The sequence below is a fragment of the Rhinolophus ferrumequinum genome, chromosome 18, assembly GCF_004115265.2.
Source record: "Rhinolophus ferrumequinum isolate MPI-CBG mRhiFer1 chromosome 18, mRhiFer1_v1.p, whole genome shotgun sequence".
Taxonomy (NCBI): Eukaryota; Metazoa; Chordata; class Mammalia; order Chiroptera; family Rhinolophidae; genus Rhinolophus; species Rhinolophus ferrumequinum.
In genome coordinates, this window is record NC_046301.1 from 60,447,147 (window position 1) to 60,561,967 (window position 114,821).

At 44.0% G+C, this 114,821-nt stretch overlaps 2 protein-coding genes across 2 annotated transcripts; both read right to left on the reverse strand.

The window, feature by feature from the left end:
* Positions 1-4,300: 4,300 nt before the first annotated feature.
* On the reverse strand, positions 4,301-51,660 carry LOC117038163 (zinc finger protein 77). Its single transcript, XM_033134859.1, has 4 exons — positions 51,507-51,660; positions 7,466-7,592; positions 6,248-6,428; positions 4,301-5,847 (listed from the first exon to the last, which is right to left on the reverse strand). Exons 1-4 carry the CDS (start codon positions 51,591-51,593, stop codon positions 4,428-4,430), a joined length of 1,815 nt encoding a protein of 604 aa, XP_032990750.1. The 5' UTR covers positions 51,594-51,660; the 3' UTR covers positions 4,301-4,427.
* Positions 51,661-77,197: 25,537 nt separating this feature from the next.
* LOC117038165 (zinc finger protein OZF-like) lies at positions 77,198-90,925 on the reverse strand. The gene is made up of 4 exons (XM_033134861.1): positions 90,813-90,925; positions 81,923-82,049; positions 80,751-80,931; positions 77,198-80,341 (listed from the first exon to the last, which is right to left on the reverse strand). The coding sequence occupies exons 1-4, from the start codon at positions 90,813-90,815 to the stop codon at positions 79,039-79,041; spliced, it is 1,614 nt and encodes a 537-aa protein (XP_032990752.1). The 5' UTR covers positions 90,816-90,925; the 3' UTR covers positions 77,198-79,038.
* Between the last annotated feature and the right edge of the window lie 23,896 nt (positions 90,926-114,821).

The window sequence follows — 114,821 nt, forward strand, 5'->3', positions numbered from 1 at the left end:
TAGAGCATGTAAGAAATTTTCAGTGAGCACTTATTAAGTGTTTACTCTATGACAATACTCTTAAGTATCCCTCACCACAATGTGAGGGAGACTAATACCAAAATATTTGTGGTAGATCTCATAACTGATTTTGTTCCTTCATTGGCCATGACGTATCAGTGAGACAAAGAAGAACTAGATTTCATCAAAATCCTCCAATATACTAACTTAGATCTAGTGGTATAAGTAGTGAGGGTTAAATGTCCATAAATCCGTACCTACCAGACTGTGCCCCCATCATTTCATGCTTATAGAGGAAGTCCAAGAGAATTTAGTGGGATCCAAAGAGAGGCAAATTCCTGGTGAGCAGTTATGAATCAGGGGACTGTACTTCTGCTTTACCGATGTCCTGCATGTCTTTTGAGAAACACTGCAGGGGCAGCTCATAGACCTTCCAGAAAGAAGAGAGATCCGAATGTAAGGATGAAATCTCAGGTATGTTGACACTGGGTATGTAGTTCCAAAAGGGTACCTGCCTAGTTGGACTCCACGGGTCATTAGTTTCAGGAGATGGTCAGACCTGCCTCACTTTCCAGTAAGTGTGGGAAACATGGAGCCATCTGCAAAACAAAGATACATTTGACAGAACAAAGGCTTGGTTTGGTTTCATCTACCTTTTCCCAAATATATTTGAACAAGGAGCCCCAACACCTTTTTGGTAACACTCACTAGCATCCTCCAGAATGAATGCTCCATGGGATGTTGATTGGGGAGTGAAGCTTTCGAAAAGGGGGCAATGATGCTGGATAATTAGAAGACAGCTAATGATGACTTTAATGTATTTAATTCTTAGTGATCAGAAATGTATATATGCTGGGGCGACTGATGGCTCAGTTGGTTAGAGCTCCTAACACGAGCTAACATGAGCTCCTAACAAGGTTGCCGGTTCAAGTCCCGCATGGGATGGTAGGCTGTGCCCACTGCAACTAGATTGAAGACGACGACTGGACTTGCAGCTGAGTTTTGCCCTCCACAACTAGAATGAAAGACAATGACTTGACTTGGAGGTGATGGGTCCTGGAAAAACACACTGTTCCCCAATACTCCTCAATAAAAATTAAAAAACAAAATAAATGTATCTACTAATCAATATATACCTATATGGGATATTTATATATAGTTGGCTGAGAACAACTGCCAAAATACAAGGTATGGTATAACCCACAAATAAATAATAAGGCAGCCTGAAGATAACAATAACTTAAATGAGCTTAAAACACAGCACCTAAACTTCCTTACATTTTACGAGACTGGATGCAAATATCTTCATAAAAACACACCAGTGACTCCTTAGTAAAGCATCCAGCTGGTCCACCGGTTTCCTCTTCTTTAACATATAACCACTATGCCCCAATTGACCTCCATTATTGACCAGAAAGCAACCCATAAAATCAGGCAAATTACCTGGGGAGAGAAACATTCTAAGGATTTGCCTGAAACATCAACTCAGGTGCACAATGCACACATACAGTGTAACCTGTGTTTCAAGGAGGTGGATGTTTGATATATAGAAGATAACGAGAGACCTGCAGGCACAGTATGATTTGCAATGACGGAAACGTGCAAAGCACAAGGTCAATGGCTCCTTTAGAGTTGAGTAATTGTGTTGAGAGAGCAAATTCCAAACAAGAGTGAAGCAAGAGGTAAAATTTTTTAATTTTTTTAATTTTTATTTTTTTTTACTAGTTAAGAGGTAAAATTTCTAGCGCAACTTCCTTCTACATTGGAAACTCTTTAGCACGATATGCTTAGAAACCTGTAGTTTCCCAAATCTGGAACATATTCTCCTGCACACCAATGAGGAAAAAGGAAAACCTCTGACTGTGAAACACAGGAGTTAGGTTGAGTCTAGAGACAACAAGAGAAACAGATTAAATCGTTTACACTCAAACTTACATATGTAATTTCTATCCCAAGAATACTAAAGACTGACAAAATAAATGTTTCTTAACTTGTGAAATGTGACAGTCAATGACATATGGCAAAACAAAATAAAAGGAGACAATGTTATTAGTTTCCAATCCTAGTAGCTAAAGGAGGATGTGCAAGGCATGTCTCTCTCTCATCTTGAAAAGAAAGTGCTAAGAAGAAGTTACTTTCAAAATTCCCTTCACAGGAGAGTGCTCCTTATTTTTATGATAGGCAGGACTCTGCAATTTGGAGACAGGGAAGCAAGATTGTTCAAGTCAAATACTCAGAATTTTCTAGGGTACAGGGCTTTCCCTTCAAACATCTTCCTCCTGCTGAGAGAACTGTCAACAGAATCAGTATCACTTCTATTCTCAATCATTGTCATGAAAAAAGAATGGGAACTGAATAAAAATTACAGAACACACCAGAATGAAAAATGTCAAAATGTGCTGGATATTTTTATTATAACCTCAGATTGTACAGAAAAGTGACATGAATTCACGAATAAATTATTCCTCTAGAAAAGGATATTTAAATATATCCTCTCATTAATGAAATGTAAAATGTAATAATCTTGCAATTACACAACTGCGGTGAGAACGTACATAAACATATTTCTATAAAAACATTGTAGAGAATGATATTTGACCAATTTGATTTTAACCACATTAAAAAAGAGAATGAAACACTAGGCAATCACATCAAAATTAAATGTACTTTAAAATACTGGGTTTATGCCTTGAAAGCAGTCACCTATAAAAGAAACTTTACAGAAACTGACAAACGTATTCATAAAAGTTTATTTTAGTCATCAACCTATCCACAACCAAGTAATGCAGTCAGTCCAGCCTCTCCACAGTGCAAACTGTGTAGATACTGTGTTTCCCCGAAAATATGACCTAGCCGGACCATCAGCTCTAATGCATTTTGGAGCAAAAATTCATGTAAGAGCAAGTCTTATATGAACTTTTGCTCCAAAAGATGCATTAGAGCTGATGGTACAGTTAGGTCTTATTTTCAGGGAAATACGGAAGTTTCCTGCATTATGCTGCAGGATTAAATGTGCCCAGGTGGAGGCCAGGGAAAGATTTACCTACTGAAATCAGGTAATTAGAAGTGTTGGCCATAATGAAGTGACGTGATGGACACCAATGTGCTACAAGAAAATGCAGTGAACCTGAAAGAGAATCCATGATGGAAGAGCTGGTGGAGAAGTCTGAGGAATCTGCTGCCTCAGAGGGAACCAACATCAAACGTCTATTTGCTTTCAAATGTTCCAGACAGACAGAGCCAGCAGTCAGCAGCTGTGACTCAGGCCCACTGCGTTCCCACCCATCTCTGTCTCCTGACAGTTAACAGACTCATGGCTTCCTCACTTCACCTTGCAACCTCACACATCTTCCTCTTCTCGAAACATGAGAAGCATAATCACAAGGACTCTGGGGTAAAACTTCCCACCTCACCGACGCCGACAGCACAATTTATGGCAACAACTTGGATACGAGCTTTCATCATCAGGCCACAAAATCTCTTAATTGCAACTCAGTGCATCACATCCCCTTTCCAGCCAGTGACAAACACAATGTGATATCCACTGGACACAGACGAATATGAAATTTATGTCTTTCAATAGAAAAGACAAAAGGGAAAGGTAGATATCTAGTCAGAGAGTTCCACTATGTACAGCCCTGGACCCAAAGAAATATTCCAACAACTCAGGTCTCTAACGTGATCACTAACGAAGAACATAATAAAAAGAAACATTCACAAAACTTTTCACATAAAATTACATCACGTTTCACATAAAAAAAACCTACTTACAAACCATGGTTTGAAAAGACACTAATGCAAATGAGTTTTATGTAACTGTACAACTATTTCAAATCTGAGATATTAAAATGTGTAGCAGAGATGAAGGGGACATAGAGGGACATTTATGACCTCAAGCGTTCATATCAAAACATGAAATAGAAATTGGTATACTGTGATCACTACTGAACCACTGACACATTACACAAAAATGAGACATTACACAAATCAAACCACATTCGTAACATGTACAAGATGTCCATCCTGCTCTTAGCTTTCAGGTACCACTTAAGTGAAAAACTTCCCACATTCTTTATGTTCATGGGTATCTCTCAGTTGTCTCTAAAGGTTGACAATGTTTTAAGGGAGACTCAAATTTCCCAATTCTTCTGTTCCGACATTTGCTGCAGTATGTGTCCTCTTAGGTGTGTGCAGGTTGTAGAACACCTAAAGCTTTTCCTCCTTGCTGACATTCAGAAGTCTCTCCCCGTGGTGTGTTCCTCTATATTTTTGAAGGGAGAAATAATGACTGAAAGATTTCCCACATTTTCTACATTCATAAGGTTTCTCCCCATTGGGCATTCTCACATGTACTTTGAGGAAAGACTGACAATTTAAAGCTTTCCCACACTGCCGACATTCCCACATTCTCCCCCCACTGTGTGTCCTCACATGTTCTTTAAGGGAGTAGTGAAAGCTGAGAACGTGACCACATTGCTGACATTCATAGGGGTCTCCCTCCGGTGCCTTCCCACATGTCTATAAAGGGACGATGGCGCACAGAAGGCTTTGTCACATTGCTGACATTCATAGGGTTTCTCCCCAGTGTGTATTCTCGAATGTGTTTTAAGGCTGCATCGCTGACTGAAGGCTTTCCCACACTGCTCACATTCATAGGGTTTCTCCCAACTGTGTGTTCTCACATGCATTCGAAGGTTGGAAAGAAAACTGAAGGAATTCCCACACTGCTCACATTCATAGGGTTTCTCGCCAGTGTGTTTTCTGAAATGTGATTTAAGGCTCCATCGCTGACTGAAGGCTTTCCCGCACTGCTCACATTCATAGGGTTTCTCCCCAGTGTGTGTTCTCGCATGCATTCGAAGGGTGGATAGAACAGTGAAGGCCTTTCCACACTCCTTACATTCATAGGGTTTCTCCCCGCTGTGAATTCTCACATGGCTTCTAAGAGAAGATGAAAAACTGAAGGCTTTCCCACACACCTTACATTCATAGGGCTTCTCGCCAGTGTGTGTCCGCAAATGTGACTTAAGGCTGCAGCGTTTACTGAAGGCTTTCCCGCACTGCTCACATGCATATGGTTTCTCCCCAGAGTGTGTTATTTCATGTCTTCGAAGGGTGGACTGAAAACTGAAGGCCTTTCCACACTCCTTACATTTATAGGCTTTCACCCCACTGTGTGTGATCAAATGGCTTCGAAGACAATACGAAAGGCTGAAGGCTTTCCCACACTCCTTACATTCGTAGGGTTTCTCCCCACTGTGCGTTTTCACATGGTCTCGCAGTACTCTGGAAATCTTAAATCCTTTCCCACACTCTTTACACACATACGGTTTCTCGCCGGTGTGGATTCTAACATGTTCATGCAGGACTGAAGGAAAGCTAAAGGCTTTGCCACACTGGTCACATTCATAGGGTTTGTCTCCAACGTGCATCCTCACATGTGCTTGAAGGGAGGAGGAACAACTGAAAGCTTTTCCACATTTGCTACACTGGAAAAAAGATTTCTCACCACAGAGGTTCTTCACAGATTTCTTGCACACTCTCTCACTATCCTGAATTATACAGGGTTTCTCTACAAGGTCTGTTCCCACGTGAGAGCTTAGGCATAAGATACACCTGCCAGCTTGCCCACATTCCTCACACAGATGCAATGTAGACCCTGTTTGACATCTTTCCTGATTCTGAAAGAAAGAACATTCCAGGAGGACTTTCCCAGACTGAGTGTATTCACAAGGTTGAACTCTACTTGGGCACTTCTCACACACAGAAAGAGATGTAACGTTGTTCAGGGTATGTACACATTGATCATCTTCATTAGCTTTACAGAGCCTCTCCGGCAAAAGATTTCTGTTGAAAACATTAAACATACAATTAGGGATTAATGATTATAAGTGATTTCTTTATGAATGATTAATGACATAAATCATTACTTTAATTACATATTTACCATTTTCAATGAGTGGATTTTTTTGCAACGTCTGCATTGTTACATTGTGCAAAAAGTTTAAATTTGTGGTCAAGGGCGGAAATGGGGCCACAACTTTCAGTGTTTCTTACATCTGAGATTTCGTCATCTTGTTTCCATTGAATTATTTACAGATATTCAATCTCTACATCACGTTTATCAAAACATCTTATAAAAATTCTCTGGCTACTCCATTCTTCTGGAGGATTTATATACTTTTTAAATTTTTCAATTAATTAGTAGTCTACAGATATCTCCTTTGGTCCTGAGTGGGCCACTTACCTAAAAGGAGTCTCCTGGGTTAGCTGACGATTTCCATTATTATTCATCAACTTGTTTTCTCCAATAACTGATCGAGAATCAATTCTTAGAAATCTCACTGTTTTTCCTTCATTGGACATATTATTGTCCAAAAACATCCATTGAGAACGTGACTCACCGGTTTTAATTTCACTGTAATAATCTGCAACAATTGGGAGGATAACTTATTTTCATGGATATGAAATGGTGGGCATACGAAAAGAAATAACCTGTGTATTCTCATATACTGATATAAAATGCAAACAGATGTTGTAGGAATGAACCAACATTCAGGGAAATAAGAAAACTGACAACCTCAGCAATTGGGGACTGTGGCAGAAACAGGTAAAATTAGTCAAAACGGAAACTTGCTTTGTTAGGAAATACTTGAAAAGAGAGGAAGACTGATGTTCAGATAAATATTATCTAAGAATGCAAAGCAGGAAGGAAATGGGTTCTAAGCATGTGTCCAGGTGCTCCCTTTAGAAGAGGACCCATAGAAAGTCTAAGTGTTCTAATTTAAATAACAAGTCCAACAGGACAGCCTGAGAAATGAGAAATGTCATCTTTCTCAAACACAGGCTGAGTCATGTTTCTGATGCACATGGATAAACGTCATTCCCTTATCTAGAATCCGTTGCTCTCTGAGGGCTGTCACTTCGTCCAGTTCTCAGACACATATGGAGCCTTTTTCATGGTCCCGAGAAGCCAATGGCTGATTGGATAGTGTGTGTGGTGCTTCCCTGCTCCTGGAGAAAAGGTTGTCATGATGGAGGTTGGAGGGCAACAAATGTCCCATGAGATGGGCCATTACTGAAGTCTTTAAAACCATTGATGTTGGTCACGTGTGGGATTAATTGCAGGAAAATGATCATGTCAAATGTGCATTAAGCACAGTGTACCTTTCACAGGCATGGAAACCAAGCTGCTCTCAGTACCCAGCCCCACAGCAACTAGAGACTATGGTCTCACTTAAAATTAGGGAGCCTTAACTTTTGTTGGAGATTAATAAAGAGTCAGTTTGATACATGAAACCTTGTTTTCATAAGAAAACCACTTGACTCTAAGTTGCTCCATGAATGTTTTCAGTGCGTCTTTCCTTGTTCAACACATTCTCATTACTTCGCATTCAAAGGAAAGAATAACTATAGAAAAGATTTGTTCTCTAAAAGATAGGAGAAGAGATAAATGTGTCCTCACCCACGGAGGCCAGGTTCCGGCAGGTCTCCAGCATCACTTCTCTGTAGAGCTTCCTCTGAGCACCATCCAGCAAAGCCCACTCTTCCCGGGTGAAGTTCACAGCCACATCCGCAAAGACCACCGTGTCCTGAAACATCCCACATGTTCTATTTCAGCAAGGCTCCTCTTCACTAATGTGTGCGGGAGGATGGGGGAAGCTGAGATGGACCTGGACGCAATTCCTAGGCCGCCTGAGCTCATGTTCTCATGGGAAATGACAATGAACAAGTAAACCTACATGGGGAACACTTGGTGACAGTCAGTGCTTGGAACCACCGAAGTTTGACAACTGACACATACTTTTCCTCAAATAATTATAATGATTTTTCCTGAGATGGAGCAGATTCTGTGGTAAGGTAAAGAGTGAAAAATGAACTCGTCATTCAGGTAACACAGCAATGGATACTTGGCTTACTCAGAAGTTTTGCCCACATCAGCTCCAAGACCTGGAACCAGAAAGTCAGGAGGATGTCATAAACACTGAGATTCCAGGGCTGCTGATCTGACAACTCTCGCCTTGGAAGTCGTCAGCATCGAGGAGCCTGGTTGAGTCCTTTCATGTGTAAGAGGCAGAAACACGAACCCTCCTAGGATAAAGGGGACACTGTGGATGCAGACACAGGCCAGGGCCCGGGCCTGGCACAACTGTTGGTAAAAGAAGTAGTTGATTCCTGAAGAATCTGCCAAGCCAGTAGAGACTCCAATACAAACTGAAGGCCTGGAATTTGAGAAAATGGCCTGACAAGAAAAACCAATGAAGGATTTAATGGTAATGGAGATAAATGTGATGTTAACAGAGAGAAAATATAAGTAATCAATAACTTTAGAGCAATATGGTGTGGCACCACATCCAAAGAAATAAATGCAAACAATTATGAAAATGATAAGATTAAAAAAAGAAAGTTAAAATCTATAGAAAGAAAATTACCAAAACAGTTACACAAACAATGCTACTACAATGGTGGTTGCAAGAGCAGTTTAATAAGCCCACAATGCCTATGAATTTTTATTCTAAAATGTATTTGGGGAGCTCACATGACAATACAAATAAAAGACAACAATATAAAGACATATAATGTAATTGAATAAGGGGAACAGAATGTGAGTAGACATTTCCCAAAGAAAAAATACAAATGGCCAAGAAGCATATGAAAGACATGAGTCATCAGGAAAATGCAAATGAAAACAAAACAGATTGCTGTTCACACCACTAAGACGGCTGTGCAGACAGACACAGTGCTAGCGAGGCTGTGATGACGGTGGGACCCTGACATACGGCCGATGGGAAGTAACGTGGGGAAGCACTTTGGAAGACAGCCCGGCGGGTCCTCAAAATGGTGAGCGTGGTGACCACATAACACAGCAATTCCACTCCTAGGTGTCCACATACCCAGGGGAAGCAAAAAAACATCAACCCAAAAACTAATGCACAGACACACACAGCAGTATGATTCATAATAACCGAAAAGTGGAAAAAACTCAAATATCCAACAGGTTTGGAGAAGCAAAATGTGGGATACGCCTGCAATAAAATACGTGTGGCAATAAGAGAAATGAAGGGATGGCCTTGACATGATATCAATTAACCTTAAGGACATTAGCAGGCCTCAAAACCACCCTACAGTGTAATATCACTGATATGAAATGCACAGAAAAAGCCAATCTCTAGAACGTAGATTAACACCCTGCCTACAACCCAGGGACAGGCACACTTATAAGAGTGCCAGTGCTGTTAAGAGTCTGTGGGGGATGAAAACGTTTTAACATGAGAACATGAGGATGGGGGCCCAATGCTGCGAATATAATAGATTTTATACTTTCAACACTTAAGCTTCTGGTATTTAAATTATACCTGAATTATACGTGTTGGAAAATAAATTGAGGCAGACTAAAACTACAACCTTCTTATCCTAATGGCCATTTTATTCTAAAACAATAGATCTTGGGCAACAAGAGGAAAGAGTGGGGAAACATGAAACTACAGATGTTTCACACATTGAGGAAGTTGACATTTTATAAACCACTTGTGGGAAGGCATTTTTTAGATTAGATGTACATTGCACTCTGACACTCAATTTGGACTGTGCGGGCGGTAGGAACACCTCCACCAGGCAACTGTCAGAACAGAGCTCAGGGTCAAGAATTCAACTCCATTCTCATTATCCACTGGACGATGGCATCAGACACTGCAGGTTGAGGACTCAGTCCTAGGAGACGGCCACCCACCCCACCCCCACTTCAGAGGCCACTCTCAAGGCCAGGTTGTCACCTGTGCTGCTCACCGACCGCCTAGAAAGCACAAGTTCTCAGGACACCCTCTCCTTGACTTTGGTTAATCTGTTGGGCAGACTCACAGAACTCATGGAAACGTGTTCCTCACTAGGCCACCTGTTTAGTATAAAAGGTTAAGTCAGAAACAGGAGACGGAAGAGATGGGGGACGAGGGAAGGGAAGGGGCTCGGAGCTCCTGTGCCCTTTGCAGAGCCTCCTCGCTCCACATCCCCACGTGGTCACCAAACACGGAAGTTGTCCGGAACCTGTTTTGGGTTTTTATGGCGGTGCCATGACGTAGACATGGCTGGTTACAACGGTTACATCACTGCGCAGCAGTAACTGAACTCTAATCACATGTTCCAAACTTCTAATCACAGGTTGGCTCCAGACAACCAGCCCCATCCTCAGGGGCTTTCCAAAAGTCACCTCATTAACAAAACAAAAGACACCTCAGTACTGTCAACACTAAAAGAAATTCCAAGGGTTTTTGGAAGCTGTGAGCCAGAACTCTGGACCACAGCCAAATACGAATAAGTAATATTTTGCTTATCTGAATGATGAAATACATACATTTCTTATTCAAATGTCACATGCCAACCCCGGTCATTGAACACGGAGTCCTTATAGCAAAACAATCATACAGTGGGAAGATACTGACGTTTCTAGAAGCTCATTCCATCATTACTGACTATCCAGTCCGTCGTTGTAACACATGGAAATGTCTCCCAGGGTGACACTCAGATTTGCCGCCTTCACCTTGGTCTGGTCAGGTTCCAGAAGCAGCTGTGGTTCCAGCAACAAACAGCTGCACCCTTTTGGGCATCTGATGTAACCGAGCTAAGAGAGGATAGGCCTTCTGGCCCTGAGCCCCTTTCCAGGTGTTAGTGTAAAAGTGGGGTCCCCTCATCGCATAACCATTTACTCATCAGGAACCCTCAGCTCCACTCTCCTTCTCTTTATTTATATCCAATCTCTCCCACCACTGGAGGGGACAACGACAGGGCTGCACAAACCTCAGCCGTGACGCAGCACATCACACCAGGTAACATGGTGCTGACACATTAGAGCAGAGCCCGGACTCCTGACATATTTCCTGCCTCTCTCCAAAGCCCCGGAAGGAGCAGATTCCAACACCTGCTCGTCCTCACTAAGACATGTCCTGGGGGTGCTTGGCTTTCAAAATCCGCCCCCAGACAAATGCATATTAAATGAAGTGAGAGGACACCTATGCCAGGCCCCAGGCCAACATCACGGTGAGTTCTCATGAAGACACTGGCTCCATCTGTGATGCGATCTGTGCTCTGACTGGGAACAGTCTCAGATCCCCTCCCGCTATCCTACTTGGGCCACTTCAGGCAAACTGGTAAAAAGGCCACAGGTGACACACGTCATGGGACCCCGGGGTCGGGAAGGTCAAAGCTCACACCCCATCACCGGGCACAACAGGGTCCCTCCGCTCTCCCCGGGCCTCCGGCAAGAGCTCCCAGCTGCCTCGATCTCCCCAGACTGACAACTGTTTTCTTATCCTCTTGGTTCCTGTGGCATCGTCGTCTCGTCCAAACCCATTTTCCGTGAGGATCAGGGGTGGATGCAGCCACAGAGGACAACCACAGAACACAAGGGCACACGTGCACCATGGCTTTGGGGGAGGACTGGGTCCTGTGTGGGAAATGCTGAGATGAGCCTACGACACCCAAATGCACGAGATACGCAATATTGTTCTTAGAAGCACTTGTCATATTAGTAAACCTTGAAGCCACCCATGTGGACAGTAACAACAGAATCAAGAAATGAAAATGATACAGTCCCACCAGAGGACACTAGGGAACAACACAAGTGAGAGAGCCACCATTCCTTGGGAAGGTACAGAACTGTGAACAACAGAAAACTGACACACAATTGAACATCTGATGTAATACCATCTGAACTCAAAAGAAAACATGCAGAAACAAATCCGCTGACTTCGGGGAGCACACATGTCATCCACCCGGACAGGAGCCCTGTCTGAGGTGTCTCGTGTGAGGCCTGGTCCAGGTCTGGCCGGGCTGTCCTTACAGGACCATCACTTCAGGTTGCGTAGGTGGCTGTGCAGTTGCTCGTGCACTTTCTACATACACTGTATTGAACAGTTAACCACGATGAAACCAGTTATAATTTATCACAATAGCACCTTAAAGGGAAAACGTCACAACACTTGAATAGATAAAGAACATGCATGTCCTAGTCCATGGGCATCCCCACAGCATCCCCTTAGCAGCTGAGGAATAGGTGGGACCCTGCGGAGTCTGAGAAAGGACACGTGAGAAAGACATGTTCACTGATGAAAATCCCACAGTAGGTAAAACACGGAGGGCCGAACCTCTCTCCTCGTAGAGTCTACATCCGGCGTCACTGGAGACAAACACACAATAATAATAACAGAAAAACAAGTTGCCCATATTCAAACCTCAAAGAATTCTTATGGAAGATCTGTAGAGAACAAGGACAGAACACAATTTTCAGTGAGTTTCCAGAATGCTATGACGATATAAAAAGAAATCACAATTCATTTTCAATCACTACCCACAGCAGTTAAGAAAAATTTTTAAACATAACCTACACTATTAAAACCAATTCTGATGAGAACCTCCAACTTATTCCAAATTTCTTTTTACTGTACCTGTCTGATGTAATACTGTATGTGTTCACCCTTGGATTTTGGCATAAGATCCTACAACCTCTGTAATTTTCTAAATGATAACAGCACTAAGAGCACCTTTTGTTCTAATGAGAGGACTCTGCGTGGCTGTCACCAGAAAACCCAAATATTAGAAGGGTGGACTGTTTGGACCTAATCACACCCCCTGGGGAGGGCACAGGGTGGGAAATGGGTTAATATTACGTTGGTGCAAAAGTAATTCCGGTTTCAGACCGTGAATTTTAAATCATTATAAATAGGCTCAAACACGTCTTTATTAATAAGAACCATTACAATCAACACATTTTTGCCAACAACAAATGACGTTCTTTATTCCTGCAGCATAAAAGTCCATGCTTCAAGATTCCACGAACTCTTGGAAAGCATTTTCTGCATCCTGCTGGTTGTGGAAGCGTTTTCCCTGCAAAAAGATGTCGAGATTCTTGAGGAAGTGGTAGTCAGTTGACAAGAGGTCAGGTGAATATGGCGGATGACAAAACGTCGTAGCCCAATTCATTCAACTTTTGAAGTGTTGGTTGTGCAATGTGCGGTCGGGTGTTGTCGTGAAGAATTGGGATCTTTGACCAATTCCGGCTGCAGGCGTTGCATCTCATCGATTTGCTGAGCATACTTCTCAGATGTGGTTTCGCCATATTCAGAAAACTAGTGGATCAGAGCAGCAGCAGAGCACCAAACAGTGACCATGACCTTTTTGTGGTACAAATGTGGCTTTGGGAATTCCTTTGGAGCTTTTTCTCGGTCCAACCCCTGAGCTGGTCGTTGCTGGTTAGCGTAAAAAAAGACCTCACTGTTTGTCACACGTCACAATCAGATCAAGAAATGGTTTATTATTGTTATGTAAAATAAGAGAAGATGACACTTCAAAATGCCAATTTTCTTGATTTTCACTCAGCTCATGAGGCACCCACCAATCGAGCTTTTCACCTTTCCAATTTCCTTCCAATGCTGAACGACTGTAGCATGGTCGATGTTGAGAGTTCTTCGGCAACTTCTCATGTAGTTGTAAGAGGATCAGCTTCGATGATTGTTCTCAATTGGTCATTGTCAACTTCCCATGGCTGGCCACTACGCTCCTTATCTTCAAGGCTCTAGACTCCTTTGCAAAACTTCTTGAACCACCACTGCCAAATGTGTTGTTGATGTTGCGAGTTGTCTCTGCTATTTTACAACCACTTTTGAACTCAAAGAAAATCACTCGAATTTGCTTTTTGTCTAACATCATTTCCATTGTCTAAAATAAATATAAAATAAATGGCAAGTAATAAGTCATCAGCAAAAAAACAAAGCGAGAAATGTGCATTAAAATGATGTATAACATAACTACATTTATTTAAGAATGTATTCCAATATCAAATAGCAAATTTCAACAAGCAAAAACCGCAATTTCATTTGCACCAACCTAATAATTAATTAACTCCACTGATGAACTCTACTATCTAGTGTCAGAATTGACACAAACCCTAGAACCTCTGGCTGGTGTCACAGCACTGCTTGCTTTGAGGAAATGCTCCATTATCTGGTGACCAAAGCTGTCAGAACTAAAATTTCTTCATGAAAGCAAAAGAGAAAGACACAGGAGGAGAATTCAAGGTTTCTCCAATTCAATGTCTAATGAAGGATACAGAGTGATCACAATGAAAAAATCATAAAACCTTATTGAAAGACATCAAGTACACAGAAATGGAAAGATGGCGCATGTTCTCTGACTGCAAGCTCAATGACACCATGATATTAATTCTCCCAATTAATGCATAATTTTAATAGAATAACATTATGTTCAAAACCACCATGGGGTTGATTTTCAACTTATGAAAAACTGCTACTTAAAAATAAACAGAAAACAAATGTCTGAGAATAGCCACGTTCTCTACAGAACCAGGTAGACGGACTTCACTTACAAGAGTGACGGGGACAGCTCAAGCACAGCAGGAGGAGGGACCCATGGATAAGAATGGGAGTCTGTGACACGGGACCCTCTGTGGGGCCTGAATCTCTGCCAGAGCAGGCACTGCCCTGGGGTGGGGACGACGGACACTGTAACACACGGGGGATGAGGAACGGTTAGTGACAGGGGACAGTGAATGTCCCTGTCATCGACTTCATGGAAAACAACCAACCTGATGCAGACTTAAATGTAGAACACTTTCAGAACCAGGTGAAGTCAAGTGATCTATGACTTCCCAGTACAGAGTTTTCTTATATAAGGAGAAAAAGAATAAGCTACAAAGGACAAGGATGGATAAAGTGTTAAGAGTCCATTCACCAGCACAGAGTAAAGAGAGTGAAAAGATAACCACACTGCAGAGAAAAGTTGCAGTGTCTGTACAAGAAAAGGACTCCTGTGCCGAGTACCTCAGAAAACACCAGAAACCAGTAAACATGTAAGTGAATCAAAGGCGACCAAAACTATTTCACAGAAGATGAAACAGCACACGGTCTGCCAGGAGGAGAGCTGGGTCACATATCAGAAGGACAAAAATAAAGTTTGTCATTTAGATCCTGGAAATTATGTGATAGAATGAATACCTAAGAAGGAAAGGTATTCACACCTCCCACAATCATTTCCTAGTAAATTTAAATTTGTCCGTAACCTACAAACCCACAATTTGCCTCTTTACTGCAGAAACTTAAGATGCAATTCGCATTTGGGAGACAAACCCCAGAATCCCTGTTTTTTTGTTTTTAATTTCCTCATAAATTTGTATTTTATTTTTTTCCCTTTCTTCCACCTCGCCCGCCCACTCCGGTTCAAGCCGTTGTCTCTCAGCCTAGTTGTGTAGGACACAGCTCCCTGGCCCCTGCTGGTGTTACGTGCCTTGCATCGCGCCCCAGCCCCAGCTGAGACGGTCGTTGGTCGGCCGCTCACAGCAGCTCTCGCCGGATGCCGGCTGCTCACGATGGCTGCTGGCCATTCTCGCTGGCCACCGGCCACTCATGGAAGCACACGGTAGCCTGGAATCTCACGCCAACCTCTACTGCTCACTGCAGCCCAGCTCCAGGGAGAGACCTTGTTCACAATCTTAGCTGTAGAGGGCGCAGCTCACTAGCCCACGTGGGAATCAAACCGGTGACCTCAGCATTAGGAGCACAGCGCTCCAACCACCTGAGCCACTGGAACGGCCGCAGAATGCATGTTAGCCTTGCTAATGTGAAACACACTTGACAGTACCCAGGACACACAGCACTTAATGGGTGAGTAAACGCAGACCGAGCCTCAGACACCAGCACGTGTGACACAGACGGGGGCTGAAGAATCAGAGAAGCCTCTGTGTGACATTACTGGTGTACTGCTGGTAACAGTCCCTTACTGGAAATGTAAGACGCAAAATCAAACCACACACTGCTGGGTGATGAATGAGAAGTGACAAAGGTATGAAGAATAACAGAGTCGGGACAGCGGTCACCGTGGCTGCGAGAGGGAGACAAGACATTGCAGAAGCACCCGGAAGACAGGGGTGCTAACAACTGCCTAGGGCCTAGCTGTTCACCTGGGCAGTGAGGCCACAGGTGTTATTATTATTATTATTATTATTATTATTAAATCTGAATGCAAAAATGAACCATCGGGTTGGAAACAGCTTCAGAGGGGGCGAACTGCCCAGCCCATGTGCAGGTGGGTCCCCCTTCCGAGGCTCTGTAGCTTCTCTCAGCATCACCAGCTCCTTCCGGGTGATTCTGAAGGTTGGAAGCCACCTGCAAGGGGAGGCGCCCAGCAGGACCCCACTGCACCTGCCTTCAACTCCCACACAGGACCTGCTTTGTGTACAGCTTCTCCCCACCCAAGTGATGCACCTGCTTAAGCACTGGGGGTCACAAAGATAACACAAGGGACCCGCAGAATCACTAGTTCCACCTGTGTTCAAAGTGTCGACGAAAAGACATCCAGCCTAAGGGAAAGCTTACAAGACTTTACTTGAGCCAAACTGACAACAATTGCCGGGAAGCAAAATCTCAACAGGTAGAGAAAATGCTCCGTAAAATGGCAGATTGCAGCTTATTTTATTTTATATGTAGAATCAGAGGAAGGAGGGTTACATAAAATCCACTGGTGGTAGATTAAGGCAGTGGGAGAAAGGAAAGCAGGGAAATCTGGGATTGGATAAAAGTAAATTGGAGAGACAGGTACTTATTTTACACAGATGAGTACAGGACATTTAATAATTCAATTTTATAGGACATAGAGATGGGAATCAGGAGACTAGAATAATAATGAAGAATTCTATAGCTTCCAGCTCTGGTCCAGAAAAAGGGATTACTGACATTCCAAGGACATGTTATCCTAGATGCAAAAAGACAACAGACAGGCTCACTTAAGATATACACTGACCTTTGTCAAGGGAGCTACAGACTAGAGATGTGACTTCCTGCCATGGTCCACCTTGGTTAGGAATTTTTATGTTCATACCATCTTATGTGGTTATTTTCAGTCTCTTGAGCTTGTCAGGTTTAACATGTGGCCCCTTTTCCATCCACAAAGGATAAAGTGAGGGAAGTAATTCTAGAGGACTTTTTTGGTTTAAAAGAATAGGAAACTGCTTAGCTCTTTCAGAAAACAGCTGTCAGTGCAGTATTTACCTCAGGTAAGAAATTCTAAATCATCGAAATCAGAATTTAACACGTCAGTTTCCCAAGTCCCATTTAGTGGAATCTGCATTAACCTGTGAGGCCGTTATTAGCAGGAAGTGGGACAGGATCACAGGGTCACACACCCTGCACCCTGCATCTGAGTCACTATGGTTTTTATCAATGTTTTAATCCTAAGCTCCACCCTCCTCCTGTCAAAGTGTGGAACTACTGTGTGCAAGTCCCCCAATTCTAATGGAAAATATGATATTTTCTGGATCTGAGACACTTTTCCCCAGCTCCACCTGTGGTTCAGACTCAGAATAACAAAAAAGTGAGAAGAGCAAAGACCCAGGACTGCTACTCTTAAGACAGGGAGATTGTAATGGTGGCACTATACCGTGTTTCCCCGAAAATTAACCTCAGTTAAGACCGTCAGCCACACAGAACCATTTAGTACATTACGACGACGTTCCAGAAAAAGATAACATGACTGTATTTTAATGAATGTAGATAGTTGTACATGAAAACATAAAACATCCCCTAAAATAAGCCCAAATGGAGCCTAAATTAATGTAAGACCTGGTCTTAATTTAGAGGAAACACGGTACATGTTCTCTTTTGTTCATGGATCTCTCGTATAATTTGATTTAACAAGTGTAACTTATGTTGGGAGTTTTTTTTTTTTTTTTAGATTTTTATTGGGGAAGGGGAACAGGACTTTATTGGGGAATAGTGTGTACTTCTAGGACTTTTTTTTTTCCAAGTCAAGTTGTCCTTTCAATCTTACTTGTGGAGGGTGCCGTTCAGCTTCAAGTTGTTGTCCTTTCAGTCTTAGTTGTGGAGGGCGCAGCTCAGCTCCAGGTCCAGTAGCCTTGCTAGTTGCAGGGAGCGCTGCCCACCATCCCTTGAGGGACTCCAGGAATCGAACTGGCAGCCTTGTGGTTGAGAGCCCATTGGCCCATGTGGGAATCGAACTGGGAGCCTTCGGAGTTAGGAGCATGCAGCTCCAATCACCTAAGCCACCGGGAGGCCTCAATGTTGGGACTTTTTGAAAGCTTTTCTTTCTCCACTTCCTTTAAGCCAGGCCTTAATGATTCTGCTTGCTCTACATTTACTATGCATAGTGGCTTCAAAGTTTCTATTTACTTCACCCCAGGGCTGGTCAGGTGACTTGGGACAAGTTTTGCATCTGTATAGGATCCACTCCTGCTGCAGGTACCCCACTTCCCATTTGATTCAGGTAAGACTCACCCACTGCCCCTCCCCCATCACTTCTGTGCTTGTCTCTGATAAGGTGAACTGTACGTCTGCAGTGACCAGGGCAAATACTTATTGAACAAATGTTGCTTCAGCCTCTTTCCTAACCCCACAGTCCTGAACTTTGGCACACGTTCACCCAGCCCCTGAGAACAAGGTGGCCTCGGGACCTGCCATCCCAACCCCACCTGGTCCATCCTTCCAGTTTTGTTGACTCCTGTCTATCAAAGGAAATACCTTTTTGCCCAGTTCTTGAGACCCTTGCAGTAATTCCTTTAAATGAAAGTCTCATGGAAGTTGGAATTTTCATAATCCACGGGCTTGCCCAAGTCATCACAATACCGCATTTTTTAAATCTAAGCTTTCCTCAGCCTTCTGTCCTCCCCGCCAGCCCCAGGTCTGAACAAGCAGAGATGCACCAGCCCCTGCTGACCAGCGGTGAGAACCTGCTCAGCACACAGAGGCCGGTCCCTGTCAACCGCTTTCCTGCTCACCCTCCAACCCAGAAAAGCCCTTTTCTGTCTGATCTCAGTGGACAGAAAAGGGGCCACATGTTAAGGGGCCACAAGCTCAGGAGACTGAAAATAACCACATAAGATGGCGTGAGCATAAAAAATGTCATAATTCAGTGAGCCATGGTGGGAAGTCACATCTTTCGCTCCCTTCATAAAGTTAATCTGTGCCTTTAAGTGGGCCTGTCTATCGTGTTTTTGCATCTAAGATGACATCCTTGGAATGTCAGTAACCCCTTCTGCCCCCACCCCCACCAGAGCAGAAAGTACAGAATCCCTCATTATTAATCTCGTCTCTTGATTAACATCTCTATGAGAACTATTAACTATCCTATACCACCTCTGTGAAAGAAGTACCAATCTCTCCAATTTATTTTTATCCAATCCCACAGATTTCCTGCTTTGCGTTCTCCCACCCCCTTAATCTACCACCAGTGGATTTCATGGAACCCTCCTCCTTTGATTCTATGTATTAAATAAGCTGCAAACCACCATTTCGCAGAGCATTTTCTCAATCCCTTGAGATTTTTCTTCCCCAGCAATTGTCAGTTTGGCTCAAATAAACTCTCCTAAGCTTTCTCTTAGGCTGTTTTCCCTCCACATTTCAGACACGGACATAGTTCTGAGATCAGTACCTTGTCCCTACAGACCGCCCCCACCAGCCCCGGGCCACCGCATCCGATGATGGTCCCATCACCCCTCCAACCCACAACCAAGCCGCAGACTTGGGTCGGCTCCCCCAACTCCCACGTAGCAACCGGACGGGGCGGCGGAACCTCGCCAAGCAAGGAGACTCGGGTCGGAACCCCCTAGACACGCACATGGGGACGGGGTCCCACCCTGAGGTCGAAGGGGGGGGTCTCAGGTCAGGCCCCCGAGGCGCTGGGAGATCCCGCCCGTGTCAGCTTCCAGTCTGCTTAGAAAGCAGCCACTCCCCATCTGGAGCCATGACCCACCGCGCGCGCACTCACCATCTCCGCGCCCGACTCCTGCCCTCCGCGTCCTACTCTCTGCCCCTCCAACCCGGTAGCTGAGAGCGTAGTAAGTAGAGACTTGGAACGGCGCCGGCACAGGAAAGAACGAGATCTGTGCCTCCGAGATGAACGTCCTCAGAGCGCACAATGCACCCGCCCCCCGAATATGACTGGACGGCGCACTAAGATCCCGCTCTCTGATTAGACGGAACACCAGTCACTCGCCCAGCCGGAGAGTCTCATTGGACAAGAGCTCGGCACGCACAGGGCCCTGATTGGACAGATTTCAAGCTTCTTCCGTGAACACTTGGGTTGGTAGCTCCCTGGTAACCTGCTGGGTTTTCAGGATTTGTCTGGGGTCTCCACCCAGTATTACCTGATTAAACAGAGGTGCAGTCCCATGGGTCCTGAATAAAGGGCAGACAGTGAGTTCACTTGGAGGAGCCCTGCAGAAAATCTTTTTCTGATCATTAGCCTTTCCCTGCCCCACCTTCTCTGGAGACCGGCATAGACCAGTAAGGAGGGTGCAGAAAAAAACGAGCTTAGTGCAGGGTCGACCAGGCATCAACCCACAGGCCAGTCGTCCCTGCTGAGTCTTGCTCCTGAACTAGGAAGTCCCTACTTAGTATTCCCACAAATCACAGCTTTTCACCGAATGGACAGAAGCCCTGGTGAAATACAAGGTCAGGTGTGGGCTGGTGGTAGGGTAACCATGGATCTGTTCCCTTTAGAAACATTCACTGATGAGACAAGTTTAACAGGAACGAGTTTGTGAGTTATCAGGAAAGAGGTTAAAAATTAACCACTTGGCTCTGAATCTCCTGGCTAGCACCGCACCTGCAGGCTGCCAAGCATCTTACATCCATCATAGGTGGGAACAGAACAGTTCCCTATTGCAACGGCAACGCCCTGCAGCACACATCCATCATAGATTGGAAGAGGACAGTTCCCAGGACACGACAATTGTAACGGCAGCCCCTCTGCAAGCTGACAAGCACCCTACATCCTGAATGGAAAAATACAAAACCCCAGCACTCCTTCTCATCAGCGCAGCCGTCTTCATGAGACTTTGCCCTGGCAGAGTTCTTCTGCCAGTATCTCTCTTACCCTACTGTCTGAGCAGCTCTTTCTATCAGGCTTCTCTGGCAAAACTCCTTTTGCCAGTTCCAAACAGAACTCTCTTTCTCTGCCTGACTTTTCAATGAAGCTCTCTTGCTTTCCCACGTTGTAGATTCTCGTGAATTCTTGTCACGCACTGCAAACAAGTGGTTTATTCTAGGCCAAGACACTCGACAGTGGCCTAACTACGTGTAACGATGGTTTGGTTTTAATCTATGATCTTTGCTGTCTGGAAGGTCAGTCCTACATCTATACCCCCACACAGGTGCTTAAGGTCAGCATCCACGGTGCTCTGTGGACAATGGGAACCCTCGCCCCCACCTGCACGAGGCTCCTCTCAGCACAGCCACAGTTGTGAGAGGCTAGAATTCTCAGGGGTGCATTTTGCCGCAAGGAAATTTGTCAGGTCGTGTTTCAGTCAGTCCCCAGAAAACTTCAACATATGACAGGCTGTATTCCCTTATTTACATTGTAGTGTTGTTCTACAGCTTTGTGACTATACAAACACCACTGAGTTTTACATGTGAAACTATGAACGTTAGAATACATGAAGCGTATTTCCACTTTTACACACAAATTGATAGGACAGAATACCGTGATACCCCTACCTCCTGGCCATCACTAAGATACTTTCTGTTGCTATGGATTTGTCTTGTCAACTGAACAATAACATCGACTAGGTAGTCCGTCACCAAAAGGATTTCTTAGGGAAAAGGAAAAAGTACTGCAGCAGCATGAGAACGTGCAGACCCAAAGAGCCATGTGCACATTCCGCCTTACGCCAAGATGGTGGCTACGTATGTACATATATGGCAGGGAGACAGGAAGTTAGAGCCATAGAGTTTTATGAATAGGAAGTTAGGACCATACAATCCGAGGAGCCCAGCTCTATGCACACACCTCCCAGCCTGATTAATTTCCGTAATTTCCAAGTTCATCTTTCTCATTCCCACCTTCTGATCAAGATCTTTCTCCAAAAGCATCATTGATCAACAGTCAGTTCTTCTGTCTTCACCCTTTTTGTCCCTCGATGTCAGGAAGGACTTCTGGGTGTCATCTCTCATATGAGAAGGAAAGTGCGTGGATGGGGAACAGCTCATGTCCAGGGTTAACAGACAACAGGTGCAGAGCTTAATAACAATAAGAATTTAAAAAACGGGATTAGAACAACATAACATAGTCTATTTGACAGATTTATCCCAGAAGTGCAAGCCTGTGGATAATGAAACAAAGATCAGTATTATCTTAGTAGATCCAAGTTCTGGATAATAGGTTCAACAATCATAAAGGTTCCCCCTCTTTCACCGTAGCATAGTAAATGCGAACGACGGCACATTCCTTCCATAGAAAAGAGAAAGGTGAAGTAAGAATCAGTAGTAAGAAGAGCTGTGCAGGGTGATTCAGTCGTGTGGCAATTTATTTCCTTCAGAGGCCACCTGCTTTAATTTTTGACAGGTGTAGTTTCAGATCATCAGACAGTGTGCAGTTCCAGTCAGGTGTCGCCTTCTTTAGGTGACAAGTATATCCAAGAGTTACTCCCTGCAGTTTAGCAGCACAGGGGTTAGTCAAGGATATCTAGTTGTTGGGACCTGCACAACACAAGCCGTAGGAAGACGAGGGAGGCGGCGAGGGTTAAATTATAATAAAGAGACAGAGACTCAAATACAGTTAAATCACAGAAGACCAAGGGATTCGCAGCCTCAAGAGACTGGAGCACCGAATAGATACGACTGGATATTTATTGGTTACAAACAAAAGAATCCCATGATTTTAGGCACGGGCTGCGAAACTCTTACAAAATTTAAAAAATACTCTTTGAGCCCAATTGTGGGTCCCACAGCAACCGAAGCATATAGTCCCATGATATCTAAGGTGTGGTATGCACCTCCCGGAGGGGAGAATGTCTCTGGTGATGAGCCATTCCATGAGCTGAGCAGTAAGGGCGAGATCTTATCGCTCGAATGGACCTCTCACAATCAGGTGAGAGGGAGCAGCAAGAGTCAGCAGCTGCTTTTCTCAAGCAAGGGGGAAGGGAGACAAGGCTCCTTTCCATTTATTTTACAGCAGCTCATCAGGGGTCTCAACAAGGTCCTATCTGGCTTGAGTTGTTCCTTCCGTAAGGAATCTTACTCGTTTTTGACTGCGAACCCTTCTTTTTGGAGACCAGGCGGAGAGACACGAGTCATAAAACTCTAATCCCAAAGAGGCACAGTTCCACAATCCTTCCTTTCTTGGGGAAAGGCAGGAGGGGACAAACGGTTAGGCTGCTGTGCGACCACCACATCTAGTAAAAGACCTTCCAGCGAGACTGGAGGGAGATTTTTTGAGGTGTCTTTCCAGTAAAGAAAATCTCCAGGTTGCGGAGTGTGGATTGTGAGTGTTTCATTTCCCTGAAATGCACTGTGAAAAAAGATTGTTGTACCCATTCATGATTATTGTCAATAGAAGCAATTAAGCCTTTACAGTATTGAAGTATGTCTCTTTTACCAACTGTGAATGATAAGAGCCAGGAGCCAAAGGCATCTGGTGTACTGTAATTATCTCAATAGGTGAAAGCTGGAGTCCGAAAAGGGGTAGCCTGAGATCTAAAAGGACTAATGCCAGTGCTTTTGGCCAAGGTATTTGAAGAGTTTCTACAATTTTTGCCAATTGAATTTTAATAATACCATTAGCTCGTTCAACTAAACCTGAAGATTGAGGACGGTAAAGCACAGTGAAAATGTTGTAGAAGTGGCCAAATAGCACAGACTTGCTTTAGCACCTGAACAGTGCTAAATCACTGTGGTCTTGGAGAGGAGTTCACCAAGTGGGAATAATCTTCTCTAACAGGACTTCAGCCACTGTAGTTGCATTAGCTTGCCCACGAGGGGAAGCTTCAGTCCAGTGAGAATACATACACATCATGACAAAAACGTATTTGTAACCATGAGATGGGGGAACTTTATGAAATCTATCTGCCAGACCTCAAAAGGCCCATTCAGCAATTTAAATTGTCCAGGGGCAGTGTGAACAGGCTTCCCTGGGTTATACTTTCGACAGGTGGGACACGTAAGGTGGGCACTGTTTGCATCCTTGATAATATCTCCCCACCATATTGGTCCATGAACGCTCCCATTTTGTCAGGGGACCAGTGGTTTAATGCATATAGTCAGGAGTGGGAATTTTAGAGTGTCTGGTAGCATTGGGTTATTTAGTCAAAACCAGAGCTAATTTCCTTACCAAAGCAGCAATTGTTGGATTTCTAATCTTGTTTTTCTTCTTCTGAAGCCAATTGTTGGGCTTCTCTGGCCAGTTTTTCTAAGTTACCAACTCAAGAAGCTTCTCTTTGAACCATGACAGAGGTGTGACAGCTGCTGATGCCTTAAAGGGAAGCCTTCTTAGCAGAAATATCCACCAGGTGATTTCCTTAGCTTCCAGGGGTCAAGTTTAGAATGTCCTGGAATCTTAATAACAGCTAAAGCATCAGGGAAAACCATAGTGTCCAATATCTCTGAACATGGGGATCATTAGTAATTTGATCTCCATTGGAGGGAAGGAAACCACAGTGTTCCATACATGAAAAGTTTCCATATATGAAGTCATGAACTACTCCAAAGGCAGATCTCCTGTCAGTATAAATGCTGATAGTTTTCCCCGTGGCTAAAATGAAAGCTACAGGGAGGGCATATCATTCAGCCTGCTGTGCTGAAGTGGCCAGAGGCAAAGGTGCTGCCTCGATGACTTCAGACGGAGTTACAACCCAATAACCAGCTCATTACTTACCATTTCCATTTTGTTAAGTATGGACCGACCATCTGTAAACTAAGAAAGATCAGCTTTACCTAGAAGAGTCTCTCACGAGGAGTCAGGACGTGATCTGTGAGTGTCAGACAGTCATGAGGGGCTTCCTCAGTCTAAGAACAGAGAAAAGTAGCTGGATTAAGGTTATTACAACATGAAAGGGTTATATGAAAAGTGGTTAACAGATGGATTTCATAGGAAGTTAGGGGACTGAAAGATGCTGGGTGTGATGAGAAAACAGGAAAGCTTGTAATATATGAGTCACAGCCATGGTTAGATGGGATCCCACGACAACCTTCTCTGTGGCTTTAACCAAAAGGGCAGTAGCCACAATGGTTCTAAGGCAAAGGGGGGAGGGGTATCCCCGAGCCACAGGGTCCAGTTGTTGACTCTAGTGTGCGGGGGGTCTATGTTGATCCCATGTTTTTGAATGAGCACCCCAAGGGCATCTCCTTCCTTTTCATTCACAAAAAGGACAAAGGGAATCTGATCGTTAGGATGCCCAAGAGAAGGTGAGTTTATTAAACTCTCCTTTAAGGCTTTAAATGCTGTCATCCTGTTCTTCCCATGAAATTGCGTCAGGACTGTCATTCTTTAGTAGGACACACAGAGGTTTTGCCACAGGAGAGATTTAGCATCCAATTTCAGCAATAGCCTATTAGCCCAAGAAAAACTCGAACTGGTGCTTAGGTTTGGGCGTTGGGAGACTGAGGAATTGCTTCATGTAGTTTTCGAGCAAGTTCCCTGCCTTCCTCCCAATCATTGGAGGTCTGCTTTTCTTAAACGTCTATCAGGATACTCCCATCTGGCAATCCTCATCCAATGTCAGGCTTGGCCTTCACCAAATAACATATGGATTAGCTGATACAAATTCGAAAACCCAGGCTGACGGGCCGGAACGGTAATGTCAATTTCCTCAGCAAATTTGTTCCAGTCCTCAGCTACCTCGGGAATTTCTTTACATTGGCTCGCTTAACTCCGCTTGAGTCCAGGGAACACAGGAGACGTGGGCTCATTCGGATCTCCAGAGGCTTTCATTTTAAATGGGAAAGTACTCATCCGTTCTGAGGGAGGAGGAAAAGGAGAAGAGTCAAGAGAGGGTGCCTCTGGAGGATGAGCTGAAAGTGGAGGATGAACTGAAAGTGGAGGAGGCAGGAGTGAGAGACAGGAGGAGAGGGAGGCGGAGCTTGAGATAAAGGAGCAGTGGGGGGAAGGGCAAGGCAGTGCTGTAGAGGACGTGCAAGAGGTTTCGGGTGCCATTTTGTCTCTTTTTGAATTTTTAGCAGCCCTTGTGAACGTTGAGACTTTATTTGGTAAATGGGCAACTTTAGATTCATAGTCTTGTTTGGAAGCCTCAAAGTACCACTCAAAATAGGCATTCCACTTCTCTTTCTTAATTATACCACTGTTATTATCCAATTTAGTTTTAAGAAAATCAAGGTTGGGAATTTCCAAAGTTCCCCAAAGTAGCCACTGATTTTCTACATTACTCTTAGTGAGATCTGTTAAATACGTGCATAAAAATTTCCCACAGGTTTTAAATATATATTCAGCCTATGTCTCTGTTGGAGAGACAGTTTTAGAGGCTTAGACAGCAGAGATCCCATTTTCAATACTGGGCCCTAAACACTTCACAACTCGAGCAACCTGCAGTTCTCCAGCTCACCTCGCTCTGGAACAGTCAGATCACTGAGAATCAGGCCAAAGGCTGAAAGCCATTTCCAGGGAAATAACCAACTCTCAGGGAGTTAAGTTATAGGCCGAGCTGGGGGACACTCTTCTCACTTTCTCAATGAAAAGGCACAGTCTAATCCTGGCAAAACTGTCCAATTTCAGTTGAAATAATGTCTATCCCCAAAAGGACATTAGGGGAAGGCCACTTTTTGTCTCAAAGGACAGCTTCTGAAGAATTCAAGCCGACAGGCCACAATGGATACTCAGACAACATAGACAAATAGGCCTTTAACGCATTCACACAGACACACACACATTTTATTTCAACAATTCCCGAATAAAGCCTGGAGAGCGACTGATGCAAAGGCATTGGCTCAGATCCAGGAGAGAACTCACCCAAGGCCTCTAAGTCAGGGAGCAAAAAAAGCATTGTGCTCAAATGGCCCTGTGAGGAGCCAAAGCTGGTTTGTTCACTGTTCAGAAGCCACTAGAGTTTTTTCTTCTCCGGACTGTAGACAAGACCCCAAAATGTTGCCAGGACAAAAATAATTTTATAAGTAGTTGGCGAAAAAGAGGGTTTATTTAGGAAAAAGCAAAACAACTGCAGTAGTGTGAGAATACCCACATTTGGCTGGCCATCCACGTGCAGCGTTCCACTCTCCTTCTAAGATGGCTTCTATATATATTCGCCACATATATATGGCAGGTAGTTAGAACCATAGAGTTTTAAGAAGTCAAGACTAGAGAGCAACAGGAAGCACAGATCCATCCACAGACCTCCCAACTCTCAGATCAGTTCTGTTAAACTGCCAGTTCATTATTATCAAAGACAAGCAAGCCCTTTTAACACATGCACACACACACATACATCTATAAATGATTCCTGAATAAAGCCTGGTAAGCTTCAAACACAAAAAGTGTTAGCTCGAATCCAGGAGAAAACTCATCTAAGGCTTCCAAATCGGAGAGCAAGCCACGAGCCAAAATGGCTCTATGTGAGGCGCCAGCACCTGGTTGCTCACCTGCTCTGAAGACATTGGGATTTGTTCTTCTCTGGATCCCGTTTGAGTCCCAAATTGTAGACAAAACAGTAACACTGACTAGGTAGCCGTCACCAAAAAGGATTTCTTTGGGAAAAGAAAAAGGGCTGCAACACAGCACCTGCACATGCAGACCTGGCAGACACATGCACATACTGCTTGTGTGCAAAGATGGAGTATACATAAGGGGGGGAGACAGGAAGTTAGGACCACAGAGTTTTATGGAAAGGAAGTTAGGACCACAGAGTTTGACTAAGGGGCTCATGAACTTCCATGACCTCAGCTCCTCCCACAGACTTCCCAGCCCGATCAGTTTCCCTAAAGTCCCATTTCATCTGGGTGACAACAAAATTCATAAGGAGGCTGATTAAGGTGAGTAGGGAAGGACATTAAAGAGGGCCAGGAAGTGGCTACATAAGAGCTGGTGTTAAGAGCGAGTGCCATGTGGGAATCTTATTGAAGCCACAAGTGTGACCAATAGACTGAAAGGTTAAAGAGATAATGGGATGGATTTCAGCTGAGGCCAGTGACAGGAATCTGAAGGTCTGGACCGAACTGAGAATGCAAACGTATTTAGAAGGATGTGGAGGAAACAAAGAATATGTTAAAAAGATATATGATCAAGCTGAATGACTTCATGATTTTGCAAAGGGAAACCTAACAGCTGACTCCATCTGGCAGGCTGTAAAAAGTGTTTTGCCTTCTATAGCCTGGTTTCTGGCCCTGCTAGGACCCTTGACCTTTAAACTACTTCCACTATCATTCAGATCATGTCTTTTTCACCTCCTTGTCAAATTTGTGTCCTCCAGGTTATAGCAGTTCTACATAACGATGATGGTCCTCCAAGGATTTCAGCCGGTGCCCTCAACAGAAACCACACTGGAGGGAGGTCTGGACCCCTTAGACAGGCAGGTAGAGATGTTCGGTTCCAGGCTAGTAGGGCTGATGCCCCATCTCAGCCTGAAGCAGCTACAGAAGTCTGACCTCCAGTGTCATGTGGGAGACCCTGCTCTCTGCGCCATTTGTCATGTGGGGCGGCCTGCGGGGGTCTCTGTTCCCGCTCCCCACATAAGAACGCAGGATATGGCTAGGCCAAAAAGGAACACCCACGGAGCCACAGATAGGGGAGTCATACCACTATAGTCTCACTGGAGGCTGGATCCACACGACCTGCAACCTGCTGTCCACTTCTCTGCCTGCCAACCCACCGACTGACCAACCAACGCAGCCACAACAGTTATTATCAGTGGCTAATTGGCTAACTGGTTACAGCTGATGGCCAACTAGCCACAGCTGACAGCCATCTACTAACCGAGCCAGCAGCTTTCCATGTGAGGCCGAGAGCCTGGAAACTGTTCTCTGGGACTGTCCCCACATCCAGTCCCTCAATGACCCATCATTATGGGGTCAAAATCTCTCAGGGGGGATTTGTGAGGCAGGACACGCAGTCTAGGAAATTGACAACGCTCTCCAGGCTACACGTGAGATGCTTCAGTGCTTACACCTGTAACAAAGTGAATGTATCCAGCACCTGCACCTGGAGAAAAACAAGAACCAGTTTCTTCCACTTAGGCTGATCCCTATGACCTGAGCTTACTTAATTATAACGTCATTATAATCTAATTTGCACTGCCGTTACTATGACTCCCATTATGCGTCTGACACCATGACAGTTCCACACAAACCAAATAAAGAAGAAAGTGGGAAATGGAGGGTCCCGCCTATGAAAGGAGAAGAATCAACCATGTCATTAGGACATCAACAATTCCCGCTCTGGGACAGATAAACACCACTGATCCTGACTTCCTCAGAGCAACTCATTTTCAAAGTACCCCCCCCCCCACTTTCCTCTTAAATATGTACACAATGGGACAATTAAGTTTACAAACTCATCCTAGAAAAAGTGCTACAGACCTCATCACAGAATGTCACTACGGTCAACTTCGAAGTCCTCCCCTTGGAAAGCTATGCACCTATGCCAGCGCCTAGTCCACCCCTCAAAGCAATTGTGGAACTCTTTTACTGGAATGGCCATCAGAGCTGTCATCATAGTACCCTTGATGTCCTGAATGTCATCAAAATGTCTTCGTTTCAACATTCCTTTATCTTCAGGTAAAGAAAAAAGTCATTGGGGACCACATCTGGTGAGTAGGGAGGGTGTTACAATAGTTATTTGTTTACTGGCTAAAAACTCCTCACAGTTCTGTGAGCTGAAGCACTGTTGTGATGCAAAAACCATGAATTGTTGGCGAAAAGTTCAGGTTGTCTAACTTTTTCATGCACCTTTTCAGCACTTCCAAATAGTAAAGTTGGTTGTTTGTCCAGTTGGTACAAATTCATAATGAATATTCCCTCTGATATCAAAAAAGGTTAGCAACATCGTTGCAACAAGTTCGCGAAATTGTGAGACCTCGTACTTTCTTTTCAAATAAATCACTTCTGCTTTCCTACATATATCTTGCTCTTCAATTCTTTCTTGTACAGAGACAAGAACCCTATAACCGCTGCTCTGGGATGTCTCCTCTTGGGCACGCCTGTGAGCCTCTGGCGAAAAGGACCCCTCACCCAAGCCTGTACAAGACTCCTCTCAGCACAGCACAGGTGTGAGAAGCTAGAATTCTCACTTGTGCATTTTGCTGCAAGGAAATTTGTCAGGTCATGTTTCAGTCAGTCCCCAGAGAATTTTGAAACACAACAGGCTGTATTTCCTTATTCAGACTGCACAGTATATAGTTTGGGGAATGTACAAAAACCACTGAGTTGTACATGTAAATCTATGAAAGTTAGCATATTTGAATTATATTTCCATTTTTAAAAACAAATTTACAGTCCCAGAAGCAGCAAGAGAAAGACAGCTAGTTACTTACAAGAGAGATCCCATAGGACTATCAGCTGATTTTTCTACACAAACTTTGCAGGCCAGAAGGGAGTAACAGGAAACATTGAAAGTGATCAAAAACAAAGGCCTACAACCAAGATTGCTCTCCACAGCAAGGCTATCATTAAAAAATAGAAGGAGAAATAAAGAGATTCCCGAGAAAAAATAAGCTAAAGGAATTTATTACCACCAAGTGAGTATTGCAGGAAATGTTAAAAGAATAAACACCAGAAATATGAATGCTAAAATGGCAATAACTATGTACCTATCAATAATCACTTTAAACATAAATGGATTAAATGCTCCAATCAGAAGACAGGGGAGCTGAATGGATAAGAAAATAAGATCCATGCATATGCTGTTCACAAGAGACCCACTTCAAATCAAAAGACACATACAGAGTGAAAGTAAAAGGATAGAATAAGGTATTTCATGCAAATGGGAACAACAAAAAGCTAGAGTAGCAATACTTATATCTTACATAGACTTTAAAACAAAGACAGTAATAAAAGACAAAGAAGGGCACTGTATAAAAATAAACAGATCAATCCAAGAAGAGGACATAACCCTAGTAAATATCTATGCACCCAACATAGCAGCAACTAAATATATAAAACAGATGTTGAACAACATAAAGAGAGAAATAAACAGGAACACATTCATAACAGCAGACTTCGACACTCCACTGACACCAATGTACAGATCCTCCAGACAGAAAATCAATATGGAAACAGTGGCCTTAAGGATTAAATCAATATTTTTAGAGCATTTTGCCCCAAAGCAGCAGAATACACATTCCTTTCAAGTGCACATGGTACATTTTCCAAGACAGACCTCATGCGAGGCCACAAAACAAGTCCCAATAAATAAGAAGACTGAAGTCATATCAAGCATCTTCTCTGACCACAGTACTATAAAACTAGAAAACAATTACAAAAAATAAACTGGAAAACACACAAACACATGGAGAGTGAATAACATGATACTGAATAATGAATGGGTCAACAATGAGATCAAGGAAGAAATCAAAAGATACCTTGAGACAACAAAAATGAAAACACAATGACCCAAAATCTATGGGATGCAACAAAAACAGTCCTAAGAGGGAAATTTATAGCAATGGAGGCCTACCTAAAGAAACAAGAAAAATCTCAAATCAACAGTTTATCTTTACACCTAAGGGAACTGGAAAAATAACAGTAAAATAAGACTAAAGTGAGTACAAGGAAGGAAATAATAAAGATCAGAGTGGAAATAAATGAAATAGAGACCAAAAGAACAATACAAAGGATCAATGAAACCAAGAACTGTGTTTTTGAAAAGATAAAGAAAATGGACAAATCTTTAGCCAGGCTCATCAAGAATAAGAGGACCCAAATTAATAAAATGAGAAATGAAGAGACGTTACAACAGATACCACACAATTACAAAAAAATTTAAGAAAATAATACCAGCAACTACACACCAACAAATTAGACAATCTGGAAGAAATGGATAAATTCCTAGAAGCACACAATCTTCCAAGGCTGAATTAAGAAGACACAGAAAATCTGAAGAGATGAATTACTACCAACAAAATTAAATCAGTAATCAACAAGTTCCAAAACAACAAAAGTCCTGGACCAGATGGCTTAACAGGTGAATTTTACCATTCAAAAAAATACATATATATCACCTATTCTCCTCAAATTATTCCAAAAAATCTAAAAGAAGGGAAGGCTCCCAAGCTCATTTTACGAGGCCACTATTACCCTGATCCCAAAACCAGGCAAAGCCATTACAAAAAAAAGAAAACTATAGGCCAACATCCCTAATGAACATCCATGCAAAAATCCTTAACAAAATATTAGCAAACTGAATTCAGCAATACATTAAAAAGATCACAAACCACGATGAATTGGGATTCATTCCTGATATTTAAGGTTGGCTCAATATCCACAGATCAATTAATGTGATACATATTAACAAAATGAAAAATAAAAATCATATAGCTATATCAATAGATGCAGAAAAAGCATTTGGCAAAATCCAGCAGTCATATATGATAAAAACTCTTGGCGGGGCGGCCGGATGGCTCAGTTGCTTACAGTGCAAGCTCTGAACAAAATGGTTGCCGGTTCAATTCCTGCATGGGCCAGTGAGCTGCGCCCTCCACTAGATTGAAGGACAACGACCTGGAGCTGATGGGCCCTGGAGAAACACACTGATCCCCAATATTCCCCAATAAAAATTAAAAAAACAAACCAAAACAAAACAAAAATTCTTAGCAAAGTGGGAATAGAGGGATCATATCTCAACATAATAAAGGCCATACATGATAAACCCACAGCAAACATCATACTCAATGGGGAAAAGCTAAAAGCATTCCCCTTAAGATCTGAAACAAGACAAAGATGCCCACTCTCACCACTTTTATTTACCATACTACCTAGAAGTCTAGCCACAGCTATCAGATAAGAAATAGAAATAAGGGCCGGCCCAGTGGCTCAGGTGGTTGGAGCTCTGTGCTCCCAACGCAGACGAAGGCTGCTGGTTCGATTCCCACATGGGCCAGTGGGCTCTCAACTGCAACGCTGCAGGTTCAACTCCTCGACTCCCGCAAGGATTGGTGGGCTCTGCCCCCTGTAACTAACAATGGCAACTAGACCTGGAGCTGAGCTGCACCCTCCACAACTAAGACTGAACAGACAACAACTTGACCTGGAAAAAATCCTAGAAGTATACACTGTTCCCCAATAAAGTCCTGTTCCCTTTCCCCAATAAAATCTTTAAAAAAAAGAAAAAGAAAAAAGAAATAGAAATAAAAGCCATCCAAATTGGAAAGGAGGAAGTAAAATTGTTATTATATGCAGATGACATGATACTATATATAGAGAACCCCACAGAGTCCATCAAAATACTATTAGAACTGATAAATGAATTTAGTAAAGTAGTAGTATACAAAATTAATATTCAGAAATCAGTTGCATTTGTATTCACCAATAGAAATCAGAAGGAGAAATTAAGAAAACAATCCCATTTACAATTGCTTCAAAAACAATAAAATACTTAGGAATAAAATTAACTAAGGAAGTAAAAGACCTCTACTCAGAAAAGTATAAGACATTGAAGAGAGAAATTAAAGAAGATACAAATAAATGGAAACATATATCACGCTCATGGATAGGAAGAATTAATACAGCTAAAATGTCCATACTTCCTAAGGCAATATATAGATTCAGCACAATCCTTATCAAATTACCAATGACATTTTTCACAGAACTAGAACAAATAATACTCAAATTTATATGGAACCAGAAAAGACCCTGAATAGCCACGGCAATCTTGAGAAATAAGAACAAAGTGACGCTACCTGACATCAAATCATGCTACAAGGCTATAGTAATCAAAACAGCATGGTATTGGCATTAAAAAGACACATAGCTCAATGGAACAGAACAGAGAGCCCAGAAGTAAATCCATGCCTATATGGCCATTTAATCTATGACAATGGAAGTAATAATTTACATTGGGGTAAAGACAGTCTATTTAATAAACGGTGCTGGCAAAATTGGACAGATACATGCAAAAAAATGAAGCTGGACCACCTTATTGTGCCATATACAAGAATACATTCAAAATGGATTAAAGACTTAAATGTAAGACCCAAAACCATAAAACCCCTAGAAGAAAATATAGGAAGTAAATTCACAGACATTTCACTTAGTGATATTTTTACTGATATATCCCCTCAGGCAAGGGAAGCAAAAGAAAAAAATAAATATGTAGGATTACATCAAACTAAAAAGTTTTTTCACAGCAAAGATAATCATCAAAACAAAAAGGCATCCTATTGAATGAGAGAAGATATTTGCCAATGATGTATCTGATAAGAGGTTAATATCCAAAATTTATTAAAAACAAAAAAACCTCATACAACAAAACACGAAAAAAAACAACCCAATTCAAAAATGGGCAGAGGTCATGAAGAGGCATTTCTCTAAAGAGGACATAACACATGGCCAATGCACATATAAAAAAAATGCTCATCACTAATCATTAGAGAAATGCAAACAAAAACCACAAGAGATACCTCCTCACACCTGTCAGAATGGCCATCATCAAAAAATCAACAAGTAAGTGTTGACGAGGATGTGGAGAAAAGGGAACCCTTGTGCACTGCTGGTGAGATTGCAGACTGGTGCAGCCACTATGGAAAACAGTATGGAGGTTCCTCAAAAAATTGAAAATGGATCTTATAACCCAGCAATACCACCCCTGGGTATCTATCCAAAGAAATCCAAACAATAATTTGAAAAAATATATGCATCCCTACCTATGTTTATTGCAGCGCTATTCACAATAGCCAAAGTATGGAAACAACTGAAATGCCCATCGGTAGAAGATGCATTAAGAAACTGTGGTACGACATCTTACCATTTGCAACAACATGGATGGATCAAGAGAATATTGTGCTAAGTGAAATAAGTCAGACTGAGAAAGACATAAACCATATGATCTCACTTACATATGGAATCTAAAGAACAGAATAAATAAGCAAACAAAGCAGAAATAGACTCAGAGATCTGGTGGGGGGAACTGATGGTTGCTAGACAGGAGGGAGTGGGGATGGGGGAGAAGATGAAGGGATTAGAAAGTAGAAATTAGGGGGTCCGGCCTGGTGGCTCAGGCGGTGAGAGCTCCATGCTCCTAACTCCGAAGGCTGCTGGTTCGATTCCCACATGGGCCAGTGGGCTCTCAATCACAAGGTTGCCAGTTCAATTCCTTGAGTCCCGCAAGGGATGGTGGGCAGCTCCCCCTGCAACTAAGATTGAACACGGCACCTTGAGCTGAGCTGCCGCTGAGCTCCCGGACGGCTCAGTTGGTTGGAGTGCATCCTCTCAACCACAAGGTTGTCGGTTTGACTCTCTCAAGGGATGGTGGGCTGCACCCCCTGCAACTAGCAACGGCAACTGGACCTGGAGCTGAGCTGCGCCCTCCACAACTAAGACTGAAAGGACAACAACTTGAAGCTGAACGGCACCCTCCACAACTAAGATTGAAAGGACAACCTGACTTGGAAAAAAAAAAGAAGTAGAAATTAGTAGTCACAACACAGTCATGGGCCCATGAAATACAGTATGGGGAATATCATCAATAATGTTGTAAAGACTGTATGTAGGGAGCCAGATGGGCACTGGACTTATCAGGGGGATCACTTCATAGACAGTGTGGATGCCTGACCAATATGCCATACACCTGATGCTGAAGTAGAATAATATTTAATGTCAATTACAATTAAATACACATATGGACATGGGATGTGGAGTACAGCATAGGGAATATACCGAATGGTACTGTAACAGCTATATCAACGTCAGAGGGGTAGGAGATTGGGGGGTTAACATTTTGTGAGGGGGGGAAATGTCTATTTCGTTAATTTGTACACCTGACACTAGTAACTTTTTAAAAAGAGACAACAATCTTAGGCAAGGATGTAAAGAAAAGGGAACCCTCATGCACTGTTGGTGGGAGTGTAAATTGGCACAGCCACTGTGGAAAATGGTACGGACCTTATATAAAAAAATAAAAATAAAACTACCATCTGAATAAAAAATTACAGGCCAGAATAGCATGATACCCCAAAGTCCTGGCCAGCACTAAGACACTTTCTGTCGCCATGGATTTGTCAATTCTGGATTATTTCATATAATTGGTATCATACACTATGTGGCCTTCTGTTAGTTGCTTTCACTCAGCTTATTTCAAGGCTCTTTCATGTTGCAGCACGTGTCAGTGCTTCCTTCCTTTATATGACTCAGGGATATCCCATCCTGTGTATATGGTACACTTGGTTTATCCATTCAGCCATGGGTGGACATTGTAGACGTGTCATTTGTGGGATATTTGTAACATTGCTACAATGAACATTCCTGTGCACATATTGAGTGTAGCTATTTCAGCGTAGCTAGGAGTGGAGTAGCTTGGTCGTAGGGGACCCCATGGGTAACTCTGTGAGGAACCACTGAGCTTTTCCCCACAGCTAAGAGTATATTTATATTCCCACAAGAAGTACATGAGGGTTGCAGTTTCTCTACAACCTCTATCCTGTCTATTCTGATCCTTTCCCATTTTTAACCTGGGTTCTTTGCATGTCTGCTATTGACATGGAAGTGCTCTTTCTGTATTCTGGACAATTAACCTTATCACATACGACAAATATGTTCTCCCATTCTGAGGGGTGTCTTTCACTATCCTCACAGAGTCCTCAGATGTACAAAAGTTTTTCTATTTGATGAAGTCTACATCATGGATTATTTCTTCTGCTGCTTCTGCTTTGGGTGTCACAGTAAGGGCTGTCAGTCAGCCTTGCAATTTTTCAAATTCAGAGAACTCTGAGTCAATACTCTTATACATCCTTAATCAGTACTATCAGGTGCTTGCTTACAAGTTTGGGGAGTTTTCTTTCCCATAAATTATTTTATTCTAACATATTTAAAACTTTTGTCATTAAAAGAAGTTATTTAATGACTTTTAAAATGCTCTCTGGCTAAAAACCACCAGGATCAACCTTTTAGTTGCTGAAAGTATTGAGAGCACTGGGATGAGCACTCATGCAGGGCCGTGGGGTGTGTCAGTGAGAGGGACATATTGTGACCTCTAGGACGTTAGGACACATTTGCACATCTAATGTCAAGCATTTAGACTTGTGTTAGATGACTTCACTGTTCCAGGGAGTGTCCCATTTCTCTGGATCAGATGCTGTCAGGAGGCAAACATAACTTTCTGGTTGGATATATTAATTGCTCTGATCTAGGAAGCAGAGAATGAAGTGCAGCTAAAACTAATTAAGAAAAACGCAGCAGTCACATAAGCAAGAAGCAGGAATGTGTGGTCATCTTTTGTTACCAGAAACTGTTAGACTATTAGCCTTTTTAAAGACATAATTACCATGTGTTCTTCCTCATGTCTGGACCCACCACAGTCACACAACTGACTCATCTAATGACCTTTGGGTGAAATTGTTTCTGTATTAAATGAGAAAAGCAGCAGTGACTGCCAGGCCAGCTTCCAGTTGCTGGGGCTGCCTTTGTCATTGTCACACGGTAAACACTGACATACCTATTACTATATGGATCAGGAACTATTTTAAATGTTTTCCACTAAATGACTCAATTATCAAAAAAATTCAGTTACTTTTCAGCAAACTTTTAATATCAATACTTTATAGCCTTGGATGAATCAACTGAGACCTATGACTGTAGATAATTTCCCTGAGCCCATAATTCTATGAAAGAGTCTCACAGATGAAGATTCAAACCCAGTCTGTCTTTCTCAGAGCTCACACTGATGTCAGTGCTAAATGCTGTGCATCCCTCACGTGTCACACTTTAGGCTCCACACAAACAATCACAGCCCACGTGAGTGTACGCACTGCAGGCACTTGCCCACGGGTCCTCCCGCTCTCTGCCCCCCACCTGCTCAGTTGCGCCCACTATCTCGGTGCTAGTCCAGTATCACCCCCTATTAGTGTGCATGACATTCACTCAGAGTTAAGTTCTGACCCACAGAAACCCTCAAAAGCACAAACCCTGTCAACAGCACTTGAACCCAAGGAGACTTCCCTAAGTCTGACCTTCACACTTTCTCAGGTGCACAAATCACACTAAAGTCCACCGAGTCTGGGCACAACGCCAAAACCAACCTCCAGGAAGCAGCCTCATGCTCTGTTCACAAACCTCTCCCTTGTCCCTTCAGACATGCGGCTCCCCCACTGTCACTCCCCTCAGCATGCAGTGACATTTGCTCTAGGTCCTCAGTATAATAAGCTGTTCTCCTGAGCCTTCCCGTGGCCCCTCATGCCAGTGCACGTGGCTGGCCGTCCCCTAAAGGGACACAGAACAGGTGTGGACGCATATTCTCCCACAGGCACGCAGTGGGCATCTCTCCACAACTTCAGAGTCAGACTCTGAAGAGCAGTGGATGCAAATGATCCCCATCTTCGCGAGGAAAACACCCTCTGGGTGTGCAGAAGGGAGAACCACGTGTACAGAAGGTTTGAAATCAGGAATTTCATGGTCGTGATACGAAAAGGCAGGACTCCCATGAAAAAGTTTAAGAATGGACTCTTTTCTGCGGGTGCTGGAATCCCACAGTGCGCTTGTGATCCACACCTTTTGTGCTGTGACACGTCCCCGCAGCTATGGCAAGCCTTATTAGTGTGTCCGTGTCCCCATGAAGAATGGAAGTGTTGACTGGTGAATTGATGGTACTGAAGAGAAAGGGCCATTATGAAATGGCTGAAACTGCTTAGACACAAGCTTCTTCTCTGGAAAGTAGCTACAAATATCTTTACCGACCATTTCCTCTCTCAGGTCCTTGAAGGACCTTGCACGCCACCTGAGACCTGAAGTCCCACCAAGGTCCACGCAAAATTAACAATACGTGCTCCATGCACAAGGACAGAGAAGCATCACAGGAGGCCACCTGACAGAGACAGAAACTGACCTTTGTCCCCTGAGGGCAGATCTACAGAACCATAAACAGTCTGATGAAAAGAGAAAAGCACGACGCATTTTTTCATCAAGTGAAAATAAGACAAGGGAGCCTCAGTGGGCAGTAGCATATAAATCCATCGCCATCCATCACGGAGAGAAGCACGGACATCAGCATAATTACCAGCAACAAGAAGGAAAACGAAGATGTTTTTCTTCTTGCATCAATTTTCCATTAAAGTTCTGAGAGCTGTTTGAAAAGAAACATTTAGAAGGCAAATTTAGGCGAGTTGCCTCCCGGTACTTATCCTATGAACTGAAGCTGCGTCTCCTAACTCAGCCTCACCCAACAAAGTGCTCACCTCACCTAGAACACCGTTTGTCCCCAATGTCCACTGACAACGAGGGAAGACATACACCCCACGCTGAGATGCTGGAGCAGGAGCCCTGGAGATCTGGCTGCACAGCCCTGACATAAGCAATAGCTAGGTTGTCAGCATTTGGATGAACAAGTCATTGTCATGAAAAAAGAATGGTAACTGCATAGAAATTACACAATACACCAGAACGAACAATGTCTAAATGTGTTTGATATTGTTACTATGAATGCAGATTATAAAGAGAATATGGACATAAATACATAAATTATTCCTCCACGAAGGAATAATTTAACAAATCCTCTCATTAATGATATGTGAACATAATAATCTTGCAATTATATAACTGCCATAAGAAGGTACATAAACATATTCCAATAAAAACAATATACAGAACAATATTTGACCAAGAAGCACTTTTTGAACCACACATAAGAGAAGAAAACACTGGCTAATCACATCAAAATTGAATGTAATTAAAACTACTGGGTTTATGACTTAGATAGCAGTCACCTATAATAGATAATTTACACAAACTGCCAAGTATGTTCATAAAAGTTTATTTCAATCATGGAAGTATCCACAGCCAAGTCATGCACGGCCAGTCCAGCCTCTCCACAGCGCAACCTGGGTGGGAAATTTCCTGCATTTTGCTGCAGGATTAAATGTGTCCAGGTGGTGGCTGGAAAAAATCTACCAATAAAGGAACACAGTGTTTCCTCCAGAAATCATGCAATTAGGAGAAGAATTGGAGATGGGGGTGGGCTGACAGGATGACAGAAGATCGCTCAGAGTGATACAGTGAAGAACTGGCCTGATGGACACGAACGTGCTACAGAAAAATGGAAGAATCTGAGCGAACCTGAAAGAGAATCCACAAGGCGGGGACTCGTGGAAAAGTGGGAGGAATCTGCTGCCTCACAGAGAACTAACATCAAATGTGTATTTGGTTTCTAATGTTCCAGACGGGCAGAGCCAGCAGTCAGAAAATTGTGCTGTGACTCAGGCCCACTGGGTTCCCACCCATCTCTGTCTCCTGATGGTTAAGAACTGAGACTCTTGGCTTCTTCATTTCAGCTTCCAACCTCCTCTTCTCGTGACCTTAGACGCATAATTACAAGGACTCTGGGATAAAACTTCCCACCTCACCCATGCTGACAGCACAATTCAGTGGAACAGGTTGGATACGAGCTTTCATTGTCATGCCACAAAATCTCTAATTGTAACTCAATGCATGACATCCACTTTCCAGCCAGTGACAAACAACAGATGTCTTATCCAGTGGAAACAAATGAATGTGGGATTTATATATTTCAATAAGAAAGACAGAGGGGAAAGGTAGACTTCGAGTCAGAAAGTTTCAGTGTGTCCAGCACTGGACCAAAAGAAAAACTTCAACAATTCAGTTTTTTACCATTATCATGTAGGAAGAACATAATAAAAAGAACTTTTCATGTAAAATTGAATCAAGCTTTAAATGTTAAAAAACGGCTTATTACCCATGGCTTGAAAACACACTGTAATGCAAATGAGACAAGTTTTATATAACCATACAATTATTTCAAATCTGAGATACTAACATGTGTAGTAGAGAGAAGGGGACATACAGGGATATTTATGACCTCGTGTTCATATAAAAACATGAACTAGAAATTAGTATACTATGATCACTGCTGACACATTACACAAAACAAACCATATTTGTAACATGTAAAGATGTCTGTCCTGCTCTTATATTTCAGATACTACGTAAGTGAAAAGTTTCCAACATTCTTTGTATTCACTGATATCTCTTTGGTGTCTGTTCAGGTTGAGATGCTTTTAGGAGAGACTGAAGGCTTCCCACAGTTCTTGTGTTCAGACGTACGCCCCGGTATGTGTCCTCTTCTAAGCGTGTAGGTTGCAGAACACCTAAGGCTTTCCCTCCTTGCTGACGTTCATTCATAGGTTTCTCCCCATTGTATGTTGTTCAATTTTTTACAAGTATGGACTGAATACCAAATGCCTTTCCATACTCATTACATTCACAGGGTTGTCTGGGTCCGTGTTCCCACGTGTAATCTTACATAGTAGAGCGTACTGAATTCCATCACACTGCTCACATTCATACAGCTTCTCCCCAGTGTGTGTTCCCGAATGTGATGTCAGGTCAAATCGCTTACTGAAGGCTTTTCTGCACTGCCCACATTTGTAGGCTTTCTCCCCAGTGAGTGGTCGCACATGTCTTTGAAGGGTACATTGAAAAGTGAAGGCCTTTCCACCCTCCTGACATGCATAGGGTTTCTCCACAGTGTGTGTTCTCACATGTACTTGAAGGTAGCAGAGTGTAGTGAAGGCTACAACACACCTGTTTTTTAGGAAATACTTCAAAAGAGATGCAGAGTGATGTACAGATAAATATTATCACAGAGGGCAAAGTAGGAAGGAAATGGGCACAACCCATGAGCCCAAGTGCTCCCTGTAGAAGAGGACCCACAGAAAGTCTTTCCAAGTGTTGTAGGATGGATGACAGGTCCAACAAGACAGCCAGAGACATGGCAAACATCACCCTCCTCAAACACAGGCTGAGTCACGCTTCTGATGCACACGGACAAACGTCATTCCCTTATGTAGAACCTGTTGCTCCTGAGGGTTGTCACTCTCCTGCAGTTCTCAGACACACAGAGCCTACATGGAGCCTTTCTCACGGTCCCCAGATGCCATTGGCTGATTGGGTAGTGTGTGTGGTGCTGCCCTACTCCTGGAGAAAAGGTTGTCATGATGGAGGTTGGAGGGCAACAAACGTCTCATGAGCTGGGCCATTACTTAGGCCTTTAAGAACCATTGATGTTGGTCACATGTGTGATTAATTGCAGGAAAATGACCATGTCAACTGTGTATTAAGCACTGTGTAACTTTCGCAGGGGTGGAAACCAAGCTGCTCTCACACCCCAAAGCAACCAGAAATGATGGTCTCGCTTACAATTAGGGAGTCTTAGACTTTTGTTGGAGATTAATAGTCAGTTTGATACATGAAACCTTGTTTTCATGGGAAAGCCATCTGACTCCAGGTTGTTCCATGAATACTTACAGTGCATCTATCTTTGTTCAACATATTTTCATTACTTGGTCTTCAAAAGAAAGAATAATTATAACAAAGATTTGTTCTCTAAAAGCTAAGGCAAGGGATGAAGCCGTCCTCACCCACAGAGGCCAGGTTCCGGCACGTCTCCAGCATCACTTCTCTGTAGAGCTCCCTCTGAGCACCATCCAGCAAAGCCCACTCTTCCTGGGTGAAGTTCACAGCCACATCCGCAAAAACCACCGTGTCCTGAAACATCTCACATGTTCTATTTCAACAAGGCATTTGTTCCCCAATGCATGTGGGAGGATGGGGGAGGCTGAGAGTCAGGGACCCAGACTCAATTCCTAGGACTCCTGAGCTCATGTTCTCATGGAAAATTACAACGAGCAAGCAAACCACATGCAGGACACTGAGTGATGGTCAGTGCTTGGATCCTGCAAAGTTTGACAACTGCCATATACTTCTCACATAATTATAAAATGATTTCTCTTGAGATGAGGCAGATGGTTGGGTAAGGTAAAGACTGAAAAATGAACTCGTCATTCAGGTAACACAGAAATGGGTTCTTGGCTTACTCAGAAGTTTTTTCCATAACAACTCCAAGCCCGGGAACCAGAATATCTGATATCGTGAACCAGATATAGTGAACACTGAGATTGCAGGGCTGCTGATCTGACAACTCTCGCCTTGGAAGTCGTCAGCCTCGTGGAGCCTAGTTCAGTCCTCTCATGTGCAAGAGGCAGAGACATGACCCCTCCCAGGATGAGGGAGACACTGAGGGCACAGACACTGGCACACCTGTAGGTAAAAGAAGTAGCTGATTCCTGAAAAGACAGTAAAGCCAGTAGGTACTCTTATACAAAACTGAGGGCCTAGAATTTCAGAAAATGGCCCCACAAAGAAAAATTGCTGAAAGATCTAAAGGTAATAGAGACAAATGTGGCGTTAATAGTATAAAACATAATTAATGAATACCTTTAGAGCAATATGGGATGGCATCACACCCAAAGAAAAATAAAGAGCAAACAATTATGAAAATCATAGACTTTTAAAAACAAAAATATGTTCTTAAAATCTATAGAAAAAAATACGTCAAAACAACTATGGAAACAATACTACTTCAATGGTAGTTGCAAAAGCAGTTTAATAAGCACACAATGGGTATGAATTTTTATTCAAAATATATTTGGGGAGCTCACATGACAAGAAAACTAAAAGACAACAATATAAAGACACATAATGGGGAACAGAATGTGAGTAGACATTTCCCAAAGAAGAAATACAAATGGCCAATAGCACATGAAAGACACTAAACGCGAGTCATCAGGAAAATGCAAATCAAACCGAAGCAGATTCCTGTTCACACCACGAGGACGGCTGTGCAGACAGACAGACAGACAGACAAGTGCTGGCGAGGACATGAAGACAGCATGACCCTCACACACAGTTGACAGGCAGTGACGTGGGAAAGCCACTTTGGAAGACAGCGTGGCAGGTCCTTCAAACTTGTGAGCATGGTGACCACAGAACACAGCAATTCCACTCCTAGGTGTCCACGTACCCATGGGAAGCGAACAAACATCAACACAAAAACTAATGTGCAGACACGACAGCAGCGTGATTCATCACAGACAAAAAGTGGAAACAATTCAAAAGTCCAACAGGTTTGGAGAAGTAAAACATACGAAATTCATGCAATAAAATATATGTGGCAATAAGAGGAATAATGGGGTGATCCGTGACGTGAAATCAATGAACCTTAAGGACATTACACGGCTTCACAACAACACACAGTATAATATCACTTGTGTGAAATGCATAGAAAAAGCCAATCTGTAGAACGTAGATTAACACCCTGCCTACAACCCAGGGACAGGCACACTTATAAGAGTGCCAGTGCTTATAAGAGTCTGTGGGGGGATGAAAATGTTTTAACATAGAACATGAGGATGGGGGCCCAATGCTGTGAATATAATGAATGCCACTGGATTTTATACTTTCAACACTTAAGCTTCTGGTATTTAAATTATACCTGAATTATACGTGTTGGAAAATAAATTGAGGCAGACTAAAAATACAACCTTCTTATCCTAATGGCCATTTTATTCTAAAACAATAGATCTTGGGCAACAAGAGGAAAGAGTGGGGAAACATGAAACTACAGATGTTTCACACATTGAGGAAGTTGACATTTTATAAACCACTTGTGGGAAGGCATTTTTTAGATTAGATGTACATTGCACTCTGACACTCAATTTGGACTGTGGGGGCGGTAGGAACACCTCCACCAGGCAACTGTCAGAACAGAGCTCAGGGTCAAGAATTCAACTCCATTCTCATTATCCACTGGACGATGGCATCAGACACTGCAGGTTGAGGACTCAGTCCTAGGAGACGGCCACCCACCCCACCCCCACTTCAGAGGCCACTCTCAAGGCCAGGTTGTCACCTGTACTGCTCACCGACCGCCTAGAAAGCACAAGTTCTCAGGACACCCTCTCCTTGACTTTGGTTAATCTGTTGGGCAGACTCACAGAACTCATGGAAACGTGTTCCTCACTAGGCCACCTGTTTAGTATAAAAGGTTAAGTCAGAAACAGGAGACGGAAGAGATGGGGCACGAGGGAAGGGAAGGGGCTCGGAGCTCCTGTGCCCTTTGCAGAGCCTCCGCTCCCCATCCCCACGTGGTCACCAAACACGGAAGTTGTCCGGAACCTGTTTTCGGTTTTTATGGCGGTGCCATGACGTAGACATGGCTGGTTACAACGGTTACATCACTGCGCAGCAGTAACTGAACTCTAATCACATGTTCCAAACTTCTAATCACAGGTTGGCTCCAGACAACCAGCCCCATCCTCAGGGGCTTTCCAAAAGTCACCTCATTAACAAAACAAAAGACACCTCAGTACTGTCAACACTAAAAGAAATTCCAAGGGTTTTTGGAAGCTGTGAGCCAGAACTCTGGACCACAGCCAAATACGAATAAGTAATATTTTGCTTATCTGAATGATGAAATACATACATTTCTTATTCAAATGTCACATGCCAACCCCGGTCATTGAACACGGAGTCCTTATAGCAAAACAATCATACAGTGGGAAGATACTGACGTTTCTAGAAGCTCATTCCATCATTACTGACTATCCAGTCCGTCGTTGTAACACATGGAAATGTCTCCCAGGGTGACACTCAGATTTGCCGCCTTCACCTTGGTCTGGTCAGGTTCCAGAAGCAGCTGTGGTTCCAGCAACAAACAGCTGCACCCTTTTGGGCATCTGATGTAACCGAGCTAAGAGAGGATAGGCCTTCTGGCCCTGAGCCCCTTTCCAGGTGTTAGTGTAAAAGTGGGGTCCCCTCATCGCATAACCATTTACTCATCAGGAACCCTCAGCTCCACTCTCCTTCTCTTTATTTATATCCAATCTATCCCACCACTGGAGGGGACAACGACAGGGCTGCACAAACCTCAGCCGTGACGCAGCACATCACACCAGGTAACATGGTGCTGACACATTAGAGCAGAGCCCGGACTCCTGACATATTTCCTGCCTCTCTCCAAAGCCCCGGAAGGAGCAGATTCCAACACCTGCTCGTCCTCACTAAGACATGTCCTGGGGGTGCTTGGCTTTCAAAATCCGCCCCCAGACAAATGCATATTAAATGAAGTGAGAGGACACCTATGCCAGGCCCCAGGCCAACATCACGGTGAGTTCTCATGAAGACACTGGCTCCATCTGTGATGCGATCTGTGCTCTGACTGGGAACAGTCTCAGATCCCCTCCCGCTATCCTACTTGGGCCACTTCAGGCAAACTGGTAAAAAGGCCACAGGTGACACACGTCATGGGACCCTGGGGTCGGGAAGGTCAAAGCTCACACCCCATCACCGGGCACAACAGAGTCCCTCCGCTCTCCCCGGGCCTCCGGCAGGAGCTCCCAGCTGCCTCGATCTCCCCAGACTGACAACTGTTTTCTTATCCTCTTGGTTCCTGTGGCATCGTCGTCTCGTCCAAACCCATTTTCTGTGAGGATCAGGGGTGGATGCAGCCACAGAGGACAACCACAGAACACAAGGGCACACGTGCACCATGGCTTTGGGGGAGGACTGGGTCCTGTGTGGGAAATGTTGAGATGAGCCTATGACACCCAAATGCACGAGATACGCAATATTGTGCTTAGAAGCACTTGTCACGGAAAAATCCTTGAAACCACCCACATGCCACCACCAGGGAATCAAAACATGAAACTGGTACAGTCCAATCAGGGGACACTAGGGAACAACAAAAGTGAGTGAGCCACCGTTCCACGGGAAGGTACAGAGCTGTGAACCACAGAAAACTGAAAATCGGACATCCGGTGTAAAGATGCAGACACCCACAAGAAAACGTGCAGAAATGAATCCACTGACTTCAGGGAGCACACACGTGTGATCCACCCGGACAGGACGCCTGTCCAGGGAGTCATTTCATGTGGGGTTTCTGCTGTGAGGCCTGGTCCAGGTCTGGCCTGGCTGTCCTCACAGGACGGTCACTTCAGGTTCTGTCGGCGGCTGTGCAGTTGCTTGTGCACTTTCTACATACACTGTATTGTACAGTTAAACACGATGAAACCAGTTATAGTTCATCACAGTACTACCTTAAAAAGACAATATCACAGTACCTGAATACCGTGTTTCCCCGAAAATAAGACCTAGCCAGACAATCAGCTCTAATGCATCTTTTGGAGCAAAAATTAATATAAGTCCCGGTCTTATTTTACTATAAGACCCGGTCTTAGATAATCTAATACAATATAATACTAGGTTTTATATTCATTTTTGCTCCAAAGACGCCTTACTGCTGACTGTCTGGGTAGGTCTTATTTTCAGGGAAACATGGTACATGAAGACCAAGGTGTGTCCTAGCCCAGGGGTGTCCCCACGGCAACCCTTAGCAGCTGAGGAAAGGCACGACCCTGCGGGGTCTGAGGAAGGACACGTGGGAAAGACATGTTCACTGGAGAACATCTAATGATGGAAACAAACACCCTTCCCCAACAGCAGGTAAAACTTGGAGGCCCGTTACCTCACTCGTCGTAGAGACACCACCCGGAGTCACCAGAGCCAAACACATCAGAATTACAGTAGAAAACAAGTTGCCCATATTGACAGCTAAAAGTATAAATATGAAAGATCCACAAAGAACAATGAGAAGCTTAAAATATTCTCTTTAGCGAGTTTCCAGAATTCAAGGCACTGTGAAAATAAGACGATTCATTTTACATCACTAGCAACTGTAGTTAGCCTGTTAAAGACAGTGCAAACAATCAGAAACAATTCTAATTCGAACTTGCAATATACTACAAATTTTGTTTTCATTTGAAATCACATCTGTGATATAACAGAAAGTATATATATTGACACTACCCCTGATCTTGTGCACTGAGCTCCTAAAACCCCTGTAAGTTCCTAAGTGATAAAAGCACTTGGCGAACCTTTTGTTCTAATGAGACGACTCTGGGTGGCTCGAGCAGGGCTGTCACATTAGAAGGGTGGACCGTTCAGGCGTAATCACATCTCGCAGGTAGAAGACAGGAGCTAGAAATAGGTTCAGAATTCATTAACTCCACTGAGGAACTCCACTATGTAGTGTCAGAATTGAAGTAAACTCCAGGACCCCTGGTTGGTGACACAGCACTGCTTGTGGTGGGGAAATGCTGCGTTATCTGGTGACCAAAGCTGTCAGAAGTGAAATTTCCATGTGAAAGTAAAGGAGAAAGACACAGGAGGAGAACTATTTTATCCAATTCAACATCTAATGAAGAATGAAATGGTCATAATGAAAAATCATAAAATCTTACTGAATGACATCAGAGTACAAAACAAGAAATGGAAAGAGGACAATTATTCTCTGAAAGTGAACTCAACGCCACCATGATAGGAAATCTTCAAGTAGATATAGAGTTGTAATAAAATTCTTCTAAAGCCAACATCAGGATGGGGTTATTTGTTTTTGAATTTATGAAAAACTACTTCTTAAAAATAAACAGAAAGCAAATGTCTAAGAATAGCCACGTTCTCTACAGAACCAGGTGGACGGACTTCCCCACATCCCATCAAGACATTAAGTCACAAGAGTGAGGGGGACAGCTCAGCATAGCAGGAGGAGGGACCCATGGATAAGAATGGGAGTCTGTGACACGGGACCCTCTGTGGGGCCTGAATCTCTGCCAGAGCAGGCACTGCCCCGGGGTGGGGACGACGGACACTGTAACACACCGGGGATGAGGAACGGTTAGTGACAGGGGACAGTGAATGTCCCTGTCATCGACTTCGTGGAAAACAACCAACCTGATGCAGACTTAAATGTAGAACACTTTCAGAACCAGCTGGAATCAAGTGATCTATGACTTCCCGGTACAGAGTTTTCTCATATAAGGAGAAAAAGAATAAGCTACAAAGGACAAGGATGGATAAAGTATTAAGAGTCCATTCACCAGCACAGAGTAAAGGGAGTGAAAAGATAAACCAAACTCCACAGAAAATGTGCACAGTGTCTGTACAAGAAAAGAACTCCTGCCCTGAGTATCTAAAAAAACACCAGAAATCAGTGAACATGCAAGGGACTCAAAGGGAACAAAGGTCTGAAAACAATTTAACAGAAGGTGAAACGTGACATGGTCAGCCTCAGTGGTGATCAGTAAAAACCATGTCACCAGGAGGAGATCCTGGGTCACACATCAGAAGGACAAAAATAAAGTTTGTAATTTAGATGGTGGCAATTACGTGAAAGAATGAATACCTAGGAAGAATAAATGTTTGAGGGGAGTCAATTCATACCCTCCACCATCATTTCCTAGTAAATTTAAATTTGTCCATAATCTACAAGCCCACAATTTGCCTCTTTATGCAGAACTTTAAGTTGCAATTTGCACTTGGAGACAAACCCCAGAATCCCTGTAGTAGCCTTGCTGACTAATGAGAAACACTTGACAGGACCCAGGCCACACAGCACTGTAATGGACGAGTAAACAGGGGGACCGAGCCTCAGATATCAGCACGTGTGACACAGACGGGAATGAGAATCAGAGAGAAGCCCGTGTGACATTACTGGTGTAGTGATGGTAATAGTCCCTTGCTGGAAATGTAAGACGCAAAATCAAACAACACACTGCTGGGTGATGAATGAGAAGTGACAAACATATGAAGAATAACAGAGTCAGGAAAGTGGTCACAATGGCTGTGGCAGGAAGACAAGACCTGGCAGAAATACCCAAAAGACAGGGATGCTAAGAACTGCCCAGGGCCTCGCTGTTCACCTGGGCAGTGAGGTCACAGGTGTTTGTACTGTTATTAAATCTGAATGCAAAAAACAACCATCAGGTTAGAAGCAGCACCAAGGTAACCACAGTACACCTCGGACAGGACAAACACCCAGCCCACATGCAGATGGGTCCCCCTTCCCAGGCTCTGTGGCTTCTCTCAGCACCACCAGCTCCTTCTGGGTGGCTCTGGGGGCTGGAAGCCGCCTGCAGGAGGAGGCCCCCAGCACCACCCCAGTGCACCCTCACCTCTACAGGCCTAGCTTTTCGGGCAGCTTGTCCCATCCCAGGTGACGCACCTGCTTCAAGCATAGACTAAGATGACACAAGGACCACATTACGTATGTAAATGAGATCCCCAGAATCACTGGGCTTCCACCAGTGTTCAAGGACAAAGTGGGGGATGCAATTCTAGGGCACTTTTATGGTTTAAAAGAACAGGAAACTGCTTAGCTCTTTCAGAAAACAGGTGTTAATTCAGTGTTAACCCCAAGTAAGAAATTCTATACCATCTAATGAGAATTGAACACAAGTCAGTTTCACAAGTCCTGTTTAGTGAAATGTGCATAAACCTTTGAGGACCAGTTATTAGCAGGAAATGGGACAGGATCACAGGGTCACACACTCTGCACCCTGCATCTGAGTCACTATGATTTTTATCAATATTTTAATCCTAAAATCAACCAACCTCCCATGAAAGTGTGGAACTACTTTCCCCCAATTCTAATTGAAAATATGATATTTTCTGTATCTGAGACACTTTTTTCTGGCCGATGTCTGGTTCGGACACAGAATAAAAGTGAGAACAGGCAAAGACCCAGGATGGTTACCACCCTCACTAAGTAGAAAAAAGGAGGCAAAAAGAATCCAGTCATTTTACAACAGCCGAAACCGGAGGCTGGTACGAGGGAAAGCTCTCAAAGCTGAGCTGGACACAGGGGAGGCTGCTCACAGGTGTCAGGTGACAATGCTGAATCCTCTGAGCCCTGTGCTCCTGGAATCACTGATGGAGGTGAAAGGAAACGCCCCTCCCTTTTGTTCTAGGAAAGGGAATTCTGCAGGTACCCCACTTCCCATTCAATTCAGGTAAGACTCACAGGCTGCCCCCACTGTTTACTCAGGACAAGGCCAGGGCCTACCCATCGCCCCCTCCCCCATCTACTTCTGAGTCTCATCTCCTAGGAGACGAGCTGCACGTCTCCAGTGACCAAACAGAGCCAATGCTTGTTGGCCAAACCTTGATTAGGCTTCTCTCCTAACTCCCGACCCCTGAACTCTGGCCTGTCCTCACCCAGCCAGGGGACAGCCCCTGAGAACACACTGGCCTTGGGACCTGCCCTCCCAACCACACCTGGTCCTTCCAGTTTTGTTGACTCCCGTGTATCAAAGGACACTTCTTTTTGCCCAATTCTTGAGACCCTGGCAGTAATTCCTTTAAATGAAACTCACCAAATAAAGTGTGGGTTTTTCATATTCCACGGGCTTGACCAAATGATCACAATATCCCATTTTTTATCCAAGCTTTACTCAGCCTCTGTCCTCCCCGCACCCCTGTCCTGAACTAGCACTGACATGCAACAGCCCCTGCGTCTGACCGGCGGTGAGGAGGTGAGAACCTGCTCAGTACGCGGAGCATGGTGCCTGTCACACCGCCTTCCCGCTCACCCTCCTACCCAGAAAAGAGAAGCCCTTTTCTGTGCGATTTGAGACGTGGGCACAGCTCTGAGATCCCTGCCTTGTCCCTACACACCGCTCCGCATCAGCCCCGGGCCACTGAATCCAACGACAGTCCCGTGCTCCCTCCACCCCACAACCGAGCTGCAGACTTGGGTCAGGACACAGTGACCTACACGTAGGGAAGGGACGGAGCCCCGGACCCCACCCTGCGGCCGAAGGAGTAGTCTCCGGTCGGGACCCGGTGTGGCGCGGGGAGAAAGGGTCCTGAGCCGCTTCCAGAAAACTCCGGCCGTTACCAACAGGCCCCTCACCTCCTCGCGCCCCAAACCTGTGCACTCACCATCTCCGGCCGCGCTCCAAGCTCTCGGTGTCCTCCTCGCCGGCCCTCCGCCCCGCAGCTGAGAGTGATGGGAGAGAGAGGACTCATGGAGACGCGCAGCTGCGTAATAATGAAAAAGAGCTATGGCTCCCGAGAGCAGCCACCATGCGGCTGGCAGTGCAGCCACCCCCGGATTTGATTGGATGGTACACCAAGCTCCCGAACTCTGATTGGACGGTAGACCAGACACTCGCCCACCCGAAGACTATGACTGGACAGAATTCCGCATGCAGATGTCCCTGATTGGACAGAAGACCCTTCCCACGGTCCCTTCCGTTTACAGTTCTAAGGCCCCGCCCTGTATTCATGACGTTCTACGGGCTCCACCTCCGAATTATCTATCGGTCAGTTACACGCCTCTGGGGCCTGAGTGATGGGCAGAGATGGAGGTCGCAAGGCCGCACCGGGCAGAAATGCCATTATTTCTTGGCCTGGGCATTTTCCTTCTCCACCTACTCTGGAGACCGGTACAGGCCGGTGGGAAGGAGGGTAAAGAAAAAAACCCGCTCCTGCTGGGTCTGACCAGGCAAAACATCATACGCCGGTGGTCTCTCCTGAGTTTTCCTCAAGAACTGGGACGTCTGGAGTCTGTTTTCCCACAAATCATCCCTTGTCCAGAATGGGACAGGAGGGCCTAGTGACCTCCGGGGTCAGAGGTGGGACAGGGGGCACAGTAACCTTGGATCTGTTCCCTTTAGAAACACCAGTAATCTCACCAGGTATAAAGGCAGGTTCCAGATTGTTTTGGACCTATGACCTTTGGCAGCTGAAAGCCCAGCCCTCCATCTATGCCCCACATTGGGGCTTAAGGTAGGCAATCTACCCTCTTGTGTGGGCAGTGGAACCCTCCCCCCAGCCTGCACAGGACTGCGCTCAGCACAGCCACAGCTGTGAGATGCTAGAATTCTCAGGAGTGGGTTTTGCTGCAGGAAAATTAATCAGATCACATTTCAGTCAGTCCCCACAGAATTTTCACTTACAATAGGGTGTATTTCCTCATTTAGATTGTATATTCATGTTCCAGAGCTTTCTGAATGTACAAAAACCACTGAGTTTTACACTAAAAACAGTGATAACTGATAACCGTGGAAACCCTACTTCCTAGGGACCACTAAAATACATCTTGTATGAACGAATTTGCCTTTTTCTGGATATTTTATATAATTGGAATCATACATTATGTGGCCTTTTTTTTTTTTTTTAAGATTTTATTGGGGAAGGGGAACAGGACTTTATGGGGGAACAGTGGGTCTTTCCCAGAACCCATCAGCTCCATGCAAATCAAGTTGTCCTTTCAATCTTAGTTGTGGAGGGTACATCTCAGCTCCAAGTTCAGTTGACTGTTGTTAGTTGCAGGGAGCACAGCCCACCATCCCTTGCAGGAGACGAACCAGCAACCTTGTAGTTGAGAGCACACGCTCTAACCAACTGAGCAACCCGTCTGCCCCACTATGTAGTGTGGGAACAGAGCCACAAGTGCAATTTCCAGGCTCTTGGCCTCACGTGGAAAGGTGCTGGCTCAGGTAGTAAATGGCCATCAACTGTGATTGGATGGCCATCAGCTGTGGCTAGTTGGCCGTCAGCTGTAACCAGTGAGCCATTGGCCACTAATATAACTGCTGTGGCTACGCTAGCAAAAAAAGGGGGCTAGCAAGAAGACGGTGGCTGGCAAGTGCAGATTGTAGTTAGGACGGCGGGTTGCAGACAGTGTGGCTCCTGCTTCCTGTGTCTCCAACCCAGCTTCCAGCGAGAATATAGTAGTATGACTTCCCCATCTATGTCTTCATGAGTTTTCCTTTTTGGCCTCACCATATCCTGCGTTCTTATGTGGGGAGCGGGACCAGAGACTGATTTATATCTGGCTGATTTCAATCAGCATATTTTTAAGGTTCATTCATGTTGCACAACGGGTCAGTGCTTCATTCCTTTTTAAGGCTCGGTGATATCCCATCCTGTGTATGCAAGGTCTGATAACTAAGTTCAAGAACTTGCCACTGTGCACTTACATTGGCGGAACTGTACAACAGCTTGCTAAGGTTTCATAACCTTGGTATATCAGAGTCTCACAGCTGTGTTCAGGTCAACGTGTGGTGGTGTCTTGCTGAGTGGCGTTCATTACTGTTGTTGCGTGTTTTTGTGTGCCATCACAAATATGCCTGAGCTTCAATTAGAGCGATGAGCAGACATTAAATTTCTTGTTTAACTTGGCAAGAGTGGAAGTGAAATCAGGGACGTGTTAGGATAAGGTTATGGGGATAATGCCATGAAGAAAACGGCAGTGTACAAATGGATTAATGGTTTTTCTGAGGGGAGAGAAGGCATCACTGATGAAGAGAGGGCTTCCAGTAATGAGCAGAACTGATGAAAATATTGCAAAACTTCATGGAATTGTGCATCAAAATTGTCAGCTGGCTGAGACAAGCTGATCTTGTCCCAGATTTTGAGACAAGCCATCTTCTTCAGATGTTGTCTGCTCCAGATAACTTTATTTTGAGGTGTGGGATGAGTCAGGTGCAGGTGAGGGAACCTTTTTTTAAAGGAGAAACGGGACCGCATGGGTCGATATGTTGTAATTTTTCAGCACAGGGATTAATAATCAACACTGGTACGGTGCTTTCCAGTGACACTGGAGGGATCATTGTGGAGATGTTTCTTCTAATAGACCATCTCTCCAGGTTGTAGGTTGTGATGAGCCATGTCTTCATGTCCTGGAAGCGCGCTGTGAAAAGATCGCTCTGTGAGCTTTGAGTTAATTTCAAGAGGTTTTATAAATTATCGACAAGAAATCAGTATGTCTCCTTAAGGCTGGTTCATACATTCCCTGATCTAGTCCCAGGGGTCTTCCAGTAATTATTTTAAAAGGAGACAGTCGATGTTTACCAACAGGAGTAGATCTCAGGTTAAGCAATGTCAAGGGAAGGGCTTTAGGACAAGGCACATTAAAAGATTCAACAAGTTTCACCAATTGAGTTTTAACCACCTCCTTATGCACTCCACCAGACCACAGGACTGGGGGTGATAAGCGTAATGGAAATACTGCAATATCAGCCACATTTCCTGCTATAGAATTTCTCCTGTAAAGTGGGTCCCCCGGATCACTACGGAGCTAATGGGATTCCCCAGTTTGGAAAAATCCTTCCTACAGAGACTTCAGTAACTGTTGCTGCTGTAGCCCTTCGACACAGAGATACATACAATCTCACTAATATTTATGTGTGTCCTTGAGAAGGAGTCAATTGCATAACATCCATTTTCCAAACCTCAAAATTTGAGCATATCAAATAGGACTAATTAGTTGAATTTTCCCCCTTTGAAGAGAGTCCATTTGACATGTTTTAGGGATCCTTCTGAAAAAATGCCAGTTATTTTCAGGTTAAGATCAAAATTTTATTTAAATTTTGAAAATTTGGGAAGTTTCTCAAATATATCAAAAGGTTTAAAACACTGGGTCTTATAGGATCACTCAGGAACAATATGTAATTTTCCACTTAATCATCACAGGTAAATACAGAAGTTAAATCACATTTTTAGCTTGTTTAATATTAAGAGGACTTGCTAACCTGAACAATCAAAGACCTGATAACTCAGAGCACAGGAAATCATTTTAATACAACAGGAAGTCCCTCTTTTCCCTTAACAGTTTCTTATTAAGAGCGTACCAATGGTACAGGAAAACAGTCCTTTGAACAGAGAGAGAACACCAAGTTCTAATTTTGTATTAGTGGACTTCGGACATTAAGAGAAAGTTAAATAAATCTATTTCCATCTTAGTTAGCTAGACCAAAAATAACATTTCTTTTTCAAGAGCCCTTTCCATAAACCTCCTACAACTTTCAGAAACCTTGAAACATTTGTCCAATATTTTTCATTTTTATTCTGGAACTATCACTTTACTTTAGGACAAAATTGCTTTCTTCAACGAAAAAAATTTCCATTCCTCATACCTTCTTTTACCAAACACACATATCTTACTTTCCATATACAAGAATTGTCAATCACCATAACCCCTTCCTCTTCATTCTCATCACTTTCCCAAAGATTTCACCCCTTGACGTCAAAATCAGGCTTTGTCATAAATGTCTGGATTTTCTCTGATGCATTTTGTGCCCTCCTGAGTTTGCAAATGGCTCACTGAGGTCTCCAAAGTTCTTACGTTGTTTTCCCATCTGAGTGGCTAGCCCTCAAGCTAGCACCGCAGCAAACAACCATGTTCCTTTTCTAATGTCACCTCTTCTTTAAAGTGTGATGATATTAATCATTTAAACTAACTGAGCAGACTTTCAGTTTCTAGTAAGGAAAGAATTCTGGAAACTATTTGCTAAAACTCCGCCCACAAACCCTTATTCCATTTATCCCTAGATCCATTTATCTTGAAATATACTATTTGTTTTTAAAAATCACATTTAGAATAGGCCTGAAGATTTCACAGAGACTTAATCATGACTGGCCATCATCTTGTGTTATTCCTTTCTTATTAACAAATGTTGTAACAGAGAAAACATGAGCTGATGAAAACATGAGTAGCAGACACAAGTAGAATGAGAGTGGTAGGTTTGCCTTAGCACTGAAAACTCTAAAGACAGGCTGGGAGTTGGAGCTCTGGTCAACAGAGCTGTGATGGTAGTTTCGGGGTTGCGTGTGGGGATGAGCTGGATGTCTTGTAGGAGCATAATCTGGTTGTGCAGGAGGAGTTGGTGTTCAAATGCCTGCAAACGAGATGCAATAAACTTTGTTAGCAGATTAAGGACGCAGGGGCCAAAGATTAGTATAAGGAGAAAAGAAGCAAGAGGGCCCGTGAGAGGCAGAGCCAGGAGGCCCAAGGCCAAGTGCCAGCCCAGTCCGTCCATCCCTGGACCACCTTTTTCTAAATTATTAACATATTGGAGGATAATTGCCCCAGGGAGGGAAGGGTCCCTCAAATCTCATTAGGGCCTGGCCAATAAGGTGGGGACTGTCTCGGAAGCCTGGTGGTAGGACAGTCCAAGTATTTTGGCTTGTGGACCTGAGTGTGGGGTTGGTCCGTCCACGGGAAAGCAAATAAAAATTGAGATTGAAGATCTAGTGGAATACAAAAGAAGGTATCCTGTAAGTACAGCGCAGTGAACCATTCAGTCCCCGGAGGGTTTAGTCCCAGTAGGGTATAAGGGTTAGGGACTAAACGATGAATTGGAATTATTGCCTCTTTAATAATCCTTAAGTCTTGAACCAACCGGTATTGTCCAGATGGCTTCTTGACCAGTAAAATGGCATATTGCAGAGAGAATTGCAGGGAATTAAAAGCCTAGCCCTGACGAACTTGATAATTGGCTGAAGCCCAAGAGAGTTTCACTGTTAATTGGGGTATTGAGGCTTACAGAAAAAATAGGTAGAGTCCCTCAGCCTAATCTGTGCTGGAGTTCCATGAGACGCTGTGCCAGGAGTTTTCTGAACCCATACAATGGGGTGGACCTGTTTTCTGATCCAGGGAGGAATCGTAGACAGATTAAATGCTTGAGAAGGGAAAATAGGCTTCAGAGCAGCAGCTATTAGAGTAGGGTTAGGAGAGATTTGGAGGGAAGTTTATAGCTTCTGCATAATGTCTCACCCTAAAAAGTATAGGGCACTGAGGCATAATTAGAAAGCTACATGTAAAAGCAAAGGACCCAAAGCAATAGGTACAGGCAGGGTCTGTCTGCAAGTGGTGGGATTGCCTTCAATACCTGTTAGGAGGAGGCTGGAGGGAGGCGTAGGGCTGGGGTGATGAATTAGAGCAGACAATGTGGCTCCCGTATCAAGAAGAAAGATGGCATTCTTAGCTGCCACATCAAGTGTTACACTGGGCTCGGCCTCTGCGATGTTGAGGAGGGGAGCATGGACCACTCCTGGGGCCCGTCAGTTGAGGTGGCAGTTGCCTGGCTCATAGTCAACAGTGACTGACATTGGCAGCTGGTTGGAGGAGCCGTCTTTTGGCCTTTCAGGAGTCGGCATGGCCTCCCTTTCAAGGGGAGAGTCATTTTTCCAATGTCCTGCCTTTTTGCTTAGGGGACATGGGCCAGGATTGCCCTCTTGGCTAGGTAAGGACAAGCCTTTCTCCAATGTCCTTCCTGATGACAGCTGTAACAGGTGTTTGGGCCCATCTTCAGTGGTCTCCCTCCTCATGGGCCTGAACCCAGATAAGACTGTAAGGGCAGGGCACTGGCCAGGGCAGCGGCCATTAATTGAGCCCTTCTCTGAACTTTTTCCTTTTCCCTCCATACCCCAGATTCCCTTTCAGCCTCATCCCTGTTGTTAAAGACCTTAAAGGCTGTATCTAGGAGAGCTGGGGGCAGAGTCTGGGGACCCATCTCTAATTTCTGAAGCTTCCGTCTCATATCTGGAGCTGATTGCCGAATAAAATGCATGTTAAGAATAGTTATGTCCTCGGGACTAGATGGATCTAGGTTACTATATTTTCAGAGGGCATCAGTCAAGTGGGATTGAAAGAGGGCTGGGTTTTCATCTGGACCTTGAGTAATTTCCTTCATCTTCTCATAGTTCACTGCTTTAATAATGCCTTTTTTCATGCCCTCAATAAGACAGGTGACCATATGATCTTGTCTGTTCCGGCCCTGTTGGCCAGCTTGAAAATTCCAATCAGGATCATGACTGGGAATAGCCTTGGCCCCAACCCTGTATTGTCCTGGGTTTCGAGCAGCTTGCTAGTCTGCATATCTTTGGGCAAGAGCCCAGATATGGTCCTTTTCTTCTAAGGAGCAGCAAGTGGTTAAAGTGATGTGAAGGTCCTGCCAAGTAAGATCAAAGGCCACGGTTATGCCCTGGAATTCCTTAAGGAACTTAGGAGGATCTTCAGAATAGGTTCCTAATTTTGTCTCTACCTGAGCTAAATCCGCCATGGGGAAAAGGACATGAACCCTAATTGTACTGGCCTCTCCGTTTGTGAACTCCCAGAGAGGCAGCAGGGAGTCTGCCTTAAAATGAGCTCCACTACATGTGGTGCCTGCAGGATTGCGAGCTGGGGTAAAATAGGAAGTGGGAGCTGAAGGAGAGGTGGAAGGAGTAGAGCGACTTGAGGAAGGAGAGGTAAGAGGGGAAAGAGGTGGGTTGTGAGAAGGTCTAGGAGGGACCTGAGATCTTTTAATTGTCCCTAATAGAACAGTTTCAAAGGGGCTGGAACAAAAGAGTAGAGGTTTGGCACTGCCCCGGGGTGGGGACAACGGACACTGTAACACATGGGGGATGAGGAACAGTTAGTGACAGGGGACAGTGAATGTCCCTGTCATCGACTTCATGGAAAACAACCAATCTGATGCAGACTTAAATGTAGAACACTTTCAGAACCAGGTGGAGTCAAGTGATCTATGACTTCCCAGTACAGAGTTTTCTTATATAAGGAGAAAAAGAATAAGCTACAAAGGACAAGGATGGATAAAATATTAAGCTACAAAGGACAAGGATGGATAAAGTATTAAGAGTCCATTCAACAGCACAAAGTAGAGAGTGAAAAGATAACCACACTGCAGAGAAAATGTGCGCGGTATCTGCGCGTGAAAAGGACCCCTGCCCCAAGTACCTCAGAAAACACCAGAAATCAGTGAACATGCAGCTGAATCAAAGGCGACCAAACAACTGAAAACTATTTCACAGAAGATGAAACATCACAAGGTCTGCCTCAGTCGTGATAAGTAAAAACCATGTTAGCAAGAGAAGATCTGGATCACACATCAGAAAGATAAAAATAAAGTTTGTAATTTAGATGCGGGCACTTACTGAAAGAAGGAAACCTAGGAAGAAAAAGTGTTGGTGGGAGTCACACTCTACACCCTGCATCTGAGTCACTATGGTTTTTATAAAAATTTTGTCAACAAAAAACATCCAGCCTAAGAGAAACCTTAAAGAGTTTATTTAAGCCAAACTGACAACAATTGCTGGGGAAGAAAAATCTCAACAGACAGAAAATGCTCTGCGAAATGGCGGTTTGCAGCTTATTTTAAACATAGAATCAAAGGAGGAGGGTTCATAAAGTCCACTGGTGATAGATTAAGAGGGTGGGAGAAAGCAAAGCAGGGAAATCTCTGGGATTGGATAAAAGTAAATTGGAGGGTGGCCAGATGGCTCAGTTGGTTGGAGGGCAAGCTTTCAACAACAGGGTTGCCGGTTGGATTCCCACATGGGCCAGTGAGCTGCACCCTCCACTAGATTGAAGACAATGAGCTGCCGCTGAACTTCCGGTGGGGCAGCCGGATGGCTCAGTTGGTTAGAGTGTGAGCTCTCAACAACAAGGTTGTTGCTTCAATTCCCACCTGGGATGGTGAAAGTGAACATAACAGAGAAAGACCTGGCACCATTACCATCCCACTAAAAAGAAGAAAGGAGGCAAAAAGAATTGAATCATTTTACACCAGCTGAAACCGGGGGCTGGAATGAGGGAAAGCTCTCAGTCTGGAGCTGTACACAGAGGAGGCTACTCCCAAGGTGTCAGATGACAATGCTGAATCCTCTGAGCCCTGTGCTCCTGGAATCACTGATGGGGGTGAAAGGAACTACCCCTTCCTTTTGGTCTGGAAAGGGAACTCTGCAGGTACCCCGCCTCCCATTCAATTCAGATAGGACCACAGTTGCCCCCACTGTTTACTCAGGACAAGGCCAGGGGCCTACCCACCGCCCCCTCCCCCATCCACTTCAGTGCCTCATCTCCTAGGAGATGAACTGTGTATCTGCAGTGACCAATCAGAGCCAATGCTTGTTGGCCAAACCTTGATTCAGCTTCTCTGCTAAACCCAAACCCCTGAACTCTGGCCTGTCCTCACCCAGCCAGGGGACAGCCCCTGAGAACACGTTGGCCTCAGTACCTGCCATCCCAACAACACCTGGTCCTTCCAGTTTTGTTGACTCTTGTCTATCAAAGGAAATTTCTTTTTGCCCAATTCTTGAGACCCTTGCAGTAATTCCTTTAAATGAAACTCTCACCAAATAAAGTGTGGTTTTTCATACTCTATGGGCTTGACCAAGTGACCACAATATCCCATTTTTTAATCCAAGCTTTACTCAGCCTCTGTCCTCTTTCCCAGCCCCTGGTCTGAACAAGCACTGACATGCAACAGCCCCTGCTGACCGGCGGTGAGGAGGTGAGAACGTGCTCAGTACGCGGAGCATGGTGCCTGTCACACCGCCTTCCCGCTCACCCTCCTACCCAGAAAAGCCCTTTCTGTTTGATTTGAGATGCGGACACATAGTGCCTTGTCTCTACAGACCACCCATCAGCGCCTGGCTACTGAATCCGATGGTGGTCCCGTCTTGCCTCCATCCCACGACCTGCTGCAGACTTGGGCTAGGACTCGGCGACCCCACGTAAAGGCAGCACGGAGCCCCGGACCCCACCCTGCGGCCCAAGGAGTAGTCTCCGGTCAGGACCGGTGTGGCGCGGGGAGAAAGGGTCCAGAGCCGGGTCCAATAATCTGGCCGTTTCCAATCTGTCGACCCCGCGCACTCACCACCCCCAGGCCGTGCTCCAGGCTCTGGCGGCCCCTCTGCCCCCATAGCTGAGAGCAATGGGACCCCAGTCGTGGAGACGCACAGCTGCGTAATAATGAAAAAGAGATACGGCCCCTGAGAACAAGCACCAAACGGCCGGGCCAGCAATGCAGCCGCCCCGGGGTCTGATTGGATTGTACTCCAAACTCCCGAAACCTGATTGGACGGAGTTTCAGGCATTTAGCCCACCGGGAGACTATGACTGGACAAAGCTCGCCACACAGATGGCCTCGATTGGACAGTAGTAAAGACCCTGCCCACGGTCCCTTCCCTTTACAGTTCCATGGCCCCGCAGTATTCGTGACTTTTCTATGGGCTCCACCCCTGAATTACCTGATTCGACAGAGTTACAGTCCCCTGAGGACAGAGTGTTGGGCAGAAGTGGAGCTCACGAGGCCCAACAGGGCAGAAATGTTATTATTGCTAGGCCTGGGCCTTTCCTACTCCACCTTTTCTGGAGATCAGTACAGCCCTGCAGAAAGGAGGGTAAAGAAAAACCCTTGCTCCAGGTGGGGCTGGCCAGGCATAAATTCATAAGCCAATAGTTTCTCCTGAGTTTTCCTCCAGGACTGGGAAGCCCAGACTCAGTTTTCCCACAAATCACCTCTTGTCCAGAATGGGACAGGAGGGGACAGGAAGGCCTGGGGACAGGAGGGGTCACGGATGGGCCAGGGGGCACGGTCACCTTGGATCTATGCCCTTTAGAAACACCAGTAATCTCACCAGGTGTACGGAAGGTTCCAGATTGTTTTGGACCTATGATCTTTAGCATCCGGAGGCCCTGCCCTCCATTTATGCCCCCACATTGGGGCTTAATATAAGCAATCCACCGCCCTGTGTGGGCAGTGGAACCCTTGCCCCAGCCTGCACAGGACTCCTCGCAGCACAACCACAGGTGTGAGATTTTAGAATTATCAAGAGTGAGTTTTGCTGCAGGTAGTTTTCAGATTACAGTTCAGTCAGTCCCCAGAGAATTTTGAAATATAAAAGCGTGTTTTTCCTTATTCAGGTTGTATAGTCATATTCCAAAGCTTTGTGAATGTACACAAACTGTTAGGTAGAAGTTAGAAAATGGAGGAGGAAGAGGAGGGGTTAGAGGGGGTCCACAGTGACTACAGAAAAAGCTCATAACTAGCTTTGATTAACTGCCTCCAGCCAGGTATTGGTTTTTACAACAACTGATGACAAGAGGTGGTCTGACAAGACGAGGATCTGAATCAACAGAGCTCCACACATCTTAGAAGGTCTCACCCTCCCATGGAAGAGTATGCACCACTTTTCCTGCCAAATTAATATGTAATTCCCTCACCCCATCCAGGAAACTATGAGTCCTCGGGAAAAGGGCTCTGTCTCTCTCCTTCCCTCTCTCTAGCCCTCTTGCTCTCTCTGTCTCACTCTATGTTTGTCTGTCTGTCTCTCTCTCTTCCACCTCAGCTAGGCTTAGTCTCTTCCCTGAGAACATATCACTAATACACGGAGCCTAGGCCTCTCTCTCCCACCTCGGCTGGGCCCATTCTCTCCTCGGAGAACGTACCACTAATACACGGAGCCTAGGCCTCTCTCTCCCACCTCGGCTGGGCCCATTCTCTCCTCGGAGAACGTACCACTAATAATCCCTGCTTGCATACTAATCAGCTTGCTGACCTTTGATTCTTCACTGTGTCAGCAAGAAGAACCAAGACTACAGGAAAATTTTGGTGCCGTGACTCTGATTGTACCCTTTGTCTCCAGCCCTTTGGAATGCAGTGAGTGCGGATCGACAAGGTTTTCTTGCCTCTCCCCCCTTTGGGGTTAAAGAGCGATGCCACATTGTGGGGGTGGCATATTCAAACATGCTAGGCCCGTGTTTGGAGGCAGAAACAAAGCCTTAGTCTTTTCTGCCTCTAAACTTGGCTAAAAGAGAAATAAGTTTAAATCATTGGACAGTTGTAAGCTTGCAGCTCAGGTGCCTCTAACAACTTAATCTGCATCTGAATACTTTTTGCCCTGTGGGCCTGGGCATGAAACAGGGCCTGGTTGGCACCCCCACAGTAGGCCTCTCCATGTCCCCAGCCTCACCTTTCCTTGGCCTACCTATAGATTCACAGTAGATCATCCCCTGTGGCTTGAGCTTGGAATGTCCCTGGTCCCACCCAGTTCCCTGTTTTACTGTGTTTCCCTGAAAATAAGACCTCGCCGGACAATCAGCTCTAATGCATCTTTAGAGCAAAAATTAATATAAGACCCGGTCTTATTTTACTATAAGATCGGGTATTACATTAGTTTTTGCTCCAAAAGACGCATTAGAGCTGATTGTCTGGCTAGGTCTTATTTTGGGGAAACACGGTAGAAAATTATCCTGAAACTTATGCTTAATACCTTTAGGCTTATTGATCACAATCTCTATGGCCTAGCATTCTTTCCAGACTAATCATTGTTCTTGGTTGCTGACTCCATCATAGAATGACGTTGCCAGAGGGAAGGCTCCATGCAGACCCCCAGAACCCTCATGTAGCCCCTGGAGGAACACCCAGAGTTTCCCTTAAAAACCCCAAGCCGGTCTGAGAATGTTAAGGCAGTTTTTGGAGTTGTTAACCTGCTGCCTCCTCAGACCACAGGTGCTCTGATAATTGTTAAGTCATATTTAGGCCAGGAACAGAAACCTGATCTTAAAAGCCATCTTGTCTTGATCCTGTCTTGCTTTATCTCCTGGGGGCCTGTGATCAGAGGACCTGGGAAGTCCAGACAGCGACCTGGGGCCAGGGTGTGGAGCTGGTCGTGCCCTGAAACCTTTTGTCATTGAAGGGGGAACAACCTCCCCCTCCTAAAAAACTCCACACCCCTTTTGCTCAGAGAGGTTATGGTCTTTTCTAGCCTGACCTCCCGCAGCTCAAACATGCCAAATAAACTCTTATAGACCAGTTTGGTCTCCTGCAACTCATTCTTCCGGCAGTGCCGAACAATAATAAACGCTTATTCTACGACCCAACTCCTATGTTGGTCTGTTGGCTGAGCGGCGCAGGCGGCACGAGCCCTAGACATGTTTGGCCTCCGGTTTCAGGCAGGCTCACCCTAGAGCAACGCATGCCCCTTCTCAGGCATGAACTTTTTATTTTCTCCTAAATTCTGAGGGTCCCAAGGAGACTTGCAGCCAGGGGAGCAGTGGGCAGTGACAGCTCTACCCAGCGTTACCCCCTGATCCTGTATCCAGGGCTCCCCTTTTCTTTCGCTGATTTACAGATGAGTTACCACCAGCCCCGCCTAGGCTCTCTCCTGTTACTTTCTCCACCCTAAATCTTTCATTTGTTCCACTGTCCCCAGAGGCAATCACATTCCCACCCCTGCTGCACATCCTCGACTTAGGTTTAGTTCTGGAGTGGAGACAAGAGTTGAACCTTCAGGGGAGATTCTCGGCCTTTTCAGGCCTCTTTCTTTTAACTATGCCTGCTCGCTCAAATTTGCCTCTCACAAATCTTCAATGCCTGTCTTGACTACTCTACTTACATCTCTACCACGCCCCTGTCGATTCTGCCACAGAGTAATTGCCATGTTTACTGACAATTCAAGCTGAGTTGCAATCTCAAGCTTGCAACTCAGCTTGAGAGTTGCTGAGCAGCAATCTAATCCCTTAAAGCCATGCTGTTTTTGATCACTGTTGCCCAACAGAGGGTAACGCTAATACCAGCAGACCCATAGGTGCAGGAACAAAGGGACAACTGCTTGCATGAGGGCTTGAGTACTTCATTCTGGGTGGAATAATCAAAATCTACCTTGGATTTTCCCTATCAGCCCTCTATAATTTCCCACTCCTGGCCGAACCTTTTTCAACTCCCAGAAGAATGCAGGAACTACCAGAACTCTTTCTCAATCCCCAGAAATCCGAAGAAAGGTGGGACAGTCTTGCCACTGTCCATTCCCTGGGGCAACTTGCCTCATCTCAGCGAATCATAAGGTTTTTTCCCTTTTCTAGATGGGGAATCAGGAGTCCATCCCCGCCAGGACCCCCGTGACATGTATCCTTTCTAATTGGTCGCAATTTGATCCTCAAAAAAAAAAAAAAAAAAAGCCAACTAATCTTTTTTTTGTAACACAGCTTGGCCCCAATACCAACTAGGGGAAGGGGAGGTTTGGCCCCTTAATGGGATCCTAAACTATAACACAATTATACGACTCAGCCTTTTTTGTAAACGTCTTGGAAAATGGTCAGAGATTCCTTATATACACGTATTTTTCTATTTGAGGGGCCGTAGGGATTTATGTAAAAAGTGGAACTTAGCCCTACTAAGGCGGTGCTTACTGATCCCCAAATGCTCACTGAACCAACCCCGGCTCCAGTGATCCCAGAGAAGGCCCTTTCTCTGCCTTCTTCACTACCCCTTACCCAGGGTCCCCAGCACAACCACTGGCCCCTGCTTCTCCTGCCCCTAAAGATGTGATGACAACTAAGCTCTTGCCCCTGATAGAAACGACGGGAGAATTTGGCCCCAACTAATACACAGACCCATCTCCCTCACTGAGCTCAGGCAAATTAAAGCTCACCTTGGGAGCTATTCAAAAATTCCGGATAAATATGTCGATGTTTTCCAACATCCTATGTCAGCATATGAACTGACCTGGAAAGATGTGATGACAGTTCTGTTCTGGGACAAACTTTGTTAGACATTGAATAGGAAAAAGTAATTAAGGAGGCAGAAAATTTGCTAACATTGAGACAGGTTAGTTAGCATGTTGTTAGGTAGACAGGGAGGGCCCTGGTAAAATAAACAAAGACAGCCATATCCTGATGATGGGGAAACTGACCCAAATTGGTTCCCTGCCACGTGGAACTGACCTAAAATGGTGGCCCGAGCGAAGAGAGAGGTCCCCAGCCTAACCCCCAGCCCACGGCCGCATAACCCCCTCCAAGCCACACCTTGAGCCAGTCACCAGACGACACCTACCCCTTCCCCGACTCAAGGAAGTCCTCAACCCATAAAAACCTGCTCAGAACCTTGCTAGGGGCTCAGTATTTGGGAAAGATCCTGCTGAGCCCGCCGAGGTAATACAGCTGACTCTCCTAACTCTGAGTGCCGCTTGGGTTCTTTCCGGTCCTGGTATCTATAACACTAGAACTTCAGGTTCTGAAATAACTCCTTCACTCCAGGACAAAATATAACAGCACCTTTAGGTTAATAAATTATCTGATAAGAATGGGTTTGTTAATCCCTTCAGGATGGGCAAACAGGACAAACCTAGTAGACAAATTCCATTAGAAGGCACCAGCTCCCCTTCTCCAAATAGGCAACGGAAGGTATAAAAGTAACAGCTTTTGCCTCAGTCACTGGGCACCCCAGTCAGGGACACTCTCTCATTCCGAGAGCTGTCATTCTTTGCTTTTAATAAACTATCCTCTTTTACAACTCCTCACCTCTCCTTGGTCCGTGCTTCCATTCTTTGGTTTCACAAGACACGATCCCGGCACTCAGAGAAAATTTCCTACATCACTAACAATTTACATCTGTCTGACAACAAATACCCTATAGGAGAAATAAGGTCCCACCCATGGGCCCTGAATGGGATTATAACAGCAATTCCCCAAAGTGGGAGAGAAACCATTTCTTACTCTGTATTAAGGTGAAACTCAAGGCAGGCCATCAAAAGGCCATTAATTATTCTAAGGTGTCTGCCATTAGCCAGGGACTGGATGAAAATTCTATTACCTTCTTAGAAAGGCTGAGGGAAGCTCTCATTAAACATACTAACTTAGATCTAGAGTCCTGCGAGGAACAAGTAATATTAAAGGACAAATTTCTAACTCAATCTGCTTCTGACATTAGGAGAAAGTTACAAAAGCTTCTCCAGAGACCTGGGGTTTCGTTGGATGAAATGCTGACCACAACCAATGTGGTCTTTTACAACTGCGACCAGGAGATGGAATCCAGGGCTCAAGAGAAGGAGAAATGGAAGGAGACTAAGCACACCCAAGTTTTAGCCGCATTTGCGGGACATTCAGTCACATCCTGCAGGCCCTGCATGGCGTGGTCCAAAAGACACTGAGTTCCACGTGTGCCGAGAGGCAGGGCATTGGTCAAAGGAGTGCCCTAATGGTAATAAGCCTCCTCAAATGCCCTACTACAAATGCAGGGGTACAGTCCGTTGGGCAGCCCTCTGTCCCAAGGGCAGAAGGGCCTTGCCGATGGTAACTCAGGACAGAAGTTGCCGGCCCCAGTCGGCCCCACCTCAAGAGGTCACCATTACTGGACTGGAACCTAGGGTACGCATGGATGTTGCAGGTGGGACAATAACCTTTTTGTTGGATACTGGGGCCACCTACACTGTCCTTATTGCCTTCTCCAAACTCCTTTCCTCCCAAACTTGCACTGTCCAGGGTGTGGCGGGAAAGCTCACCACTAAGAACTTCATTCCTCCTTTGGACTGTCTCTGGGATGGATATTATTTCATTCATCACTTTCTTGTAGTTCCTGAATGCCCAATGCCTCTCCTCGGGAGGGAGCTTCTCCAATTGTTAGGAACCAAAATAGTTATAGAAGAAAATCCTGACCCTCCAAATGTTATGCAAACAGGTACACAAAGTGAAAAACATCTGAATACTGTCACCCTACATGGAAGAGTACACAATTACCTGTTAGTCTTTGCAGACTCCTTTACAGGGTGGAAACAGGCCTTTCCAACCTTACCTGAGAGGGCCCAAGAGGCAGCTAGAAAGCTTCTGCATGAAATTATTCCTAGATTCGGGTTACCCTGTTCACTTTAGAGCAATAACGGGGCAGCCTTTACTTCCACCATAGCTCAAACAATCCCCAAGGCCCTGGGAATAAACTCTAAACTCCACTGTGCCCCAGTCATGGGAAGAGGTAGAGAGGGCCAATCAATTCTGAAAAACTGCCATTAGAAAAATGACACAGGAAACCTCTCTTAAATGGAAAGAAGCCCTGCTGATTGCTTTGCTCTGCACCCAGTGTCAAGCAGACATTCAATCCCTTTGAAACATTATATGGTCAGCCTTTTCTATATTCAGACCTCTTGTTAGACACGGAGGCTTCCTCTTTGGAAGCAGACAGACACACAGATGGTGGCTCAGTTTCAGGCCACCCTCCGGGAATCTGGCCTATAGCAAAAACCTAGTCAGGATACAACTACTCCATTGTATGCCCCAGGAGCCCAGGTTTTAATAAAAGTTTGGAAGGACGGTTCCCCTAGTTCTCAACTACAACCCTCATGGAATGGACCCCTCCTTATTTTTATGCCTTCTCCAATAGCCATCAAGGTCCCCGGCATCTTCAGCTGGATACACCATTTTCAAGTCAAACCGTGGAAGGAATTAACCGAATTCTTAGGACTTCCAAAACAGCAGGACAATGCTACCTACTGCTGTGGGCCAGTGGAAGACCTCAAGTTCCTATTTCAGACTACTTTTGAATCTGATAAGTAGCTCCTTATTTCACTGCTTACCCTTTTCGCTTATGCTATGTCTCCATGAAAAGACTCTATATTCCAACTCATGGGGCACCAGAGCTACTTAAAAACCTTGCTAAATTGTTACTCAAGATTTTTTTCCACTAGCAGTCAACGTTCCCCTAGAGGGGCTCTATTCTCTCACAGAATGAACCATCTTCAGACTGGCTATCCCGTCTGCATTGCCAATAATGCTCCAGGAGGCGCGTCTGTAAGAAGGATTGCCAATAGCCAAAGCCAGCAGAATTTTCTAATCCCGAACCCTTCTCTTACAAATATTACTCATGGAATTTTCCTCACCATAATACCCTATATCTCTGGAGGAATTCCTAACCCAGGGGACGAAACAAATTTCATACATATTCGTTTTCTAAAGCCAGCTATTCTTAGCCCACCTTTAAAAAAAACAGCTTACTGCCAAGGCAGGCCATCCTTTCCAGTTAATGAGTTCTTCCCATAGGAAAGGGAGTACTGTACAACTCTTTACCGCAGCTCTCAAACTGCCATACATTTTGAGAGGGGCTCTAAAGAGGGGCTCTATCTTTAATGAATTCATAAATAGCACAAGGTCCTGCAATCCCACAATAGACCCCCTGGTTGCAGCCTCACTGGCAGCACAGGGATTACAATGGTGGGTACTAAATACCCAAGAAACAACTAGTCAATGGCAAATATATCTCTGTAGAAACCCAGCCGGTGAAACTCACAGAGATTACTTTGGGAGCAGAAATATCCGCTTTGACAGGAGTCTATTGGATTTGCAGATCCCAGGCATATTGGACCCTCCCTCTGCAATGGAGAGGAATCTGCTCTGTCGGGTATATTCTTTCTGACATTTCCATAGCGTGGGAAAACACCACACTCCTGTTCCCATTATGAAGACAAGGACACCTTTTCTAGAGGGTCGCTCCTCTTAGTCCTCTAATATCACTTATTGGTATTCTCTCTGCTACGGGAACAGTGGTAGCGGATGCTTCCTTAGGAATCCACCACTGCCTATCCCAGGAGATGGCTGAGCCATTAACCAAAACAGTGGAAACGCTTGTGGCATTCCAAGAACCACAGGACTCATTACCTGGAGTTGCCCTCCCAAATCAAAGGGCATTAGACCTACTTAGAGCCTCAGCTGGAGGAACATGCATATATCTTAAGGAACAGTGATGCTTCTATGCTAACAAATCAGGACAAGTCCAACAGAACATTCAGAGCATCTTTGCATCTAGGATCAAGACCTCAACCTCAATCTGGGATTCAAATTCATGGCTCATGTCTTTACTTCTTTGTTTTGCAGCCCCATTATTAACCATACTAGTGGTATTACTATTTGGACCGATGATAATCACCTCACTGACTACATTTATCTCTTCTAGAATAGAGGCTATAAAGCTATAAATGATCTTTATGAACAAGTATCGATCCCTAGGGCCTGAAGTTCCAGATACCTATCATGGACTGATGGATGGATACTTCCCTCCACTTTCTCTGATCAACAGTTAGCAAGCAGACAGAACCCAAAGATGTCTCAATGTCCCATTACAGCAGAAAGCAGCCAGAGTGATTGTTGCCCCAAAGTCCCCAAAGATTTGGGTTCCTACTGCTTGAGGGGAGAAAATGTTACTTAGAAGTTAGAAAATGTAGGAGAAGGGGAGGGATGGGAGGGGGTCCATGGTGCCTACAGGAAAAGCTCATAACTAACTTTGATTAGTTATTTGGCCTCCAGACACATATTGGTTTTTACAACAGAGAGGTGATATGGAGCAAGATAAGGATCTGAATTACCAGACCGTCACCCATCTTAGGAGGTCACAACTCCTGTGGAAGAGCAAAATCAACATGTAACTCCCTCACCCCACCCAGCAAACTGTAAGTCCTTGGGACAAGGGCTCTCTCTCCCTCCCTCCCTCCTTTGCTCATGCCCTCTCGCTCTCTCTGTCTCTCTCTGTCTTACACTCTCTCTTCTCCACCTCGACTAGGCCCATTCTATTCCCTGAGAATGTATCACTAATAAACCCTGCTAGCATACTAATCAGCTTGCTGATCTTTGATTCTTCACTATGTTGACAAGAAAAACCAAGATTCCTGTAACAAAACCATTGAGTTTTATACTAAAAACTGTGAACATTGTGGTTTGTGAATTACATCCCCACTTTTAGGAACAAATTTACAGGCCATGGTAACCATGTAAACTCTACCTCCTGGGCACCACTAAAATACTTCCGGTCTTCACGAATTTGCCTTTTCTGGATATTTGATATCGTTGGAATTACACTATGTGGCCTTTTGTGTCTGGCTGATTTCACTCACCATATTTTCAAGGCTCTTTCATGTTGCAACACGCGTCAGTGCTTCCTTCCTTTATATGGGTCAGTGGTAGCCCATCCTGTGTATATGGTACACTTGACTATCCATGCAGCCATGGGTGGGCATTACAGATGTGTCAACTGTGGGCTATTGTTAATATTACTACAATGAACATTCCTTACGCATCTTGAGTATCTGTTTCAGTGTAGCTAGGAGTGGAATAGCGGGGTCATAGGGGACCTCTATGGGTAATGCTGTGAGGAACCACCAAGCTCTTTGCACAGGGGCTGCACCTTCCCACCTGCTGTGGACAAGGGTTCCGATGTCTCCAACTGTGAGACACGTGTTTTCTGATGTTTGGATTCTAGCCATCCCAGTGGGGGTGAAGTCGCATCTCCTTGTGGTTTTCAATTGCATTGTGTTATGATGAGCGAGACTGAGATCTTTTCATGCATGTATAGGCTGTTTGGATAGCATCTTTGGCGAAATGTCTTTCAATTTCTTTGCTTGCTTTTTAACTGGGTTGTGTGTGTGTGTGTGTGTGTTTGTTATTCAGATGTAAGGATTCTTTTTTTTTTTTTTTTAAGACTTTATTGGGGAAGGGGAACAGGACTTTCTTGGGAAACAGTGTGTACTTCCAGGACTTTTTTACAAGTCAAGTTGTTGTCCTTTCAATCTTAGTTGTGGAGGGTGCCGTTCAGCTTCAAGTTGTTGTCCTTTCAGTCTTAGTTGTGGAGGGCACAGCTCAGCTCCAGGTCCAGTTGCCGTTGCTAGTTGTAGGGGGCGCAGCCCACCGTCCCTTGTGGGAGCTGAGGAATCGAACTGGCAACCTTGTGGTTGAGAGGATGCCCTCCAACCAACTGAGCCATCCGGGAGCTCAGCAGCAGCTCAGCTCAAGGTGCCACGTTCAATTTTAGTTGCTGGGGGCGCTGCCCACCACCCTTGCGGGAGTCGAGGAATCGAACTGGCAACCTTGTGGTTGAGAGCCTACTGGCCCATGTGGGAATTGAACCGGCAGCCTTCGGAGTTAGGAGCATGGAGCTCTAACCGCCTGAGCCACCGGGCCGCCCCCAGATGTAAGGATTCTTTACGTATTCTGCCAACCAAAAAATCGTTCAAGCTATAATGAAAAATTAAAAGCATTTATCTGAGCAAAAGGATTGCAATCCAAGAAATGCAGATTCAGGTTGCAACCCAAACTAGGCTCTGGAGAGAACAGAAAGGCAGGGTTTATAAAGGCAAAATTCACAAAGTTTGAAAAAGAAGTAACTTTTCCTATTGGCTGTCTAACGTGGTGTCATGCCCAGTTCAAAAAGGCTTGCTCAGCTGCAGCTGGTGAGATTCTGAGGCAAACAAGTTCCTGAAGGTACTTCCTCAGCAAGCACAAAAGTCCAAGACTTCCACACTTGTTGATCCTCTGTGCAAATGAAGGGTACTGGCTGGTACATTGCAGGGGCTCCTTTCAACAGGAAGTGCACAGATGGTCTGGTTGTCACGGTGAGGAGGAAGTAAAGTTCAGGGTGGTCTCACAGCTGGTTCAAAAGTTAGTAGGTGCAGTGAGCATCAGGTAATCTCTTCCTGATCTCCCAGCTTCATTCTTGTTCCCTTCACGTAAATGACTCTATCATGGCCATTTCCACTCCCATTATTCCCATGATGGAGGTCTTCCCATAGGAAGCATTGATGCTCAACCGTTTGTAAATGTGGTTGGAACACGTGGTCTCTTGAGGTTGGGAAGGCTTGTGTTCAATGTATCATGTCCCAATAGGAAGTAAATGGGTGTCACTGAACAGGAGTCAAAGTCATAGGGACAATGGTCACATCTGACAAATAAGGTTAAGAGGAGTTTGTCTCAGGCATAGAATTGCCCCTTATCTGTATTTCAGCTACGGCGAGTGGTCCTTCAGAAGGGAAGGCTTGATTGGTCATCTTTGATCTTCGAGCAAACATTATCTGCGTTTTCACAGGGCACTTAACACACTTGGTTACACAAAACATAAACCTTTTGACAATGAGGTATATGAGACAGATCGGAACAATGATGGGGGTAGAACAATTTGCAATCCAGACCTGAAAGTAGCCCTGAGCCCAGGAGGGAACCAGCTGAAAATATCAGACAATTTAGTTCCTAACCAGTTAGTGGCACTTGTCATGAAACTGGAATGTCCCTTGGGGCACTTGTCAAGTTTGAAAAGTTTGGTTGTTTCTAATTTTACCTGTTGGGTATTTATCCAAGTGCAGCAAGATATGTGAGCTGTAGCACAAAATCCTCCTTGGGCTGCAGGCAGATAATTTAAGGGGACTGTTGTCAGCTGGGGACCAGAAAGTCCTTTGTTGAGCTGTGCTGGCTCCAGTGGCTGACTCGCTGTTGACTGTTGCTGCTTAGATTTTTCATCGTTACATCTACTCGAGCAATGACAAGCCCAGTCCATGAACCAACAACCATACGGAAATGGGTATCACTCCATAATCATCTCAAATTCTACCTGCCCTTGTCTTGGAATGATCAAGATTCAGCTACATCTAAGAGTTCAAAGGAAGGCAAATGATGGAAATCACAACCTATAACCAAAAAGAATAGTCTTACATGCTTTTACATGTTTTCTACTGGTGGCATTTAAAAATTGTGTAACTGGGTTTATTTGCTATATACATAAATTAGTGTTGGAATTAGAAAAAAGTACCAGTTACATCCACAGAAGTACCAGAATCACAGTCCGATCTACAAAGAGCCACAATCACCTATTTCCAATGCAAAGAGATGTTTGTGAGATCTGTAAAGGTTAGCAAGCTAGAATCCTCATGAACATCATACTCATGTGTAGTGAGTTGCACCGATCATGGAAGCAGCTCCCTGTCATAAGGGTGAAGACCCGATACCCCGGAATTTCTCAGCATTCACCTGAGGGTTAACATGGCTTCACCTAAATATTCCCCCATTATAAGGGACATTATAAATGTTCCACCCTTTTCAACGCATCATCGTACTTTCAGAGGTGAAAAGGGGACAGTTTAATTTCACTACCACTTTTGCTCATGCTCATGAATCTGATATAGTTGTTACAGTGTCTGGGCTAAGGTAGGTGCTCTAAAAAATGCAATTAATTGAATTTCTTGGTTGCAGAATATTCCTGGTATTGTGCAATAAGCCTGTCTTCCAGAAACCCGTCTCTTGCTGAAATATATTTCAGGACCAATGAATGAGAAGTTAAGACCAACTGCCAGTGAACTCAGTTCCCTAATTGTCAGAAAAGACTTGGATCTTCTCTCTTAAATTAAAATTAGTGAGTAGGACCAGGCCTCATTCTTTTCAGGTATTCTCTAAAGCACCTACTAAAATGTTGGGCAAAGATACATGCTCAAGGACATAATCAGGGATGGGGGCAGGAACTGAGTCAAGGGTGAACATGGTGAAGCCTTCTTTCACCCATCACTCAAAAGTCAGTCACGAGCATGAACCTTTGATGTTGACACTGAAGAGATGCTTGTCCCCTCTCACTGCCTAAAGGAGTAGAGGCCACTTGGGCCTTTTTATTTCCTTCTCTTAGTCATCAATTTTTACTTTACCATGTTGCTCTGTATCACCTCAATTGAAATACAGATCCTTTCCACTTAAAAATGTGGCCAGATATGCATAGAGAGGTGACAAATCCTTTCAGCATTAGAAGCAAGATAAAAGGAACATAAAATACTGTAATGCAGGGGCTAATGAGGAGCTCAGCTCCTGGCAGGTGAATGCAGGATATGGTGAGGTTGAACAGGACCGACGGAGCCATGGATGGGGGATCATACCACTATATCCTCGCTGGCAGCCAGTCGAAACAAAGGAAGTAGTATCCACAAGATCCACAACATCGGTGCTTGCTAACGTACCCACAGCAGATATATAACATACAGAACAATAGTGGCTGACAGCCAACTGGTTACAGCTGATGCCCAACTAGTTACATGAATGTTTACATGGGTGGGTACATAACTGAGTCACCACCTTTCCATGTAAGGCCAAGAGCCTGAAACCTGCTCCCTGGGACTCCATCTCAACACATATTCCATGAACGAGTGGCATTTTGTCCAACCAGGACACACAAGTGTGTCTTCACTGATGAGTCAGAAACAAGGTCATATGGACACTCTACCAAAATAGCTCCTTGTACAAGGGGATCATGAGGCTATAATTTCTCCTTAATAACCAGCTACTGTTTCCCCACTGGGTTGTGGGGAAAATACTGCAATGTCCATTTCAATGGCAGAGAGGGGACTGGGCTGAATAGGACTGTCTCCTGCCCTGGTGGATTTACCGAGGTGTTTTTTTTTTTATAAAAACAATAAGGGGCCGGCCCGGTGGCTCAGGCAGTTAGAGCTCCATGCTCCTAACTCCGAAGGCTGCCGGTTCAATTCCCACATGGACCAGTGGGCTCTCAACCACAAGGTTGCCAGTTCAATTTCTCGAGTCCCACAAGGGATGGTGGGCTCTGCCCCCTGCAACTAAGATTAAACACAGCACCTTGAGCTGAGCTGCCGCTGAGCTCCCCGATGGCTCAGTTGGTTGGAGTGCGTCCTCTCAACCACAAAGTTTTCGGTTCAACTCCCACAAGGGATGGTGGGCTGTGCCCCCTGCAACTAGCAACAGCAACTGGACCTGGAGCTGAGCTGTGCCCTCCACAACTAAGACTGAAAGGACAACAACTTGACTTGGGGGAAAAAAAAGTCCTGGAAGTACACACTGTTCCCCCAATAAAAGTCCTGTACTCCTTCCCCAATAATAATAAAAAAATAATAAAAACAAACAAAAAAAACGACAATAAATGTAGGGAGAGTTGAGAAATTGCTAACAGGAATAACTATGGATCATCACTTACCAAAGGTAGAGACAGGCATCGGAGGACAAATCCAGCACTCAGCCAGGTCCCCTACACAGGGTGAGGTTTTGAGAGTCTCATAGCATAATGTTTTTATGTCAGGGTTTCCCATTTACATGGGTTAAAACAACAAAAACCATAAAGAACGGCATAGTCAAGAGGCTAATGACATGGAGTGGTCAAAATATACAATCTAAACACAGAGAAGGTGACTGGAGTGGTGCCAGCTCATTAACATCCCTGACATAGCCAGGAATGTAATTATTATGACAACTATGAAATAAACATAAGGACTATGTAGACCAGCAGTCGTCTTTCCTGGGTGGTCCCAGACCTTGGGACAAGCCACCTTCTTCAGATGTTGTCTGCTCCAGATAACTTTAATTTGAGGTGTGGGAAATTCAACCACGAGTCAGGTGCAGGTGAGGGAACCTTTCTTTAAACAAGAAACGTGACTCCGAGTCAATACATGGTAACTGCAGCACAGGGATTAGTAATCAACACCTGGGACGGTGCTTCCCAGTGATGCTGGAGGGATCTTTGTGGAGATGTCTCTTCCAATAGACCATGTCTCCAGGTTGTAGGTCGTGACCAGCAATGTCTTCATGTCCCGGAAGTACACTTGTGAAAAGATCGCTCTGTGAGCTTTGAGTTAATTTCAAAAGGTTTTATAAGTTGTCGACAAGAAATCAGAATGTCGGGGCTTGGCCGGTGGCTCAGGTAGTGCACTGTACCCTAATGCTGAAGTCACTAGTTCGATTCCCACATGGGCCAGTGAGCTGCGCCCTCTACAGCTAAGATTGTGAACAGCTCTCCCTGAAGGTGGGCTGCCGTGAGCAGCCAGAGCGGCATGAGCTGCTGCGGGCTACCGTGTGCTGCCAGGAGTGGCTGCTGGCCAGCCGGCAAAAGCTGCTGTGAGCAGCCGACCAATGACCAGCAACCGACTGCATCAGCTAAGTGGAGCGCAAGGCTCAAAATACCAGCATGGGCCAGGGAGCTGTGTCCTACACCACTAGACTGAGAAACAACTTGGACCGGAGTGGGGTGGGGGGAGGCAGAAGGAGGGAAAAAATAAACTATTCCTCCAGAAAGGGATAGCTTAACAAATCTTCTCACTAAATATAAAACATAATATTGCAATTATACAACAGCATTGAGAATGTATTTACATTTATATAAAAACAATGTAGAGAATAATGTTTAATAAAAATGCACTTTTCCAACCATATATAAAAGAATAAAATGGGTAATCACATCAAAATTGAATGTAAAAATATGGGTTTATGACTTAGATAGCAGTTACCTATAAAAGAAAATTTATACACACTGCCAAATATATTCATAAGTTTCTTTTTCTTTTTTTAAACGTTTATTGGGGTGACAGTTGGTAGTAAAGTTACATAGATTTCAGGTGCACAGTTCTGTACTCCATCACCTACATACCACATTCTGTGCTCACCGCCCAGTCAGCTCTGTTTCCATCACCACATATTTGATCCCCTTACCCTCCAGTAACCACTACTGTCTGTGTCTATGAGTTTTATTTCGTTTGTCTTGTTCTTTTGTTGTTTTCAGTTTTATATACCACATAGCAGTGAAATCATATGGTTCTTGGCTTTTTACAAAAGTTTATTTCAATCATGGAAGTATCCACAACCAAGTGATACAGTCAGTCCAGCCTCTCCACAGTGCAACCTGGATAGGAAGTTTCCTGCACTTTGCTGCAGCATTAAATGTGTCTGGGTACAGGCTGCAAAAAGATCTACCGATAAAGGAACAAGATGTTTCCTACAGAAAGCACGTAATGAGGAGAAACACTGGAGATGGGGTGGGGGGCAGGGGTGACAGGATGACAGAGATCTGTAAGTGTGACACCATGAAGAACTGGCCTGATGGATACTAACATGCTACCAGAAAATGGAAGGATCTGAGCGAACCTGAAAGAGAATCCACAATGGGTGAGCTTGTGGAAAAGTCTGAGGAATCTGCTGCCCCAGGGGAACTAACATCAAAAGTGTATTTGGTTTCAAATGTTCCAGTCTGGCAGAGTCAGAAGAATGCCGTAACTCAGGCCCACTGGGTTCCCATGCATCTCTGTCTCCTGATGGTTAACAACTGAGAATCACAGCTTCTTCGCTTCAGCTTCCAACCTCATGCATCTTCCTCTTCTCATGCCTCACAAGGATAATCACAAAGACTCTGGGATAAAACTTCCAACTTCACCCATGCAGACAGCACAATTCAGTGAAACAATTTGGATACAAGATTTCATCGCATGCCACAAAATCCCTAATTGTAACTCGATGTATCACATACAATTCCCAGCCAGTGACAAACACAGATGTGATATCCACTGGAAACAAACAAACATGGAATTGACATCTTTCAATAAGAAACACAGAAGAGAGAGGTAGATATCTAGTCAGAAAATTCCAGTATGTACAGCAGTGCACCAAAAGTAAAATTTCAACAATTTAGGTCTCTAGTATGATCATTTAGGAAGGTCATAATAACAGTCATAAAAGTTTTCGTGTAAAATTATATCAAACCTAATATTAAAAACAAAACAAAACAAAAAAACAACAAAAAAAGTATTACCAATGGGTTGAAAAGACACAATACAAATGACAAGTTTTATATAATTGTACAATTACTTAAAATCTGAGATAATAAAATATGTGTACTAGAGATGAAGGGAACATAGAGGAATATTTGTTATCTAAAGTGTGCCTATCAAAACGAACTAGAAATTAGTATCTGACATCACTACTGACACATTGCACAAAAATGAGGCATTACAAAACTGAAACCATTATTTGTAACATGTAGATGTCTGTCCCGCTGTTTTCAGGTACCACCTATGTGAAATGCTACATCTGGAAAATTTACCACATTCTTTATATTCATGGGTATCTCTCTGTTGTCTGTTCAGATTGACATGGTTTTAAGGGAGACTGAAAGGTTTCCCACAGTTCTTGTGTTCAGACATATGCCCCGGTATGTGTCCTTTCATGAGTGTGCAAGTTGTGGAATATTGAAAGCTTTTCCTCCTTGCTGACAATCACAGGTCTCTCTCCATGGTGTGTTCTTGCATGTTTTTGACGGGAGAAACAATGACTGAAGGATATCCCACATTTCCTACATTGATAAGGTTTCTCCTCATTGTGCATTCTCACATGTACATAAAGGGAAGACTGACAACTTAAAGCTATCTCACACTGCCAACATTTTCTCCCCACTGTGTGTTCCTCACATGTTCTTTAAGGGAGTAGTGAAAACTGAAAGCTTGGCCACATTGCTGACATTCATAGTTTCGCCCTACTGTACATTCCCACATATCTATATCGGGATGAAGGCCCACTGAAGGCTTTCTGACATTGCTGACATTTTTAGGGCTTCTTTCCAGTGTGCTTGCTCACATGTACTTTAGTGTGCATTCTCATGTGTACTTTATGGGAGGACATAAAACTGAAGGCTTTCCCACATTGCTGACATTCATAGGGTTTCTCCCCCATGTGTGTTCTAGAATGTATTTTCAGGCTTAATTGCTGACTAAAGGCTTTCCCACACTGTTTACATCCAAAGGGTTTCTCCCCTGTGTGTGTTCTTGAATGTGATACAAGGCTGCATCGCTGAGTGAAGGCTTTCCCACACTGCTCACATTCAAAGGGTTTGTCCCCAGTATGTATTCTCGAATGTGCTATAAGGGTGGATCGCTTACTGAAAGCTTTCCCACACTTGTCACAGTCATATGGTTTCTCCCCAGTGTGTGTTCTTGAATGTGACTTAAGGGCAGATTGGTGTCTGAAGGCTTTCCCACAGTACTCACATATATAGGGGTCCTTCCTATTGTGAGTTCTCACATGCTTACAAAGGCTGGATTGCATACTGAATGCCTTTCCACATTCCTTACATTCATGGGGATTCACCCCACAGTGCGTGCTCACATGGCTTTGAAAGGAACATGAAAGGCTGAAGGCTTTCCCACACTCCTTACATTCGTAGGGTTTCTCCCCAGTGTGCGTTCTCACATGCACCTTAAGATAGTAGACACTAGTGAAGGCTTCTCCACACCCCTTACATTTATAAGGTTTCTCCCCAGTATGTGTTCTCACATGTTCTTGCAGGATTGTGGAAATCCTGAATCCTTTCCCACACTCTTTACACACATACGGTTTCTCTCCTGTATGGATTCTAACATGTGCGCGCAGGACTGAAGGAAACCTAAAGGCTTTTCCACAGTGGTCACATTCATAGCGTTTGTCTCCAGTGTGTATCCTCATATGTGCTTGAAGGGAGGAGGAACAACTGAAAGCTTTTACACATTTGCCACACTGGAAAAAAACTGTTTTATCACTCAGGTTGATTATGGATTTCTTAGATGCTGTCTCACTATCATGACTTGTACAGGGTTTCTCCATAAAGTCTGTTTCCACATGAGAGCTTAGGCACGAGACACACCTGCCAACTTGCCCACGTTCCTCACACAGGTGAGGTGTGCATCCAGTTTGACACCTTTCCTGATTCTGAAGAAAAGAACATTCCAGGAGGACTTTTCCACACTTAGTGCATTCACAGGGTTTAACTCCACCTGGGCATCTCTCACCCACAGGAAGTGATGTAACCTCATTCAGGGTGTGTCCACATTGGTCACCTTCATTAGTTTCACAGAGACTCCCAGGCAAAGGACTTCTGTTCAAAACATTAAACAGACAATTAGGGATCAATAATCATAAGTGATTTCTTTATTAATGACTAATGATGTAAATGTTTACTTTGACTACATATTTACCATTTTCAATGAAAGGGTATACTTCTGGAGGGTCTGAATTGTTACATGGTGTAAAAAGCTTAATGCTCGGGCCAAGGGCTGAAATGGGGCCATAAATTTCAGTGCTTCTTACATCTGGGGTTTCCTCATTATTGTTTGCATTGAGTTCTATGGAGACTCTCAATGACTAAATCATAGTTTTGAAAATGTTGTGCTATTAAAATTCTGTGGGTACTCAACTGTTTGGGAAGATTTACAAACTTTTTAAATTTTTAAAATTAATTTAGCACTATGCAGATATTCCGTTTCAACCCGAGTACAGTCACTCACCTAAAAGGGGTCTCCTGGGTTAGGTGCCGATCTCCATTGTTATTGATCAACTGGTTTTCTCCAATAAGTGACTGAGAACTAATTCTTGTAAATCTCAATGTTTTCTCTTCACTGAGTATATTATTGTTCAAAATATTCTGCTGAGAACGTGACTCATTGGTTCTAACTTGACTGCAATAATCTGCAACATTTGGGAGGAAAACTTAATTTCATGTAAACGAAGTGTTGGGAATAAGAAAAGATCATTTGTGTATTTTCATATATTGATATAAAATACAAACAAATGTAGGAATGAACCAATATGTGAGGAAATAAGAACACTGACTACCTCAGCGATTTGGGACTGTGGCAGAAACAGGTAAAATAAGTCAAAATAGCAACCTGCATTTTAGGAACTACGTCAAAAGAGATGGAGACAGAAGTTCAAATAAATATTATTGGTATCACAGAATGCAAAGTAGGAAAGAAATGGGTAAAATGAATGTGTGCAGGTGCTCTCTTTAGAAGAGGACCCACAGAAATTCTTTCCAAGTGTTTTAGGATGGATGACAAGTCCAACAAGAAAGTCAGGGACATGACAAATGTCACCCTCCTGAAACAGACTGGGAGTCATGCTTCTGATGCACATGGACAAACATCATTCCCTTATCCAGAACCTGTGCTCCCTGAGGGTTGATGCTCTCCTCCAGTTCTTAGATACACAGACCCTACATGGATGGAGCCTTTCTCACGGTCCCCAGATGCCATTGGCTGATTGGGTAGTGTGTGTGGTGCTGCCCTGCTCCTGGAGAAAAGAACCTCATTATTGAGGATGGAGGGCACCAAACATCCCATGAGATGGGCCACTACTTAGGCCTTTAATACCATTGATGTTGGTCACGTGGGATTAATGGCAGGAAAATGTCCATGTGAACTGCGTATTAACCACAGTGTAACTTTCTCAGGAGTAGAAACCAAGCTGCTCTCACAGCCCCACAGCAACCGGAGATGATGGACACACATAAAATTAGGGAATCTCAGACTTTTGATGGAGATTAATAGTCACTTTCATATATGAAACTTTGTTTTCATGGAAGTTATTTGACTCTAGGTTGTTCCATGAATGCCTGGAGTGGGTCTGTCTTTTTTCAACATATTCACATTCCAAAGGGAAGAGATAAATGCGTCCTCACCCACGGAGGCCAGGTTCCGGCACGTCTCCTGCATCACTTCTCTGTAGAGCTCCCTCTGAGCACCATCCAGCAAAGCCTTCTCTTCCCGGGTGAAGTTCACAGCCACATCCACAAAGACCACCGTGTCCTGAAACATTCCACATGTTCTATTTCAGCAAGGCTCCTCTTCACCAATGTGTGTGGGAGGATGGGGGAAGCTGAGATGGACCTGCACGCAATTCCTAGGCCGCCTGAGCTCATGTTCTCATGGGAAATGATAATGAACAAGCAAATGACATGTGCAACACTCAGTGATGGTCAGTGCTTGGAATCTGCAAAGTTTGTCAACCAACATATACTTCTCTTCACATAATTATAAAATGAATTCTCTTGAGATGGAGAATATTCTGAGATCAGGTAAAGACTGAAAAATGAAATCATTCAGTAATACAAAAATGCACACTTGGGTCACTGAGAAGCTATTTCCATATCTCCAAGACCTGGAACCAGAATGTCAGGATGTCATGAACACTGAGTTTTCCAGGGCTGCTGATCTGAGAACTCTCGCCTTCAAAGTTGTCACTCTCGAGGAGCCTGATCTAGTCCCCTCGTATCTGCCAGAGACAGACACGACCCCATCCAGGACGCGGGGGACACTGTGGACAGAGACACAGGCCAGGGCCGGGGCCTGGCACACCTGTTGGTAAAAGAGGTAGCTGATTCCTGAAGAATCTGTAAAGCCAGTAGGGCCTCTCATACAAAACTGAGGACCTGGAATTTAGCAAAATGGCCCACTAAGAAAAATCACTGAAGGATCTGATGGAAATAGAGACCAACGTGACATAACACACAAAAACATAACTCATCAGAATCTTTAGAGCAATATGGGATGGCACCGAACCCAAAGAAATAAAGAGCAAACAATTACGAAAATGACATTTTTAAAAACAAAAACATGTTCTTAAAACCTATCGAAAAAACCACCAAAAACAGCTACAACAGAAACCATGCTACTTCAACTGGGGTTGCAACTGTGGGTGAATAAGCATACAACAGCTACAAAATGTGTATTCTAAATATATTTGGGGAGCTCATAGGACAATATAAATAAAAGACAACAATATAAAGACATATAACATGATTAAATAAGGGGCACAGACTATGAGTAGACATTTCCCAAAGAAGAAACACCAATGGCCAATAAGCACATGAAAGATGCCAGACATGAGTCACCAGGAAAATACAAATCAAACCAAAGCAGATTCTTACTCACACCAGTAGGATGGCTGTGCAGACAGACACACAAGTGCTGGCGAGGACGTGAGGACAGTGGGATCCTCACACATGGTTGATAGGAAGTAACGTGGGGAAGCCACTTTGGAAGACAGCCCGGCGGGTCCTCAAAATGGTGAGCATGGAGACCACATAACACAGCAATTCCACTCCTAGGTGTCCACATACCCAGGGAAAGCAAACAAACATCAACACAAAAACGAATGCACAGACACGTATAACAGTGTGAATCATAATAGACAAAAAGTGGAAATTCAAAAGTGCAACAGATTTGGAGAAGCAAAATGTGGGATATTCATGCAATAAATGTGGCAATAAGAGGAATGAAGTGATGGCCTCTGACATGAAATCAATGAGCCTTAAGGACGTTACCAGCCTTCCCAACAACCACACAGTGTCATATGGTTTACGTGAAAGGCATAGAAAAAGCCAATCTGTAGAAAGTAGATTAACAAAATGCCTAGAACCCAGGGACAGGCCCACTGGGTGGGGAGTGAGTGCCAGTACATATAAGAATCTGTGGGAGGATGAAAATGTTTTAACATAGAACATGAGGACGGGGGCACAATACCGCACATGTAATGAATGCTACTGAATTTTATATTTTCAACAAAGTTTCTGGTATTTAAATTATACCTGAATTATAGGTGTTGAAAAATAAATTGAAGTAGATTAAAAATATAGCCTTTTTATAATAATGGCAATTGTATTGAAAAACAATAGATCCTGGGCAAATGAAAGAAAGCGTAACAGGAATAAAATTACATGTTTCAGAGATTGAGCAGATTGAGATTTTACAAAACACCTGTAGGAATACATTTTTTAGATGACATGTAAACTGTTCTGTTAATAGTCAATTTTGACTGCCAGGGTGGCACAGCACACCTCCACCAGACAACTAACAGAACAGAGCTCAGTGTCTCCGTGACAAGAATTACCTCCATTCTCATGATCTACCCAGCAATGGCATCAGACACCACTTTTGGGGCTCAGTCCTGAGACGGCCACCTACCCTGCCGTCACTTCAGAGGCCAGTATCAAGGCCAGGTTGTCACGTGTACTTCTGACCAACTGCCTATAAAACAGAACTCAGGACTCACTCTCCTTGGATTTCGGACAGACTCAAGAACTCAGAGAAACACATTACTCACTCGGTCACCTGTTTGGTGTAAAAGGCTATAACTCGAGAACAGCAAACAGAAGAGATGGGGGCACAAAGAATGGGAAGGGGCCTGGAGCTTCTGGGCCCTCTGTGGTGCCCCTTCTCCCCACATCTGCATGTGTTTACCAATCCCGGAAACTGTCCAGACCCTGTGATTTTATGGAAGTCCCGTGATGTAAACACGATTGGTTCCACCACTGGACATCGATAACTGACTCAGTCTCTTCCCTCTCTCACCTCCGGGAGCTCAGGGGGTGGGGCTGAAAGTTACAACCCTTTAATCACACGTTGGGTACAATGACCACTAGCTGCATCCTTAGGGGCTTTCCAAAAGTCACCTCATTGCCATTATAAAGGAGACCTTTGGTACTGTCAACACTGAAGAGAATTTCAGGGTTTGAGGAGCTGTGAGCCAGAACTATGGACCAAGACCAAATAGATACGAGAAATGCATTTTGATACCTGAATGACGCAGCATGTATTCATCCCTGGTCTTCAAACATGGAGTCCTTACAGCAAAACAATCAGGATAGAGACACATTCCCAGGATGTCATTCAGTCATGGATAACTAGACTGGACATCCATTATGATATCACATAGAAATATCTCCCAGGGTGACGACACTCAAACTTGCAGGTTTCCCCTTGATCTTGTCAGGTTCCAGAAGCAGCCATGGTCTCAGCAACACTGGCCTACACCCTTTCGGACATCTGGTGTAACGAGGAGAAGACAGGACCTCTTGCTCTGTGCCCCAAAAGTGGGGTCCCCTCATTACATAACCATGTACTTATCAGTAACCCTCAGTTCCGAGTTCTTTTTATTTATATCCAATCTCTCCCACCATTGGAGGGGACAATGACAGGGCCGCACAAACCTCAGCCGTGACGCAGCACATCATACCAGGCAATATGGTGCTGAAACATTAGAGCAGAGCCCGGACTCCTGACATATTTCCTGCCTCTCTCCAAAGCCCCGGAAGGAGCAGATTCCAACACCTGCTCGTCCTCACTAAGACATATCCTGGGGGTGCTTGGCTTTCAAAATCCGCCCCCAGACAAATGCATATTAAATGAAGTGAGAGGATACCTATGCCAGGCCCCAGGCCACCATCAGGGTGAATTCTCATGAAGACACTGGCTCCATCTGTGATGCGATCTGTGCTCTGACTGGGAACAGTCTCAGATCCCCTCCCGCTATCCTACTTGGGCCGCTTCAGGCAAACTGACAAAAAGGCCACAGGTGACACACGTCATGTGACCCCGGGGTTAGGAAGGTCAAACCTCACACCCCAGCCACAACAGAGACCCTCTGATTCTCCCTCTGGCCTCCTGCAAGAGATCACACCTGACTTGATCACCCCAGATTGAGATATTTTCTCAACCTCTGTGTGCCTGTGGCAGGGTTCTGGAGTCCAAACACATTTTAGGGGTTGGGATTAGGTATCCAAAGGAGAACCGTAAAACAGAAAGGCACATGTGGAACATGGTTTTGGGGAGGACAGGATTCCAGTGTAGGAAATGTTGAGAACATGAGCCTATGACACCCAAATGCACGAGACATGAAATACCATGGTTAGAAGCACTTGTCACAAAAGAAAGCCTTGAAGCCACCCACCTGGCCACCACCAACGAAATCAAGAAATGAAAATGGTGCAGTCCCATCAGGAGACACAAGGGAACAACACAAGTGAGAGAGCCAACATTCCACGGGAAGGTACAGAACTGTGAACAATACAAAACTGACACACAATCGGACATCCGGCGTGATGCCGTGTGCATGGAAAAGAAAACATGCAGAAATGAATCCACTGACTTTGGGGAGCACACACGTGATCTACACAGACAGGAGGCCTGTCTGGTGTGAGGCCTGGTCCAGGTGTGGCTTGGTTGTCCTTACAGGACGGTCACTTCAGGTTGTGTAGGTGGCTGTGCCGTTGCTTGTGCACTTTCTGCACACAGTGTATTGTACCGTTATACACGATGAAACCAGTTACATTACAATTTATCACAATGCCACCTTAAATGTACAATGTCACAGCACCTGAATAGATGAAGAACAAGATGTGTCCTAGCCCCGGGGTGTCCCCACGGCAACTCTTAGCAGCTGAGGAATGGGCGGGACCCTGCAGAGTCTGAGGAAGGACACGTGGGAAAGACGTGTTCACTGGAGAACATCCGATGATGGAAAGTATGACCCTTTCCCAACATTAGGTAAAAAACAGGGGTCTGTTACCTCACTCCTTGTAGAGATCCTACCAGGAGTCACCGGAGACAAACACATAAGAATTATGGCAGAAAGACAAGTTGCCTATATTCACAGCTCAAAGTGTTATTATGGAAGATCCACAAAGAACAAGAAGCAGCACATAGTACAATTTTCACTTAATTTCCAGAAATGCTCTGGTGATATAAAAATAAATCACAATTTATTTTCAATCAGTACCTGCTGCAATTAAGAGAAATTTTTAAAAATAATCTACACTGTTAAAACTAATTTTGATGAAAACCTCCAATTTATTCCAGATTTCAATTTACTGTACGTCTCTGATATAATACTATACACACGTATCAGGGGTATCAAAAACTGTATACACAATTTAAGAGATGTTATCTATGTATTACTGTTTGAAGTTGAATTACAGCAGCAATGTGTAGTATGATGTTCGCTTAAAAGATAGTAGTAATCAAATGAATATGACAGGCAGGGCAGTCAAAGAAAATGGCAGAACCACAGTTGTCATTCAAGGAGCACAAGACCATTTTGAAGTGGTTTTAAAATTCGAGAACGACGTGGATAGGATGAAGAGATGCAGCTGAGTTTCCCGCACATTCTCCTGATTTACCCGTACGTTCTCCTGATTTAACACACCTTGACTTCCCTATGGGGGACCTTAAAGCACGTGGTGTACCACAGAATATTGGCTACACTGGCAGTACTTTAGGTAGAAATTGAAACAGCACGAACAACAATACAAGTGGACACATTGGTCAACGTTGCTCAAGCAGTAGTTTGCCGTAATCAGAAGTGTCTGGACACCGACGGTAACCACTTTGAGCACCTCTTGTAATTGCAGAATTCACAATTTTAATAAGGTTTTTTCCTTTCTTAAAAAGTGTATACTTATTTTTGGCACCCAAGGTATATACACAGTGTGCATATATATATATATATATATATATATACACACACACACACACACACACACACAATATATACATACACAATATATATAATATATATATTCTTAAAATATATATATTTTAAGAAAGAGAAAAACCATTAAATGTAATATTGAATATATACCAATAGCAAAAGATGAATACAAGTCATGTTTGACTTCTGCAATTACAAGAGGTGCTCAAAGTGGTTACCATCAGCGTCCAGACACTTCTGATTACAGTGAACTTCTGTTTGAACAACACTGACCACAGTGTCCACTTGTATACAGTTTATTGACACCCCCGGTATAGACACACACACACGCAGATTTAAATGTAGAAAATGTTGAAAAACAGTTAGAGCCAAGTGTTCTATGACTTCCTAGTACAGAAGGAAAATAAGAATAAGCTAGAAAGATGACACGGGTGAATAAAACTCTATGAACAGTAAGAGTCCATTAACCAGCACAGAGTAAAGAGAGTGAAAACATAACCACACTCCAGACAAAATGTGAACAGGGTCTGCACATGAAAAGGGACTCCTGCCCAAGTTTCTCAGAAAACACCAGAAATCAGTGAACGTGCAAGTGAATCAAAGGGAACAAAGGTCTGAAAACCACTTAACAGATAATGAAACACCACATGGTCAGCCTCAGTGGTGATCAGTAAAAACCATGTCACCAGGAGGAGATCCTGGGTCACACATCAGAAGGACAAAAATAAAGTTTGTAATTTAGATGGTGGCAATTACGTGAAAGAATGAATACCTAGGAAGAAAAAATGTTTGAGGGGAGTCAATTCATACCCTCCCCCATCATTTCCTAGTAAGTTTAAATTTGTCCATAATCTACAAGCCCACAATTTGCCTCTTTATGCAGAACTTTAAGTTGCAATTTGCACTTGGAGACAAACCCCAGAATCCCTGTAGTAGCCTTGCTGACTAATGAGAAACACTTGACAGGACCCAGGCCACACAGCACTGTAATGGACGAGTAAACAGGGGGACCGAGCCTGAGACATCAGCACGTGTGACACGGACGGGAGTGAGATCAGAGAGAAGCCCGTGTGACATTACTGCTGTAGTGATGGTAATAGTCCCTTGCTGGAAATGCATGAGGCAAAATCAAACAACACACTGCTGGGTGATGAATGAGAAGTGACAAACGTATGAAGAACAATAGTCAGGACAGCCATCACCCTGGCCGCAGGAGGGAAATGAGACCTGGCAAAAACACCCAGAAGATGGGGGTGCTAACAACTGCCCAGGGCCTAGCTGTTCACCTGGGCTGTGAAGCCACAGGTGTTCATATTATTATTAAATCAGAATGCAAAAATCAACCATTGGGTTAGAAACAGCCCCAAGGCAACCACAGCACATCTCGGACAGGAGAAACACCCAGTCCACGCACAGGTGGGATCCCCTTCCCAGGCTCTGTGGCTTCTCTCAGCATCAACAGCTCCTTCAAGGTGGTTCTGGGGGCTGGAGGCTGCCTGCAGGGGTGGTGACCTGCAAGACCCTACTGCACCTGCCTTCACTTCCCACAGGCCCAAATTTGGCACAGCCTGTCCCCACCCAGGTGATGCACCAGCTTCAAGCATGGGCGGTCACTATCTAAGTGACACAAGGACCGCACACCTGTGTAAGTAAGACCCCCAGAATAACTCCTTCCACCAGTGCTCAAGGACAAAGTGGGGGAAGCAATTCTAGGGCACTTTTATGATTTAAAAGAATAGGAAACTGCTTAGCTCTTTCAGAAAACAAGTGTCAGTTCAGTATTAACCTCAGGTAAGAAATTCTAAATCAGAGAATAAGAAGTGAACACAAGCCAGTTTCCCAAGTCCCATTTAGTGAATTTGCATAAACCTGTGAGGCCGTTATTAGCAGCAAGTGGGACAGGATCACAGGGTCACACATTCTGCACCCTGCATTTGAGTCACTATGGTTTTTGTCAGTGTTTTAATCCTAAGCTCAACCCATCTCGCATGCAAGTGTGGAACTGCAGGCATTTTCCCTGCAATTCTAATGGAAAATATATTTTCTGTATCGGAGACACTTTTCCACAGCTCCATCTGTGGCTCAGACTCAGAATAACAAAAGTGAGAAAAACAGGAAAACACCAGGGACCCTTAACACCCTCACTAAGGAGAAGCAGGCAAAATGAATTCAGTCATTTTACATCAGACAAAACAGAGGGGGGAATGAGGGAAAGCTCTCAGTGCTGAGCTGGACACAGGGGAGGCTGCTTACAGGTGTCAGGTGACAATGCTGAATCCTCTGAGCCCTGTGCTCCTGGTATCACTGATGGGGGTGTGAAAGGAAACGCCCCTCCCTTTTGTTCTGGAAAAGAGAAGTCTGCAGGTACCTCCCTTCCTATTCAATTCAGGTAAGACTCAGAGTTGCCCCCAGGGTTTACCCAGGGCAAGGCCAGGGGCCTACCCGCCGCCCCTCCCCCATCACTTCTGTGGGGCATCTCTGACGCAGTGAACTGTGAATCTACAGTGACCAATCAGAGCCAATGCTTACTGGCCAGATGTTGGTTCAGCTTCTCTCCTAACCCCAGGCTCCTGAAGTTTGGCGCATGCCCACCCAGCCGGGGGTCAGCCCTTGAGAAAGCGGTAGCCTCGTGACCTGCCCTCCCAACCACACCTGGTCCTTCCCAGGTTTGTTGACTCCTACCAAAGGACATTTCTCTTTGCCCACTTCTTGAGACCCTTGCAGTAATTCCTGTAAGTGAAAGTCGCACCAAACAAACTGGAATTTTCGTAATGGACGAGCATGACCAAGTGATCACAATATCCCATTTTTTATCGAAGCTTTACTCAGCCTTCTGTCCTCCCTCCAGCCCCCGGTCTGAACAAGCACTGACCTGCCACAGCCCCTGCTGACCGGCGGTGAGAACGTGCTCAGGACGCAGAGCATGGTGCCTGTCACACCACTTCAAGCTCACTCTACTACCCGAAAAATAGAAGCCCTTTTCTGGTTTGAGATGCGGAGCTCCGAGATCCCTGCCTGGTTCCCACAGACCGTCCCGCATCAGCCCCTGGCCACCGAATTCGATGGTGGTCCTGCCCTGCCTCCATCCACCCCACAACCGAGCCGCAGACTTGGATCAGGACCCCGGGATCCCCACGTAGGGACCGGACGCGTGGCCGGAACCCCACTCTGCGGCCGAAAGAGTAGTCTGCGGTCGGGACCCGGTGTGGCGCCCGGAGAAAGTGTCGAGACGCGCTTCCAGAAAACTCCGGCCGCGTCCAACCGTCCCCTCGCGGTCTTGAGCCCCGACTCCGCGCACTCACCATCTGCAGGCCGCGCTCCAGGCTCTCGGAGTCCTCCTCGCAGCCACCGCAACTGAGAGCGATGGGTCCAGACCAGAGGAACCCAGTAGCACAGCAATAAAAACCAGCTATAGCTCCCGAGAGTAGCCCCCACGCGGCTGTGAATGCACCCACCTCCGGGTCTGATTGGATGACACTCCACTCTTCCGAGCTCTGATTGGACGGTAGCCAAGGCACTCGCTCACCGAGAGATTATGACTGGACAGAGCTCAGCACGCAGAGGGCCCTGATTGGACAGAAGTGAAGACCGTTCACAGATCCATGGCCCCGCCCAGGGTCCCTGCTTTTCCACAGGCTCCACCCCCATATTACTTGATTGGACAGTTACCCTGCGGTAGAGCCTCAGTGATGGGCGGAGATTGAGGTCACCAGGCCCAACGCGGCAGAAACGTCCTCATTTCTGGGCTTTCGCCTTTCCCTACTTCACCTTCTTTGCAGACGGTTCCTGGCCCGGGGGTAGGAGGGTAAAGAAAAAACCCCCACTCCAGGTGGGGTTGGCCAGGCATAATCTCATACGCCAGTGGTCTCTCCCGAGCTTTCCTGTAGGTCTGGGAAGTCCGGAATCAGTTTTCTCACAAACCACACCTTGTCCAGAATGGGACAGGAGGGCCTGGAGACCTCCGGGGTCAGGGGTGGACCAGGGGGCACGGTGACCTTGGATCTGTTCCCTTTAGAAACACTCACCAGTAATCTCATCGGGTGTAAGGAGATCCAGATTGTTTTGGAACAATGACCTCTGGTATCCGGAGGCCCTGTCCTCCATCTATGCCTCCATATTGAGGTTTAAGGTAAGCAATCTACTATCCTGCGTGGGCAGTGGATCCCTCGCCCCAGCTCTGTGTACAGGATTCCTCTCAGCACAGCCACAGGTGAGAATTCACAGCCTAGAATTCTCAGGAACGCATTTTTGCTGTAAGGAACTTTGTCAGGTCACATGTCAGTCAGTCCCCAGAGATTTTTGACATGAAAGCCTGTATTTTCTTGTTCAGATTGCATAGTCATGTTCCAAAGCTTTGTGAATGTATACAAACAACTGAGTTTTACACTAGAGTTGTGATAACCTTGAAAAGCCTACCTCTTGGGCACCACTAAAATACTTCTTGTCTCCATGAATTTGCCTTTTTCTGGATATTTGCTATCATTGGAATCATACGCTGTGTGGCCTTTTGCGTCTGACTGATTTCACTAAGCATATTTTCAAGGTTCTTTCATGTTGCAGCACTTGTCAGTGCTTCCTTCCTTTTTATGGCTCAGTATATTCCATCCTGTATATATGCTACACTTGGCTTATCCATTCAGCCATGGGTGGACATTAGGGACACATCACCTGTGGGCTGTTTTGACTAGTACTACAATGAACGTTCACGTGCACATATTGTGTATCTGTTTCAATGGAACTATGTGTTTCAATGGAACTATGACCCCCATTAGCGGGGTCATAGGGGACCTCTATGGGTAACATTGTGAGGAACCACCAAGCTCTTTGCACAGGGGCTGCATTTTCTGACCTGCAGCAGACAAGTGTTCCGACCTCTCCACTTCGGGAGCAACATGTGTTTTCTGTTTGGATTCTAGCCATATAGTGGGTGTGAAGTCGCTTCTCCTTGTGGTTTTCATTTGCATTTCCCTCATGATGAGATCTTTTCATACATTTATTGACTGTTTGAATAGCATCTTTGGAGAAATCTCTTTCAACTTCTTTGCCTGCTTTTCAAATGGATTGTGTGTTTCTTATTGAGATGTAAGGGTTCTTTATGTATTCTGCCAACCAAAACATGGTTCAGTAGTAAACTGTAGTAAACAATTAAAACCATTTATCTGAGCAAAAGGATTACAACCCAAGAGATGCAAATTCAGGTTGCAACCCAAACTGTGCTCTGGAGAGAACAAAAGAGGCAGGAATTATAAAGGCAGAACCATGAAGTTTGTAATACAAGAAACTTTTTCTGTTGGCTGTCTAACATGGTGTCATGCCCCGGTTCATAAAGGATTGGTCAGGCTCAACTCTTGAGATTCTGAGGTAAGCAAGTTCCTGGATGTACTTCCACAGCAAGTACAAAAGTCCAAGACCTGCACCCTCATTGAGGTTTTCTATGCAAACGAAGGGTACTGGCTGGTGCACTGCAGTGGCTCCTTTCAACAGGAAGAGTACAGATGATCTGGTTGCCATGGTGAGGAGGAAGTAAAGTTTAGGGTGTGTTCTCCCAGCTGGTTCGACAGTTCATAGGTGCAGTGAGCAGGGCATGTGGGGACAGAGTCCCAGAGAGCAGTTTCCAGGCTCTCGGCCTCACGTGGAAAGGTGCTGGCTCAGGTAGCGGATGGCCACCAGCTGTAACTGGTTGGCCATCAGCTGTTACCGGTTAGCCATTAGTCACTGATATAAGTGTTGTGGCTAAGCTAGCAAGCGGGGATTGCAGGTAGCAAGTGGGGTGGGGTGGCCAAGAAGTGGACGGCAAAGTACAGATTGTGTGGCTTCTGCTTCCTGTGTCTGCAACCCAGCCGCCAACGAGAATACAGTGGTGTGACTCCCCTATCTATGGCTCCGTGGGGGTTCCTTTTTGGCCTCACCATGTCCTGCATTCTTATGCAGGGAGCGAGACCAGAGACCCCACATGACACCCCGCATGACAATCAGGCAGTCTCTTCCTGATCTCCCAGCTTCATTCTAGTTCCCTTCACATAAGTGACTCTGTCATGGCCATTCCCATTTTCCCTTTTTGATGAAAATCTTTCCACAGAACCGTTTTGGCGTGTGGCTGGAATGTGTGGTCTCTTGTGGATGGGAAGGCTTATCTTCAACACATCATGTCCCACATGGGGGGTAAATACGTGTCATTGAACAGGAGGCGTAGTCATAGGGACAATGGCCACGTTTGATAAATAAGGCTAGGAGGAGTTTGTCTTAGGCATAGTCCTTCGCCAGAATTACCCCTTATCAGGATTTCAGCTATGGCGAGTGGTCCTTCAGAAGGGAAGGCTTCACTGGTCATTTTTGATCTTTGTGCAACCATTGTGTGAGTTTTCATAGGGCACTTAACACAATAGGTTACACAAAACATCAAACATGTAACAACAAGTTATATCAGAAAGACCGGAACAATGATGAGTAGAACAACTTGCAATCCAGACCAAAAAATAGCCCTGATCCGAGGTGGGCACCACTGAAAATATCTGACAATTCAGATCCTAACCAATTAGTGGCACTTGTCATGAAACTGGAATGTCCCTTGAGGCACTTGACAAGTTTAAGAAGCTTGGTTGTTTCTAATTCTCCCTGTAGGGTGTTTACCCAAGTGTAACAAGATGTATGAGCTGTGGCACAAACTTCTCCTTGAGCTGCAGGCAGATAATCTAAGGGGACTCTGTTGTCAATGACCACGGAGCTGGGGACCCACAAGTCCTCTGTTGAGCTCTGCTGGCTCCAGCGGCTGAGTGGGCTGTTAACTGTTCCTGTTACAGTTTGTATTGTTGTGTCTACATGAGCAGTGACAAGCCCAGTCCATGAGCATACACTCATACAAAAACAGCTGTCCTCCCATATTCATCTATAATTCTTCCTACCCTTGTCTTGGAATGATCAAGATTCAGCTACATCTGAGAAGAGTTCAAAAGAAGGCAAGTGATGGAAATCACAACCTATAACTAAAAAGGGTAGTCCTACATGCTTTTACATGCTTCCTATTGGTGGCATTTAAAAATTATACAACAAGGTTTATTTGCTATATACGTAAACTAGTGTTGGAATTAGAAAAAAGTACAACTTATAACCACAGAAGTACCAGAATCACACTCAGATTTACAAAGAGGCATAATCAACTGTTTCCAACGCAACTAGCTGTTTGTGAGACCTGTAAAGGTTAACAGGACAGAATCCTCAGGAACATCATACTCATGTGTAGTGAGTCACACCGATTACGAAAGCAGCTCATAGTCAGAAGGGTGAAGAGCCGATACCTCGGAATTTCTCAGCCTTCATCTCAGTATTAACATGGCTTCACTTGAATGATCCCCCATTATAAGGGAGATTTTAAATGCTCCTCCCCTTTCAATGCATCATTGTACTTTCAGAGGTGAAAATGGGACAATTTAATTTCTCTTCCAATTTTGCCCACTCTCATGAATCTGATATAGTTATTACAGCGTCAGGAATGAGTCAGGTGCTCTAGAAAATGCAATGAATTGAATTTCTCAGTTCCAGAATATTCCTGGTATTGTGCAATAAGCCTGTCTGCCAGAAACCCATGTGTCTTGCTGAAATATATTTCAGGACAAATGAATGAGAAGTTAGGACCAACTGCCAGTGAACTCAGACAGTTCCCTAATTGTCAGACAACACGTGGGTCTTCTCTCTTAAATTAAAGTTAGTGAGTAGGACCAGGTCACATTTTTTTCGTGTATCCTCTATAGCACCTACTAAAGTGTTGGGCGAATATACATACTCAAGGAAATAATCAGGGATGCGGGCAGGAACTGAGTCAAGGGTGAATGTGGTGGTGGTGAAGCCTCATTTCACCGATCACTCAAATAGGACTAATTAATTGACTTTCCCTCTGTTGTAGAGAGTCCATTTTAAACGTTTTAGGGATCCTTCTGAAAAAAAAAAAAAAAAGGCTGTTATTTTCAGGTTAAGATCAAAATTTTATTTAAATTTTGAAAATTTGGGAAATTTTTCAAATATGTCAAAAAGTTTAAAACATTGGGTCAAATAGGATTGTAGGTCACTGAGGAACAATATGTAATTATCCATTTAATCATCACAGGTAAATACAGGAAGTTAAATCACTGGAAGGAAATTTTATCTCTTTTATTATTAAGAAAAGAGATAAAGGTGTTTGTTTAGGTGATTGTTAGCACCTAAACAATCAAAGACCTGATGATGCAGAGCAGAGGAAATCATTTTAATATAAAGTCTTTTTAAATAATCATTTAACATAAAGTCTTTCTTTTCCCTTGATAGTATGTTCTTAAGAGCAAATCAATGGTACTGGAAAACTGTCCTTTGAACACAGAGAGAACACCAAGTTCTAATTTTTTATTAGTGTACTTCTTTTTTTTTCCCCTCTTCCACCTCTCCCTCCCCTCATTCCTGTTCAAGCCATTGTTTCTCAGCCTAGTTGTGTAGGACACAGCTCCATGGCCCCTGCTGGTGTTATGAGCCCTGCACTCCCCCCAACTGAAGCAGTCGGTCACCGGTCGTCAGTTGGCTGCTCACAGCAGCTCATGGCAGCTCTTACCAGCTGCTGGCCACTCACGCTGGCTGCCGGCCACTCATGCTGGCCACTGGCTGTTCCTGGCAGCACATGGCAGCACAGCAGCCTGCGACAGCCCATGGCAGCTCACGCCAACCTCCGGCTGCTCATGGCAGCCCAGCTCCAGGGAGAGCCATTGTTCACAATCTTAACTATAGAGGGGCAGCTCATATGGTAATCGAACCAGCAACCTTGGCCTTAGGAGCACAGCACTCCAACCACCTGAGCCACCTGGCCGGCCCATGCACTTCTGATATTAAAAGAAGTTAACTTAAATAAATCTATTTCAATCTTAGTTAGCTAGACAAACATAACATTTAGTTTTCAAGATCCCTTTCCATACACCTTCTACAATTTTCATAAACCTTGAAGCATTTGTCCTGTGGTTTTCATTTTTATTCCGGAACTATCATCTTACTTTAGGACAAAATTGCTTTCTTCAAAAAAAAAAGATTCCATTCCTCTTACCTTCTTTTGCAAAAATATATTTACTTTCCATATACAAAATTTTTTAATCACTATCACGTCTTCCTCTTCATTCTCATCACTTTCCCAGAGATTTCACCTCTTGGTGTCACAATCAGGTTTTGTCATAAATGTCTAGATCTTATCTGAGTCCTTTGGTGCCCTCCTGACTGCAAATGGCACACTAAGGTCTCCTAGGTCTCCAAACTTCTTACCCTGCTTTCCCATCTGAGTGGCTAGCCCTGAAGCTAGCACCATAGCAAACAACCATATTCCTTTTCTAATCTCACCTCTTCTTTTTTTTTTAATAAATTTTATTGGAGAATACTGGGGAACAGTGTGTTTCTCAAGGACCCATCATCTCCAAGTCGTTGTCCTTCAATCTAATTGTGAAGGGCGCAGCTCAGCACCAAGTCTAGTCGCCATTTTCAACCTTTAGTTGCAGGGAGTGCAGCCCACCATCCCATGCAGGAATTGAACCAGGAGCCTTGTTGTTGAGAGCTTGCACTCTAACCAATTGAGCCATCTGGCCGCCCCATCTCACCTCTTCTTTAAAGTGTGATGATCTTAATCATTTAACTTAACACAGTGGACTTTAAGTTTCCAGTAACCAAAGAATTTTGCAAACTATTTGCTAAAAATCCAACCACAAACCCTTATTCAATTTATCCCTAGATAAACCATTTGTTTTTAACAACCATATTTAGAATACACCCTGAACATTTCCCAAGACATAAACGCGACTGGCCATCACCTTGTGTTATTTTTTTCTTATTAACAAATTTTGTAAAAGAGAAAACATGAGCTTATTTGAGTAGCAGACACAGGTAGAATGAGAGTGGTATGTTTGTCTTATTTTGCAGCACTGATAACTCTAAAGACATGCCTGTAATTTTATCAATAGCCTTAAACTAGCTTTTATTTACTAAAGATTAATTCTAGCTCATATGCACTTGGAAGACATTTGGGTTAGTTTCTGTTATAGTCAATCCATATAAGTGCTTGTTTGTTTTAAAGCTGATTGAATAGGGCTCATTTACAACCTGATTTTGAGCTTACAAATTAAGTTTGGCCATACCATCCATTGGTAGAAAAATACAATGTCTGTAATATACATGTGTAAGCATACAAACAGACACAGAGATCTCATAGCTTTGATTTTATAAATGTTAGCTATGTCTCAGGCACAGTAACACAAAACTTGAAATAATAACTCCATCCAAATTATGTTGCTGGAAGATGGAATTACATGATCCCTGATGATTTCTGGCTGGAGAACACTCACATAAGCAATACTTCAACTTTCACTATTAGGAGTGAACAAGTTACTTAAAAAAAAAAGGACGGTAGCTGAGAAAATCACAACATAAAGAAAAATGTGAAAAGATATATGAATTTAGTACTCTTCTCCCAGAACATACATAGAAAAATTGGAAGTTGCAAAAGTAAGTTAATCCTTTAGAATGAGATATTTTATCATGTCCCTTTACTTAATGAAATATAACAATAACATAGAACAGATTTGAAAACCTAGGCAATAAGAGCTTTGTAAGAAATGATGTAGAAAACTATACTTGACAATTAATGCACATTGTTTTTGAATTACATATACAAATTAAAGAATTAAACACTGTGTAACTGCATAAAAATGTATAATAATTAAACATGCTGGGTTTATCATTTACATGGAAGTCAGTTGTAAGAGGAAACCTCCTCAATCGCCAAATATACTCACAAGTGCTTCTGTCAATCACAGGAGTATCCAAAATGAAAAAATGCAGGGTCAGTGCAGCCTCTCAACAATGCAACTGGGGAAGTAGGGTTCTTGTGTTTGTGGCTGCAGCATTAGAGGTGTCCAGGTGGAGGCAGGAAACAGATGTATAGAGGAACAAGATGCCTCCTACAGAAATCAGGTATTGATAGAAGCATTGAAGATGACGGCGGGTGACAGCATGAGAAAAGATCGCTAAGAGTGACAGCCACAAAGAGTGCCCTGATGGACAGCAGACAGCTACAGGAAAATGCAAAGATCTGTGTGAACCTGAAAACCAGAGGGTCCACGATGGGGGAGGCCCTGGAACAGTCTGTGGAATGTGCTGCCTAGGAGGGAACTACCATCACACATGTGTTTCCTTGGTGCTGCTCCAGATGGGCAGAGCCCGGAGTGAGAGGGATGTGCTGTAACTGAGGCCCACTGAGTCCCCAGGCATCTGTCACCTGACACTACAGAAGCGAGTCATGGCTTCTTCACTTCTACCTCCCAAACCTCATGCATCTTCCTCTTCTCATGACCTTTACCTCAGAACGACAAACAGAAGGACGATGGGATACAGTTCCCCCCTCTCCCAGGCTGACGACACAATTCATGGAACCATCTGGACACCAGCGGTCATCATCATGCTACAAGGTCTCTCTTCATAACCCAATGCATCATGTCCAATATCAAACCAGGATCGAGCACAATGAGCAGATGTCAAAATATGAACATAATCAGATGAGACCGTCAGCGTCTAAAATCTTTCCACAATTACTAATTTGTGTGAGGAACACAGTTGTGGCATCCACTAGAAATAAACAAATGTGAAACATAAGGCTTTCAATAATGAAGACTTCAGGGGAGGGTAAAAATCGAGTTAGAAAACTCTAGTATCTGCAGCCATGCATGAGACAATAAATTTTAACAATAAAGGTCTCATATGAGGATCATATATTAGGAACATAATGAAAACTTAGAATCAAAAATTTTTTTAATCTAAGTTAATGTTAAGTCACACATAAAGAAAAAGGACTTATAACCCCTACATCCAAAAGGCACTGTAATGGAAATGAAACAAATTTTATATAATGATATAGTTTTATAAAGTTTTATGTAAAACTATATAAAATTTTATACTCTTATATAATTATTTAAAGTCCAGCATAACAAAAAGTATATAGTAAAGATGAACAGAGACATGGAGGATATTTATCACCTTAAGTGTTTGTTGTCACGCAGCAGCATACTCTTCTGTCCCCTCGTACCTGCCCCTAAAGAAAGGAGAGTCTGTGAGACTGATCCTTTTAGGGACTTTGCTTCACCCTTGTGCTTACACCTTATGTGTCCCTGTTTGGCCCCAAAGGATGGCTGGTTAGTCAATGACGGGTAAGATTCCTCAAGGGAGGAACAACCTAAGACAGGCACAGTCGCATAGGGGCCAACTGGAGAACTCACGGGGTTTACAGAAGTGGGCACAGCCCCCCACCTTCCCCTGGCTAAGGAGAGCTTCTGCCTCTGTGGCTATATTCCTTCCCACAACCTGCTTGGGAAAAGATTCAATGATGTGATAACATCATTTCTCCATCTATTCTTATCAGTAACATAAAGGTTTTGTCCCTTGGGGAGGTACATACAGCAATTACTAAGACATCCTGGGACTTTCGGTTCCAGCTGCTTGCAGACAAGGGTTATTGGATTGAATCAGTTTCCTGGCATGATGTATGAAATTCACAGACCGTGGAGAAAACAATGTTACTTCCTTGTGTGTACATCAGTAAAAGCCACAAGGTGGCCCCATTTGGGGCTCTCAGTGCTTGAGGCTTGAGTCCCTTGGCCCCGCTTGCACTCTATTCTTGGCTACTGTCTTTCTTAACCCTGCGCACCCTTCTCGCTCCCACAGCTCTTGTCGTGCAGGACCCGACAAGTGTTCATATCAACAACATGAACTAGAAATTCACACACTGAGATCCCTCTTAAGGATGAGGCACTTACAAGAGAAAACCATATTTGTAATAATTGAAAGAAATCTTTCTTGCCTGAAGTTTTAGTAGAAAACAAGTGCTATACCTGAAATCTTCCCACAAACTAAAGTTTACATTATTATCTTTTCTCTCCAGTGTGTTTGTTCACATTAAGAACAAGTTTTTGAGGGGATAAAGGCTTTCCCACAATCCTTATGTTCAGCTTGACACCTGTGTATGTCCTCACATGGGCTTGTTCATTTTTGCGACACCTAAAGGCTTTCTCATGTTCCCGACATTGATAGTGTTTGTCTACACTGCTCATTTTAACATGTATTTGCAGGTTTGTGGGACACTTAAAGGGTTTCATACATGGCTGACATTCATGGGGTTTCTCTTCCATGTGTTTTGTCATATGTCCTTGCAGTGATGTTCAGTTCAATACTGAAAGGCTTTTCAATATTGGTGACATTCATAGAGTTTGTGTTCACTGTGCTTTCTCGAGTGGCCTTGTGGGGATGAAGAATAACTGAAGGTTTGCAAACAGTGCTGACACTTAAATGGTCTCCCCAAATGGACACTCTCACAAGCTTTAGAAGGAATGAGGAATAGGTTTCCTTGTGTGGTAAGCTTTCCCACATTCCTTACTCTCATCGATTTCTCTCCACTGTGCTTTCTCACATCTTTGGAAATATTGAAGATACCTGAAATCATTCCCACATTCCCTACATACATAGGATTCTCTCCACTGTCTGTTCTCACATGGTCTCAAAGGGATAAAGAATGACTGTAGGTTTTCCCACATTTTGTACATTATATCATTTCACTCCGATGTGCATTTTCACATGTTTTCTAAAGCGTTTGGGACATCAGAAGCCTCTCCCACATCCCTGACTCACACAGTTTTTCTCTAGTGTGCATCCTCATGTGGCAGAAGGCTTTGCCACAGTGCTTGCATTCACAAAGTTTCTCTTCACAGTGCATTGTCTCATGTATTTGAAGGGATGACGCATGATGGCAAGCTTTCCCACACTCCTTACATTTATACGATTTCTTGTCACTCTGTGTTCTCACATATTCTAGAAGGGATGACGCATGATTGTAAGCTTTCCCACACCAGTTACATTTATACAATTTCTCTCCCGTGTGTGTTCTCACGTGTACTCAAAGGGTTGAAGATAGAGTATAACTTTCCCATACTCCTTACATTTAAAAGGTTTCTCTTCAGTATGTGTTCTCATATGTTCTCAAATTGATGAGGAAAACCTGTAAGCTTTCCCACAGTTTTTACATTTGCAGGATTTCATTACACTGTGCATTTTCACATGACCTTGAAAATATTGACGATGCCTGAAGGCTATCCCACATTGCTTAAATTCATAGGGTATCTTTGATTTACAGAGGATTTTATTAATTTAACCTCAAAGGCAAGGGAAACAAAAACTAAAATAAGTGCATGGCAGTATATTGAACTAAAAATCTTCTGCACAGCAAAAGAAACCATTGACAATATAAAGGCAACCAACTGAATGGGAGATTTTTGCAAACAACGCCTCTGATAAGGAACTAAAAGCCCATCTATGAAAATGTTGTCTTGTGAAAATTCTCTAGTTACACAACTGTTTGGCAAGATTTATGTACTTTTAAAAATTTTGTTAAATTACTTCAGCAATATGCAAATATCTCCTTTCCTCCTGTGGGAGTGTGACTCACCCAAAAGGTGTCTCCTAGGTTAGGAGCTGATCTCCATTGTTTTTAAATGACTGTTTTCTCCAACAACTGACCCAGAATCATTTCCTTTAAATCTGTTTTCTCTTCATTGGGTATGTTATTATCCAAAATATTCATCTGAGAACATGACTCACTGGTTTTTACTCATGTGCAACAATCTGCAACAATTGGTAAGATAACTTAATTTTGAGGCAAAATAAACAAAACAATCTGTGTATTTTCATATACTGATAAAAAATGGGAACAAATTTTATAAGGATAAATGGACAGGTGAGCAAAAACAAAAAACAAAACCAAAACCCAAAAACATAATTAAGGATGTGCACTATTTGGGACTGTGGCAAAAACAGGTAAAATGAGTCAAAATGTCAATCTGTTCACTAGGAAATACTACAAAGAGACTGATGTTCAGATAAATATTATCAAAGAATGCAAAATAGGAAGGAAATGGGCAAAACGCATGTGCCCAAATGCTCTCCTTATGAGAAACAGAGTCTTCCCAAGTGAATGAGGATGGATGACAAGTCCAACAGGGAAGCCAGGTACATGACAAACGTCATTCTTCTCAAACTCAGATTGACTCAAGTTTCTGATGCACGTGGACAAATATTAATCCCTTTTTCAGAACCTGTTGTTCCCCAAGGGTTGTTGCTGTCTGGGTGTTCACACAGATGAAGCATTTCTCATGGTCCCAAGCTGCCAGTGGGATATCACATGGTTGTGGGCTGCCTGCTCCTGGAGGGAAGGTTCTCATGGGGAGGAAAGACAGCAACAGACCTTCCATGAGATGTGCTGGTACTATGCTTTCTGAAGCAGTTCTGGAAGTCCTCTTTCGTCAGTGTCTTTAGTTATGATGTAGTGACTGCCTGGATGTCCTGAATTGATTCAGAATGTTTACCTTTCATAGTCATTTTGACTTTGGGGAAGAGCCAGGAGTTGCACGGTGCCAGATCCGGTGAATAAGGTGGATGAGGACACACCGTAATGTTTTTATTTGACAGAAATTACCATACCAGAAGTGATGTGTGACAAGGAGCATTGTCATGATGGAGGATGAAGTAAAAACACTCACAAAAGAGGGCTTCCAGAACTGCTTCAGAAAGTGGCAAAAATCATGGGATAAGTGTGTTCAAAGCAAAAGGGAGTACTTTGAAGGGAATTAATAGCGATGTGTCTTTTACTGTAATAATTTTTTAAAAATTTAAACATGCACCATATCTTTTGATCACACCTTGTACAATGGACTGTTACTTGGCCAGAGAAGGGAGTGGGTTCTTTCCATCTGTGGTGGCATTGGTGGACCTGGAAAATATTGTTCTGAGTGGAATATGTCAGACAGAGAAAGACATATACGATGTGATTTCCCTTATATGTGGAATTTAAATAACAAAATAAACAAACAAAACAGAAACAAACTCATAGATACAGAAAACATTTTGATGGTTACCAGATGGGAGGGGGTTGCAGCAGGGTGAAAAAGTGAAGGGATTAAGAACTACAATCCAGTAGTTACAAAATAGTCATGGTGGAGTGTAAAGTAAAGCATAGGGAATATAGTGAATGATACGGTAATAACTATGTATAGTGCCAAGTGGATACTAGACAAATCAGGGGGATCACTTCTTAAATTATATAAATGCCTAACTACTATGTTGTACACCTGAAATTAATATAAAATAATATTGAATGTCAATATAACTGAAAAAACAAAAAAGGGAGGGAAAGGTGAAGGGGAATAAGAGGTCCAAATATCCAGGTATAAAACGAATAAGTAATGGAGATGTAATGTACAGCAAAGGAAATATAGTCAGTAATGTTGTGATAGCACAGTACAGTGTCAGATGGTTGCTGGACTTATGGTGATCACTCTTTAATTATATAAATATTGAATAACTGGTATACCCCTGAAAATAATATTGTATGTTAGCTATATTTTTAATAAAAATCTTAAAAATAGTACATCTGCAATGGATCCTTTAGAAGTTTATTTTATTGAAGAATGTTAATATGAACAAAACAGATGGATAATTTACATTTTTCTAACAAAATAATTATGATTTTATTTTGGGTATACAATATTCATTATTTCTTCCAAATGGAATAATAGGATAGGATGCTGTTTGGGAATCTGCTAAAATTTTCCTCTTTATTGGTCTGTCATGGTCCTTTATAGCTTCTAATAAGTTGAATTAAAAACTGTTTAAGCTATGTAAGCTTGTTTTACACATCATGGACTGAAAGGGTGTCAGCTTTTGTTCAAAATTATCAGCATCTCAGTGATATTTTGTTATATAACTTCCTTTGTACAACAGAAATAAAATCTTTGGTAAAAATAAACTTACTATTTTGAATTAGAAAACACACTTTTTTACCAATAAAACTGTACATTTTTAAAGAAGAAAAGAGAAAATACACAGATTATCTCTTACACCATTTCATTTCCATGAAATGAAGTGATCCTACGAATTGTTGCAGATTAATGCACACATGTTAAAACTAATAAATCACATTCTCAGAGGAATATTTTGGACAATATCATACCAAGTGAAAAGATAACAGTAAGATTTACAAGAAATTAATTTTGATCAATTGTTGGAGAAAAACAGTCACTTAAAAACAATGGAGATCAGCACCTAACCCAGACCTTTTAGGTAAATGACCTCCCTCATGATGAAAATGGATATCTGCATAGTGCTAAATTAATTTTAAAATTTCAAAAGCTATATAAATCTTGCCAAACAGTTGAGTAGTTGGAGAATTTTCGCAAGACAACGTTTTCATAAATGTGATGTAGTATCTCTACAGAATTCAGTTGGAAACAATGATGAGGAAACCCCAGATGTAAGAAACACTGAAAGTTAGTGTTGAAAAGGGCCCCCATTTCTGCCCTGGGCCACAGCATTAAGCTTTTCCCACAATGTAGCAATGCAGATGTTGCAAAAAAAAAAAAAAAAAAAAAAAAACCTTTTATTGAAAATGGCAAACACATAGTCAAGGTAAACATTTACATCAATCAATCATTAATCACTTATGATCATTAATCCCTAATGGTGTGTTTAATATTTTGAATAGAAGTCCATTGCTGGAGAGTCTCTGTGAAACTAATGAGGGTGACCAATGTGGACACACCCTGAATGAGGTTACATAACTTCCTGTGGGTGAGAGATGCCCAGGTGGAGTTAAACCCTGTGAATGCACTAAGTGTGGAAAAGTCCTCCTGGAATGTTCTTTCCTTCAGAATCAGGAAAGGTGTCAACTGAACACACACCTCATCTGTGTGAGGAATGTGGGCAAACCAGCAGGTGTGTCTCGTGCCTAAGGTCTCATGTGGGAACAGACCTTGTGGAGAAAACCCATACAAGTCAGGATTGTGAGAGAGCATCTAAGAGATACATGAACAATCTGAGTGGTAAAAAATATTTATTTATTTATTTATTTATTTATTTTTAACCATTTGCATAGGACTCTCTTTTCCCCCCTCCCCTTTTTTCTGCCTCCCCCCCTCCCCACTCTGGTTCAAGCCGTTGTTTCTCAGTCTAGTTGTGTAGGACACAGCTCCCTGGCCCATGCTGGTGTTATGAGCCTTGCACTCCCCCAGGCTGAGGCAGTCGGTCACTGGTCCTTGGTCAGCCACTCACAGCAGCTCATGGCAGCACACAGCAGCTCACGCTGGCTGCTGGCCACTCACACTGGCCACCAGCCACTCATAGCAGCCCACGGTAGCCTACAGCAGCACACAGCAGCCCATGGCAGCACACAGCAGCCTGCGGCAGCACACGCAAACTCCAGATGCTCACGGCAGCCAGGCTCCAGAGAAAGCTGTTGTTCACAATCTTAGATGTAGAGGGCACAGCTCACTGGCCCATGTGGAAATCTAACAGGCAGCCTTTGGCGTTAGGAGCACGGCATTCCAACCACCTGGGCTACGAGGCCAGCCCCCAAAAACTATTTTTTTCCTGTGTAAGAAATGTGGAAAAGCTTTCAGTTGTTTGTCCTCCTTTTGAGCACATGTGAGGATCCACATTGGAGATCAACCCTGTAAATATGAGCTGTGTGGCAGTCTTCAGGTTTTCTTCATCCCTGAGACAACATGTTAGAATCCACACTGGAGAGAAACCATGTGTGTGTGAGGAGTGTGGGAAAGAATTCAGGAATTCCACAGTCCTGTGAGAATATGTGAGAAAGTACACTGGGGATAAAGTTTACAAATGTAAGGAGTAGGGGGAAGCGTTCAGTACTCTCTACTGTCTTCGAGTACCAGTGAGAACGCACTCTGGGGAGAAATCTTATGAATGTAGGAAGTGTGGGAAAGCCTATAGCCTTTCATGTTCTTTTCAAACCCATGTGACAATGCACAGTGGGATGAAACCCTATGAATAAAAGGAGTGTGGAAAGGCCTTCAGTTTTTGATCCACCCTTCAAAGACATGTGAGAACACACACTGGGGAGAAACCCTATGAATGTGAGCAGAGTGGGAAAGCCTTCAGGCGGTGATTCAGCCTGAAATCACATTTGAGAATGCACAGTGAAAAGAACTTCTATGTATGTAAGGAGTGGAGGAATGCCTTCACTACTCTCCACTGTTTTTTATTACATGTGAGAATGGACACTAAGGAGAAAGCCTGTGAATGTATGCAGTGTGAAAAGACCTTTAGTTTTCAATCGAGCCTCTGAAAACATGTGAGAACACACAGTGGGGAGAAACCCCTATGAATGTGAGCAGTGTGGGAAAGCCTTCAGTCTGTGATTTGACAGACTGAAGCTTTCTTTGGAAAGCAAGCTGTCCATTGAGACAAAACTGGCCTTCATCTGAGGTCCCTTTGGGGATAGAGGTTATTTCTATTGAAACTGCTCGGTTTGGGCCAGTATTAGACTGTGCTGTGTCACTGAGAGAAGTGAGAGAAGTGCCACCCAGCTCAGCCTGTAACTTAACTCCCCAAGAGTTGGTTATTTCCCTGGAACTGGCTTTTAGCCTTCGTCCTGATTCTCAGTGATCTGACTGTTCCACAGTGAGGTGAGCTGGAGACTGATCTGCAGGTTGCTCAAGCTGTGAGCTGTTTTGGGCCCAGTATTAAAAATGAGATGTCTGCTGTCTAAGCCTTAATACTGTCCCTTCTCTACCAGGTACACCAGCCAAGTATGTGGTTAAAACCCATGGGGAATTCTCATGTGCATATTTAACTAAATGGACAGATGTGACTAAGAGTAACTTAAAAAAAATCTGTGGCCACTTTGGGGAATTGAGATTCCCAAACTTGATTTTCTTAAAACCAAGTTGGATCATAACAGCACTGAAATTAAGAAAGCTGAACGGAATGCCTATTTTGAATGGGATACTGAGGTTTCCAAAAGAGACCATGAATCCAAAGTTGCCTGTTTACAAAATAAAGTTAACAAGGGCTGCTAAAAATTCAAAAGGAAAGAAAATGGCATCTGAAAGCTCACTGCCTTGCCCTTCCCCTACTGCTCCTACTGCTCACGCTCTGCCTCAGATCCCATCTTGCCTCTAACTGCTGCCTCCTTTGCATTCAGCTCCGCACCCAGAAACACCTCTTGAATCTTCTGTTTCTTCTTCCTTTGAACTTATCTGTACTTTCCCATTTAAACCTTCTGGATTAAACCCCCTGGAGATCCTAACAAACCCCACATCTCCTATGTCACCTGAACTAAAGCGAGTTACAAGTCATTGTAAAGGAATTTCCTAAGATAGCAGGGGACTCTCAAAAGTTTACTGAGGAATTTGACATTACTATTCAGGCCAAGAATTTGCTTCAAAGGCAAGGGAAGTAAAAGCTAAAATAAATGAATGGGACTATATCAAACTAAAAAGCTTCTGCACAGCAAAAGAAACCATCAACAAAATAAAGAGGCAACCAACTGAATGGGAGATTTTTGCAAACAACTCCTCCAATAAGGGGTTAATATCCAAAATATATAAGGAACTCATACAACTCAACAACCAAACAACAAACAATCCAATTAAAAAATGGGCAGAGCACCTGAATAGACATATCTCCAAAGGGGACATACAAATGACCAATAGACAGGGAAAAATGCTCAACCTCACTAATCATCAGAGAAATGCAAATAAAAACCACAATGAGCTATCACCTCACCCCAGTCAGAATGGCGATCATCAACAAGACAAATAGGAACAAGTGTTGGAGAGGCTGTGGAGAAAAAGGAACCCTCATACACTGTTGGTGGGAATGCAGACTGGTGCAACCGTTATGGAAGGCAGTGTGGAGCTTCCTCAAAAAATTACGAATAGAATTACCATATGACCCAGCAATCTCTCTCCTGGGTATCTACCCAAAAAATCTGAAAACATTTATCTGTAAAAGTATATGTGCTCCCATGTTCATTGCAGCTTTTATTTACGGTGGCCAAGACATGGAAACAGCCAAAATGTCCTTCGATAGACGACTGGATAAAGAAGCTGTGGTATACATACACAATGGAATACTATTCTGCCATGAGAAAAGATGAAATAGTGCCATTTGTGACAACATGGATGGATCTAAAGATTATTATGCTAAGCAAAATAAGTCAGACAGAAAAAGTTGAGAACCATATGATTTCACTGATATGTGTTATATAAAACTGAAAACAACAAAAGAACAAGACAAACAAATGAAGAAACAAAAACTCATACATACAGACAATAGTTTAGTGGTTACCGGAGAGTAAGGGGGTGGGGGGTGGTAGATGAGGGTAAAGGGAATCAAATATATAGTGAGGGAAGGAGAACTGACTCTGGGTGGTGAACAAACAATGTGATATATAGACAATGTATTATAGAATTGTACATCTGAAATCTATGTAACTTTACTAACAATTGTCATCCCAATAAGCTTTAATTTAAAAAAAAAAGAAAGAAAAGAAAATGTTTCAAATGAGAATATGGTGATGGTTGTATAATTCTGTACATATACTAAATACCATTGAATTTTATACTTTAAATGGATAAACTTAATGGTATTTAAATTTTATCTAAATTAAAGCTGTTGAAAAATAGGTTCAGACAAGGTAAAAATATATCCTCTTAAACTAATGGCAATTTAATTAAAAAATTATAGATCTTGGGCAAGTAAAAGAAAGCGTGAAAAGGGAGTAAAATTAAAGATGTTTCAGAGATTTGGCAGGTTGAGATTTACAAATCACTGGAGGGAAAACACTTTCTAGATTATATGTAAATTGTACTCTCACAGTCAATTTTGAGTGTGGGGGGCGGTAGGAACACCTCCACCAGGCAACTGTCAGAACAGAGCTCAGGGTCAAGAATTCAACTCCATTCTTAGGATCTACCCAGCGATGGCATCAGACACCACAGGTTGAGGACTCAGTCCTAGGAGACGGCCACCCACCCCACCCCCACTTCTGAGATCAGTCTCAAGGCCAGGTTGTCACCTGTAGTTCTGAGCAACTGCCTATAAAGAAGAAGTTCTAGGGACACCCTCTCCTTGAACTTGGTTACTTTGCTGGACAGGCTCACAGAACTCAGGGAAACACATTACTCACTAGGTCACCCGTTCAGTGTAAAAGGTTACAAGTCAGGAATAGCAGTCAGAAGAGATGCGGGGACAAGGGATGGGAAGGGATGTAAAGCTTCCGTAGCCTCTGCAGTACCCCTCTCCCCACATCTACACGTGTTCACCAACCCCGGAAGCTGTGCAGACCCTGTGCTTCGGGTTTTTATGGAGGTTCCATGATGTAGACGTGATTGGTTACACCATTGCTCACCTGTAACTGAACTCAGTCTCTCCCCTCTCTCCCCTGCCTGGAGCTCAGGGGTCAGGACTGAAAGGTCCCACCCTCTAATCACAGGTTGGCCCCACTGACAACCAGCTTCATCCTCAGGGGCTTTTCAAAAGTCACTTCGTAAACATAACAAAAGACATGTTCAGTACTGTAAACACTGTAGGATATTCCAAGAGTTTTGGGAGCTGTGAGCCAGAACTGTGGACCAAGACCAAATAGATACGAGGAATACATTTTATTATCTGAATGGTGAAATATAAATTTCTTATATCACAATGTAACAGTCCACCCCTGGTCTTTGAACATGGAGTCCTTATAGCAAAACCATCTATAGTGAAAAAATAGTGACACATTTCTAGAAACTCATTCAGTCATGAGTAACTATCCAGTCTGTCATCATATCACATGGAAATGTCTCACAGGGTGACAACATTCAGTTTTGCAGGTTTTCCCTTGGTCTTGTCAGGTTCCAGAAGCAGCCATGGTCTCAGCAACACATGGCTGCACCCTTTTGGACATCTGGTGTAACTGAGCTAAGAGGACATTCCCTCTTGCTCTGAGCCCCTTTCCGGGTATTAGTGTAAAAGTGGGGTATCTTCATCACATAACCATTTATTCATCAGTAACCCTCAGCTCCAAGTTCTCCTTCTTTTTATTTACATTCAGTTTCTCCCACCACCGGAGGGAAGGATGACAGGGCTGCACAAAACCTCAGCAGTGACTCAGCACATTACACTGATGGAGAAACTGACCTAAAATGGTTCCCTGCCACGTGGAACTGACCTAAAATGGTGGCGCAGGCAGAGAGAGAGGTCCCCAGCCTAAGCCCCAGCCCACGGCCGCATAACCCCCTCCAAGCCACACCCCGAGCCAATCACCAGACGACACCTACCCTTTCCCCAACTCAAGGAAGTCCTCAACCCATAAAAACCTGCTCAAAACTTTGCTAGGGGCTCAGTCTTTGGGAAGAAACCCGCTGAGCCCGCCAGCGTAATAAAGCTGACTCTCCTAACTCTCTGAGTGCCGCTTGGGTTCTTTCCGGTCCTGGTATCCATAACAACACCAGGCAATATGGTGCTGACACATTAGAGCAGAGCCCGGACTCCTGACATATTTCCTGCCTCTCTCCAAAGCCCTGGGAGGAGTGGGTTCCAACACCTGCTGGTCCTCACTAAGACATGTCCCAGGGGAGCTTGGCTTTCAAAATCCACACCCAGGCAAAGGAAACAGGGCAACCCTACTCATGACGGAATGAGGCATCAAAGACAAGTAAACTGGGACATCATAGGAATGGCGGCAGTGAGGCAAATTTCTTGAGTTCTTCTCTGGAGCTTACCACAAACGGAACATCTGTAACCCATCAAAGGACTCTCTGCTTATCACGCAGAACAGCTAAGATACTCATATGAACGTTGCTTGAAGGTGGGCAAATTGGGCGAGCAGGGGAATTGGGTAGGGAGCAGAGTGGAGACGCAGCACGGCTGCAGAGACGCCGGGGATCCCAGGATGGAACAGAGACGACAAAAGCCAGGAGGTGGGCTCTTTCCCTGCATCCCACAGCTGATCTCTCCCCCACCCCCCAGACGGCAGCATATCCAGCATTTGAGGCAGTAACCTCAGCTGAGACCTCCAGCTGGGCCCTAGGTCGGACAAAGGACATAACTTCCATACCTGGGCCCCTCCCCCCACTCTCCCAATCCTTCTCCCCACCCTTCCAGAGACTTAAGCTGGCCCCTGAACTGAGTAGTGTCAGATTACAGAGGAGCCATAGTGCTCAGGTTCTGGGAAGACCGGAGTGCAGCTCTGATCCAGGGAAGAGTGTGTGTAGTGCAGGGGATCCTGCCGACTTTGCCATGTGTCATGCGGGGTGTCCGGCGGAGTCTCTGCTCCCGCTCCCCACATAAGAACGCAGGACATGGTGAGGCCAAAAAGGAACACCCACGGAGCCATAGGTAAGGGAGTCATACCACTATACTCTCGCTGGCGGCTGGGTTGGAGACACAGGAAACAGGAGCCACACAATTCTCAACCCTCACTGTGCCGCTTGCAGACTCAGCCACCATCTTCTTGCTAGCTCCCCCTTTTTCTTTTTGCTACTAGCCTAGCCACGGCAGTTATATTCATGGCTAATGGCTCACTGGTTACAGCTGACGGCCAAGTAGCCACAGCTGCTGGCCATTTGATCACAGTCGATGGCCATTTACTACCTGAGCCAGCACCTTTCTATGTGAGGCCGAGAGCCTGGAAACTGATTTTGGGGCTCTGTACCCACAGTGTGATTTTGCCGGGCTGGGAGAGAAGAGACTCCTCCACCCCCAGCCACCACCTTTTCTGGCCTGCGGGAAGAGTGTGACACTGATGGGCTGGGAGAGAGAAGACCCCTCCATCCCCAGGCCCCACCCTTTCTGGCCTGGCAATTATAGGGCAGGGCAATTACAACTGCCGAGACACTCCCAGGGAGCAGCAGTAGGCGGCAGACGCAGCTCTGGGCTCTCAGCAGCTCAGAAATCTCCTGCCCGCCACACACACACACACACACACACACATACACGGAAGAAGTGACCTAAGACTAAGGAGACCTGGGCACAGGGCTGGCTGTAGTACTCTCAGCACACATCTGTGCAGGCAAGAGCAGAAACTGCACTGACTGTAGAAACTACCATCCAGACCCCTTAGCCCCACTCATCTAAATCTGCAGTCCCAAGGTCACTCTGGGCACCAGATGACTGGCTCTGCCTGCACAATACGCAGGGGACTCTTTAGTACAGCAGAGGACAACCTGGAGATTACTTGGTGGGCTTAAGTCAAGACTGGCACTGCTTTTTTTGTTTTGTTTTTATATCTTTGATATCTTTGCCTGTGTTGAGTGTGGGTTAACGGTTGTTTTTACATGTGAATGTATTAGGTTTTTTTCTTTGTTGTTATTGTTGGTGTGCTTGGTGATTTGTTTTGTTCTGAAATTGCCCTACAGCAGGGCCCAACTTAAGAGGCATAAGATTCAACACACCCAGAGGCCAACTCCAGACCAAACCAGAGTACTACCGGGTTTGACCTACAAGTGATACACCCAGAGGGAATTCTCTACAGGCACAAAAGCCCATAGAGGCCAAACCTCATTTAAGCGGTCAACCCTCACGCAGCAGAATATCCTGCTGTGAGCAGAGCCACGTCTCACAATTAATCAGCCTAGGAGTCAATCCCACCTACTGACAAGCGAAAAGCAATTAAAGATCAACTTTAACAGGACAATATACAGAACACAAGAGTCACCTTTGGAGCACATGCAGAGGACAAGAAGGAAGTGGTGCAAGTCAAATACAAAGGACACATACTACATAAGATAACCCAGCAAAAACTAAGAACCCTAGGAGATCTGCCTAATACATTGAAGCAAACACAGAGAGTCAGCCAGAATGGGGAAACAAAGAAACATGTCCCAAATAAAAGAACAGAAGAAACCTCCTGAATTGGAACCAAATGAAATAGAGGTAACCAACCTATCAGAAACAGAGTTCAGAACACTGATTATAAGAATGTTTAAGGAGCTTAGAAATGACATAAAGAAGGATAGAGAAATCATAATGAACAACCAGTTAGAACTAAAGAATACAATAACTGAAATAAAGAATACACTTGAAGGAATTACCAGCAGGTTAGATGAAGCAGAGGATCGAATCAGCAACTTAGAAGACAAGTTAGCAGAGATCACCCAAACGAAACAACAAAAAGAAAAAAGAATAAAAAACAATGAATATGGTTTAAGAGACCTCTGGGATAACATCAAGCGCAACAACATGCGCATCATAGGAATACCAGAAGGTGAAAAGAGGAAGCAAGGGATCAAGAACATATTTGAAGTAATAATGTCCGAAAACTTCCCTCACCTGGTGAAGGAAACCGACATACAAGCCCAGGAAGTGCAGAGAGTTCCAACCAGGGTAAACTCAAACAGGTCCACACCACGACACATTATAGTTAAAATGGCAAACGTTAAAGACAAAGAGAGAATCCTAAAAGCAGCAAGAGAAAGACAGAGGGTTACATACAAGGGAACTCCCATAAGACTATCAAATGACTTTTCTACAGAAACATTGAAGGCCAGGAGGGAGTGGCAGGAGATACTCAAAGTGATGGAAAACAAAGGTCTACAACCTAGATTGCTTTATCCAGCAAGGCTATCATTTAAAATTGAAGGAGAGATAAAGAGCTTCACAGAAAAGAATAAGCTAAAGAAATTTATTACCACCAAGCCAGCATTGCAGGAAATATTAAAAGGACTTCTGTAAACAAGAAAGATGAAAACAATCTAACTACAAATTTAAAAAATGGCAATAACTATGTACCTATCAATAATCATTTTAAATGTAAATGGATTAAATGCTCCAATCAAGAGACATAGGGTGGCTGAGTGGATAAGAAAGCAAGACCCTTGTATATGCTGTATACAAGAGACTCACCTCAGATCAAAAGACACACACAGCCTGAAAGTGAAAGGTTGGAGTAAGATATTTCATGCAAATGGAAATGAGAAAAAAGCTGGAGTTGCAATACTTATATCTGACAAAATAGACTTTAAAATGAAGAACATATTAAAAGACGAAGATGGGCACTACATAATAATAAAGGGATCGATCCAACAGGAGGACAAAACCCTAGTAAACATCTATGCACCCCACGTAGGAGCACCTAAATATATAAAACAGGTACTGACTGACATAAAGACAGAGATCAACAGTGACACTATCATAGTAGGGGACTTCAACACACCTCTGACAACAAGGGACAGGTCTTCTAGACAGAAAATCAATATGGAAACAGCGGCCTTAAATGACACATTGGATCACTTGGATGTAATCGATATTTTCAGAGCATTTCACCCCAAAGCTGCAGAATACGCATTCTTCTCAAGCGCACATGGAACATTTTCCAAGATAGACCACATGTTAGGCCACAAAACAAGTCTTGATAAATTTAAGAAAATTGAAATCATACCAATTGTCTTCTCTGACCACAGTTCTGTGAAATTAGAAATGAACTACAGGAAAAA

What these genes read in the sequence shown, in the direction of transcription:
- LOC117038163 (XM_033134859.1), bottom strand. Translation starts at nt 51,593, where the DNA reads ATGAGTCCTCTCTCTCCCATCACTCTCAGCTGCGGGGCGGAGGGCCGG. An exon ending in TTGGAGCGCGGCCGGAGATG is followed by an intron (nt 7,593 to 51,506) that starts GTGAGTGCACAG and finishes GGGATGTTTCAG; the next exon opens with GACACGGTGGTCTTTGCGGA. An exon ending in ACCCAGGAGACTCCTTTTAG is followed by an intron (nt 5,848 to 6,247) that starts GTAAGTGGCCCA and finishes TGTTTTCAACAG; the next exon opens with AAATCTTTTGCCGGAGAGGC.
- LOC117038165 (XM_033134861.1), bottom strand. An exon ending in CCGGAACCTGGCCTCCGTGG is followed by an intron (nt 80,932 to 81,922) that starts GTGAGGACGCAT and finishes CAAATGTTGCAG; the next exon opens with ATTATTGCAGTCAAGTTAGA. An exon ending in ACCCAGGAGACCCCTTTTAG is followed by an intron (nt 80,342 to 80,750) that starts GTGAGTGACTGT and finishes TGTTTTGAACAG; the next exon opens with AAGTCCTTTGCCTGGGAGTC.